At 39.7% G+C, this 144,179-nt stretch overlaps 1 protein-coding gene across 5 annotated transcripts; it reads right to left on the bottom strand.

Moving 5' to 3' along the window:
* Positions 1-55,219: 55,219 nt before the first annotated feature.
* On the bottom strand, positions 55,220-84,697 carry LOC134476163 (zinc finger protein 431-like). 5 transcript variants are annotated; one of them, XM_063249409.1, is made up of 4 exons: positions 79,291-79,451; positions 67,599-67,725; positions 67,339-67,399; positions 55,220-65,886 (listed from the first exon to the last, which is right to left on the bottom strand). In XM_063249409.1, exons 1-4 carry the CDS (start codon positions 79,291-79,293, stop codon positions 64,311-64,313), a joined length of 1,767 nt encoding a protein of 588 aa, XP_063105479.1. In that variant the 5' UTR covers positions 79,294-79,451; the 3' UTR covers positions 55,220-64,310. The 5 variants fall into 5 exon arrangements, 1 of the variants encoding a protein (XP_063105479.1); XR_010047717.1 differs by lacking the exon at positions 67,339-67,399 and adding an exon at positions 84,581-84,697 and having other exon boundaries at positions 65,706-65,886; positions 79,229-82,011; XR_010047714.1 differs by lacking the exon at positions 67,339-67,399 and having other exon boundaries at positions 65,706-65,886; positions 79,229-82,069.
* Positions 84,698-144,179: the final 59,482 nt, after the last annotated feature.

Here is a 144,179-nt window from a genome sequence, read left to right as displayed (position 1 = left end):
TCTTATGTAATTCTTCTAAACATTACATTCTAAGTTAATTTAAATTAACAGTTAAGATTTTATTAGTTTCAACATGTTCAACTCATAGCCCTATCATAAGTGCATCACCAATTTGTACAATATTCACATCTGTCGAGTTTCAGCTTTCTGCTGTTTTGGACACATCCCTAGCCCTGTACTCTCCTGCTAGTCCCCATGTGCTTCTAACATTTCTCTCGATGTGATTAGCTACTCTGAATCTTTCATATCATTGCATCAGATTCTGTTTGTCCAAACATTACTGGAGGAGACTGGCTGCTATTGCTCTTTGATATAAGAGAAAACTCCAGACAGACAAAGTCTACAGGGAAAACGTAGAGACCATTTTGTATATAGTTATCTTTTCATGTTGGAAAAACTTTCTCATGATTTCAGTGACAGAATGGAGATTGAAAATTCTGATACATGGCATTTGAAAAACAGAAACAAGACTAATGTAAAGACCACAGCAGGAAACTTTTCCGTACAACCAATATTCATATAGATGATTGTTATTACAGGTGTGAAAGATGTCTCAAGAGTCCACTTTGTGAGAGAAGTGACAAATTCTTGTAACTCAAAGGCAATCACCACACATGGCCAACAAGTACAGAAAATGTTGAGCCTCCCAAAGCTTAAGCATGCAGGGGACAGATCCCTGACATATGCTGTGTCCCCATTCAATGGCAGTTTCTAAGGCAGATGCTGAACAGCACATATGAAATTATGGGATGCAGAGCAGAACCTTGACACACAGCTCCCATCAGAGCTATATACTGGTGTCCCTGGAGCATGAAGGGCTAAGAACAGAGATTTCTCCCAGAGAGAAACTTACACAACTTTTCAAGATTTCTGTTCAAGAGTTTGATTCACAGTACTGTTTGAAGCACAAAGGAACTGGGACCTTCCCTAGCCTCTACATAGAGGGTGCACAGGAGAGCTACCTGGAGGATGCTGTGCATGGTTGCTGGAACTAACTGGCCCCAGGGCCATAGAGGTGAAGGTCTAGGAACCGACAACCTCATGGTAGCACAAGGCTTTCCAAGAATCAGCCAGTGCACAGGGAGTCTCTACTGCAATTCAATGCTTCCCAAAACCAATACCAGCTTGGGGAAAGGACATTTGGATGTCAGGGTGGCCAGTCAACTAATGAGCAGCCCTTCCTGGCACAGCTGTGCAGAGCATGTCCCTCTGGGGATAACCCTCCAGCAGGTTCAACTCACTGCCTTTTTCAGGTCTGGCAGCAAGGAAGTCACACAGAATCACAGCAACACAGTTGAAGTTTTCTCAAACAAAATTGTTTAGCTTTGAAGAAATGATTGAAAATGCACAGGTCTGCAGAAACAAGGCTGAGAAAAGTGCTCTGCATGTTGTGTAAATAAACTAGCCCTTGACAAGACATGGGAATAATGCCCATGAATGGGTCTGCAATGGCAGAGGCATAAAATCCCATGCATGCAGATTCCATAAATGCAAAAGAAAATGGCAAATGAATGATACATGTACATGATTTTCCTTTGGAAGGATAATCCCTGCAACAACCTGGATTTACCAAGCCACATCAGTAAACCCAGGGCAAAACCTACCACACCATTCCATCACCCAGCAGTGAAGGCTCAGCAGCTCTGCTCCCTGCTTGTTGTAGCTGCTGATTGACTATTTCTAGGTGTTGCTATCTGCACAAGCCATCTGCTCCTCTCTCAGCCTGGGTGTGGGCTGGGCTATATGCTTACATAAAATCCCATCATTATTTCAGGATGGGTAGCAGCCTCTTGTCTACTGGAACTCATTTTTCAAGTTTGGGCATAAGAAATCTTAGACAATGTGCTTATCCAGTTGAGGGGAAGTGAGATTGTTTGAAATAAATGCAGGAAACTCATTTTGTCAGTGGCAGATTCAGTTGGTACTGAAGCCCATATTTTGGGGGTAAAAACACACGAGTCAAGGTTTTGCTCTTCAAGGTGCTAGAAGGCAAAGAAATATCCCCAAATTCAGTTTCTGCTTTGTTTCCACCATGCTACAAAGCTACAGATTGGATTCTGAGCATTCAAGCATATGGGTTTGAAGTGCAGTAGAAATTTGTAAGAGCTTCAGGTAACTGGGTCATGAAAAGACAAATAAAGGTTTTTTGCAAAATGCAATTCTAAATATATGTTTAAATAAATAAAGAAACCACTAAAAAAAGAACAAATAAAAAGGTAATGACAATTTTGTGTATTGTTCCAATGCCAAAGCCTCAGTCAAAATTTGCAGACTGGAAGTGTCAGTGTGGTCAGTGATCTTCATGTATGTGGGTCTGAGAGTGTGCCCCACCCACTATGCCAGCTGAACACATGGCAGCATCTGAAGCCTGGTGGAGGCTGAGGCCAGGACTCAGGAACTGAGGACCCTGGCGCTGAGGAGGCAGGGCCTTGGCTGCCCCCTGGCAGGGCTGCAGCATGGATACAGTGGGGGAAAGGGGTGTAAGGCAGGCAGTGCTGGGCTCCTCTGCATGCTGCTCACTCCCTGGGTGGCCTGGCAGCAGGAAGATTCAGGACTTCCTTGCTGGAAAAACAAACACTGAACCAAATCTCTTGCTGTCCTCTGGCAGTAGCAGGCACAGATGTGCACGGTGGGTTCTAGTGCCACTGCAACCATGGAAGAGCTCTACATGACCTCATGTGTTACAGATAGTGATAAACAGAGTGTTGCCTTTCTGAATATCAAGACTCCTTTACACACACACACACACACACACACACACACACACACACACACACACACACACAGAGAGAGAGAGAGATATAGATAGATATTCAAAGTATGTACTGTGAATTTCATTGTATATAATGTAATTAAATCATCCATTTTCACATACCTATTCAAGATATTAGCCACTATTTGTTGTTAACTAAATTGAATAGAAGTAATACTGAATAGAGCACTATAATTAACTCAATGGTATAAGAAAATGGACAAAAAAGAAATAGGCATACCCCCAAGATCATGGTCTGCCATTGATGAGCCACTCTCTCCTGTCCTTACCTGCTGCATGGGCCCCTGTGTCTTCACTGCTGGGTAGAGAGAGTGCCAGGCCATAAACTCTCTGTCATCTCAGGTAAAACCGGGGACATGGCCTGAGACATGGCCTTCTTGCTGCATTTTCAGTAGCTGTAATTTTATAATTGATGCAGCAGCTCTGCTGTGGTACATTCAGTGGTTTCTAACTATTCACAGCTAAGCTGAGTAAGAAGAGAATATGGGTGTTGTCAGCCTCATTCTTTGTAATGAAGCCTTAGATGTTGAATTTCCAGGTTAAATGCATACAGGTTGAGTTTCATAGTCACAGATTTCACACCTGTAGTTTCTACATAGAGTGGCAGCCTGGAAGAGGAAGCCCAAAGCTGTGCAAATCTCTGTTGAGATCTGAAGGTGGGGAAAATGGACCAGGCAGAGGTGCTGAACACCATGACACCTAGCTGGAACCATGGCAAGAAAGGCCTAGATTCAGGCCTGCTGATCCATGAGTGAGCTTCTCAGCAAAGCAGCACAGCTTGCAGGCTGGACAGGAGATGGCTGGAATGGCCCTGCTGCCAGAGCTCCTCCTTTCAGGCCTGTGGCCCCTTATCTCCCTCAGGGGACCTTTGTTCAAGAAGGTCATCCTGTTACAGAGCCCACCTTGACTGAATGTCTTCCATTCAGGTGCAGATCTCAACTGCCACATGTGGACTCACCACAGCTGTGGAGCAGTTCAGAAAATGCTGACACTGCAGGCTGGTCAAGGTATGGAGCCTGAAATAAGAGACGGGCTCATGACTGCTACAGTTTCCTTCACTAGAAGCAGCATGATGAGAATATTTTGCTTAAAAGACTAAATAACTGAAAATAGTTAGTCACAAGAATATACACTGTAGGGTTAGTTTGAGGATACCAAAGAAAATGGCTGCATCTCTAAGTAAAATGAAATATGATCCTTCATGGATGTGTGGTTTCCTTTGATGTCACTGACCCACAGACATCAGGGACAGAGACACTGATGAACAGAGCAAAAATTGGAAACAAAAATCAATATCCAAAAACCAAAACAAACCCTTGGAATGTAGGACTACAGGGAAAATAATGTTTTACACTGGCCTGGCCTTCTGGAGGACAGCGTGCCCCAAGTAGCTTTAACTTTCACACCTTTCTGGGGGTCTGAATTCAAACAATAATCAAATTCCAGGAGGGTTCAAATAAAAAGAGAATATGCTTCAAGGACACCAAACCTCAGTCCCATTGCAGAAGGCAATTAGACTGATGCTCTGAAGCACATGCTGACCACAGTTAAAAAGCAGAGAATCTAAAACAGTGTTAATGGGATTTTCAGTCTTGTCCGGAGCCGCTTCCGTCCCACGGAATGAGGCACACGAACACTTTGTCTCTGCTGGCTCCTTTATTGACTGGGCAGCAACCTCAATACATGTCCGTCCTCGACGGCTTCTTCTGTGTTGTGCGTCGGGCACTTCCTATACTTGGGCTTATATAGCTAATGTTATCCAATCATGGGATTACACGTGGGGACAGGCGATTGGGCGGCAACAAGGAAGCAATCAATCATTACCATATATGGCGGGGACAGTAAGCCGAGCAAGAACCAGGAAGCAGGATGTGTGCGCCATCTTGGGCACACGATGGGCGGGGGAGCAGCGAGGCGGTAGGCGGATGCCATCCTGTGGCTATATTCTCATGGGTAATAAGGCAGGCTCCCAACACAGTCTTACTCTCTGTGAAAGAAACTGCAGGCTAGGAAGGCAGCAGATAGCTTAAGTAGATCGACTCTTTCTGCAAAGTATCTAAAAACCGAAGCTGAACATTTTATTCCATGAATACAAAACATTGCTATCTATTGCCAATGAGGATAACGTACACCTGTAATCCCAGCACTCTGGGAGGGTGAGAAAGAATGAGGAAAGATTTAAGCCTAGCCTGGGAAACTTAGAAAAGTAGTGAGACCATGTGTTAAAATTTGTAAATAATTTTACAAATGTATGAAAATATCCATCATTTAGAAATTCCAGAAATCCCAGTGCAAGATACGTTAACCACTATTAATCTATAATAATTTTTACCATTTTATACACTCAAAAAGAGTATCTTTATAAGATGCTTATTATTATTTCAAAAAAAGTAGTAATCTCTTTATCAAATTCTTGTTCAAAATATAAATTTAGGATAGAAAAAATAAGAATGATCAAATTCTCTTCATACTGAGCTACTCATATCCTAAGATGGTATATTAAGTAGCATATCTGCACTCATTTCAGTAAAAAATTTAAAAAATTAAAACAATGCAAACACCAGGCAGAACATCAATGCCTACATGATGGTAAATCTGATGCTAGTTGTGTTGACTAAAATACACATTCAAGAAAACCTCACAAAGATTTGATTTCTCAATTGACAGGTGACTTTCAACTTTTCATTTTTATATTATTTTTTCTTTCTTTCTTCTTTCTTTCATTTTTTCATTTTGTTTTTAGAAAGGGTTTTGCTATGCAGTTCAGGCTGGTCTTCATCTTACCTTGTAGCCCAGGATGACCACAAACTCACTACAATCCCCCTGCCTCAACCTTCTGAGTACTGGAATGAGGGGTGTGCACCAACATCCCTGACTGGGTTTTCCTTTTTAAATTTTCTCCAAAGCAAAATTAGTCAGATTATGTTATATTCTTATTTTCTCAGGTTGATTATTCAAAGTCAAATCTGAAAGCACTGAAAACATGCTGAAGGAGTTTCAAAATCCGAACCAATACATAACATAGTGGAACATAACATAGCATGGCATAGTATAGCATAATAAAACAAAACAAAACAAAAACCAACCATTTAACTCTGCTTGAATCAACTGCTTCCAAAGATACTTTAAGAATTTCTAAGGTAGCCATACAACAGAAATGTGATCCAGTAATTTCACATTCAAGCACTTTTCTTTGAAATAATAGTGTATATACACACAAGAACATGAATAAAAATGGCTGTGGTACCCTGCTTTCAAGAATCAAGCCATAAACAGAACAAATGCCCATCAGCACATAGATGACACATGCATAAACAAGTTGCAGTTGTTTGGTTCATCCCCATAATAGCAGGTAGTGACAGCACAGGAGGAGCCCAGCATGGAGACACTGCTTGAAGTATACCAAGCAAAGAGCATTGCCACTAAACAGGCTCAGAACCATCACCTACAGGAAAGGCAAACTACCCAGGAGGGACACAAAGCTCATGGTCTGTTTGGGATGGGAGGACAGGAAGTGATAGCAGCTGCTAGCAGACAAGTTCCCCAGGAGTGACACACATGTGTCCTTCATCCACATAGGGCAATGATGTTCATCGCCTTGCAAAGCCTTCCCTTGCTCTCACCACCTGCTGTCCCCCCTCACAGGCTGTCAGAGTATGGAGAACTACAGTGTGTGGCTGAGGTAGACATCCAAGGACTCATAAGTAATCATTCATAGGCATGTGAGAGGAAGACTTGCTAGGAATCCTCCTCCCCCAGACATGCAGAAGTTTTAACATGAAACATTCACATCCTTCAAGGAAAAATATTATGGGCAATCTGGGAACATCTCCATGCTCCCTAATGGAATTGAAATGAAACAATATGCCCAGGAAAGGAGGTCACCTGAAAATGTGACATATCTCTAAGTGAAGACACTAAACACCTCATCTTCAGAGACAAGGGACCCTTTAGATGGAATTGTGTGTTTGGCACAATGGCTGCCACATCTGAAGCATCTACATGTTTGCTGCATTTAAATTTTCAAAGTGTAGCAAAGTGTAAAACCACACTCAGTTTTCCAGTTTTTCACCTGCTCTTTCTAAGGAGAACAGATTTATAAAAATAAATTGGGCATTAGAGGTGGCAGCCCAGCTATGGACCCTAGTGTATGACCTCATTTGCTTAGCAACAGATCTAAACAGAACTCTGAAGGATCTGGTCACCAAGCACCTTGGTCTGGCAACAGTTGGCCTTCACAGGCACTTGGCTATAGAGAGTGATCAGTCAATATGTTATGCTGCTTTCCCAGGCCTCAAAACACCAGCCTCAGGACTCGCCATGGGAAAACTACCTGGGAACAAGTGAGAGGATGGTTCATTCAGCCAAGATACTTCAGGATGCTCACCGGGAACTGCCCAACCATCAAATGCAGCACAGAACAGGATTCACCAGGCCCAGTCCCCAGGCACCCAGAAAGAAAAGGGAGCCTAGGCCAGATGTCCCTATGCTCTGCCACCAGCCACTCAGAGACACAGACTTCAGGACAAGGATATTTAGGCCTGGCCACCACTGTAAGTCTGCATAAACAATTCCCTCCCTAGGTCATCAGTGTGAGGGGGTCTGAGGACAGGCACTGAGGGCAGATGATCTTGGGCAGGGACAGGGAAACTGAGCCTGGGCCACTGTCATATTCACATTCCCATCTAGGACAGGGCTGGCAGGAGGAGAAGGGCAGGGGCCATGTTTATCCACAACCTCCAGAGTCATCTCCTGTCCTCCTGGGTAGAAGTGTGGGATAGTGCTTTTTGTCTTTGAGGAACATAAGTTTATGTTGTTTAACAAAGTAAATCCTGTGGTTTCTCAGAGCCTCAGGCTTTCTCCAGGCTTCACGGCTCTGGCCCAACAGAGCTGTACACAGGACATGGGCATGGAGCTGGTCCCTGGGCCCTGTGTGACATGTCCCTGCTACAGACACGGTACCCAGAGTAACAATAGATATCTGCTCTGGTGCAGGGTATGTCAGCAGAAGGGAATATATTGTGGCCCATATAGTACTGAGGGGAATTTAGGGTCAGATTAGTCATTTAAGCACATCCATCTAGGACTGGTCAAACACTGCACCTGTGGTCCTGCTCTCAAGGAATCTAGACTCCAAGTGCTCAAATATCATATGCTCTCTACTCAGCATCTACCTTGTCACAGGCAAGGTCATTGTACACACATTGGTGGAGAAGGGGAAATGGGACACAAACACAAAGTCACTTCATTTCTTGGCATGATTGCATTCTGCCATTGTATCTCATATTCATCCCTAGGCCTGGTGTCCATGGACCATTAGCTGGCTGCCTCTCCACCCTATCTCCAGCTCTTACACATCATCAACTCACCACAGATGTGCTCACCTCAAATGTCAGTCCACTCTGTCCATTTCTCTGGCGCTTGTCTTACAGGAATTTTTCAGGCACCACAGTTCCTATCATCGGAGCCTCAGGGCTAAATGAGCACAAGAAAAGAGCAGTGAACACAGCTGCTCACCTTCCATGGCTACGGAAGGGTAACTTAATTCCTTCCTGTGGACATTCTATCAGGAAACTTGGGAACATTCTGTGGGGCCTCATTAATGGATCTGGACATCTAGAATGATCCTCCATTTTGTCATCTCTAAAATTGGAGGCCGTCTTAAGACTCATAGGTTTTGTTAATGCATAGACTTCTTTTCTGCCTCTCCTCTATCAAGGTGATGTGAACATGGTAGTATTCCTTAGTGAGCCCTGTAGCACAAGCCTCTGTGGACAATTTAGAGTGTGGGCTTTGCTTCAGCTCCAACCCTTCTGAGAAGTCATGTGTATGACACCAATTCCATGTCTCCCCACTGTCTTATCACAGATCGGAAGTCAGCCAGCAGAGAGCCTGGCAGATGTCTGTACAGAAAGCCAGGTGCAGGCAGATGGAACTCACAGCCTGAAGGAGACTTTGAACTTAGCCTTCCTGGACAGCTGTCCCAGCTCCGGCCATTCTTCTCTGGCTTCCTCCATGGCTGACATCTCAGCACCAAAGCTGAGAATGTGAGTTCTTACCTTAGCAGCCCAGAGAGACTTGGCCAAATGCAGATTCAGGTCCTGGCCATGTGCAAGTTGATCACTCAACCCCAGTTTACAATGCTGAACAATGAGGTGCTGAGTGAATTGAGAACTCAGGGTCACTGGGGATGAAATGGGGGCTCCATGCAAAGTGGTTGGCTGTGGCCTTGACCCCATGGAGACCTATAGTAGAGGCTGTGCTGATTCCCATGAATGATCTTCCATCCCCTTTACTGACCAACACTTGGGGGAAGTTTTCTATTCTTTGGAAAGGAGATTGTAGTGTCACTATATGGGCCTCAGGGTTTGTTCAACACAGGAAACCCTGTACAGCAAGGAATCCATGACTGTCAGATATCATGGAAGAGCAAATAGGTTTAATTATGCTACAAATACACATGAAGACACACTGTGTGCAGACACGTTTCTGGGTATTGGCCCTGACTTTGTAAGCAGAGCAGATGCAACTCCTGCCCTTTTGAGTTACAATGTTCTTTGGAGGTCACAGAGTCACCATTTGCAGAAGAACAGATATTGCTCACCTAAAAGTCATTTTTCTGCACCCCAGGCCTCCCTCAGTGTGGGTACAGCAATGGATCATTACCTAAGCTAGAGACTGCAAAGAAGCAAGACAGATACCGACTGAACTCTCACTTCTCAGATATTCGTGGAGCAGCAGCCCTGATCCATTGAGTGCAATGAAATGACATATGGCAGTCACTGAATTCACCAAGCTGACTGCACTGGGGAGGAGCAAGGGGACAATGTGTCAGAAAGTACAAGTGTGATACAACTATGCAAGGTCTCCCTCTCACAGAGATTTCTTTTAGCCTCTAATGTCTCCTTGGGCCCAAAGTGCTCCACTGTGGATGGGAGAGGCTGTGGCTGGATGCTGTACAGACTGGGAAAAAGGCCTACACCCCTCCCACAGATGAGTTCCCCAGGTATATGAGGCCTCTCACTCAGCTGGCTGCCTTCTGCCCCAGATTCCCATCTTCTGTGCTTGAGTCTTCATTGGAACTGTACTTCCTTGTAGATCCCCAGGCTAAGCTTCTTCAGGAACAGCTAGAGCACCCTGAACCTCCCAGGCCTGAGTTCCAGAGTTTATGGGCTTGTGGGCAGGGTGTATGCCTTGGATCTCAGCAAAGTGACCAAATGCTGTGTGACCCAGGAGCATGAGATCCTCAGCAGTCAGTGTGGGGATGTAGTCTGGGAGGCTTTCCTAGGGCTGAGCTGGTGCACACAGCTGCCTCTGACAGGCAATGGGAAGGGTTTGCCCCAACAAATCCATGGAGAGTTGGTGATATTTTCTCTTCCTGAAATTTCAGGGCCAGTTTCAGTCCATGCATAAGTTTCACCTCCTGACCTTGTGCCAGCTCCACCTGCAGTTCCCTCACCAGCTTTGGCCCCACAGCAAGAGCCAGCACCTGGATTCCCTTGTCCATCAGCTGCAGAGCTGGACCTCCTGGGTGCTTAACAGCAGGAGTCACCTCTTGAGTTCTACCTGTGGGCAGCTCTTGACCCACACCTGCCATTCCCCTCTCTTCCAGTTTTATTTATCATTGTATTCATCACTACTCTTATTTCTCACAGATTTGTTAGTGACAGAACAAAATAAATAAAATTTAACATTTTAATGAAGTTTAAAGTAATCAGCTTGCTGGCATTCAGTGTATTCTCAATGTTGTGCAGATTTCCCCACTGTTCAATTCCAGAATGCTCTTCAAATTTTTACACAATGTTTTTTTTACTTTCCCCTGCTGCTCCACCCCAGCCACCAGTGATCTTATGTCCTTATAATTAACTTATGTTACATTTCCCACATCAATGCCATCAAGTTTTCTTTGCCCAGAGAATGCTGGTAGTGACTTTTAGGGTTAGTTAGATTTAGGGTTCAGGTTAGAGTTAAGGTTAGGGCTGGAATAAGCTTCCAAATATTGCATCATACCCACTGCAATGATCATAAAGAAAGAACAATCCATACAAAGCAGTGCTTTGTGCTGGCAATGGCTTGGCCCTGAGCTAAGTTCTCAATGCCCACATCATTGAGAACAGTCATGAGTTGATGGACTGCACCACTGGGCACAAGGTAAGGCCTTATTTCCATTCTGTGCATCACATGTTCCATGGAACTATCAAAAACATAATCAGTACACACTGTAAATAAGTAGTAATAAAATATGATAATTTATAAGCAAAACACACAGCAAGAAAATCCACTTCTGATATGTGGGTATAAAAGCACAACTGATGAAAAACCTCATGCAGGAAGGACACACTCTCCCTGGTCAGCACTGAGTCCTTCATGCACATGCAAACCTGAAGGTCAAAGCATCAGCTGTCCTCAAACTAAGACCTCACTAATAGAATTTTGGGGCCAACCTTACTATCATGGGAACTGCAGTTTTATACTTTGCTCTATGCAAAACCTAACAGAGACACATAGAGATCTCACTGTGTGCTGACTATCCAAGATCCCCAGAAGCAGCTCACTTGGGAAGACACGTGAATCCACACTGCCAACAGCTGGTGATGACTAATTCATGGGACAGAAAGTGAAAACAAATGCAGGCAAATCTTCTGGAGTAGCCCTCAGTTGGGCTCCCAATTCCAGCCTTTGTAGCTCTGCTCAGACTCCTGATTTCTAGCAAAGTGATCAAAATAGCTGTCTCCTCACTGCCTCAGGATACTGGCTCAGAAGTGAGTGTAACAATGACAGCTGGAGGTGCCCCTTGTCCTTCTATATTTTCTGTCTTGGCAGAGAAAGCCCCTTGTCTTCCTCTACTTTCCTCCCCTGCCTGCGCAATGGAGTTTCAAAGGCTGAGCTGCTGCCAAGTGGGCTGGGTGGAGATGGCTAGCAGGGCATCAACATACATTTTATCAACATACTTTTATATATGACATGATAAGAATAGGTGCCTTGCAGAGTACATGAGGAGCTGATTTCAGTAGGGGTTGTGATGGGCATGCCTTCTCCCTAACACACATTAATACTGTGCCTGGTTTTAACACACTATGAACCACAGGAAAAGTGAGTCCCCATGGGTTCAGGAAACAAGGAAGGCTAAGATATTCTGGTAAGTAACTCCTCTGTGTAAGTGGGGTCAACACATAACACTGTCCTTGGCCTTCAGCCTAGGGATTGACTCATCTGAGCCCATTGTCCGACCAGTCTGCTTGAAGGCTGCACATCTGTTGCTTGGGGAGCTGTGTTCCAGGTCAAGGTCAGAACATTTTAGAACTTTAATGCTCTGTGCATACAGAGGAGGGATGGAAGTGAGGCAGATGTTTGTCACAGGGCTTAGGAATTGATCTTCAAGGTGCAGGCATGAAACTTGGTCTCTTTTCTAAAGCTGTACCCCAAAAGAGATTTGGGCTTTAGGATGTTATGTGTGCCTTGGAACAGGGGACAGAGGCTTTAGTTTTGTGGGGTATTAAAGTTCCCTGTGTCTGTGGTATGAGATTTTCTCAGAGATAGGGTGGTGAATGGATATTTTAGTGGGTAAAAGGAGAAGAAACCACACAGAGCCAAAATTAGCAACAGCAGTAAACAAGCATCTTTATTATCAAGCCTGGATATATCATCCATCATTAGGCATTACATTGTTGCATACTGTCACAAACCTTAGCGCATCCATGGCTGTCTATGCTAAGTTCTGCTTATTAGACTTGTGTCCATGCTGTGCATATGCTATTCAGTTGCGTCAATTCCATACAGGTCCTCAAAGCCTTTGGGGTTGAAACAATGTGAAGTGCTTTACCACATTTAACCACCTCAAAGATCAGGGAAAATATGATTTTTGTAAGTGACCCATATGGTGGACTCATGCACACAAAGACCACAACCACAATAAATGTAAAGCATAATACCACTAATCCCACTGCAGTGCAGCCTATGGCCACCCAGAGTGAAGTGGATCCCAAGGATTCTCTCCACTGCATGTGCAGGTCTTGCTTCAAGGTCTGGAGGTCAGAGAACTCCACATCATTTCTTTTAAAAAATTTTTTTTATTAATAGAAACAATAAAAAAGGTAGCATACTGATCTCAAAAAATTAACATCATAAAATCGCTAGTGAATACATTACATAGTGTCATCTTAAAAATAATTGTTAAAGTGAAAAAAAGCATAAAAAGAGGCTAAACACTCAAATATTTACAGTGAAAACCATTTTTATCAATGATTAACAGAAATTTAGTAATATGGACATCTATCTTACACACTATACATACCATTATATCCTTTAGAGCAGTTTCCTTTCTCTTTTACAATATCTATTATACTTTTTGGATCATATTACTTTTTCATTTTTTAGTATGTTTTACACCATAGACACAATGTGATATTTACTACTGTGAGTGTTGTTTATTTCACTTATGAGGATATTCTCAAGTTGCCTCCATTTACCTATAAAGAACTCAAGACCATCCTTTTCTATATCTGAGTGGTAGTAAAAATGGGTAAAAATATATTTTTCATCCACTCTGAAGCTGATGACCATTTTGGTTGTTTTGAAGACTTAGCTATCACCTATTGTGCTGCTATGAACATGGGTGCACATGTATCACTGTGACATGACATTTTCAGTTTTTCTGTGAAAATACCCAGGAAAGGAAAAACTGGATTGAATGGAACTTCCAATCCTAGTTTTTTGAGGAATCTCAATACTGATTTCCACAGTGCTTGCACCAGTCTGCACTCCCATTAAATCATCAAGAAGATTATACACCATGACCAAGAGGGATTTACCCCAGGAATACAGGGGTAGTTCTTGAGGTTCCTTTTCCCCACAGTCTCACCAATATTTGTTATCAGTTGATTTCTTGATGGCAGCCATTCTTTCTGGAGTGAGAGAAAATCTCAATGCTGTCTTAATCTGCATTTCTCAAATGATCATTAATGGTGAACATTGTTTCATATATTTATTTGCCATTTGTATATCTTCATCTGAGAACAGTGTGTTTATTTTTGATGCCCAATTATGGAGATGGTCTTCAAATTTGGGGGGCTTGATGTTTTTCAGTTCTTTATATGTTCTGGATATAAGTCCCTTGTCTGAGTGGCTGTTTGCTAAAATTCTTCCCCATTTTGTGAGTTTACTTTTCACTTAGTTGTTGATTTCTTTTGAAGTGCAAAAATATTTTAATAACATGAGATCCCAGTTGTTGATTCTTTGAAGAATTTCCTATGTGGTTTGCATTTTATTCACAAATTCTCTGCCAACCCCTATGTCCCCAAGATTTCTACCTACCTTGTTCTCCAGTTGATTTAGTGTTTCCTTTTTAATATTTAGATCCTTGATCTGTTTGGACTTTAGTTTAGTGTATGGTGCTAAACATGAGTGTAGTTTCAGTGTTCAAAATGTGGAAAGCCAATTTTTCCAATACCATTTATTATGGAGTCTGTTTGTCATATGTAATGTGGCTGGTAGTGTTTGCATCTTCTAATTTATTCCATTGATCCTCAGGTCTCTGCCAGTACTATGTTGATTTTTATTACTGTGACTCTGTAGTATAGTTTTAAGTTAGGAATTGAGATCCCTCCTGTGTTGCCTTTGTTACCCAAAATTGCCTTTGCTATTCTACATTTCTTCTGTTTCCAGATGAATTGTAGGAATATTTTCTCTCGATCTTCAAGGTATGTTAATGGTATTTTGATTGGGATTGAATTGAATTTGTGTAACAGTTTTGGGAGTATGGCCATTTTCACAGTGTTGGTTGTTCCTAACCACAATCAAGGAATATCCCTCAATTTTCTAATATCCTCCTCAACCTTTTTTTAAAGAGTAGTATAATTATCAGCACATAACCCTTTTATATTCTTGGCTAGGTTGATTACTATTTCATTACTTTAGGTGCTATTATGAAAGGTGATATTTCCATAATTTCTCTCTCATGGCGTTTGTGTACAGGAATGCTATTGATTTTTTTGAATGTTCCTTTTGCATCCAGCTATGCTGCTGAATTTGTTTATTACCTTTAGTAGTCCTTTAATGGATTTTTTGGGGTCTTCTATATGGAGTATCATGTTGTCTGCAAGTAATGATAATTTAACTTCTTATTTTTTTCCTTTTACTTCACCCTCTTGTCTCATTGCTCTGAATAATATTTGCAGAACTATATTGAATAGGAGTTGTGATAGTGGACATCTTTGTCTTCTTCCTGATTTTAGTGTGAACGCTTTCAATTTTTGTCCATGTAATATAATGTTGGCCTTAGGTTTGTCATCAATGGTCTTTATGAGATTGAGGTAGATACCATCTATTCCACGTTTCCGTAGGCTTTTCATCATGCACAGGTTTTGGACTTTATCAACAGCTTTTTCTGCCTCTTTTGAGATGTTCATGTGATTTTTAGTTTTGGCTCTGTTGATGTGGAGTATTTCATTTATTGACATATTTTGAACCATTCCCGTATTCCCACTTGGTCATGGTGTATAATCTTCTTGCTGATTTGTGGCATTCTATTTGCTAATATTTTATTGAGAATCTCTGCATGAATGTTCATTAGTGAGACTGGCCTTTAGTTCTTCTTATTGGTTGGGTCTTTTTCTGATTTTGGTATCAGAGTGATACTTGCTTCCAAGAATGAAGTTAGGGAGGACTGATTCTCTTTCAATTTCATTGAAGAGTTTAAGGAGTACTGAAGTTAGGTCTTCTCTAAACTTTGTATGGAATTCAGCCATGAATTCATCAGAACCTGGGCTTTTGTTTGTTGGTAGGTTTTTAAATTGTTTTTAATTTCAGTATCGGATGCTGGGTTATTCAAAATTGTTTTATCTTCTTCATTGAGCTTTGATAGTTCATGTTGTTAGAAATCTGTCCATTTCCTCTGTGTTTTCCACCCTATGTGAATAGAGATTTTCAGAGTAGGTATTCATGATCTTTTGAAATTCCATGGAGTCTGTAGTAATTTCCCTCTTTTCAGTCATTATTGGGTGGATTTTAATTTTTTATTTCTTTTTCTTGATAACGCTGGCCAGGGGATTGTCAATTTTGTTTATTCTCTCAAAAAAAAAACCCAGCTGATTCCTTAATTTTTTGTAACTTTTTTTAGTTTCAATTGCATTAATTTCTGCTCTAAGCTTTACAATTTCCTCTCTTCTATCAGTGTTGGGTTAGACTTGCTCCTTTGCTAGAAACTTGGGATGTAGCATTAGGTTACTTATTTGTGTTCATTCCATTTTCTTCATGTGACTATTTATTGTTATATATTTCCCTCTGAGGACTGCTTTCATTGCATTCCATAGGTTACAGTATGTTGTATCTGTGTTTTCATTGTATTGTAAGTATTGTTTTGTTTGCCCTTTAATTTAATCTGTAACACACTGGTTATTCAGAAAGTTGTTATTGAATTTCCATGTTTATGAAGGCTTTGCACTTTTTTGCCATTGATTTCCAATTTTATTGAGATATGGTCTGATATTATGCATGGGATAATTTTGTTCCTTTTGCATTTAGTTAAGCATGCTGTATCGGTTAATATATGATCTATTTTGGAGAAGGTCCCATGTACAGCTAAGAAGAATGTGTATTCTAATATAAATTATGATGTGGTTGGGTGGAACACTCTGTAAACATCCATCCATCAAGTCCATTTGCTCACAGGTATTATTCAGTGCTGTTATTTATTTGCTGGCTTTTTTTCTCGATCTATCTCTAACAGTGGGGTGTTAAAGTCTCCTATTGCAATTATATACTTGTATTTGGTTTTTCATGTCCATTAGTATTTGCCTTATATAGTTGGGTGCTCCTGTATTTGGTGCATATATATTTGAAATTCTTCCTCTTGCAGTTTCTCACTTACACGTAAGTAGTGGCCTTCTTTAACTCCTTTAAACATTTTAGGTTTAAAGTTCACATTTTCTACAAACAGAATAGCTACCTTGCTTTTTTCTGGGTTCCTGTTTCATGGAAAACTGTTTTCCATCTTTTGTCTTTTAATCTATGAATTTTGAGTAAGATGTGTTTGTTGTATACAGCATATTGTGGGGTCCTGTTTTGTGATCTATTCTGTCAACCTGATTCTTTTTATAGGTGAGTTATGCCCATTTACCTTTATGGATATCACTGATATGTACTGGCTTGACTTTGCCATGTTGTATTCCTTTTGTTGATTTCCTACTTTTCTCCCTTGTTCAATTTCTTGCCCAGCCTGGTCATTTCTCTCTGTTGTTCTGGAGATTGTCTTCATTTTTATCTCTATCTAGCATGTCTTTCAGTAATCCTTCTAGGGTTGGTTTGGTAGACATGAATTTCTTCAGTTGTTCTTTGTCATCAAAGTATCTTGTTTCTCCATTAAATTTGAAAGACACTTTCTCTGGGTACATCAGCCTAGTTTGAAAGTTGTTTTCTGTTAGGGCTTGAAATTGTTCACTCCAAGCTCATCTTAACCTGAAGTTTTGTGCTGAAAAGTTTGCCTTATTAGTAATCATAGTCTTTCCTGGACAGGTGAGTTGTGTCTTTTTTTGTAACAGTTTCAGTATGCTGTTTTTATGCTTTATGTGTGGGATCTTAATTATTATATGTTTGAGCATAGACTTATGTTTGTTGTGACTGTTTGGCACTTTTTGTCTCTTATTTGTTTATCAGAATTTTCCTCATGTTTGGAAATTTTTCTGTTATTATTTATGTGAATAGCTTAGTTATGTCATTTGCATTGACTCCTGCATCTTCACTGATGTCTATTAGTCTTACATTGCTTCTCTTGGCATCATGTTGCAGCTGCTGGATTGTCATTTCATGATGCTTTGTTACTTTTATATGTTCTACATATTCATGATCACTCCCTGCAATGCTATCCTCAAATTATGAAATTCTACCCTCAGCTTCATTTAAATGGTTTTGTCAGCTTTCAATATATTTTTTTTGTTTTTTGACTATCTCTTTGCATATGTTTCATAGATTCTGCTTGTTTTCTACATTGTTCGTTCATAGTTTCAATTTACCATGATCCTGTATTTTTGTTTTATCTATTTCTTCTCTAGCTATGGTGAGCAACTAGTTTACTATAGTTGTTATTTCTGTTATTTCTTTACATGAGACATTATTTCTAATTCTATTTCCTCTATAGGATCATAGATTTGTTTCTTTACTTCATGTGCTATCTTTTCAGGTTTCTGATTTATGACTTTTAAAGTCCTCTATTTCAATGTCTGTTGGTCTTGTTCCTGATGAGCTAGATGTTTGAGATTGCATTATGCTTTTTTTTTTTTTTTGGTCATTTTCCAACAGGTATAACACCCATGGTGGGACCGTTTCACTCACATTTTGCTTTAACTCTTTCGGCCACTACCATATTCCAAAGCTGTCTAGATTATACACATGTATTATGGGTAGAGAGGAGCAGTCCCCTGAGTCCCTCTCCTTGGGCTAGGGGCTCCTCCTCCTCCATCTTCTGTCAAGTAGTAGGACTGTCATGCAATACCACGGAACTCTCACAAGGACTGTCCTAGTCATGGGGCCTTAACTTCAGGAGTATTCAGTACTCCCTGGGTCATGCAGTGTGACTTCCACAGGAGCCAGCTGTGATTCCAAGTCCTCCATGGGATTCACAAGTCTATCAATTCTAAGGCCTTCAAAATGCCCTTGGCAGTCACATGAACCCTTCCCAGTTTCTACATTCCTCCTATTATTGTCAATTATCAGGTAAGTGAATATTCATTCCACAAGAGAAACCCTGTTTATGTTTTGAAGAGCACCAAAGCAGACTTTCTTTTTTTGGGCAAAACACACTGGTATTCTTGAGGAAGTGCACAAAGGAAATTTTTTCTGTCTTGCTTGTGGTACATTCACTTCAGATATCATTTTGGCAGTTACTTTCAGATTAACTCATCTGACTATCTTAGGATTCTGTGCACACAATCCTCTATATGTCATGAAGAGAGTTTTATAAGATATTCACATCAACTTTGTTTCCAACAACTGAACACTGCAATGTGAATATTCAATAACATTTGAATGAATAAACAAACCACAGCAAACCATGAAGTGAGAAACTACTAAAGAAAATCCATAGGATAATACTGTACAGTAATCTCACTGTACATAATCTTTAATGATTATTATTGGTGAAAGAAGGCAGAGAGGTCAAATTCTGTCCAGTCATTACATACATTTTGAAAATATGACAAGACATGTGTGATAGAAGACAGGTCAGTTCATATAAGAGATAAACTCTGTTCTCTCAGAGTTGCTGTGTATCAGGAATCCAGGAGGCTTTGCTGGGTCTGTTACCATCATATTTTTGTGAAGACAGGCTCAGGGGAGATGGCCCTAGGGCAGAATTTGCTCTCAGGCTCTGTACCTTGCTGACAGGCAGGACCCAAGGCAAAAGTCTGATGACTTTTGGACTGTTTTCCCTTTTCTCACTCAAAGCTCATCAGCCTCTACTCTTGCAAGCTTCAGAGATAGCAGTGGCTTCCCCAAAGCCAGAGATCCAGAAAAGGAGAAATATAAATACTAAAATGTAAGAGAGAACATAACAGGGAAAGAACAGAAGATGGGTCGCAGTTATTTTAATGTGTGAACCTTAGTATTCGCATCACATGATGTCTGCCATATTCAGTTATTTAAGAGTGAGTCAGGATCTGGGGAGAGAGCACAGTGTAGAGTACTTGCTTACCATGCATGAGGCCCTGGGCTCAATTTCAGCACTGCTAATGCAATATGCCAACACTAATAATAATAATAATAATAATAATAATAATAATAATACTTCACTAAGTGAAGCTCATAATGTAGGGAATGGGCTACTCAGCTTTTGGCATCAGAAGGTCATCAGTCAGCTATTGGGTAGGAGTCAGGTCTTGGGAGTGCTAATTCACACAGGTGTGAATGTAGAAGCAATGCCAGAAGATTTGGGGGTGTAACTCCATCCATAGTGCTTGCATAGCCTGTGTGAGGTCTTGACTCGAGGTCATAGCACCAGTACCTAGCAGAGATTGTGATGCTTAGGGAACATAAAGATGACTGAATTGAAGAACTTCTCTCCCCTCACAATGCCACCAGGGAATATGTCCAGGAGGTCAGTGTCATTTCTACCACTAGGCAGCACTGTATTCCACGTTCATCGCACCCATTCCTGGATTTAACATCTAATTTTGTACACTATGTACACAAGAAAACAGCCAACAGGCATTACACTTGTCATCTCAGACTGGTGATAATGTCCCTAGGAAGCAGATGCCAGGATGACCTCTATAGTGCATGGGGACACTCTGTGAAACACCTGAGGAATGTTGTCTTGTCTAGGTTTACATAGGAAGTCAGGAGGAGGATTTCGTTCTAAATCCAGATCTTTCTTCTCAGAGCTGTGATCCTGTCAGCACTGCTGGTTTTTCTTAGCCTTGGAGAACCCTTGCCTCCTACCATGGATCTGTCACTTGAGTGAAGCTGTTCTCTTCATTTTGAAGGACACTGGAGAGTCATTCCATGGGCTTCCAAGATATCCACAGCAGGGATCTCTGGGGGGATACCATAGGATACAGGTTCACATGGACATCATAAAAGGAGATGGTGAGTGCCTTTAACCACCCATTTCCTAGGCTGTGACCATGATGCAATGGCCAGAGCAAATGTAGCCACTGTTCTCTTGTGATTCCATGTTATCCTGGACACAAGTCACTCTAAAGAATAGATCAGGTACTACCCACATTACTGTGAATGTGTCTAACCTCCTGGCATCTGTACATATGAACACATAATAGGGGAAGGGTTGTCCCCAGAAAGCTCACAGAATGGAATGATGCATTACTATATGAACTGAAGATGAAGGAATGGCAGGCAGAACACACTCCCTCTGACCAATCACTTCACAGATATTTACAGTGCACCAAGCCTGTAGAGTAAGCACAAGTAGAGTAACACTGCAGACACCATTCTCTTTCTCACAGAGACAGCACCAGGTGGGTGGGAAAGGAAGATGGATTTCATGCTTTCTTAAAGAATGGAGGACAGGTGGTCACAGCACTTTTAGGGACTGTTATCAGCAGGGGAAGACTTCTTCGGCCAGCACTGTCCCATTCAAGGCAGAGAGAAGGCTGGGCTGGGCTCTCTGCAACTGGAGCAGAAGGCTGGTTTCCAATTCTACAAGATGTCCCAGCTGAATTGAACCAACCTGAGCTCACTGAACCTGAGCAGTGCCTTTAGAAGATTTTGGCTTTGGCTGTGGGCCTCTGAGGAGTGCATGGGACACTTGACAAGGAGAAAGACTGCCAGTCATGGGACCTCCTGCAACCCAAAGGCATGCAGAAATGAGCCTGTCAAAGCTGAATGAGAAACTTTGCTGGGGTGGATTTGTGCACAGATTTGTCTGTGACAGGCACTGGGAAGTTCTGGGGCCTGCAAGTAGCAAGTACAGTTGGTGATTGTTCTCCTTCTGCTGATGCAGGGCTGGTACCTGACTAACCTCAAGTCCCAATTACAGAGCTTTGGTCATCTGCACCTCCAGTGACCTCACTAGCTCTGGGACCAAAATGAAAATTAAGGTCAGGCACCCTGTCTTAAGGAATTCCATAACTGGCAGTTTTACTCATGCGATGACAGGTGTGTTGAACTCCACTTAGGGCCAAGTCCTGCAAAGCACCTGCTTTTCCCTTCCTGTTCCCTTGTAACCCCTCCCTTTGTATTTCTTTCAGTTTTGATTTTTACTGCTATGTCTATAATTATTCTCAACATCAAATTCTAAGGTAATTTTAATTAAAAGTTAAGATATCATGCATTTCAACATATTCAATTCAGTAGCACATCATCACATCACCAATTTGTACACCAATTTCCATATCCATTGAATTCCAGCACTCTGCTCAGTTTGGGACTCTTCCATATCCTTGTACTCTCTTGCTACTCCCCACCCACTCTGACTTTTTCACACTGTGATTTAGTACGCTGGGTCTTTAATATTCGTGCATCAGATTATGTTTGGCCAAATATTCCTAGAGGAGATTGGCTGCTATTGCTCTTCGATAGAAGACAAAATCCCAGGTAGACCAAAGTTTACAGGTAAAATGTAAAAACTATTGTGTATCTACTCATCTTTCCATGTTGGAAAAGCTTTCCCATGATTTCAGAGATACAAGGGAGAGAGAAATATCTGATTCCTTATATTTGAAAAACAGAAACACCCATGTGCTGGGATTACAGGCATGCACCACCATGCCTTGCAAGTAAGTGTTTTTTTTTTAATTGTAAAGAGGATAAAACCAAATGAAATAAAACAGAATAGAGTCAATCAAAACAAAACGACCATCATGATACATCAGTTAAAAATAAAATCCAACACTATGTTGTGGCCTCTCAGCTGGTACAGAAAATGACTCAACACCTTGCTGAACTCCGAATTTCTCCAGATAATTGGGCAAATATCTAAATTTTGCAAGGTGTCTATTGTTTTTTTTTTTTTTTTTTTTGTCTTTTTCCTTTTTATCGGTACCAGGGATCGAACTCACGACTGCCTGCTTGCAAGGCAGGCGCTTATGCCGCTGAGCTAAATCCCCAGCCCCAAGGTGTCTATTGTTAACATGTCTTGTCTACAAAGCAATTCATATCAAGAACCAGGGAAAGAACACAGAACCTTGATTTACTATTCCCAATGTCTGGAATTTATCCCAGAAAAAAAGATATATGCTCAATGTAGTTTTTCTAAGAGGAACTAGACTTGTGTAAATGGTCAGTGACAGGATAACTAAGTAAAACTCTACCTATGCACATAAAATAAATATTCAACCCTACGCAAATACATAAATGATGTGAGCAGAACTGGGGAGTATGTTTAGAGACAGCCGAATAAGGACAAGATGGGTATTCTGCAGCAGGTTCAACAATGTGGGTGAATTAGTTTTGTTGTGGATTTAAATTTTTAAACTGCTGATCACACTTCCTCATCCCTCAAAGCCCCATACCACATTCAGACTCCTCACAAAGCTTAAACACCCAAGAGGCACCAATATTAAAACAAGCAGAAAGCCCTTATCAATGGAATGGACTGGAGACAAAGCATGTGCAGGTAGAATAATAACTGCTGTCTCAGTATAACATCTAGGTCCTCTCTCAGTCTGCAGGGAGGAGCTCCAAGTGGAATAAAATCGTCCTATTGGGGTAAATGTCCGCAGCTCAGCAGGGCCAGGCTCACTGAGAGCAGAGGCCATGTGAGACCCCCAGCCGCCCTGCCCACAGGTCCCACACAAGGGCTGAGCTCCCACCAGTACCTGGGGGGGGGGCAAGGATCCCGGGCCACGTGTCAGGCTGACCATGCGGACCCCGACAGAGAGGAGGGAGGAAAGGAGAGAGGGCCCTGAAGACCTGAGGCTAGGTCGCCCCAGTGCGGTGCTAGCCGCCTCCCTGGAACACAGAGCAAGGGCACCTGCGCCTCTAACATCGGGGCCACCGGGCTGCGCCGCCACTCAACACCAGCTGCTGCCCGCCTACCTGGCCCAGACCCCAGTCCCAGCCCAGCCACAGCCTAGGTGGAGGAAGGAAGGACGAGTGCTCAGGTCTCCAGAAGGGGTCGCTAGCGGCATAAAGGCCACTCCGTGTATCCCCTGTGAAGCGAGGCTGGGGGCGGGGCGGGACTGAGTGGAATGCGGAGGCCAGTGGCTAGGGACCGTCCTTGGGCATGGGATGCCCAGGTTGGGCCGGGTGGAGTGTAATCTTCGCTGGGGGCCAGTGGGTGGGGCCAAGCGATGTGAGGGGCGGGGCCAGAAGCTGGGACCCAGGAGGTGCAGAGCCCTCCAGGAGGCAAGAATGAGGGGGTGGGCGTGGCAGTGAGGGTTAGGGTTTCTCTGACGCTGGGTGTGGCTGCAGGTTGAGCTTCTGGGAGACTGAGCCCCAGGCCTGCAGTGAGAGGAAGCGGAGGAGTGGACTGAGTCTGAGGCTTGGAATTTATAGATGTCTGGACTCAAATCTTCCCGGGCCTGACACTTAGGTACACTGCTTCTCTTCTGGGAACCTCAATTTAAACTATTCTTATTCTCGTATTATTTTGCTATGAAATATTGTGTGGTTTTTTTGTATTAAAAAAAACAAACTGTGATGAATGGCAATACTCATCTCTTGGCACTGTTGTGAAGATCCAATGAAAACCCTGCACAGCTCTTCCCATTGTTCCTAGCATATAGCAAGTGCTCAGATGCCCTTGTTATTTGCGTTGTTGCCCTTCTTTTATTAAAGAGAAATGAGTGCTTTCGGTATCCATCATCTGATGTCTTCATAACTTAAAAATATGTTTACATGCTTATATAACACACTAACAAACATATGTAACACAGGTATAAGGCCAGGGCCTCTCTCAGGTGCTTTACATATGTTAATTCTTACAAGACTAAGGGTTAGAAATTATTTTCATAGCTGTGTGAACTGAGACACCAACATTTAATACCTTTTCCAATGACAAACGTATGGACACAATTTTAACCCAGTGGGCCTAATACCAACACCTCCATTAATTAATCCATACTTTGCACATCACTGCTACAGTTCTGATTTGAATTTTTCACATGAGTGAGGCATGAAGTTGTTCATGGGAGGTTGCACAAGTAGCTAGAGGCAGTTTGTGACAGGGTTGACTAGAGAGTCAGCTTTAATTGTGTGTGTGTGTGTGTGTGTGTGTGTGTGTGTGTGTGTACCTGTGTATGTGTCACACATAAAGGATTTACAAAGTAAGATTAGAATGGCCATCTGCAGAGTCATGGGGAGAACACAAAAGGGCCATGTACCCCTTGGAGATGCAGAACAATTGGCTGAAGGTTACATGCACTGTTCATGGGCACTGTGTGAACACTTGTTGGCCTGCTTTGGGAACTCAAGAAAGATTTTCTGGGGTGAGGTCCCAAGGTCAGAGAATGTACATGTTCAAGATATCAGCAACAGTGGTAGTCAGTGTGGAGCAGAGCAGAGAACCACTGTTTTTGTTGTATAATTCTTACAGTTTGTTATCTCATATTTACATTCTTGTATAGTGCTCTAAGCAGTCCATGGTGGCCAGGAAGCAGAGTAGAGGGACAGCACCAGGGAGGAAGAAGCCAGAGACCAGATGGAGTACCTATTGTCATCTCTCCATGACCCATACAGATGAGCTGAGAAGTACACTTTACTAATCCTTTGGACAGCTCTCAAGCCCATCAAGTAGACAATGAAGTCAATCATAACATAGCAGAAGTTTTGTGATGTTAAAATTATAGATGATTTACATATGTGAATATATATATATATATATATATATATATATATATATATATATTATTTTGGGTTTTTTCCACCTTTAAAATTCTATCCAAAGTCAAAATAGCTGAATTTTATGTAATAGAAATAAACTTTCCTTAGGTACATTTTATAAAATGAACTGAAAAAGACTGAAAAATAAATGAACAAGTGTTTTAAAAAGAATAGGGTTTAAAAATACTCACAGGAAGAGGCAGAAATCTTTACTCTGCTTTGAAAAACTACTTGAAAGACAGTTAAACAATTTAGAAGTTAAACATGCAAGACCTGAAATATTCAACTTCACACTGAGTATCTTCCCTTGTAAATCAGTGCTACAGCTATACAAACACAAGAATGACTACAGCAACTTTATTTTTGAGATCAAAATTGGAAACACCACAAAGGGTCTCAGCTGATGGACACATGAGGATCTGTGGTTCATCCACACAGTGGGGTGTGATGGCTCAGCCACTGACAAGGAGAAGCACTTGGGAAACCTAACATGGTTATGAGGATTGAATAAACCCTAGAAGCTCTCCCCAAAACAAAAACAAAAACCGTCTGCATCCTGTGTGGTTACAGACATGTCACCTCTAGAAAATACAAAGTGTTTCCCAGAGACAAAAAGCAGACACATTGCTTAGGATGGAAGGAAGCAATTATAAGGAGCCATAAGGAAAATGTGAAGGAAACGTATACATCACCACTTTGGTGACGATTTTCAAGGGGCTCATATATGACAAGACTCCTAGAAGATTTTGTTTTTAGTTTTAGTTTGGTTATTTTTGGTACCAGGAACCAAATTCAGGACCCTGTGCTTGCCAGGGAGCACTTTGCCACTGAGCTATATCCCTGGCCCATGTCAATTTTCATCCAATTTTGTAGTTTAAACCTGTAAGTTCATTGTATGTCAATTATAATGAAATAAAATTGCTTTTAAAACACTTCTCATCTGAGCTATCCACAAAAGCTTTATTTACTTATAGATTTACTAATAAGCAATTTTGTTTATTTATAGATTATTTTACACAAAGTTTGTTTATTTATAGATTTATTTATTTTTTGCTGTGCTGAAGATTGAATCCAGTGCCTTGGTCCTTTTATCATAATTTATTCCCAGACAGGGCCTTGCTAAGTTGCTAAGTTGTTTACATTGGGCTGGAATTTTATTACATTTATTAGCATTTTTGTATACTTAAGTATAACAAGGGTAACTAAATTGAGTAGTCTCAAGTAAATAAATAAATACTGCTTAACAATCAATAGCTGCATGTGACAGTACATGCGTATAATCCTGGCACTTAGGAAGCTGAGGCAGGAGGATTGTTGCAAGCTCTAGGTCAGCCTAATTTACATAGTGAATTGAAGGCCAGCCTGAACTACACAGTGAGAGTCTTAAAAATGAATTAATAAACTAGAATAAGATAAACCCTGGACTAAGGCAAGGAATTATCTTCTAGTCCAAAGCATGGGCATTTTCAGAGGATTTGCTTTCGAAGGTGTTATGGTTTGTATCTGGGTGCCCCCACCAAAGCCTCATGAAGTCACAGAGGCAGCTAAACCTAGCATCTGTGATTCATTCAATGTTTAGTGCTGCGATTGGTGATGAAAGTGCTTCACCTTCCCGGGGTTTGAATTGTCAGAGTAAAAGAGGTCTCACCAGTCCATGTGAGAAAAATGAGAAAGTCTTGTAATTCAAAAGGAAATCACCACTTGTGGCCAACAGGTGCAGAAAACATTCAGCCTCCCAAAGTTGATTCACCCAGGCACAAATCACTGAGAAGTGCTGTGTCACCATCAAAAGACACATTTTTAAGGCAGGAACTGAACAGCACTGGAGAGAACATTGGGGACAGAGCAGAGTCCTATCCCATAGCTCCCATCACAGCTATATACAGAGCCATCCTTAGACCTCACAGGACTAAGAAGAGAGGTTTCTCCAACACAGAATGCTACACAAAATTTCAAGAGTTCTTTTCAACATTTTGATTCACAGTACTGTTTGAAGCACAAAGGAACTGGGACCCTCCCTAGCATTCACATAGAGCATACACAGGAGAGCTCTTTGCAGAATGCCATGAATGATTGTTGGAGGGAACTCTGGCAAGGGCCATAGAGGTGCAGGTCTCGGGTGAAAAACTCATAGCACAGCAAGGTTTTTCATGGGCTAACCAGTGCACTGGGAGTCTACACTGCAAACCAGTTCTTCCCAACACCAGGGACAACACCGAGCAAGGGCATTTGGATGCCAGAGTGGCCAGTCAGGTGAGGGGCAGCCCTGACTGACACCCTGAGTAGAGTATCCCTCTGGAGCTGAACCCCCAGCAGGTCTACCTCACTTCCTTTTCAGGTCTGTCAGCAAGGACATCACACAGGAGTACAGCAACACAATTGAAGTTTGCTCAAACTAAATCATTTAGCTTCCTTTTGAAGAAATGTTTGAAAATGCACAAGTCTGAGAAAAACAAGGCTGAGAACAGAATTCTGTATGTTGTGTAAATAAACTGACACTTTACATGTCATGGAAATAATGCCTGTGGGTGAGTCTGCAATGGCAGATGTGTGAAACCTCATGCATGCAGGTTTCACAATTGCAAAAGTATAACTCCAAATAAATGCTACATGGACATGACTTCCCTTTGGCACTGCACTATAGCAACCTAGATTTACTGAGCCACCTCAGTAAACACAAGGCAAAACCCACCAGGTGATTCCATCACCCAAATATGAGGGTTCAGGAGCTCTGCTTCCTGCTTGATGCTGCTGCTGGTTGACAATTTCAAGGTGTTTCTATCTGCACAAGCCATCTCTGCCACTCTCAGCTCATGATTGCCTTGGTGTGGATCAAACTATGTCTTTACATAAAATACCATCATGATTTCAGGATGTGTAACAGTCTCTTGTTTACTGGAAATTATTTTTGAAGTTTGAGTGTAAGAATTCTTAGACCATGTGCTTAGCAAGTTGAGGGGAAATGAGATTGTTTGAAGTAAATGTAGGAAACTCATTTGTCAGTGGCAGATTCAGTTGGTACTGAAGCCCGTATGAGTCAGGGTTTGCTGTACGAAATGCTGGAAGACACAGCAGTGTCCCCAAGTTCAGTTTCTTCATTGCTTCCCTCATTCTACCAAGCTTGAGAGTGGATTTGCAGCATTCAAACACATAGGGTTGGAACTACAGTAGAAATCTGTAAAAACTTCTCTTAACTGGGGAATGAAAAGACAAGGAAATGTTTTTTGGCAAAATGCAGTTCTAAATGTATGCTTAAATAAACAATGAAGCCAGAAAAAAAATAACAGCAAAAAGAAATGTAATGAAAACATTGTGCTTTGTTCCAATGCCACTGCCTCAGTCTCAAAGATAGGAACAAAATTTGCAGAGTAGAAGGGTCACTGAAGACAGTGGTCTTCATGTTCTTTATCCCCAGAGGTGCAGATTGCATACCCTGCCCAATAAGCCAGATGAATTCAGGATAGTACCTGAATCCTGGTGGAGGCTGAGATCAGGACCCAGGAACCGAGGCCCCTGGGACTGAAGAATCAGAGTTTTTGCTGCATCCTGGCTGCTCTGCCTTTCCTTGCATGCAGGGCTGCAGCATGCATGAGGTGGGGGAAAAGGGTGTAGGGCAGGCAGTGCTAGTCTGTGCAAACTGCACACTCCCTGTGCTGCCTGAAAGCAGGAAGATTCAGGACTTGCTTGCTGGAAAAATAGACCCTGAAGAAAAAGTCTTGCTTTCCCATGGCAGTAGCAGACACAGGTCAGCAAGGTGGCTTTTATGGTAGGAAGAGCAGGGACACCCACCACAGCAGGGTCCTCATGGCTTTATGTGTTGGAATTTTTAAAAGTTAGTCATGAACGATGTGTTCGCTTGCTGAATCCCAAGCCTCCTTATTTTATATTTACAGTGATACTTGAAGTGTCTGTGTTGTGCATAACTTTCAGTATATATAATGAAATTAAATCACCCATTTTCACATACCTATTCAAGAAATTAGTCACAATTAAATATTAACTGATTTGAATAAAAGAAATATTGAATAGAACACTCTAAATAATGCAATGGAATGGAAAAATGGGAAAAACACCAAAAAGGCTTCCCCCCAGGTTCAGTAGTCTGCCCTCCAGGAGCTCCTCTCTTCTGTCCTCACCTGCTATTCAGGCCTGGGTCTCTTCATGGCTGGCTGGAGAGAGGGCCAGGCTATGAACTCTTCTATCATATCAGGTAGGATCCAGGACATGGTCTAGGACATGGCCTTCTTTCAGCATTTTCTGTGACTATAATTTTAGAATTGGCTCAACAGCCCTGCTGTGGTACATTCACGGTTTCTAACTATCCACATTCATAACTGAATAAGAAGAGATCATGCGTGTCTCTCAATCTTATTTTTTATAATGAGGCCATAGATGTGGAATTTCCAGGTTAAACATATATAAATTGAATTTCCTGATCATAAAATTCACACAACTCACCATAGAGTTGGAGCCTGGAAGGGGAACCCTGGGGCTGCTTAGATCTCTGTGGAGATCTGAAGTCGGGGGAAGATGGACCATGCAGATGTGGAGGACACCGTGGCACCTAGTAGTGTACCATGTGCAAGAAAGGCTCAGGTGCAAGAAATGCTCAGGTCCAAGACTCCTGATCCATCAGTCAGCTTCTCAGCAAACAGCATACACTGCATGCTGGATGAGAGAGGGCTGTTGTGGCCCTGCTGCCAGAGGTCCTCCCTGCAGTCCTGAGGCCCCATGTCTCACTCAGAGGAACTCTGTATGAGAAGATCAGCATGTTTCAGAGCCTACGATGACTGAATGTCTTCCACCCAGGTGAGATCTCAACTGCCACATGTGGATTCACCACAGCTGTGGAGGAGGACAGGTGTTGACAGGAAGCAGGTCAGGAGGTGGAGACACTGCAGGCAGGCAAGGGTACAAAGCCTGAAATAACAGACCTGGCCCTAACTTTTCCCTGTGTCCTCCAGGAGTAACTGCACCTGCAACAATGTGCTTTAAAAGACTAAATAACTTAACAGATTACTCACAACAATATATATTGTAGGGGAAGTTTGAAGATACAAAAGTAAATTGCTACATCCCTAAGTAAAATGTGATGTGACCCTTAATCAGTACATGATCTCCTATGGCATCCCTGACCCACATCCTCAGAAGAATACACACCATTTGACATATCATTAACAAACACAGGCAATGAGTCAACAATCATAACTGCTTAACAAGAACAACAAATGCCAGGATACGATAAATCCTCTAATGACTTGTATGAAGTATATAGTAAAGAATAAATACTGGATCTGGCCATGTTGGGACTTAGGGAGATGAACAAGAAAACAATTCTCCTGCCTTCCTAGCAAGCACCACTGGTGTGAGCCAGGAGAAGAACCAGTCAGCATCTCCCATGAGCCTACTGGTGCATGGACTGAGAATCGTACATCTCACGTGCTCACCCTTGGTTAGCAAGGAGAGGCAGAATTCTGAGCATCTCTTGGGAAGATGACTGTGTGCAACATAGAAAATATGGGGGATTTCTTTCTATCTTGTGTTTGAAAACAAATGTTGTCTTTAATCTTTTGCTGTGTTCTGATTAATTGTTTTGCTCTATTCAATATTATCTTTTGACTGGTTTTAAAATGTTCTGTGTTTGTTTGGATTTCACTATAACTAGCTGAATAGAAACCAATTGTGAAGATAATGAGATGTACTATGGTGCTTATTACTGTTATCATGGACCCTGCCGTGAAGGTCTGTACCAAAATCCCTGCATTGTCTCGATTTGCTTTGTTCTGTTTGGTCTGTTGTATTTTACTACCTTCAAAATAAAATTTTGAAAAAGAATAAATACTAATCATTTTTCAACTCTTTCAAGGGAAGGGAACCACCACCAATTCCTTTTTGATGACGAAGTCACACAGATGACAAAGCCAGACCATAATGTCTTAAAAAATGGTAATGCTCTAATGGCCAATATTTTTAATGAACATACACAAAAATATTCAACTAAATGCTCATCAGCTAAATTCACCAGCACATGCAAAATTTAAACACCACAATAAACACTGGGTTCACCCTCAGTGGTGCTAGAATGGTTCCACTTGCACAATCATTCAGTGTCACTTGCCACATTCACAGCATGAGGCACAGCTAACCCCTCAAGAGATTTGGAAAATTCACTTTGAGAAATTGAAAAGTTCACCATCCTTTCATGATAAGAATGATTCACACACCATGTGAAGGAGGAATGAATCTCAGCACAGCAAAGAACAGACATGAGAAGTCCATCACTGACATCATGCCCAGAGGCTGACAAGCTGCAAGATTTGCTTCTCAGGTCTGGAACAAGACCAGGCTTTGAACTCTTTCAACAAACTACTTGAAGTCCTAGTGCTATAATTTAGTCAACAATAAGAACCCAAAAGTTTACCAAATCAGAAAGGAAGACTTAAGAGGTATCTCTGTTTCCTGAGGACACAATGTTTCATATAAGAAACTTAAAATTTCACTGAAAAATTTTTAGAACAAATTGACAAATAACGTCAGTTTCAAGGTACAATATCCACATGTCATAATCAATTCATATCTATGTGCTTCAAACAAACTGCAGCCCCAAATACAAGGAACACAATTCATTTAATAATTCATCCAAAAGAAGTAATACTTATGTAAAATTTAAACCCAACTCACCTGTTCTTGGAAAATTGTAGAAATTGAAGCAATGAGTGAAGTGGCACTAAGAGAAGAAAATAAAGATTGTGATGGTGGATGGGAAGAATTCATGTTGATATAATGTACATGCTACCCAGAGCAACCAGGTGTTTAAATGCCATTCCTGTCAAAATATCAGTGCCATTTTCCTAGAAATAGAAAAAACAAAATGAAAATGCACAGGGAAAGACAAAGAGTCATCCTATAGCCATGGAAAAAATATTAAAGTTAGAGGCAACAAAATGCATAGTTTTCTGGTGTATAATAAAGTGACAACAGTCAAAAGTGTCCTATACTGCAAGAACTGGACCACAGATTAAAAAGGCCAGCCCAGTAGAGAAAAACTCATACAGTCACCAGGAATTTTGTTTTGTTTCTCATTTTTCCTTCCATTCCCTCCTCTCACCCTGCCCCTCCACTTTCCTTCATTTTCCTTTCCTTTAGTTTTCTTTCTATTTCTTTTTCAGTTTTTGGCCAAGTTCTTCCTGTGTAGCTCTGGTCTAAGATGAGTGTGTTGCAGGCTTGTGTGGAACTCCCAGGAATCCTGCTGCCTCATCCTCCTGAGTGCAGGCATTGCAGGCATTTTTAACATTCCATGCTCAGCCAATGAGTTTTTAACAACACTATGATGAAACCAGGTCTGGTGGTGTGCTTGTAATGCAAGCAGTCTGGAAGGCTGAGGCAGCAACATCACAAATTTAAGGACAGCCTCAGCAATGCAGCCACTTATCCAAAACCTGGATGAAAATAAAAAGAATTGTAAATGTGGAAGGCCATGGAGCTAAGTGCAATCCTTAGTATTCAACCCATAGAAACTGAATGCAAAACAAAAAAACTTGGAAAGTGCAACGGTTGAAAAAAGTAATATTTTACACTTTCCTGGCCTTCTGGAGGGCAGTGTCCCCAAGTGGCATTAGCTTTCACACTTTTCTTGTGGTTTGACTTCAAACAATCATCAAAATCCATGAGGGATAAAAAAAAAAAAAAAACAGAATGTGCTTCAAGGACACCAAGCCTCAGTCCCAGTGCAGAAGGCATTTGCAGAGATATTCTGAAGCACATGATGACCACAGTTACAAAACAGAGAATCTACAAACAGTGTTAATGGGATTTTCAATCCTACTTACTTTGAAAAAACTGCCAGTTAGGAAGTTGGTACATAGCTTAACTCGAACCACTCTCTCTGAAAAGTGTCTAAAGTTCAAAGCCAAATATTTCATTCTATGAATGCACAAAATTACTGCTGATTACCAACTCAAGATAATACCTGCAATCCTAGCACTCTGGGAGAGGGAGGGAGATTGAATAAGGAAAGGTTTAAGCTTGGCATGGGAAACTCACAATCTTTGTGAGATCATGATTTAAGATTTGTAAAAAGATTAACAAATTTTACAAATGTATGAAAATATAGATCATTAAGAAATCATTGTGCACAATACCATAGCCAATGTTATTCTTTCATTATTCTTCTGTATTTTATCCTTTTATGGACTGAACAAAAGCATCTTTTATGTGGTCCTTCTTAATATGTACTTGAGTTACATTAAAATAAGACAAAAAAAGTCTTTGCAAAAAACAGTAGTCCTTTGTTCAAACCCTACTTCCATATATAAAGTTAGTACAAAAATGAAAAGAACTATCAAATTTTCTTTATATTACACTCTCCAAATCCTAAGAGTGTATATTCAGTAGCATATCCACATTCATCTCAGTTAAAAGGTCAAAAAAAAATGAAACAGTTCAACTTCTTGGCAGTAGATCAATGTCTACTTCATGGTAAACTTAATGCTCAGTGTGCTGACTGAAGTACATATGTAAGAAAAATTTACCAAGATTTGATTTGTTGGTTTATAGATGACTTTTGTGTCTTTTTAAAACTTTTTAATATGTTTTATTTTGATTTGTTTATTTTTTTTGAGACAGGATTTTGCTATCAAGTTTAGGCTTTCATTGAACTCACATGGTGGCCCAGGCTGACCTCAAATCACAGCAATCTTGCTGCCTCCGCCTTGTAACTTCTGGCATTACAGATGTTACTACCAAACCTGGTTCTCATTTACTTTTTAAATGTTTTCCAAAATTAAATTATCCAGGATTATGCAATATGTCATAGTTTATCAGGTGAGTTATACAAAATGAAATCAGAAAGCACTGAAAATCCACTGAAGGAGACTCAAATCTTCACCAACACTAAACATACTGTAACATAACATAACATAACATAACATAACATAACATAACATAACATATTTTAGCATAAAAAAACAAAACAAAACAAAGCAAAACAAAATAAGAAAACAGGGTTGGAGGTTTAGTTCAGCAATATAAGTGCCCACTTGGCAAACCTGAGCATAAGTTCAATATTCAGTAACCTAACTCTGATTTTCAAAAATGCTTACAAGTGTACCTTAACAGTTTGTAAACTAATCATACACAAGACATATAATCTGGCAATTTCACATCTAAGTACTTTTTTTTGAAATAAAAGTCTATGTCCACTCCAGACTGTGTATATGAATGGCTGTGGCAGCTTGCTTTCCAGGGCCAACCCAGAAACATAACAAATGGGATCAGTAGATGGGTGACAGATGCATGAACAAGTTGCAGTTGGCGAGTTCTGCCCCATAAGAGTGTGTGGTGGCTCCACCACTACTAAACAACAGTACGTGGAGAGCCCAGCACAGAGATGCTGCTTGAAGGAGACCAACCAAGAGCATCGAGAACAGGCTCAGTGCCATCACCTCTAGGAAAGGCAAACTACCCAGCAGGGACACAAAGCCCATGGTCCGTTTGGAATGGGAGAACAGGAAGTGCAAATAGTGACTAGGAGACAAATTACCCATGAGGGATGCCCATGTGTCCTGCATCAGCACAGGGTGATGATGTCCATGGCCTTGCAAAGCCTCCCCTTGACCTCACCCCCTGTTGTCCCTCCTCAATGGAGGTCAGAGTATGGAGCATTACAGTGTGTGGCTGAGGAAAACATCTAAGGATGAAATGATCATTCATAGGCATGTGAGAGTAGAACTTGCTATGATTCCTCCTTTCCTGTACACATGGGTGATATAACATGAAACATTTCATATCCTTCAATGAAAATTATTATGGGCATTCTGGGAACAGCTCCATGCTCCTTAATGATAATGAAATGAAACTAACATAAGTCCAGAAAAGACAGTCAAAATAAAATTTGAGGAATATCTTAATGAAGAAACTGTGCACCTCATCCTCAAGGGAAAGGATCATTTGGATGGAAAAGTCTAAAAACACACACATTTTGCTAGTTTGTTAACTTGCTGTTTCTAAGGAGGACACAGATTAGCTCACAAGAAAAACAAAGGAGGCATCAGAGGGGGAGTCTCAACTGTGGACCCCAGCACATGACCTTACTTTCTTGGTGACAAGTCCAAACAGAACTCTGAAGGCTCTGGTCACCAGGCACTGTGGTTTGGTAACAGTTGGCCTTAATAGATGGCTGACTTGAGAGAGTGAACAAGGAAAATACTATGCTGCTTTCCCAGAGCTAGTGGCCCCATCATCAGCACCCCGTGACAGGGAACCATGTGGGAACATATGGAGAGGATGGTTCACTTGGTCCAGATGCTTCAGGAAGCTCAACTGGAAACACCCAGGTGTCAGCAACCCAGGCCAGGACTCACTGGCACACAGAGGTGTCCAGAGGTACCCAGAGACAAGAGGAAGCACAGAAAACATATTCCTAGGCTCAACCACCAGCCACTCAGAGACACTGAGTCCAGGACTAGTTCAGATACAAGGAAGTTACGTTCTCACCTGAGCAGCCCGGTGGGACTTGGTCACCTGTGTATTCAAGTCCTGGCCATGTACAAGCACCTCAGTCTCAGTTTACAACACTGAACTATGGGGTGCTGAGTGGAACCAGATTGCAGGGTCACTGAGGATGGAATAGGGGCTCCATGGCAAGGGATTAGCTGTGGCCTTGGCCCCATGAAGACCTGCTAATGAAGCTGTCCTGATTCCCAGGTATGACTATCCACCCACCTCACTGACACACACATGGGGAAAACTGTTCTGTTTTTTGGAAAGGAAATTGGAGAGTCACTCTAGGGGTTTCAGGGTATGCTCAGGGCAGGAATTCTTAGGGATGGCAAAGTGTCCATGGCCCACAGGTATCATTGCAAAGTGAGTGGGTATCATCAAGCCAAAATACACATGAAGACAACCTGTGTGAAGACACTTTTCTGAGTATTGTCCATGATCTTGTAAGCAGAACAGGTGTAACAACTGCCCTTTTGAGCTTTGATGTTCTTTGGAGGCCACAGAGTCAGCACTGGCATCAGAACAGATATGGTTCACCTCAAGGAAGTCTTTCGGTGTACAAGGTCTCATTTGGAAGTGGTTACAGACCATGTAGGTGGAGTTCCACAGAGACCAAGAGAAGTGGGCAGCAGATTTTTGCCTGACCTAGACACTGCAGAAAGGCGGGATAGACATCGATGACTCCTCACTTCTCAGATATTCATGGAGCACCAGCCCTGAGCCCTTGAGTGCAAAGACATGGCAGATATCAGCCTTTGCCTTTGCTGAGCTGGCCTGTAGTTGGGAAGGGTAGGGAAAAACTGTATCACACTTCCTTAAAGAAGGAAGTGGTGTCATACCACTAAGCAAGGACTGCCTCACACAAAGCATTCTCTCAGCCTCTAGGGATCCCAAGGCCCACACTGCCACACTGTAGTTGGGAGAGGGTGGGAGTGGACACTGAATTTGCTGGGCTAGACACCCATGTGCCCCCCCCTAAGGTAACCTGTGTAGGTAGTGTCAGAAGAGAGGCCAGACCTCTTGCTTTGCTACCTCCCTGTTAGCTCTAGGTACACATCTCCTGTCCTTGACTCCTCACTGGAGCTGAACTCCAAGGTGGATCCCAGGCCAAGCTTCTAATGGACCATCTGGAGCCTCCTAAGTCCTTGGTGCCTAAGTCACAGGGTAAGGAGCCCTGGATGTGGGTTTTTGCCTTGAGAGGGTGGAATGTGATATTGAACTCAACAATGTGCCCAGAGGATGGGAGACACAGGAACATGATCCCCTTGCAGTCAGTGTGGGGATGCAGTCTGGGAGGCTTTACTGGGGCTGTGTTCATGCACACAGCTGCCTCTGACAGGCAGTGGGAAGGTTTGGCCCTGAGAAGTCCCTGGAAAGTCAGTGATGTTTTCTTCTCCTGCAACTGCAGAGGCAATTCCAGGGCATGCTGAATGTGCACCAGCAGAGCTCATGCCAGCTCTACCTGCAGCTCCTTCACCAGCTCTAACCCCACAGCAAGAGCAGACACATGTTGTCTTTTCTCCACCAGCTGCAGAGCTGGATCTCCTGGTGGGTCCTCTGCAGGAGTCATCTCTTGACCTCTACCTGCAGGCAGTTCTTGACCCACTCCTGCCATTCCTTTCTTCCACATTTACTTATTATTCTATTTATTATTATTCTATTGTGGGCTGCCAGTGATAGAATCATTGTAAATGAAATTTAAGGATTTATTCTTGTTTCAGTTGATGAGTTTGGTACCATTTAGTGCATTCTCCATATTGTGAAACTTTCACCAGTGTCCTCTTCCAGAACATTTTCATAAACTCGCTACACAAATATATTTTCTTTTCTTTTCCTTCCTACTAGATTCTGGCCACCACTCATCCAATGGCCTTATAATTTACCTGTCCTACCTTTTCCACATCACTGAAGTTGTGTTTCTCCTCTGACTTACCCTGCTGTAAGTAACTGTTTAATCTCATCTTGTCTGAGAAGGGAAAATCCAGACAGACTGCATCAATTTCTCATTCACATATTCATGGACTCTTGGCGGGGCATAGAAAAAGAATTCAGGAATTTTTTGTAATTCTTAGGATTCTTTGTTTTCTTAATTATGTTCCTGTCTTTATAGACAGATACACATCAAAACTGGTCCACGTTTAATTACATGTTGGTCATTTCATGTCTATTTCATATGAAGGAGACTAACACTTTCTTTTGTTACAGAGCAGCACCATGGGAGTGTCACACCCATGTTTATACTTTAGATATTTCCAATGATAAATTATTAATTTTAATTTATGAGTGCTTAACAGGAAAAGAAATCACAAATTAAAGTATTATAGCTGTAATACAACCATTAAAATGTGAGGCACTGTGTGTTCCAAGTAAACTCTATGGCCTAGAATAGAAAGTGCAGTGTTGCAGGCAGGATGTCCATTAAATTCCCATGTGGTGTACTTCCATACAATGTCATGAATATAGCTGCCTATGTCCTCTTCTCTGGACAGAGTAAATTTGCATAAAGTCTGGCTCAGTATGCCACCACCTATAAGTCACATATTTCCCCAGTAATTCAGTAAAAGAATGAGACACATGAACACAGGCTGATTAAGAATAATGAGGCCTTGTGTACATAATTAAAGAAACATAATGGTCAAGGAGGCAAACAAATGGGAGAAATGAGCACTGGGAAACAGCAGTGGCATCAGGTCTCAGGTAGTAAAAACGAGCCCAGAACTAGAATCTGCTAGGCTCGTGCCCAGTCCGTGAAAATGGAGGGCACCCAAGAGCTCTCCATGACTCCTCAGGGGCTCACGGGGGGCGGTCTTCAATCACAGATCTGCTGTGTCATGGTGTAAACCCCTGCAGCCTTCACAGAGGCCAGCTGATTGGTTGCTCCACACTATAAATACTCCAGGCTGAAGTTATTCCCCCAAGTCCTGGCTGGACTGGGATGCCACTGGGGCCTGGGAAGCAGGAGAGGTTAGGTCACTGATTCAGCAGCCACTGGGTTTCCCACAAAGAAATAGCTGAGCACGTGAGTGCCCCACTGTGAGCTAAGGTGTAGCTCCTGAATTCGATGGATGATAGAAAGTTTTCCCATGGTCTTTGAACCAAGTGGGCCTACAAAGTGTCACAGGCTTTGGGCAAGGCATCAGTGACAGCGAGTGGTGAGTTCTAAGTCCAGGCCTTGCCCTGCCCAATGGACTGCATGTGACAATGGCAATGTGAGGTAACCTGAAGATGAGGACCTTAGTAGGGATGGTATCGAATTACAGGCAGGTGTGGATGGGGACAGTGCCCAGGTGAAGAGAACCACATGTGACCCTCTAGTGCCTCACCCCCGAGCATGCTAGAATCTCCACAGTAAAGGACTATGTGTGTTATTCCACTCCCAATGGACATTTGAGAACCAGTGCCGAGAGAGGGACAATACCAGGTCCTAGGCACAGGAAATGGGCAGAGTGAAGAGGATAGGGGAGAAGTCCAAAGGAGAAAGACCTCCTAGCACAGGACCCAGCCAACTCCCAAAGGCATTAGAAAAGCAGCCCTCAAGCTCCTGGGACCTGAGCCTAAACATGTGGGACTGATTTCAAGCAGCATCCCAAGGGATACACATACACGTGCACATACACTCACACATGAACACACAGTGATGCCATGGGCACACACTGGGTTGCTCAGAGGAAAATTGATCTGATCTATTCAATCTATGTGCCTCAAATTCTCACCTTATTCCTGGGCTGAAAGAGGCTGGCACCAACACAGAAAAGGACAATATGTCACTGGCCACCCAGAAGCTGGAAGGCTGGAGGAGAGGGACAATCCACAGCAGAATGTAGTGGAAGAAAAGACCCAGCGCTAAATCCCAATAAATCAAGGGCACACAGAGGCCAAGGTCACTACATGGGGGCATCTGAACAGCCTCACTGAGATGGAACTGATGCCTGAACCTGAGACTTGCAGGCCCTAATGCTGTACAGAGCAGAGTCTGTGTGGCAGAAGACAGGACCAACAATTTAGAGATGCAAATTCAATTTTTTTTAGTCAAGAAAGATGAGAAGAGAGAACAGAGGGCCTGGTGAGAATAAGGGAAGGGAGGAGTGGGCAAGGGACAGGTGTGGGGGCAGAACCTCACAACTGATATAGTACATCAGTGACCACTGATGAATGAGTGGCTGCAAACTTAGGTACAACAGGTAAACTTCAGTTCTCTCAGGTTCTATGGGTTAGGAATTCAGGACGTGCTGTCTCTTACACTTTTTCTCTGCAAAAAGTCAGCCTCTCCTCAGGGAAGATGCATAGATAGAGATACAGAGAGGAAGAAAAAAACAAAAGAGAGAGAAAGGAAGGAAGAACAGAGGAGGGAGAGATCAGGAGGTTGGTCACAGGTATTTTATCTGTGAACCTTGATAGTCACATCCCATCATGTCTGCCATGTTCTGTTATTAAGAACAAGTAAGGAATTGGGGACAGAGCTCAGGATAGAGTACTTGCCTACCATGTGTGAGGACCTGGGCTCAATTTCAGCCTGGCTAATACAAAGCTGAACAAAATTCACTACCTGTGACCTATGGTCAAGTAATGTGCTACTCGGGAGGTGGCCATCAAAAGGTGAGCTGTCAGCAGTTGAGCACGCTGGCCATGGGTGTAGTGACTCACACAGGTGTGAATGAGGCACAGTGCTGGTAGATTTGGGGGTGCATCTGCATCCATACTGCTTGCCTAGCCTGTGTGAGGTCCTGACTTGAGGCCACAGAACCAATACATAGAAGAAATTGAGATGCTTAGGGAACAAAATGATGGGTGATCTGATGAACTTCTGCCCCCTCATGATGACACTAGGCAAACATGTCCAGGAGGTGAGTGTCATTTACACCACCATACAGAAGGATCTAGGCCTGTGTGCAATGTATTCACCTCCCTCCCAACCTTTCATCCATTTCACCTCTAATTCTGTACACTGTGTACACATGACATCAGCCCACAAATTTAAAAGTGTCATCTCTCACCTCTGATGATGTCCCTAGGAAGCAGATGCCAATATGACCTCCATAGCACAGGGGGACACACTGGAAATGACCTGAGAGGCATGGTGTCTTTTCTAAGTTGACAGGGGAAGTAGGAAGGAGGAGTTGGGTCTAAAACTAGGTCTTCTCAGAACGGGGACCCTGGCTTCATTGTGGTTTTTCCTTTCCCGTGGGGAAGCTTTGCCTCCTGCCAAGGATCCATCACTTGGGTGGAGCAGTTGTTTACACTCTGAAGGACACTGGGCAGTCATTCCATGTGCTTCCATGGTATCTAGAGCAAGAATCTCTGGGGGATTCCAGATGACCCAGTTCCACACAGACATCATGGAGGGAGCTGGTGGGTGCCTTAAATCATCAGTGTACCAGGTATTGACCATGTTGCAATGACCAGAGCAGATACAAGCACTGGTCTCTTGTGCTTCCATGTTATGAAGGCCACACAGGCACCCTGGAGAGCAGACCATGTACCACCCACATTATGGTGAATGTGCCAAATTCTTGGCCTCTGTACATATGGACATAAAATAGGGGAAAGCGAGGCTCACAAAGGCTCACAGATGGGGTGATGCATATGAACTGAAGGTGGAGGAAAGGCAGGCAGGATGCACTCCCACTGTCCACTCACTTCTCAGTTAGTTATAGAGCAGCACCCTGTGGAGCAACCATGATTAGAGTAACACTGCAGACTCCACTTGCTTTCTCACAGAGGCAATGGGCTACAAGGGTGGAAAAGGGAGTTGCATTTCAGGCTTCCTCCAGAGTGGAGGACAGGTGGTAACAGCACTGTCCAGGGACCTCTGACAGCAAGTGAGGGCTGATTATGGTTAGCACACAGGATACCCTTGGAGGGCCGTTTGAGAGGGAGGCCAGACCTATAGTGCTGCTTACACCTGTCCTCTTTAGGATCAGAGTTTCTCTTCTTGGCTCCTGGCAGGTGCTGCTAAGCAAGGTGGTACAATCAGCCCAATCTAATTTGATTGAGTTGGGGCAAGCCTAGCTCACTGAAAATGAGAACTGCAGTGAGAAGGAATTGGCCTGAGTCTGTTGGTTTCTGAAGAGGACATGGGGCACTTTAGAGGGAGAAAGACTCTCAGACTTGGGGCCTCCTGCAACACAGAGGCATGCAGAAGTGAGTGGGGTGAGGGAGAATGGGAAGTTTTCCTGGAGTGCATTTGTGCACAGAGCTGTCCCTGACAGGCCCTGGGAGGTTTTGGGTCCTCCAAGGAGCAAGGACAGTGGTGATTTTTCTAAAGCATGGCTGGTACCTGACTGAGCTCAAGGTCTACTTACAGATCTTGTGCCAGCTCCAACTGCAATGACCTCACCAGCTCTGGGGTCAACCTGAAAATAAAGGGCAGATACCCGGTCTGGTGGAATTCCAAGGCAGGTCTGTCGCTGGCTCCATGGCAGGTGTCCTGAGCTCCACTCAGGGCTCAAGTCCTGCAAAGCACCTGCCCTTCGCTTCCCCTTCCCTTTGCCTCTTCTATTTCTCTCAGTTTTCCGTTCTACTCGTAAGTCTACATTTCTTTGAAACATTAAATTCTAAGATAATTTTAAGTTAAGATTTCATTAGTTTCCACATGTTCAGTTGAGTCACACGTAAGCACATCGTCAATTGGTACAATCTTCACATCTGTGGAGTGCCAGCTTTCTGCTCAGTGTTGGACCAATCCATACCCTGTTCTCTCCTGCTAGTCCCCACCCAGTGCTGACTTTTCTCTCACTGTGATTTACTACCCTTGGTCTTTCTTTTTCTTTTTTTTTTTTTTTAATTTTTACTTTGAAAGTATACAACAGAACAATTCAGAATAAAGCCAACTAAGATTGAACAGTGAAATTGTTACAGTACTTCACAGCAGGTTACCGGAACAACAGTAATAGGTATCACAGTATATTTTGTTATCTTTATAATAGTTGTTCTTTCAATCCCGTATATCAAAATGAGATGAAACATAGAACACTATAGAACTTATCAAAACAGAATATTGAATAGAGCAGTACCATTAATCAGAAAGGAGCAAAACAGTAATAAAATTATTTGCCTTCCAAGAAATGGTAGAAGGAAGTGTCCCTTATTTGCTATGGTCAACCTCCCAGGACATGCTCAGATTTCTGGTTCCCATTTGCTAATGGGCGGGGATGAGGAGGGGAAGGGGGATAGGGGAAGTGGGATATTTGACTCTAGGCCATGTAGCAGTAGCTTCACTATTGCTAAGAGGGAGGCAGAAGGGTCATTTGTTTTCACAGCGTCCTCAGTTACAACATGACGTGGATCTCAGGAGACACTGCTAGTTCTCCCCCTGGAAGGGCTGCAGTGGGCCACACTACCACCACTTACCAGGGAAGGGATGTGCTGGCTTGGCTTCACAGAGTCCGAAGTTCCAACATGGCGTGGATCTCAGGAGACACTGCTAGTTCTCCCCCTGGAAGGGCTGCAGTGGGCCACACTACCACCACTTACCAGGGGAGGGGAGGTGCTGGCTTGGCTTCACAGAGTCCTAAGTTCCAACATGGCTTGGATCTCAGGAGACACTGCTAGTTCTCCCCCTGGAAGGGCTGCAGTGGCCCACACTACCACCGCTTACCAATGAGTACCCTGGGTCTTTCACATCAGTGCATCAGATTCTGCTTGGCCAAACATTTCTGGAGGAGACTGGCTGCTACTGCTCTTTGAAAGAAGAGAAAATCCTAGAGAAAAAAAGTCTACAGGGAAAATGTAGAGACCATTGTGTATGTACTAATCTTTTCATTTTTGAAAATGTTTTCCATGATTTCAGTGATACAAAGGGAGCTACAAAGGGCTGATTCATTGCATTTGAAAAACAACAATAATGCAAAAACCAAAACAGGAAACCTTTCTTTACAACCAATAGTCAGATAGATGGTTTTTATTACAAGTGTGAAAGAGGTTTCATGAGTCCATTTTGTGAAGGAAATGGAAAATTCTTCTAACTCAAAGGGAATCATCAGACATGGTCAACAAGCACACAAAACACTGAGCCTCCTAAACTGGTTTCCTGCAGGCACACATCCCCGAAAAGTGCTGTGCCCCCATCCACTGACACATTTTAAGGCAGGTGCTGAACAACAATGGGAAGGGCAGAGCACAGCCATATCTCACAGCTCCCATCAGAGCTCTGAAAAGCCTTCCCCAGAATTCCTAGGACTAAGAATAGAGTTTTCTCCCACACAGAATGCTGCACAAATTTTCAAGAGTTTGATTCCCAGTACTCTTTGAAGCAGGAATGAGCTGGGACCCTTGCTAGCCTCCACATAGTGTACACACAAGGAGAGCTGTCTAGATGATGCTGTTCACTGCAGCTGGGGGGAACCTTGCCCTGGCCCCAGGGCCACAGAAGTGCAGGGATAAGGATGACAAACTCATGGCATGACAAGGTTTCCCCAGGGCCAGCCAGCCAGTACACTGGGCATCTCCACTGCAATCCAGCACCTCACAAAGCCAGAGACAGCACTGGGCAAGGGTGGCCAGTCAGGTGATGGAGAGCCCTGCCTGACACAGCTGTGCAAAGTGTGTCCCTCTGGAGCTAAACCTCCAGCAGATCCCACTCTTTGCTTTCCTCATGTCTGGCAGCGAGGACATCACACAGAAGCACAGCAACATACTTGAAGTTTACTCAAACTAAATCATTTAGCTTCCCTTCAAGAATGACTTATGACTTCCCTTCAAGAAATTCCCTTCAACAAATGACTTCCCTTCAAGAAATGCACCAGTCTGGAAAATCAAGGCTGAGAACATCACTCTGCATTTTGTATAAATAAACTGACCCTTTACAAGATATGGTGGTAATGCACGTGTGTGGGTCTGCTATGGCAGAGATGTGGACTCTCATGCATAAAGGTTTCATAACTGCAATAGAAATTTTGAAATAAATGATGCATGTTCATGACTTTCTGTTTGTATTGCACTGCAGGAAGGGGGATCCAGGCATCAACCTAGATTTACTGAGCTGCCTCAGAAAACCTAGTTCAAAACCCACCACACAATTCAATCACCCAACAATGAAAGCTCAGCAACGTGGTTCCTGCTTGTTGTGGCTGGTAGTTGACAATCTTGAGGTGTTTCTATCTGTGTCAGCCATCTCTGACTCTCTTAGCTTCTGTCGGCCAGAGTGTGGATCACACTATATGTTTACAAGAAGGTTCCATCATGATTTCAGGACCAGTGGCAGCCTTTCATGTACTGGAAATAATTTTTCAAGTTTGGCCATAAGAAACCTATACCATGTGCTTCACAAGTTGAGGGGAAATGAGATTGTTTGAAACACCTACAGGAAACTCATTTTGTCTGTGACAGACCCACTTGCTGCTGAAGTCCATATTTTCGAGGTAAAAAGCCATGAGTCAGGTGTTGTTGTACGATATGCTAAAATGCACAAAAACTTCCCCAAGTTCAGTTTCTGCTTTACTTCCCTCATTCTACCAAGCCACAGAATGGATTCTGAGCATTCAAACACATAGGGTTAGAATTGCAGTAGAGATCTGTAAAAACTTCAGTTAACTGGAAAGTGAAAAGACCAAGAAAGGTTTTTGGCAAAATGCACCTCTAAATATATGCTTAAAGCAACAAAGAAACCAAGAAGAAGACAAAGAAGTCAAAGACAAAGAAGTCCAAGAAAAGGACAAAGACAAAGATGAATAGATGAAGAAGAAGGAGGAGGAGGAGGAGGAGGAGGAGGAGGAGGAGGAGGAGGAGGAGAAGGAGAAGGAGGAGAAGGAGAAGGAGAAGGGGAAGGGGAAGGGGAAGGGAAGGGGAAGGGGAAGGAGGAGGAGAAGAAGAAGAAGAAAAAGAAGAAGAAGAAGAAGAAGAAGAAGAAGAAGAAGAAGAAGAAGAAGAAGAAGAAGAAGAAGAAGAAGAAGAAGAGGAGGAGAAGGAGGAGGAGGAGGAGGAGGAGGAGGAGGAGGAGGAGGAAAGGGAAGAATAAAAGAAGAAGGGGAAAGAAAGAAAAACAAAAAGTAATGCTAATGTGTGGTTTTGTCTCCAATGCCTCAGCCTCATTTACAAAGGAAAGGATCAAAATTTGTTTAATGGAAGTGTCACTGTGTAAAACGGACTTAGCCAGAAGACACTGATGGTGTGTCTGGCCCACTATGTAAGTCCATCCCAGGGCAGAGCCTGGAGCCTGGTGGGGGCTGAGGCCAGGACCTAGGAGTTGAGGCCCCTGGGGCTGAGGTGGCAGAGTCTTTGCTGCACCCTCGTGGCTCTGCCTTATTGGGCCTGCAGGGCTGCAGCATGGATGCAGTGGTGGAAATGGGTGTAAGGCAGGAGGTGCTGGCTCCTCTGCATGCTGCACACTCCCTGCTTGGCCTGAGCACAGGAAGATTCAAGTCCTCCTTGCTGGAAAAGAGACTCTGAAGAAGATTCTGGGTGTCCTCTACAAGACACGGATGAGCACAGTGACTTCTCAGGTAGGGAGGGCAGGACACCCACCACAGCGGGATCCGCATGGCTTCATGTGTTGGGGGTTTAAAAGTTAGTCATGAATGATGTGTTGGCTTTCTGAATAAAAAGACTCCTTATTTTATATATCTATAAAGTGATGCTTGAATGTTCTATATGCTTATCCTACATTACAGATAAAAGAAAATTAAGTCATCCATTTCCACTCACCTATTCAAGAAAATACCAACTATTTATTCTTAAGTGAATTGAACAGAAGTAATATTGAGTGGAGCACTATAAATAATGCAGTGGAACATAACATGGAAAAACCGCAAAGGCATCCCTCCCAGGATGAGAGGTCTGCCATTGACCAGCTCCTCTCTCCTGTCCTCACCTGCTGTGCAGGCCTGTGTCTCTTCACTACTGGGTGGAGAGAGAGCCAAGACACAAGCTTTCTTCAATTGAAAGATCAGGGACATGGCCTAGCACATGGCCTTATTTCAGCATTTTCAGTGGCTGTCATTTATAATTAACTCGGCAGCTGTGCTGTGGAACATTCATGGTTTCTAACTGTCCACACCTTAACTGATTAAGAAGAGAATACGGTGTCTATCAATCTCATTTTTTATAATGACACTTAGAAGTGGAATTTCCAGGTTAAATGTATATAAGATGAATTTGAGGGTTGCAGATATTTCACCTGAATCCTCAGCATAGAGTTAGAGCCTGGTAGAGGAAGACTGAGTTTGCTCAGATCTCTGTGGAGATCTGAAGTCAGAGAGATGGTCCAGGCAGAGGTACAGGACACCATGGCACCTAGCAGGAACCATGGCTAAAAAAGGCCCAGTCCAGGCTGCCTCATCCATCAGTGAGTTCTAAGGAAAGCATCACACACTCCACACTGGACAGGAGAGAGCTGAAATGGTTCCCGAGCGACTTCCTACATGCCTGAGGCCCCCTGTCTCACTCAGGGGAGCTCTGTATGAGAAGGTCAGTCTGTTACAGAGCTCAAACTGAATGAATGTTTTCCACCCAGGTGCAGATCTGAACTGCAACATATGGACTCACCATAGCTATGGAACAGGACAGGTGTTTACAGGGTGCAGGCCAGGAGATGGAGGCACTGCAGGCAGGTCAGGGTACAAAGCCTTAAATAAGAGACCAGGCCCTCACCAGCCCCAGTTTCCTCCAGCAGTAACCAAACCCTGCAAGAGTGTGCATTAAAAACTGAGTAACTGAAAGGAGTTACTCACAAAATTATATATTATGGAGATAGTTTGAAGATACAAAAGTAAATGGTAGCATCCATAAATAAAATGAGACGTGACCCTTAAAGGATGTGGTGTCCATTGATGTCCCCAAACCACACGCATCAAAAGGAAAGAGTGTGATGAATAGAGCAATAAGGAGCACAGGCAATGGGTCACATCACACGCATCAAACCACACGCATCAAAAGGAAAGAGTGTGATGAATAGAGCAATAAGGAGCACATCACAGCTGCTTAATAACAACAACAAAGCTGGGATACAATAATTGCAATGGTGAATTTTATCCAGTATATAATAAAGAATAAATACTGATTGTTTTTCAATTCTTCTATCAAGTTGGAGAAAAAACCACCACCAACTTCTTTTAAGTGACAAGTTATCCTGAGAATGAAGCCAGACAATAATGTGTTAAAAATAAAATAAATGAAAACACTCTGTTGGCTAATATTCCTAATGAACTTACACAAAAGTATTCAGCTAAATGTTTGCCACATTAACTCACCAGCATGTTCAAAATTAACCAACACGATCAACACTGGGCTCAATCTCAGTGGTGCAAGAATGTTCCCTCTCGCACAAACGATTGTGTCGCTTACCACATTCACAGCATAAGGCACAGCTAACCCCTGAAGAGATTTGGAATAACAGCTTTGAGAACCTCAAAAGGTCACCATTTTTCATGATAAAAATCAATCATAGACTATAAGTAGGAGGAATCGACCTCAGCACAGCATGGCAAGCTCCATCCTTGACATGGTACTCAGAGGCTGACAAGCTTCAAGCTTACCTTCTAGGGTCAGGAAGGAGACAAGGCTTGCAACTCTTTTCAAAATACAGTACTCAAAGTCCTGGCCATAGAATTTAATCCAGAAAGAGAAAACAAAGCCTTCCAAATCAGAAAGGAAGAATTAAGTGTTGTCTCAGTTCTCCTGAGGGTGCAGCATTGTACATAAGAAATTTAAACTCCATTAACAACGTTATAGAACAAATTCACAAATCACTTAAATTGCAGGATACATGAGTAACATGCCCTAATCAATTCATTACTACATCCTACAAACAAATTGTAGCCTCAAATACAAAGAACGCAATTCATTTCACAAATAATCAAAAATAACTATTGATTAGGTTAAATTGAAGCAAACTCACATCTTCTTGGAATGCAATAATTAGAAGAGCACTAACAGAAGAAAAGCCATACTGTGATGAGGGATGGGAAGAATTCATGTTATAATGTACATGCTACCCAGAGCAACCAGGTGTTTCAGTGCCATTCCTGTCAAAGTATCAGTGCCATTTTCCTTGAAACATAAAAAAATATGAAAATTCACAAGGAATTACAAAGAGTCATCCTATAGCCACAGAAAGAAGCTTAAAAGTAGAAGCATCAAAATACTAGTTTCCAGGTATTATAAAGTAACAGTAGTCAAAAGGGTTTTACCCTGGAAGAAAAGGACCACAGACTAAAACAGCTTGCCCAGATGCACACCAAGTGACAAAATTACTAGGAATTTTATTTTATTTCTTCTTTCCTTTCTTTTCTTTTCCTTTCCTTTCCTTTTCTTCCCTATTTTTTCATTTTCTTTTTATAGGCAAGGTCTCCCTGTGTCATTGTAGGCTGAGCTGAACTCTGAATATGTTGCAGGCTTGTCTGGAACTCCAGGAACCCTGCTCCCTCAGCCACTTGAGTACAGGCATTACAGGCATTTTCACCATTCCTTGCTCAGCCAATAGGTTTTTAACAACACTATGATGAGACCGGGTCTGCTGGTGTGGCTTGTAATCCTAGCAGTCTGGAAGGCTGAGTCAGGAGCATCACAAATTCAAGGTGAGCCTCAGCAATTTAGCCATTTATTAAGGACCTGGCTCAAAACAAGAAAAGTATTAAAAGGTGAAGACAAAGAAGCCAATGCAAAGCTCTGTATTCAAATCCTAGAAATTGAACAAAAAAAAAAAAAAAAAAAAAAAAAAAAAAAAAAAAAACCTTGCAACTGACACCAGGAGGGAAAATAAATTTTTACACTCGCCTGGCCTTCTGGAGGGTAGTGTGCCCCAAGTAGCTTTAACCTTCCCACCTTTCTTGCGATTTGACTTCAAACAATCATCAAATTCCATGAGGGACCAAAAAAAAAAAACAAAACAACAACAAAAAAAAAAAACAGAATGTGCTTCAAAGACACCAAGCCTCAATCCTAGTGCCGAAGGCATTTGGAGTTATCTTCTGAAGCTCCTGCTTACCACAGTTAGAAAAGCAGAGAAGCTACTAACAGTGTTAATGGGATTTTCAGTCCTACTCACTGTGAAAGAAGCTGCAGGCTAGGAAGGTGGCAGACAGCTTAACTAGAGTGACTCCATCTAAAAATCCACATCTGAACAACAAAGCCAAACATTTTATTGCATGAATACACAGCATTGCTACCAACTGCCAACTCAGGATAATATACACCTGTAATCCCAGCACTCTGGGAGAGGGAGGAATGATGAGGAAAGGTTTAAGCCTAGCCTGGGACATTTAGAAAATTAGTGAGACCATGTCTTTAAATTTGTACCAAACCAAAGCTTTTACAAATGTATGAAAATATTGATCTTTAAGAAATCTCAGAAGTCACTGAACAAGGTACATTAATCACTATTAATCTATACATATTTTATCTTTTTATAGACTTCAAAAGTGTATCTTTATATGATTCTTATTATTATTTCAAAATAAAAATAGTAATCCCTTGCTCAAATTCTGGCACTAAATACAAATTTAGGACAGAAAAAAAAAAACAGAATGATCAAAATCTCTTCATACTGAACTACCCAAAACCTAAGAGGATATATTCAGCAGCATATGTGCCGTCATCTAAGTAAAAAGCCTTAAAAAATTGAAAGAGTACAAACACCTGGAAGCACTTCAATGTCTCCATGATGGTAAACCTTATGCTAGGTGTGCTGACTAAAGTACTCATGCAAGAGAAACTCACAAAGATTTCTCACTAGAAAGTCTATTTTTGACTTTTCATTTTTATCTCTCTTATTTTTTTTTTTTTTTGCTCTCTTTCTTCTTTCCTTTTTTCTTCAGACAGGGTTTTGCTATGCAGTTCAGTCTGGCCTTGATCTTCCCTTGTAGCCCAGGATGACCTAAAACTCACCACAAAATTTCTGCCTCAGCCTTCAGAGGCCTGAAATGACAGGTGTGCAACAACATCCCTGATTGTGTTTTCCTCATTAAATTTTCTCCAAAACAAAACTCGTCAAAGATTTTGATATTCTCAAAGTTCATTAGGTTGGTTATACAAAACCAAATCAGAAAGTACTGAAAACACCCTGAAGGACTCTCAAAATCCTCACCAACATACAACATAATATAACATAACAGAGCATAATATAGTATAGCATAATATCACAAAACAAAATAAAAAAGGAACCACATAACTCTGCTTTAAACATCTGCTTCCAAAGATACAGCAAGAATTTCTCATTTATCCATACACCAGCAATATGATGCATTTTCTTTGAAATAAATGTCGGTATCCACTCAAATACTTGTGTAAGAATGGGTGTGGCAGCTTCCTTTTGAAGTCTGACCCAAAAACATTAAAAAAGGCCATCACAAGATGGGTGACAGGTGCATGTGCTTGGTTCAGCCACATAATAGTGGGTGGTGGCAGCACAGAGAGAGCCCAGCATGGAAACACTGCTTCAAGCAGACCAACCAAAGAGTATTACAACTGAAAAGGCTCAGCACCATCCCCTCTAGGAAAGGGAAACTACCCAGCAGGGACACAAAGCCCATGGTCTGATTGGGATGTGAGGAAAGGAAGTGACAGCAGCAGCTAGGAGACAAGTTCCCCAGGAGTGATGCACATGTGTCCTTCATCTGTATGGGGTGATGATGTCACCTCCCCTTGTACTCACCACCTGCTGTCCCCCCTTCTCAGGAAGTCAGAGTTTGGAGCACTACAGTGTATGGCTGAGTTAAACATCTAAGGATGAATAAATAATCATTCCTAAGCAATTGAGAGTAAAACTGGCTATGAATCCTCCACCCCTGGATATATGGGGTTTATAACATGAGACCTTCACATTGTTTGGTAAAATTATTATGGGTATTCTGCTTCCTAATGGAACTGAAATGAAACTAACATAAGCCCAACAAAACAAGTCATCCTAACATTTCACAAATTTTTAACAGAAGACAATGTGTCTTTCATCCTCCGAGACAATGGATCCTTTGGATGGACATTTGTGTTTGGCACCCAGCCTGACACATCTGAAGCATCTACATGTTTGCTGCATGAAAATCATCAAAGAGCAACAAAGTCTAAAAGTATACTCAGTTTTCTAGCATTTTAACTTGTTGTTTCTAGGGAGGACATAGATTTGTTCCACAACAAAAAGAAAGGTGATATCACAGAGGTAGGCCAAACTGTGGACCCCAGTGCATGACCTCACTTCCTTGGCGATAGGTCCAAACAGAACTCTGAAGGCTCAGGTCACCAGGCACCTTGGTCTGGTGACAGTTGGTCTTCACAGGTAGTTGGCTCATGACAGAGAGCAGGGAGCAAGTTAGGCTGCTTTCCCAGGACATGAGACCCCAGCCTCAGGATCCTTCATAGGTAGACCATGTGGGAATAGCTGAAAAAATGGTTCACTCATCCCAGAGCCTTCAGGATGATTGTGGGCAAATGCCAAATGACAAGGGCATTAAAGGACAGGGCTCACTGTCCCCAGCTTTCTGGCACCCAGAGGCAGGAGAGAGACCAGGACAGGTGTCACTAGACTCAGCCACAAGCCACTCAGACTCACTGAGTCCAGCAGAGTAACATTAAGGCCTGACTACCACTGTGAATCCCCCTACACAATTCCTGCCCTAAGTCAAGTGTGACTGGGTCTGACATGCCCTGAGGGCAGATCCTGGGAGGATGCAAGCCTGGGCCACTGTCAGGTTCCCACCCAAGACAGGGCTGGCAGAGCAGAGGGGCAGCACCCCTGTTTAATCCACAGTCTCCAGATTCCTCTTCTGTCTTCCTGGGTAGAATTATGGGACAGAGCTGTCTGTCTTACAGAAATATAATATTATCTGTGTTCACAAAGAAAAACCAGTGTTGTCTCAGAGCCTCAGAGCCTCTGGCTTCCTGCCAGAAGCTGTGCTCTGCCTCAGCAGAGTGGCATATAGGACACCAGTCTAGAGGCGGTCACAAAGCTATGTGTTCCATGGCCTTGCAGCAGACTCTGGGAACCACAACAGGTGCTGGCTCAGGCACAAAGTGTGTGTACAGAAAGGACTATAGAGACTCTCAGATGACAGAGAGTATCTTCGGGTCAGTGCTACACTGTACTTAACTTTGAGAATTTGCATGAAACTGTAGCCAGAGTTATTGACCCTGTGATTATCCATGGAAATTTTAAAAATGTTTTCTAAGGAAAGTAGAAAAAGAAACAGTTATGTACAGCTATGTTTCATTGCAGTACACTGACAGCTCTGAACCCAGCAGACCATGTCATGAGGCTGGTGATATGCACATCACCACCTAAATAAGGCCAAAGTTTCTACAAATGCTGGAGGTAAAATATGGAAATGCTTTAACAACAAAAAAAGTTGAAATAAAATATCCTGAATATGCACTTAATATGCCAAATATAAACTAGGCCTGGTGGCTCTTGTGTGGAGCCCAGTACTTGAGACACTAAGGAAGGAGAATTGTTTGAGACCACTCTGGGTTATAATGTGACCTCAAAGCCAGCCTGAACTTCATAGCAACATGCTTCCTCAAAAAGATAAATATATCAAATCTAATGAACGTAATAGTGTACTAGTGATGGCCTTGTGACATTAGCATGACTATTATATTTATAATGACCTGTAGTCTACTGGAAAACCTAAGTCACAGCCGACTTCACAATAAAATATCAAACTGTTTATCAAATGGAGTACACTAGTGAGTATTTGTTGTTTGTCATTGGTATTTGGTGGTGATGGAGCAGTGCTTGCTGCTGTCTCCACAGAAAAATGACTATTGCTGCAGTAACAGGAATCTGCATGAATCACTGCAATATGTCCTTAACTCTTTGGGGAAGAGACACACTAAAGGAGGCACTGCACTAATGAGAATTACTGATTTTAGTCTTTTGAATACTTTAAAAACTGACTTCAGTAGTAGTTGAACTACTTACCTACATTTCCACCAACAAGATTAAATAGTTCCTTTTCTCCTGTAGTCTCCTGAATGTTCTTTAGATCTTATGGTGATTAGTTCTCTCTGCAGTGAAATGATGTTCCTGTTTGCATTTCTCTATTGTGCAAAAATGCTCAATAGTTCTTCAAGTATTTCTTGGCAATTTGTACATATTCTGAAAAATGTGCATTCCTTGGATGTTCCTATTGGTTTTACATGTTAGCTGTCAGGGATTAATAGGCAAAATTTCTCTCATTCTGTAGTTTATTTCTTCATCCTTTTGGTTTGACTTTTTTGTGGCTTCTATGTTTATGCAGGAGGATTACAATCTTACAAAGTCCTTTTTGCTTGTTTTGTCACCCTACCTTATTTTCTACACAAAACAGCAGCAATAGTATTAAAAAATGTTTTTTAATACCTCTACATTCAGAACACAGAATGTCTGGCTCTTTCATGTTTCATTATGTTTTACTCCAATAGAGGCATGTTTGAGACTGCTGCACAAATTACCAAAAAAGTACACTTCCTGAATAAAAGAAAAATCACAATTTGCAGTAGTGATTCTTTTACCCTACCATACATTTATATTATTGACCTCAATGTACTTGTTTCCTTAAACTTCAAATGCAGGCATAAAAACAACTGTTTCATACTCTGCTAAACCATCTAGCAATTTCCTCCCAAAATCAGCTTTAAAGCCATTATCATCCCATCTCATTCTCTCCTGATGCTTGAACTAAAGAAATCATCTTTAGCCTAATCTTTACAGGTAACTCCTTACCAATTCAATTATTTAAATACAAAATGATCAAAAATTGCATACTTTTTGTTAGTTTTTATAAAATAGCAAGGAATATAAAAGTGAAAATTCTACTGTATTCAATACAAGAATGAATGGGTTAAATTGACAACTGCCCAAATGATGCTCATGATGGTCACTGCAAAAACAAATGTGTTTCACAAGTGATTCTCCGGAATAACTGCTACATGGCCAACCAATAAAAGGACAACTACTGATGTGCAATTGTGAGTATTAAAAAATGTTGATGCTGGGGAAGAAAAGGAGGAGATCTAAAGCATTAAGCAACATCTGCAGAACTTGAAGATATATTTTGAGACAAGCCACTCTAATTGTGTAGGTTAGACTCAACTTCCTCTTCCACTAATTTAAGCCTGCTGAGGTGCTAGGACTACAAGCATGCATCAACAGGACCAGCAAGATTTACTTTCATGGTAAAATGAGAAAGTGCATGTACTCAGGATATATGTCTTATAGATTCAGTATTCTATTATTAGCTGTAATACAAACTCCAAATATTCCCATTAATGCTAAGCAGAAATATGCTGCAGGGGATCTGGCCACATGCTGTAGTGCATAGAGGCTGACAATGTACTTCACAGTGTCTTTTACTTTGTGAAGTATATCAGGTTCTTCAGGTACAAAATAGATATAGTTTTAGTGGTGATTACATAAGAGGTGAGTAATTTATTTTCCCAAGGATAATTGAGACTTGGGCAAGCTATCTTCACTGGGTTAGGGGTATTTAATGCAATTATCACTTGTGTCTTCATGACACCACTGTTTTTAACAACATAATTCCTAAGCAGATTTTGTATTCAAGAACACTGCATTAAACACGTTACAAATTACATGAATGTTAAAATGGAAGTGAAAACCACAGGCCACAGGAAACCAACTGGGACTCATGGCCCAGTGTACGTGATTAAAGATAATCAGTACACACCACAAACATCATGCACTGGTCATTATAAATAAAGTGATATGCCATTGTATAAATTCACAATTCAGTAAAACAGAACACAATCTGAATCTTAATTTAGCAAATTTACTTTTTACTGTGTTGACAGCTCAAAATTTAGGTTTCCCTTCATGCCATTACTTCTGTATTTTAGGAAAAAACAGTAATAATTACAAAATATATAATGCATTCACAGCATCAAGGAATGAAATAAAGGCATTTGCATGATACATCCAATAACAACATTTTCCCCCAAAACAACCCCTATTTAAAAAAATTGATTTCAAAGTATGTTTACTCATAAATCATGCCAAATTTTATAATTTCTGGAGATATTGATATATATATATTGTGATGTGCTATTGGAGACAAGTTATGATTCTATCAGTATGGCACAATCAGAAATTCACAGTAGTATGGTTTACATTTGGTACATGTGGGGAAACTTTACTAGCAAATAAAGATGTAATATAAACATAACAAGTAAAATTCTGATGGTTAGAAAAACAAAGGTTTACTTAAATGACAAATATTGGCTCCACTGAGAAACAAAATCAGGCAACATAATTTACATGGTATAATATCCAGTGATGTTAGGAAATCAGCAGATGTCTTGTCTCCACTTGGAAAACATAACATTCATTAATGTACAAGTTATGTGAAAAAGAACACAACTTTGTCAAAAACACATACTCCAAGCCTCTACAAATGTATATCTTAATGCCAAATATTGCCTCAACTTCAGGAACATTATTTATGAAAGAGAAAATGAAGCATGTGCATCAAAAGATTAAAACAATGCCATGTTAAAATTACAATTCCCCAAAAAATTAGAGACTAGACTAATATCACTCTGAACAGTGAATAATAGTATTGCTCAATTTTATATCATAATGCTGCAGAATTAGCATTGGGTTTCTTAGTGTCACTTCTTCAGAGTATCTGTTCATTACATTATGCATTATATTATTTGTTTAAATAAATAGGTTTGAAATTCTTCCGATGTGTGAATCTCTATGTGTGTATCTATCCTTTCTGTGTTATGGGGGAAAACAGATCAAAATAAGACAACAAAACAAATTCCTAGAAAATCATGATATGAAAGAGAGATATAAGACCACAATATTAGGTGATATACACTACTTACTATGCTTTCTCTTGTTATTTTCAATAGAATTGTCTACATCATCAGGGACTATACAAGTAAGCACAACATTATATAGCTATTTTTATAAATACGCAACTTTGAAGATGTTGTAGGATGTGAAAGCAGTTAATAATCAAACCTGATGTAGAACCCGTGGTTTCCTGCCAAGACCAGCAAGTCAAGCCAATAATGATCAGAAGGGATGAAGAAGGTCACTACATAGTGCTTAGGGGAAAACTCCAAGAGGAAGAGAAAACTATCTTAAATTTACATGCACCAAACTCCAGAGCACCCAATTATATAAAACAAGTACTAACAAAAATGAAAAATCAAATTAGTAGTAACACAATTCTAACAGGAGATCTTAACACACCACTGACACCAATGGACAGATCAACCAGACAGAAAATGAGCAAAGAAATAAAAGAACTGAATCGCAACTGTGAATAAATGGACTTAATAGACATATACAGTGTATTCTACCCAACAACAACAGAATACACATTCTTCTCAGTATTACATGGGTCATTCTCTAAAATAGACCATATGTTAATTCACAGAGCATATTTAAATAAATGCTAAAGGGTTGAAAGTATCCCTTGCATGCTACCAGACCATACCACTATGAAATTAGAAATTAATGATAAAAGATACTGCAAAAATCCCACAAACACATGGAAACAGAATAACACTCTTGAGGAATCAGTGAGTCACAGAGGAAATTAAAGAAGAAATTAAACAATACCTACAAACAAATGGAAACACAAATACAATGTACCAGAATCTGTGTGATGCAATGAAAGCTGTCCTCTGAGGAAAATTTATTGCACGAGTTCCCACATTAGGAAAACAGAATGAATACAAATAAATAACCTGATGTTATACCTCAAACATCTAGAAAAAGAAGAGCAAGTCAAGCCCAAAGCCAAAAGAAAAGAAGAAATTATAAATATCAAAGCAGAAATCAATGCAATAGAGACTAAAAAAACAATCCAAAAAATCAATGAATCAAAGACCTGGTTCTTTGAAAGAATAAATAAAATTGAAAAGCCCCTAGCCAACCTCATTTAAAAAATGGAAGAAAAAGTTCAAATGCAAGCAATAAGGAATAAAAGAGGTGAAATTACTACAGACCCTATTGAAATACAGAAGATCATCAACACCTATTTCAAAAACTTCTACTCTCAAAGTTTTATAACACAGAGCAAATAGACAGATTCCTAAAGCATATGAAGTACCACAGCTAGGTCATGAAGATGTAAAACTACTGAATAACCCAAATTCTATTAATGAAATTGAAAACATAATAAAATCATTACCTACAAAGAAGAGCCCAGGCCCAGACGGATTCACTGAAGAATTCTACAAGAAATATAAAGAAGACCTAATGCCAACACTCCGCAAACTCTTCAATGAAATGGAAAGGGAAGCAATCCTTCATAAATTGTTCCTAGAAGCAAATATTACTCTAGTACAAAAATCAGAGGAGGACCCAACTGAGAAAGAGAACTACAGACCAATCTGCCTAATGAAGGAGGATGCAAAAATCCTCATTAAAATTTTGGCAAATAGGATGCAGCAAATCAACAAGATCATATATCATGATGAAGGGGGATTCATCTCAGGCATGCAGAGATTGTTTAATATATGTAAATCAATAAATGTAATACACCATATCAATAGAGCCAAAAGTTATAATCACATGATCATTCCTATAGATACAGAAAAGGCTTTTGATAAGGTCCAACATTCATTTATGATAAGAGCCTTGCAGAAGATTAGATTAGATGGTCCTTACCTCAATATAATTAAGGCCAGCAATGACAAAACAACAGCCAGTACCATACTAAATGGTCAAAAATTGAAGGCCTTTACTTTAAAATCAGGCACAAGACAAGGATGTCCCTTTCACAGCTCCTATTTAATATACTACTGATAATACTGGGCAGAGCAATTAGACAAGAGAGAAATAAAAGGCTTAAATATAGGAAAAGAAGAAGTTAAATTATCATTATTTGCAGATGACATGATACTTTATATAGAAGATCCCCGAAGCTCTATTGAAAGACTCCTAGATATAATAAATTCAGTAATGTAGCTGGATAGAATCAATACTCAAAAATCAATAACATTCCTATACACTAACAAACAAAGTCACAGAGAGAGAAATAAGAGAGGCCACACCCTTCACACTAGCAACCAAAAAAATGAAATATTTAGGAATTACTCTCATGAAAGAAGTGAAAGACCTACACAGGGAAAATTATAACACACTGAAAAATGAAATTGAAGTTGATCTCAAAAAAAGGAAAGACATCCCTTACTCATGGATAGGAAGAATAAATATTGTGAAAATGGCCATTCTCCCTAAACTTTTATATAGATGCTATGTAATCCCGATAAAAATACCATCAACATACCTCATAGAACTTGAGAAATCACCCTAAAATTCATCTGGAATGAGAAGAAACCTACAATAGCAAGGACAGTTAGAAGCAGCAAAAGCAAGGCAGGAGGTACCACAATCCCTGACTTGAAGTTATACTACAAAGCAACTGTAATAAAATCAACATGCTACTGGAATCGAAACAGAGCCGAAGATCAGTGTAATAGATGAGAAGATACAACAACTACAAACACACTCAACTGCCTTATCTTTGATAAATGGGCCAAACATGTTCACTGGAAGAATCACATTCTCTTTAATAAATGGTGGTGAAAAACTGGCTCTCCATATGCCTAAAACTAAAACTAGACCCATGCCTATCACCATGTACTAAAATAAAATCTAAATGGATCAAAGATCTAAATATTAAAACAGAAACACTAAATCTATGGGAAGACAAATTGGGTAAAAACCTTGAAGACATAGGAGTAGGTAGAGAATTGATGAACAGGACTCAAACCGCATGGGAAATGCTTCCCAGAATCAATAACTGGGATCACCTCTTATAAAAAAGTTTCTGCACATCAAAAGAAATTTCCAGTATAGTGAAAAGAAAACCCACAAACTAGGAAAATGTCTTAGTGAACTGCCCCTCAGACAGAGGTCTTCTGTCTATAACATATAAAGCATTTTAAAAAATGAGACCACCAAAATTCAAAGACCCAATCCAAAAATGAGCATCTGAGATGAATAAACAATTTTGAGATGAAGAAATACAAATGACAAATAAATACATGAAAAAATGTTCACCATCAATGGTCATTATAGAAATTCAAATTAGAACCACACTGAGATTTCATCTCACTCTTGAAAGAATGGACAAGATCAAGAAAACTACCAACAACACATGTCAGAGATGCTGTTGGGAAAAAGGAACTCTTCTGCACTGTTTTTGGGAGTGTAGACTGGTGCAACCATTGTGGAGATCAGTCTGGAGATTTCTCAGAAAGCTGGGACTGGAAGCACCTTTTGACCCAGCTATTCTACTTATAGGCATATTCACAGAAGAACTGAAAGCATCATTCCGCAGTGATATATGTGCACCCATTTTTATAGCAGCACAGTTTGTAATAGCCAGATCTTGGAAACAACCTAAGTGTCCATCAACTGGGTAATGGATAAAAAAGTTATGGTGTTTTTATACAATGGAGTACTACTCAGCTATAAAGAATGATCACATTGACATATAAATAAATAGATGCAGATTGAGACCATACTCATAAGTGAAATAAATCAAACTCACATGTATAAATACTGAATATATTTCCTAGTATAAAAAATGATAATACATAGAAGTATGTAGTAATCATGATACCCAATCATATTGGTTTGAATCCATATAATGTTTTCACTCATTATTAAGTGCAATGCAATCCCGATAAAAATACCATCAACATACCTCATAGAACTTGAGAAATCATCCCTAAAATTCCTGTGGGATGAGAAGAAACCTAGAATAGCAAGGACAGTTAGAAGCAGCAAAAGCAAGGCAGGAGGTACCACAATCCCTGACTTGAAGTTATACTACAAAGCAACTGTAGTACAATCAACATGGTATTAAGTGCAATGGTTTTACCCTGGGTTTTTCGATTTTAGTATCACTGATAGTATGAATAGCTATTCTGAAGAAAATAACACATCATAAAAGCTAGTCCTGATTTAATATCATCTTCTTTGGAACTCCCATCAAGCTGTTGTACATGTTACCACTGGTTTTAACATGTTGTATCTTAATATATTTTACTGTATGTGATAGTATAAATAAAAATTTTCACAGGCAAAGAGATAATATAGAAATCGTTGTCCATTTTCTGTTAACTGGCTCTAAATAGCCTGTAATTCTTTCATTCTCTTGAATGGCTTCACACTGTCTTGATATGATTGATTCTATAGTATACGACATTATACTCAAACAATTCAAGGAAAGAGGCACTATGGTGACTAATATTATGTTAGATTATCTGGTGGTGAAACAAAATGCTTTAATTGTGCAGTTCTGACCTGTGTTGTTCTATGACAATGTCTCTTTTATCTCGATCTCCACCCTTTTAAAAAGTTATTCTATGTTTTCTTATTTTTATTTCAATTAAAATAAAACTAAATTAAAAAATAGCGGGATATATTATAGTAACTTTTTTGTTTTCCTATTAACCTGATTTTAACCCCAGTATTGCTCTCCCCATCTTATTCTGCCTGATTTTACTATATTCTATTTTGTTTGATAGTATCAAGTTTCGGGTATAGGCAACCACTTTGTAGGCAATAAGATTTACTATGATGCCCATTATGGTTTGACTATTATCTTCTTTTGAAATACTATAAGGTCTCCAGTGTAGATTTTATTGGTCTTGTTCTGTACTGTTTTGATCAATTCTATTATACCTGATGATATAGCAACTTTTTAAAAAAATAGCAAGAGGCACAATGGTAACCATTTTTGATCACCTGATATTCTATTTTTGCATCAAGTACTATGCCCATCCATATGTTCTAACCAACTCTGTTTTTTTTAACTCACTTGAGGTTTTATTCTCTTCAAAAAAAGTAATAAGAGCTATGGGAGTAAAAAAAAACCCCAAAAGTGTAAATGTAATTGTGAAGAAAAGAGGAAAGGAAGGTAGTCTAAGAGATATAATTGCCTGTTTGAGTGTATAGGAAGGAAAACCATATTACTGAGCTTTGTTGGTTCATTGAATGCAACTGTCTGGAATCTCGCTGTAGGAATGTTCACTTTATATGCTTTAATTTTATAATTTGGACAACTGTTTCTACGAAGACAATATGTAACCTATTAACTGGTGATTTCTTACTGTATTTTTTCTTGAAATTCTGTATGATTTGTACCCTTTTACTGCTTTGTTTTTTATGTTCTTTTTTTTTCTCTTTAAATAAAAAAAATTAAACCTGGAATTTATATCTTTTATTTATTTTTTGGTACTGGGGATCAAACTGATTACCTAACACTTGCCAGGCAGGGGCTTAAGCCACTGAGCTAAATCCCCATCCCCCCAATATATATCTTTCACATCTTATCATCTTCAGAGTAGTGGCCTCTACTCTTGGACTTGATACCAGCAAGCATACCAAATGTGAATAAAATCAGTCAAGGCCAAATGACATTCAAACAAACCTGCTTCCAATAAGATCAGTCATAGTAAGACAATGTAAGTAATACAGGGTTTCAGTTTTAGTTAATAGGAAATTAAGGACAGTTACCATCATGGTATAACCTGCTATTTTTGGGTTACCTCTCTGTGCCCTCAAATCTAATATGAGTAGACAGACCAGAACAAAATATAATCAAACTAAACAGAGCAATAGAACTACTGTAGCTTTTAAATCCTGATACACTTTTAACAATTTCCTCTGCCTTCTTTTTTTAGGCAATTCCTCACCTTTCTCCTTCTCAGGATACTATTATTCACTGTTCAGAGTGATAGTAGTTTAGTGTCTTATGTTCAGTTTCAGCATACATAAAAATAAAGACATCTACTATGAAGAGAATGAGACACATTATGGTAATCATTATCAACTTCCCCAACATCAGTCTTGAAGTTCAAAAAAGCCTGCATCATCCTGTAATTATTTGATTAGTTCTATAATGTTCAGTATATATTCAATGCTTGTGAAGATGGGAACAACTATTTTGAAGAAAACTAGAGACAGTAAGATAGACAATGAACATCTCAGTGGACTTGCTTTGAAACCTGTTTCCTTAACTTGTTTCCTTATGAACTGTTCTGTTTTGTCATGTTTAACTTTACCATCTTTAAGATAAAAAAACAAGTTTGTAGAACAGATAAGCATATTAATAAGTTTTTTTGGATCACTGAGGTAAATTGTTCGCAGTGTCATTATTTGAATATCACTTTGTATACTTTAATTTTGTAACTTGAACAATTACCTCTAAGATGACAATATGTAATTAATCACTAGTGATTTCTTATTGTTTATTTTTCAGAAATTCTGTTTTATTTCTACACTTTTTGGTTTTTTTCTTTAAATAAAAATTCACAAAAATATGAAAATTAAGTTTTAAAGACAAAATGTTAAGTACATAGACACTATCCATACTTGAAAGTAAAAAGCCCATTTCAGTTTACCATGTTTAATTACAAGATGCCATGTTGAAGCACAGACACATTAAAAAATCTAAAGAGGTATAAGTGATTAACTGAAACCCATACAAAATGTGTACTTGAGTAGAGCTCCACTTCAGATTTGTCATTTCTGGAAAATCGTGAAGAAATATTGACATCAAACTTCTGTATTGATTATTTCTTCAGGTCTACTTGGAATTTTTAAAATAAACTTAGATCTAAACTATCTGAAGAGTGCTGCTTTTTCTATGTATTTAACAATAAATATGGATTGCCATATGTTCCACACTGTTAATACACATAGGATCCAGTGAGCTCTTTCAGCTATGTAACAATGATCATGTGTGATGAGAGTATTCCCATAACACATAGGATTTATCTCTTGTGTGAGTTTCTTCATGTATTTCACTTACAATTTGGATGCTGAAAGTGTCTCCACTTGCTTACGTAGCCAGTGATTCATCCCACTGTGAATTGTTTCATCTGTTTTGCAATGACTGTATGTGGTAAAAGCTTTGCCACATTGTTACATGTATAGGGTTTCTCGACCAGTGTGGAGTCATTGATGTATTTTACAAAATCCATGTGTGGTGAAAGCTTTCCCACATTCTTCACATAAACAGGGTTTCTCAACAGGGTAAATTTTTTCATGTATTGGACAATGAGCATTTCTGCTGAAACCTTTCCCACATTCCTTAGATATATAAGTTTTCTGCCCAGTGTGAAGTTTTTCATGCATTATGCAATATGTAATTGTGGTCAAAAATTCTCATGATGCTTATATACACTGGTTTTATCTTGAATATGAACTTTCATGTTGCTTACAATATCCATGTCGGGTAAAATCTTTCCCACATTGTTTACATACATATGGTTTCTCACCAGTGTGAATTCTTTCATGTACCTTACACTGTCCATGTGTGTTAAAATCTTTCCCACATTGCTTACATACATAGGGTTTCTCTCCAGTGTGAATTCTTTCATGTTGCTTACAATGTCCATGTCGGGTAAAAGCTTTCCCACATTGCTTACATACATATGGTTTCTCACCAGTGTGAATTCTTTCATGATCCTTACAACGTCCAGGTGTGGTAAAAGCTTTCCCACATTGCTTACATACATAGGGTTTCTCTCCAGTGTGAATTCTTTCATGTTTCTTACAATCTCCCTGTGTGTTAAAAGCTTTCCCACATTGCTTACATACATATGGTCTCTCTCCAGTGTGAATTCTTTCATGTTGCATACGATGTACAGAATTGGTAAAACCTTTTCCACACTGCTTACATACATAGGGTTTCTCTCCAGTGTGAATTCTTTCATGATTCTTACAACCTCCCCGTCTGTTAAAAGCTTTCCCACATTGCTTACATACATAAGGTTTCTCTCCAGTGTGAATTCTTTCATGTCGCTTACAATGTCCATGTTGGGTAAAAGCTTTCCCACATTGCTTACATACATATGGTTTCTATCCAGTGTGAATTCTTTCATGTACCTTACACTGTCCATTTTTGTTAAAATCTTTCCCGCATTGCTTACATACATATGGTTTCTCTCCAGTGTGAATTCTTTCATGTTGCTTACAATGTCCATGTCGGGTAAAAGCTTTCCCACATTGCTTACATACATAGGGTTTCTCTCCAGTGTGAATTCTTTCATGTCGCTTACAATGTCCATGTCGGGTAAAAGCTTTCCCACATTGCTTACATACATAGGGTTTCTCTCCAGTGTGAATTCTTTCATGTTTCTTACAATCTCCCCGTGTGTTAAAAGCTTTCCCACATTGCTTACATGCATAAGGTTTCTCTCCAGTGTGAATTCTTTCATGTTTCTTACAATATCCCCGTGTGTTAAAAGCTTTCCCACATTGCTTACATACATATGGCCTCTCTCCAGTGTGAATTCTTTCATGTTGCATACGATGTCCAGAGTTGGTAAAACCTTTTCCACACTGCTTACATACATAGGGTTTCTCTCCAGTGTGAATTCTTTCATGATTCTTACAACCTCTCCATCTGTTAAAAGCTTTCCCACATTGCTTACATACATAAGGTTTCTCTGCAGTGTGAATTCTTTCATGTCGCTTACAATGTCCATGTTGGGTAAAAGCTTTCCCACATTGCTTACATACATAGGGTTTCTCTCCAGTGTGAATTCTTTCATGTCGCTTACAATGTCCATGTCGGGTAAAAGCTTTCCCACATTGCTTACATGCATAGGGTTTCTCTCCAGTGTGAATTCTTTCATGTTTCTTACAATCTCCCCGTGTGTTAAAAGCTTTCCCACATTGCTTACATACATATGGTCTCTCTCCAGTGTGAATTCTTTCATGTTGCATACGATGTACAGAATTGGTAAAACCTTTTCCACACTGCTTACATACATAGGGTTTCTCTCCAGTGTGAATTATTTCATGATTCTTACAACCTCCCCATCTGTTAAAAGCTTTCCCACATTGCTTACATACATAGGGTTTCTCTCCAGTGTGAATTCTTTCATGTCGCTTACAATGTCCATGTCGGGTAAAAGCTTTCCCACATTGCTTACATACGTAGGGTTTGTCTCCAGTGTGAATTCTTTTGTGTATTTTACAACTTGCCTGTGTGTTCAAAGCTTTGCCACATTGCTTACATACATAGGGTTTCTCTCCAGTGTGAATTTTTTCATGTTTCTTAAAATATCCCCTTGTGTTAAAAGCTTTGCCACATTGCTTACATACATAGGGTTTATCTCCAGTGTGAATTCTTTCGTGTTTCTTAAAATGTCCCCTTGTGTTAAAAGCCTTCCCACATTTCTTACATACATAGGGTTTCTCTCCAGTGTGAATTATGTCATGTTGCTTACTGTGTCCAGATTTGGTGAACCCTTTTCCACATTGCTGACATACATAGGATTTCTCTCCACTGCAATATTTTTCATGGATCTGAATATTGTGGTGTGTTTCGGCTTCTTTCACATTCACATTACCTTCTGCAGTACAAGGGAATAATTCTTTACACTGATTCCAAGATGTATGTCCATAGGATTTCCCTAGCTTGTCATTTCTGTAAAAAAAAAATCACATATGGGATTGATAACCATATTACTAATTTTTTATGGCAGAGTTGAACAAAACTGTTTGCAGTCTCGCTGTGTATCCCCACTTCATAAGTTTCACTTTTGTATTTCATTAAGTATTTCTATGAGTAGCATATGTAATCATTGTCTTTATATATCTTACTGTTTATTTTCACTTTGAAAGTGGTATCATTTCTACTTATTTTGTTTTTTTTAGTCTTTTCTTACATTAAATAAAAAAAGAAACACTCACAGTGAAATGGGTCTCAGTTTTATGACTGCATTAATGTCAAATTCTGTTTTTAATGCCTTCTAAGAAATTCTTACCGTGAATTAACAGAATGGCCTTGTAAGACATGTTGAAAACAACCATTCCCAAAAGACTGGTACATGTTTGGAAATCTTAAAATGTGGTACCTTTTGAAACACGGAATGTTTACCTTCACTTTGGGCATGGGTACATATGTGTATCACATACAGATCATTCTGATATGTTTCCCCATCACAATCTCCCTTCTGTCCTTAACCTGCAGTTCCCTTTTCCATATGGTCTGTCTTACTTTTCTCTATTAACTCTTTCATTTCATTCCACAATTTATATTTTGGTTTCTCATCTAAAAGGTACCCTGTGAACTTTTAGGTTTTATAGCTGAGCTATTTCACCGAATTGATGGGAGAAAGAACCACCTATTTCTTATGGCAAATGACATTATATTATTTATTTTTTGACATTATATAAGACTTTTTTTCTTTTCCATGCTGGGAATGAACAACAGCTATTAGCATAAAATCTATAGCTTTTAAAATGTGTTTTAAGAGATTTTCACTGATCATTAAGCTGTGAAGTTTGAACTTGAATTTGCCATTCTGCAAAAGCTGATTCCTAGTGTGCTAGGTTTACAAGAATGCACAATCCAGAAAGTCTATTAACATTTTCCTTCTCCACAAATCCAGTGATAGATAGCTAAGCTTCTTCAAGCCCTGATGTATTATAACTTGATCTGCTTTGTAAATGAGTAAGCATGTACCAGTATTTTATGTGCATCTTGAATTTTTAAAAATATATCCAGGACAAGTATGAGGGGATCAATTTCTAGAGACAACTGCACACTGATACTCAGAATCAGTGCACTTAACATTCTACCTGCCTTCTAAGAATTTTATTCAGAATGGCTGATTTATGAGCTTGGCTTGGAAACACAAGAACTCCATTTTATTTCAAATTCTATTGCAATCTTAGTAATGTTTAGATGATGAATGTATTATATTCACATGTATATATGGGTAGAAAAACTGAAGGGAGAATGTTATAACTCCTTATATGTCTTCGGATAATATTACTGACAATAAATTGAATGGTGCCTCATTTCTTGGCGGTATTTTTCTCCTGACTCACTAATTACTCAGGAACATTCCTCCTCCTTTTGAGTGCGAATTACCTTAAGTATCTCCAGTAAATTTTGCATTCTTTTTCAGGTTCCTGGATATTCCCAAGTCCTCCTGAATTGCAGACATAGAAATACCAGCGCTCATTAGAATAATACATACAAATTAATAGATTTTGTTTAGAGTTATGATATAATGTGTCCAGGTCTCAGTTATTTTTAAAAATATTTTCACATTGTGTTTAATGAAACAGCACTGATGAGCGACATACAACATTCTGACAGCATGAGTGACAAAAGTATTTTGTCCTTACCTATTGCAGTCATGTTCCTAAAGGTTTCGCCCATCACATCTCTGTAGAGGTTCTTTTGGGATGGACTCAACAAAGTCCACTCCTCATTGCTGAAGTTCACAACCACATCCTCAAAGGTCACCGCCTCCTAAAGGATCATACATATATTTCTCACACGAAGGTTGAGACACCAGGTTTGGGATATCTTAAATTCTCTCCTACAAATCTGAATCAAAAGCAAAGTGTGGTGGTATATATCTATAATGCCAGCACTCAAAAGGCTGAGGCAGGATGGTTTCAGTGAGTTCAGGGCAATTCTAGGCTCCATAGGGTATTCAAATCCAGCTGATATACATATAGAAAGCTTGTCTCAATAAAACAAAACAAAACTAAACAAATACAACCAAACAAAACAGCTGAATGAAGACTGATGTCTTCAAATTTAAATCTATGTCTTGGTCATTTGTGTCTATACACATTTTTGAAGACAGCAAATTTGATGCTGGATTGCAACTCACTGCTAATGTAACAGTGAAATAGGAGCACTGATTCTTGTGCTGAGTCACTGCAATATTCCCTGTGTACTGTCTCTAATGCAGAGCTCACAGTGAGAAGCCTGCAGGACCAGCATCCACAAAGTACAGAGACAGATAAATATCCCATCAATCAACTGGGAAGCCAAGCAAGCACCTCCATTCCCTGGTAAGTGGTGGCGGGGTGGCAGACTGGGGCCCATCCAGGGGGCAAACCAGCAGCAGCTCCTGAGATCCATGCCATGCTGGAATTTAGGACACTTGGAAGGCAAGCAAGCACCACTTCTCCCTGGTAAGCAGTGGCGGTCTGGCAGAATGTGGCCCTTCCGGGGGAGAACCAGCAGCAGCTCCTGAGATCCACGCCATGTGGGAACATAGGACGCTGTGAAACCAAACAACCAGCCTGTCTCCCTACTATGCAATAGTGAACCTACTGACGCAGGGCCAAGAATCAAACATCCCACTTCCCTACCCCTCTTCTCCTGTCACCCCCCGTTAGCAAATGGGGAACAGAAATCTGAGTGTCTCCTGGGAAGCAGACCATAACAAATAAGGGGAACTTCCTTCTACTATCTCTTTGAAGGCAAATATTTTTATTACCGTTTTACTCTATTTTGATTAATGGTATTGCTCTATTCAAAATTCTGTTTTGATAAGTACTATAATGTTCTGTATTTCATCTCATTTTGATATATGTGTTTGAAAGAACAACTATTATAAAGATAATAAAATATACTGTGATACCTATTACTCTTATCGCAGTAACCTGTTGTGAAGTTGTGTACCAATTTCACTGTATGATCTTAGTTGGCCTTATTCTGCCTTGTTCTGTTTTATTTTACCACTTTCAAAATTTGAAAAAAGGAAAAAAAATTTCATCAATCACTTTGATAGGCTGCAGATAATGTCTCTTCAAATCTCATTTAGGCCAGTGAGTACTTTGTTCTTAATATACCTCAGCAGCATTTTGAAACATGAATTTGGTTTCATAGAACAAAACATAAATAACCTCCAATATGGTACACAACTAATAACTCAAATGTTAGTGGAAAATGCTGTTTTTAAAAAATAAGTATATAAAACGGAACCAGGCCCAAGCTGTAATTTATAGCTCACTGTCACCAAGCGATCACTTCCAATTCAGGTATAAGGAATATATCTTGTGAGGCTGGTGAAGGACTTCTTCCTTGGACTTGGGACTATCCTAAGTTACAGAGCTGTCTAAAGTAGATAAACCTTGACTGAGACACCCCACAGACAAAGTGAAACTTGAAAAGAGACTGCATAAGACACCTTTAGTCTGTTTTTAAAAATTATAGCCATACAATATGGGAAAATTCCAACAATATTCAACACTTTATGAGAAACAATGTGGATACCTTCCATACAACAAAGATAAACTTGGGTATTTAGCTCAGTGTCATGAACACCTGCCTGGAAAGCATAGGTCATGAGTTTGATCCTTGGTACAAAAAAAATGCACATTTTACCTTCATGACACTGGGGGCATAATTAGAGATAATCCAAATTAGATCTCAAGTATGGAACACAAAATTCATGGGTTGACAAGGATGTGAAATACTGATTGTTGCCAGAGCTGGTGTTGATCACCTCCAGGAAGCAATCAGAAACCAACTTTAACTTTACACTTACTCTAAGAACTACCTGAATTTCAGTGAAGACCCTCTTTGTTGTATGTCCTGCTATTGGCTTCCTGAATTCTGTCAGTCACTTGCACATCCCTTCCACACTCCTCTGATCCATCCTCAGCAGGAAACCCTTCATGCCTAACTATTGATACCACTGCAAAATTTCTGTTTAGCGCTTCTCCTTTACACCACTTCATAAATTCCATTGCAGAGCATTTCCATATTTAAACTGTCTCTGAACAACCAAGACACTAAATCAGCTCTTAATTCAGAGATGACACACCTATTCCTTTCCATTCAGAAGGATATCACGTGTATATGTGCATGCAAATGCCTGAATTTCAGCATTTTTTGATGAGAATTTGACAGGTAGCCCTTTCTGGAATTTTTCCTCCACAAATTTTTACCCTGTCCTTGATAACACTTTCATATTTGCTTCATTTTTCTCAGACTTCAAAACTCTATGGCTGTGCTCACAAACCTAGTCTGTGAGCAAGGGTGCCACCTAAATAATTAAGTATGTTCAGAAATTATTTTGCACTGATCTGTATAATACACAGGAGTTCACGAGTTGTTTGGGAAGCCTTTTTCCACTGAGGCACACTACTACACATCTATGAATTCTCAGGACCTTTGCCACTACCTGTCATGAGGATGTAAATATGAGAACATAGTATAAATTGAGGAGATCACTATAAATACAAAAAAGCCCAAGTTTAAGTTGAACCATTGTGGCAATGAGACCCTGCATTACAGACATTAATAAACTTTGGACATTCCAGATCTTCTACTCTGAGGATAGAGAGCAGAAACCTAGCTAATTACTGCTCTACAAGCTACAAAAACATCATAGTCAGGGTCTTCTCAAGCTCCTTCCAATGACTAAGATTGTGGAGTTTCTAGGCCAGCAGTGAATTCCAAAGATGATACTTGAGTCTGCTGCTGTAATAGTGAAGCCAGGGATCTGGGGACCCCAAATCACCCTTGTCAACAGCAAGAGGCAAAAGGGAGAGTGAATGACCCATGGCCAATGCTGGAGGACCTCAGGAGCTGAAGCTAACTAAATACCTGAGGCTCCAGACACAGGAATTACTTCTACATACTTGTAACTGGTTTCACCAAATCCACCCTAACTCTGGGCTCCCATCCACAACCTCACCATTTCATGGCTCCAGGATCTCTCAGGTTCTTTGCTAATCAGGCCACAGGACATCGAAAGTACTAAATGAGATGCAGCAAGTGTTTTGCTACCAGTATCATAACTCAGAAAAGGTAAATCATGCTGAGACACCAGAAGAGACAAAAGTCACAGCCAGCAATGGCCTGAAAATTGACAGTTCATATAGCCTGTGCCTTCATCACTGATTGACTCCTGCTCTACTGCTCTCCTTCTGAGTCAAGAATCAACAGGGAAAGACACCCCTCCCTGCAAGAGAGGATCTCAAATGATAGACTGTAGTGCAGAGACTTCTGGAGCTGCCGTTCTTCTACAGTGGTGATCTCAGCTTGACCAGAGGAGTGTTTGTACTGAAGAGCTTTACCTCAGGCTTTTAATTTTCCTATCCATTCTATTTCAGTGAAAAAAGAACACATCAACTAAAATTAAATTTAAAAACATGTCAATCAGGGGGCAACACTGGTATATACACTGCACACTGTAATCCACAGATCATTCACCCACAGCACAAGACATCTCTAATCAATTATCCAAACAGTACTGTTACAGGCACCTGAGTTATTTAAATAGTATTGGCATAAGGCAGGGCTAGGTCCTCCAAGGAGTCCATGCAGGAGACGAGACACTGTGCAACTATGGGGAAGACTGACACCTCATGCTATGGGCCAAGTCTCAAGACAAATGATAAGCAAATTCATCCATATCCTAAAGACTGATATTCTAAATAGTCCCATAGCACTCTGAGGAGGTCAGGAGTCACCATTCAAAGAAAAGTATGCTTATCCTAAGGACTGACATTTTAAATATTTCCTATCATCCTGATGAAGTCAGGAGTCACCCTCCCAAAACCCTAAGGGAAAAGTCACTGCTGCCTAAGAATGCCTGCTTTCTATGTGACTCCCTTTCCCCCTTTTTCCCAATTTAATCGACTTTACATGAACTTATAATCTTATTGGCTACCATAGCTCTGTCCCGTCTTATGCCCATCTGGATTATAAATTCCGATTTTTCCCCACCTTAAACTCATCTCACCACATGATTTTACTCTATAAAGGTCCCTAGAAAGACAGTGTTTGGCATCCCGCTCAGGACCCCTTCTCTCTCAGGTAGCTTTCTTTCTCTCAATAAGTATATTGTGCTCTTAATTTCTGTTGTTCCTAAAATTTATTCTTTGACTTTAGAGAACACAAACTCATACCAGACACATTAGACCAGGAGATTCATTACTCTATAGGAATATCATTATAAATTTTTCTCTTTCCTGAAGTCAGATAAATCAGTAGTAGTTTGTATTCTACAATGTTGATCTCACCTTTACAGGGATGCTTGCACTGAAGGGCTTTATCACTGACTTTAAGTGCTACTTTTATTTTCTGAAAGTGAAATGATCTGTAATTTTGGTTATGGTATCTACAATGCATTAAGGAAATGACTAACAGTATTTCTTATGAATGGTTTACTACCAGCCATAGAGGAAGACAGGTGGCAAAACTTCATTGTTTTGATTTCTTCCTTGAAACTGAAGGATGCACTTGAAAGAGTTTTGCCCTAGAAACCATTACAGAACCTCATGGTGGTAGTTCAAGGTGGAGGAAGGCAAAATCAGGGATGCTTACGCATATGGCCACTTTCTCTTTTTTCCTTGATTACAACTTCCTCTTTCTTTCTCAGGGCCCTAAAGAAAATTCCCATCAGCTCCTTGCATCACATCAATGTCCCCTCCAAGCACCACATCCACTCAAAAGTCACATATACCTCTGTTGTACTCTAGAAAAATAGCTTCGTTATTTTTGTATCATAGCAATACCTGTAACTTGGCCTTACTATATAAGTGTTTTTCCCTTCCCCCTCCGGATGACCTAATTAATATGTTAATCAATGCTCTCCTGTGTAAAGAATTGTAAATACCTAATCGATATGTTAACCATTGTTGCCCTCTACAAATAACACATGTGATGCTAAGATACCCTAACAGAAATTGTTAATCACTGCTAGACTTCTAGTCTCTACTGAGGAAAACAGGATTTCTTATTATCTAAACTTGCTTGTTTACAGGAAAACTTGTTTGTTACCCGAATCTTGCCCTTCCCATGAAATGTAATGCACCTATGTTTCTGTTTTGTAGTGCACCACACCCCATCCCCCTCCTTGCATTGTGTGACCAGCAGCTGTTTGTTGATGTACAAGATAAAAGCCCTGACTAATTTCTGTCAGGTGCCCAGTCTCCAAATTTGTTCCCGGAGACTCCTTGCCAGGTCTGGCCTAAAATAAAACCTTTGCTCCCTAAATTTTAATTTCTTGCTTCCTTGGATTTTATTCTGGGGTCTGAGTTATCACAACCACAAAACCCCATAGTTAGTCCAGGGAGAGGGGAGTCAAACCCTTGGTGGCTGTGGGCTCCTCTCCACATTGTTTAAATAAAAGGCCACTTTTACATTTCTTATATTCTGCTTCTCTATTGTGCTAATTTACCTCCTCAGTAACCTCAGTAACCTAACCCACTTTAAACCTATCTCACTGTTGTAACTTAGTTCAAACCAATGTGCCCTCTTCCTGTTCTATATGCACCATTTCAATAGAGATTAAAATTCCATCTCCAGTAAAGACTTAAGTTTCAGCTCCTTGTAAATTCCCCTCCCCTCCCCATTCTTAGGTTAAGTCTCCATTTCCCATAAAAGCTTTAAGTTTCAGTTTCTTGTAATCCCCCCCTTTCAGCCTATCTGCAATACAATGTACTGGCCCTAAGAAATGTTTAACTACAAGAAAGTTATCAAACTGGGTCAAAGTTCACAACATTCCTGTGGTTTTCAGATTTAAAATACAACCTTTTTAGCTGTAAGCACACAATCTCCAAATTGGCTCCCTGAGATTGCGTCACCTGGCATGGCCTAAAATAAAGTATTTGCTCCCCAAATTTTAATTTCTTGCTTCCTTGGGTTTTATGCTGGGGTCCAAGCTATGACACTCACCACATGATTTTATTGTATAAAATCAGAGTCCTTTGCTACTGGCTCAGAATCCCTCCTGTTTCTCTTAGACAGAAGCTTTCTGATATTATTTTTGGTGTAGTAAAGAAGAGAATATAAAGTCAAAATGGCCTTTATTCTAAGACCATGGAGAGAACCCCGTGACCACTGGGGGTCTGGCTTTCTTCTCTGGAAGTGTGTGGGCAGCATACATATAGTTTTTGACTTGGGCGCTGCTTAAAGTTGGCATTGCTGATATGCAAGTACCTGATTGAGATGCTTTTCTGGCCACAGGTAGGTTGAATAGGGGAGAGGAAAGTGACTTCAAGGTAAAAGTCCTCTGGTTCCACCTCCCACTTACAAAATATCCTATTTAGAGCAAAATACTTTCACTTTCTTTCTCTCAATATATATATTCCACCTTTCAACTCTGTTGTTCCTAAAATTCATTCTTGCATTTTAGAGAACACAAACTCATACCAGACAGAGAAGTTCAGGAATTTCATTCCACTATATCATGGTATGGTTGCCTCTATTTCTAACTAACTCAGCTGCCTGTAAATTTAAGAATTGTTTATCAATTTGATTTGGAGTAACTGTAGCAAATAAAATGTTCTTAATGGATATAGGGAAATATATCATTAAATTGAAAAAATGATTATCACAGTTTTTCCACCTAGCACCAGCCAACATTTTCCACTTTCAAGTATGTGGGAAAACAAAAAATAAAGACAACTCAGAAAATAGCAATCCTATAAGGGACAGTATATCATTCACTGTAATTGCCATGTTATCTGCAGGTATTTCATAGACCACAAAAGAAACATTGAGCCTATTAAATACCGAGTATCCATTTCAATAAATGTGCTCACAGCACTGCATCGTTGACAACTGTGATTTTTTTTTTTCTGTATGAGGGATTGAACTCATGACCTTGTGCTCTCCAGGCAGCTCCTTGTTTACCTCCACTCAATCCCCAGACCCAACAACTTTAGATAGTAAATATGACTATTAACAATGTTTAATTTGCCATTGACATATTTAGTTATAAATTTTGTAAACTTACATTTTCACAAATGAAATTATTTTCTTTCCTTGCGGTTTAAATTACTTTTTTTTTTTAGGTACCAGGGATCAAACTACAGCCTAACTCTTTCCAGGCAGGCGTTTCTCCCTCCTGAGCTAAATCCCTGGCCTGTATTAATGAATATTTCAGTTTATTCATTCAAATAGAAATGTGATTTTAGCAAAGGATGTCACGGTAGACAGAAATTGATATACAATCAGAGAGGAACTGGAACCTCAAATAGTCAATGCAAAATACTAAATACAACAATCACTGCTACAGGCACAGCTGAAGAAAGCCCGACCTGAATGTGAAGATGCAGTGACTAGGTCTACATGCTCCTGAAGAGAAAAACAACAGCTTGAAATGTACTACAGTTACCACCACCCCCTCCACGACGTCCTGATAGGCATCAATTACCATACTCAATGACCAGAACAACTGGACTACTGTTCCCACAAAGTGCCTTGGCTCTTTCCACATACCTTTTCTGGCTGACTTGTTCCTTGTTGAATAACATTAGTTAAGCAGCTATAAGCTTATAGGTTGATTGTAGTCTGAGATGCACACTGTACCCACATTGTGACTTTCCTGTATAAATGACCCCTGACAATAGGTCTATGGCCAAAACACCAAAGACCACTCCTGATAATTCAGGGCTATTCTTCTCTCTTTTTTTCTAAAAAATTTTTTGAAATTTTTTTGGTTTATGACTTCATTTCTCAGTGTTGTGAGTCATTAAACTTGATGCATTTGATATCAAACAGGACAGGATTATATTTTTCTTATCTCAATTTAAATATGAAATGTCTGCTAAAGGCATTGTTCCAAAGCCAGAATTTCAAGCTGCTTGTTTGCCCTGAGTTTAAAATTTCAATGAGCTTTTAGAAGTCCTCAGTCTAATGAACTGCAAATGTATTGGAGGAAGGAGGTCACTGTTGTCCTGTAGCACAATAGGTGCCATTCCTAAGTATGTGTTTGTCACTGCCTCCTGGATGTCACTACATGGCCTTCTTTCCACTGCAGCATCATTCAATAATTCCCATTTTACATAAGTCAAATTTCACTCAGCTCTATTATTGTTTGTTTTCAATAGTCTTTCTGTGTAACTGGTTGGGTTTTTTCCATTTTAGTTTTTGATTTAAAGACATAGTCTCACTTTGGAGTTCTGGGCAGCCTTGCACTCACTATGTAGGTTAGGCTGTCTTTGAATACATGGCCATTCTCCTGTTTCAGCTTCTTTATTGCTGGGGAAAAGAGGTGGGCATTATAGCACATGGCATTTGTCTTTTTCTCTTCTTCTTTTCACTACTATTCTTTCACTTCAGGGGCACTGTCATTTAATCCTGAGGTTTGCTTGTGTCAGTAAGGTTTCTGCAGCTTGAGGTGATTTTGTGAACAATAATATAGGAAGCCAAGCAACCCAATTGAGAAATGTGGAATTTCATTAGCTGGGCTCAGCACCACTTGTATACAGAAACCCTAACCCCATTTCAGGATCTAAACAAGAGGCTCTGAACTGGAAAGTTAGAGATGTTTTATAGATAGAATCACAAAAAGATCCTGTTGGAAATCATTTAGCTAGAATCTCATAATAATTTTTGAATGACAACTCTATTCCGTTTCTTTCTTTGAGTAGGATAATTTTTTTTCTTTGGGTACAGCTCATTTTGCTTTTCTCCTGAGACTTATACCCTCAGTGATTTTCCATTTTTCTGAGTGAAATACAAGGGCACTAGTTAAATGCAAAGCTCAAGATGGCATCTATTAAGCCAACCTACAACACAGCTAAGTTACAAGTCTCAATATTTTTTTAGGGTAAAAACACACATATCTATAATCCCATACTCAAGATGCTGAGATAGGAATGCTGCTTTGAGGTTAGGGCAATTCTGTGCTCCATAAAGTGTTCAAATCTAGCTCATATACATAGAGAAAACTTGTCTCAATAAAACAAAACTAAACTAAACAAATAAAACCAAGCAAAACAGCTGAATGGAGACTGATTTCTTCAAATCTTAATTCCACATCTTGGGGATTAATTTTTGTATATACACATTTTTTGAGACAGCAAATTTAATGCTATATTGCAACTCACAGCTAATACAACAGCCAAATAGGAGCACTGATTCTTATGCTGAGTCACTGCAAGAGTCCCTGTGCACTGTCTCTAAAGAAGACCTCATAGTGAAAGCCTGCAGGACCAGCATCCATAAACACGGAGGCAGACAAATATCTCATGAATCACTTTGATGTACTAACAATGATATCTCTTCAAATCTCATTTAGACCACTGAGTCCTTTGTTCTTAATATACTTAAGTAGCATTTTGATATTTAAATTTGGATTCATAGAACAAAACATAAATAACATCAAATACGATACATAAATAATAACTCAAATGTTCATGGAAAACTGCTGTATGTAAAAAATGTATAAACAATGAAACAAGGTACAAGTTTCAAATTATAGCTCAGTGTCACCAAGTGATCACCAAGTGATCACTCTCCATTCAGATATAAGAAATATATCTTGGGAGGCTGATGTAGGAGACATTCCTAGAGTTTGGGGCTAGCCTAAGTTACAGAGCTGTCTGAAATATAGAAACCCTGACTGAGACACCTCAAAGACAATGTGAAACTTGAAAAGTGACTGCATACGACACCTTTGGTTTGCTTTAAAAATTATATCCATACAATATAGAAAAATTCCATAATATTCAACATTTTCTGAGGAACAATGTTGATATCATACATAGTATACAGAAAGCAATTTCAGAGCTGGGTATTTAACTCAGCAGCATGAACACCTACCTAGCAAGCTTGAGATCATGAGTTCGATCCCTGTTAAAAAAAAAATTTCAAATTTCACCTTCATGACACTGGGTCATAATTAAAGATAATCAAAACTAGATCTCAAGTGAAGAACACAGAATTCATGGGTTGACAAGGATGTGGAATACTGATTCTTACCAGAGCTGGTGTTATTCACCTCAAGGAAGATATCATAATTCAACTTTAACTTCATGCTTACCCTAAGAACTACCTGACTTTCAGGGAAGACCCTCTCTGTTGTACGTCATGCTATTGGCACACTGAGTTCTGCCAGTCATTTCCACATCCTTTCCAAGCTTGTCTGATCCACCCTAAGCAGAAAACCATTCATGCCTTAACTACTGATATCCCTGCACAATTACAATTTAGGGCATCTCTTTACATGAATTAGTAAAGTCCATTACAGAACATTTCCATATTTAAACAATGTATATGATCAACCAAGCTATTAAATCACCTCTTAATTCAGATATGACACCCATATTCCTTTCCATTCAGAAGTATATCACGTGTATATATATATATATATATATATATTCATGCAAATGACTAAATTTAGGCATTTTTCAAGGAGAATTTAACAGGCAGCCCTTTCTGGAATTTGTCCTTAGTAAACACACTTTTCCCTGCCCTTGATGACAAATTTATATCTGCTTCATTTTTCTCAAAATTTAAACCTCTATGGATGTTCTCCCAAACATCGTCTATGAGCACATGTGTCACATCAAGTACGTTCAGAAATTCTTTGCATTGTTCTGTGTAATACACAGCAGTTCATCCGGTGTTTGGGAAGCCTTCCTCCACTGAGGCACATCACTACACATCTTTGAATTCTCAGAACCTTTGCCTCCACCTTTAATGAGCATGGAAATATGAGAACATAGTACAAATTTAGACGATCACAAAATACATAAATGCATAAGTTTAAGGAGAGCAGTTGTGGCTCTGAGGTCCTGCAGCACAGACATTTATAAACTTCTGGCTTTCAGATCTGTTGCTGAAAGGAATGAAAGCAGACACCTAGCTTATTACAGCTGCACCCAGCTTGAAACCACTTCGGAATCAGGGTCTCCTCATGCCCTGTCCTGGGCCAGACTGTTGGAGGAGCAAGGGCAGCAGGCGATTTCAAAAATCGCATTGTGGCCTGGTGGTACCACAGTGGTGACAACATTCTAGGGACCCAGAAATATCCTGACCCCAGCGAGAGGTAAAAGCCACACAGAATGACTCCCTGTTGGCACTAGAGTACCTCAGGGTCTGAGGCTAAGTACGCAGGCTCTAGACAGCACAGCTGCTTCTCACCACTGTTTTTTTTTTTTTTTTTTGGTCTTTTTCCTTTTTATCAGTAACGGGGATCAAACTCATGACTGCCTGCTTTCAAAGAAAGTGCTTATGCTGCTGAGCTAAACCCCCAATCCCTTCTCACCACTTCTAACTGGTCTCAACCGGATTCCACCCCATTTCAATGCTCCCATCCCATATCATCACCATTGCGTAATTTGGAGGTCTCCGAGCTTCTTTCTAAGCAGTCAACGGAGAACAGAAGCAAAAAACAGTTGTCTAGCAAACATCTAGTACTCCCTTTTTTGCCATGATATTGCAACTGACGCCATGACACCGGAAGAGACAGCCTTCGTTGGCCCTCCTGATAGGACAGTTCTTACAGCCCGCCTCTTCATCACTGATTGGCTCCTGCTAAAAATCAATAAACCTATGAAATTGAAGCTTCCCTACAGGAATGCCCCTACTCTTTAACAAAGAGGAAGTAACTTGTTCAAAAAGTTCCCGTTCTGATGACGGGGAGTTACCCATTCTCAATCCCTGCGTATATGCCACTCCCTGCTACTTTCACTTTTCACTTATCCAGGTCCTCTGTAGCAGCGGTCTTCTGGGAACTGCCGATTCTCCTTCCACTGGAAAAACGCTCCGAATGCTTATATTCCAAGTCCCAACTTCGGGCGCCAGATGCCAGGTGCCAGGTGTCTTAGCCAGCGCGGGGAAGGAGTCAGGTGAGAGACTGAAGACAAAGGGAGACCAGTTGCTCAGGAGGCAAAAGGCGATTTATTGAAGGACTACATAGTTTTTATAATGTTTCAAAACAAAGAGCAGTACAAGTCACTTCAGGACACTTTCTTGTGCACACAGCAAAGGTAAACATGCTCCTGGGCCCGTGAGAAACTTCTATGTTGTGCAGCCCAGGAGGTAAACATGTTCTTGGGCCCATGAGAAACTTCTATTGTTTATGTTATGAAGCTATTCCCAGGTTAATATCAGCGCGATGCTTTGTCTAGAAGGCTGAGGTCACTGCAGGATGAGGAACTGCTTGAGGTCCAGCTTCAGTGTGTGGTTTCCCACACCCATTCACTGTGGGACCCCTGGCTCCTGCTCCCAACATATTCCCCTTATTTCTTAGACAAAGCGTCGCATGGGAATTTCATTAGCAGTTGATTCTAACTTAAAACGTTTCAAGTCCAAACGCACATTTCTCATTTGCCCAACAACAGTTCTCACAAAATATGGAAAAATTGTTATCATGACAATAAATGCTAGAGCTCCAATACCAGCTAGAATGATAAAATGCGAAATGCCCGTGAGGCTTGGGAAATGGCTGGTTAATGCGTTGAATATTTGCTCAGTTTCTTTTTCTATGTCAACTTTTATTGCTGGTGCATTGGTTATATCTTGGATAGTCTTATGCAGCTTAAGCAAATCTAGAGAAGTATTGGAATTATGCCATATTCCTAGCAAATGATTTTTCAACCTATCCCAAGGTACATCACTTTCATTATATCTATGTGAAGTAACACAAATATGTTCGTATAAGGCATGACATTTCAAAGATGATTGTACTTGCAAAGCATATAATTGATCTCCTAAGGTTATTACTGTATCTTGTAGAGCATTTAGTTTTTGTTCAATCATACTATCCCAACTTTCCTGTATTTTCAAAACCAAAGAAACATTATGGGATGACTCATTAACGTAGGATGCAGTTTGCACACTTTCTGTAAGAGATATTGCGGACATTGCAGTGGAGGCTATCAAAGTAATAAGTGCAGCAATTCCAGTCATTAACATCCCAACAAATCGTTTGGCCCGATTTAAAAGCTTAGTTAATTTTTGCAAAATAATCACAGAAGGATCTTGATACCACTCTGTGGTGATATTAACAGGTAAAAATACAAATGGAGGTTGTTTGACCACTAATATGGATGAGTGGTTTCGTGAAGCATTTACACAACTGGATAAGATGCGATCTTTACAAGTAATTTCATAAGATTCATTGTTCTTATTTACAGTAAGTTCTCCACTTATAACACCATATGGTTCAGAAATACAAGCTATGATAGTTACATTTTGTACTGTGCCATTAACAGAAATAGCATCCTGTGTCCCTATATGTTGCCATACAACTTTTTCCTTTGCAACAGCAATGTAATCAAGTGCTGCAACCAACTTCCACAGCATGGTAAAAAAGGTGATATTATTCCTTGTCCATATTCCATATAATAAATTTCGGGGCCTGTAGGTTGTTTCTCTGTAATCACTCCAATCACATAGATCTTTGTAACATATCGTATAATTATGATGGCACAAAAGCCATGAGGGTCTATATACACTTTTGCTTGGATATTTTTGTCTGCATTCTGGAATATGCTCAGGGGGATTACTTTTTCCCACTCTAGTTTCACTACTGTTGCGAAATACATACATCATATCTACTCCCCAGTGCATTCCATTAGTAAAGTTTCCATCCCAATCAGAATATCTTTCTATTAATGTACAATTCTTATTTGTTTTAGAAAAACATAGGAGTAATGAAGCAGACATTTCAGTGTAATTATATACAATAGAGATAGGTTGTATGTGAGTGGAAGAAGGAAACCTTAAGACACGAGTATTATTTACATAAACAGTAACATCATCGTTGTCGCCCCATGACATAGGGTGTAACAAAGGAGGATTAGGTACAAATGCCCAATAATTATCTGCCCACACAGGCATATAAAATATATGCAAAACCCAAATAATGCTTAACAGTTGAGCCAAAAACAGAAGAGTTTCATCTCTTGTCGCAGGAGGCCTTCTGGTCATTGTTCTCGTCCTCGAGGTCATGGTTAGTCGAAGCATCGTCCTGCACAATTTTTCTATCTTGCTCTTGGGCATGTCGTACACAGCGTTCTGGGATCCACCTGGGTGTATCAGCGTCTGTGGGAAAAACACAATCATACCCTCTTCCCCATATCAATACTGGGTCAGGGCCATGTAATAGATTAGTTAATGGGTCTTTCCAATAAACCATTGGCTTGGAGGGCAAATGAGGAGACCAATGTCTCTCAGCTGCAGATCTATTGGAAGCATCAAAAGTTAAAAAATTAAGAACGTAAAGAGCATGGTTAAGAAGGGTTTTGGGAGAATACTTATACCATCTCCCCCTTTTTAATTTATTTAATGTGTTTTTTAGTGAGAGATTAGCACGTTCAACAATTCTTTGTCCTTGAGGATTATAAGGCAGTCCAGTAACATGTTTAATATGGAAAGTCTGACAGAATTTGGCAAAGGGTTTACTAACATATGCTGCGCCATTATCAGTTTTAAAGGATCGAGGAATGCCCAGGATAGAGAAACAATATAGTAGGTGTTGTATTACATGGGTGGCAGTTTCTGCAGTCATAGGTGAAACAAGCATGTAATGAGAAAAGGTGTCTATGGTAACGTGTAGGTATTTTAATGACCCAAAAAAAGGAAAATGAGTGACATCCATCTGCCAGATGTCATTTGGACGGAGTCCTCGAGGGTTGACTCCAAAATGCGGTACTGGAAGGAGAGGCTCACATGAGGGACAGTTTTTAACAATTTCTCCTGCCTGCTGCCGTGTTATACCATATTGATAACATAAAACCTGTGCAGCTTGGTGATGAAGAGCATGTAACTGTTGTGCTTGCGAAACAGCAGACAGTCCAATATGCGTGGCTCGATCTGCAATTGCATTTCCATGAGTCAAAGCGCCTGGAAGATTAGAGTGACTGCGAATATGTCCTACAAAACAAGGTGCAGATTGAGAATGTAAAGATGATTGAATAAGACCAAATAACTGTGCAACAAGGATATTAGCAGTGTTGATAACAGGAACGCATTCTAAAACAGACAAGGCTTGTACTACATATTGGCTGTCTGGAAACAAATTAAAGGGAACATCAAAGAAAAGAATAAAAGCCTGATGAACAGCATAAAGTTCAGTCTCCTGAGCTGAAGTACCCCTCAATTGCCATACAGAAGTTTGATTTGCGGATACTAAAGTAGCTTTTCCACTGGAGCTTCCATCTGAAAATAAAGTAATAGCATTAACAAGGGGTTTCATGCATATGATTTGAGGAAATGAAAAGGTAACTTTGGAGGCAAATTGAAGAATTTTATCCTTGGGATAATGATGTTGGATTTGACCGGTATAGGATGCTAGAGAAAGAGGAAAATAATCAGTCATAGTAAGCAACCATTCGAGCTGTTCAGATGTATAAGGGATTATAATAGAGTGAGGGTCTCTTCCTAAATGCATTATAGACAATTTTCTTCCTTGCATAATCCTTTCTGCAACCAAAGAGGCATAAGGGGGCAGAGCCTTTTTTGGGGAATGTGGACCATGAATCCATGAGAGAACTCCCTGCTGATATAACACACCTGTAGGGGAAAAAGACGTGGGTATGATGATAAGAGACCAGGGAGTGGAATAATCACAATAATGAAGCTGCGCACTTTGAAGAGCCTTATTAACCAGTTGAAGAGCTTTGCGAGCTTCTGCCATCATTTGCCGGGGTGAACTTGGGTCAGAATCTCCAGCTAATAAGGAAAACAATGGGTGGAGGTCTTGAGTAGTTAACTTTAGAGATGGCCGGATCCAATTAATTTCGCCTAAGAGTTTTTGAAAATCAAGTAATGTACGCAAGTGAGAAGTATTAACAGACAATCGTTGAGGAGAAAAAGGCCGTGGATATAAGTGAAAACCTAGATAAGAAAAAGGAGGTGAAGTTTGGACCTTCTCAGGTGCGATGACCAGCCCATTATTTGTTAAATCCTGATGAAGAGAGGTATATACTTGCAAAAGCATCTCAGAATCTTGATGGGCTATTAAAATATCATCCATATAATGAATAATGGTGGCATGGGCAAATTTAGATCTGGTATTGGCAATGGCTACATGCACAAACTTTTGACACAAGGTGGGGCTGACTCCTGAACCCACGACCCTGAGATTAAGAGTCTCATGCTCTACCAACTGAGCTAGTCGGGCTGATTGTAACAGGGTGGCTCAGAGAGTGGTGGCAGAGCAGAGGGGGGCGGGGGGGGGGCGGGGGGCGGGGTATAAGGAGGATGCCACATTCTCTGAGGATTTGGTTTTTCTTATAAAACTTTCTCGAGTTCTTTTTTCCCATTTACTAGACTCAGAGTCCCCTTTTAAACAGTCCTTAATTAGAGTCCAAATTGGAAACACATCCACAGGAACCTTCTCAGGACCCCAAGCACAGTAATAATCTTTAATCTTTTCTCCTACTATTTTCCAAGTCTCAACATTAACCGTTCCCTGTGCGGGAAACCAGGGGCAAACCTGATGCACAAAATCAACAAACCGATGAATTTGAAGCTTAGCTACAGGAATGCCCCTACTCTTTAACAAAGAGGAAATAACTTGTTCAAAAAGTTCCCGTTCTGATGACGGGGAGTTACCCATTCTCAATCCCTGCCTATATGCCACTCCCTGCTACTTTCACTTTTCACTTACCAGGGTCCTCTGTAGCAGCGGTCTTCTGGGAACTGCCGATTCTCCTTCCACTGGAAAAACGCTCCGAATGCTTATATTCCAAGCCCCAACTTCGGGCGCCAGATGCCAGGTGCCAGGTGTCTTAGCCAGCGCGGAGAAGGAGTCAGGTGAGAGACTGAAGACAAAGGGAGACCAGTTGCTCAGGAGGCAAAAGGCGATTTATTGAAGGACTGCATAGTTTTTATAATGTTTCAAAACAAAGAGCAGTACAAGTCACTTCAGGACACTTTCTTGTGCACACAGCAAAGGTAAACATGCTCCTGGGCCCATGAGAAACTTCTATGTTGTGCAGCCCAGGAGGTAAATATGTTCTTGGGCCCATGAGAAACTTCTATTGTTTATGTTATGAAGCTATTCCCAGGTTAATGTCAGCGCGATGCTTTATCTAGAAGGCTGAGGTTACTGTAGGACCCCTGGCTTCCGCTCCCAACAGTGGTCCAGGGATTTAGCTTAAGCGCCTGCCTGGCAAGCTAGAGGTCCTGCATTCCATCCAAGATCTGGCTACCACAAACTGTGCTGCTATAAACATGGGTGCACATATATCTCTGTGGTATGATGATTTTTATTCTTTTGGGTAGATACCCAGAAGGAGAATAGCTGAGTTGAGTGGAACCTGTAGACCTAGTTTATGTGAAATCTCCACACTGATTTCCACAGTGGTTGCTTTACCACCAACAGTGGAGAAGGGTTCCTTCCCCCCCCCACAACCCCTCCAGCATTCGTTACTGTTTGATTTCTTGACGTAGGCATGTTTTCTGGTTCAAGGTGACATATCAGTGTTATTTAATTTGCAACTGTAAAATGATGATTTATGCAGAACAATTTGTCACATATTTATTTGCTGTTTCTATTTCTTCATCTGAGAACTGTGTATTTCACCTCAGATGCACATTTTTGGATTGGGTCTTTAAATCTGGGAAGACTGAATTTTTTTAGTTTTCCATACTCTATTATAGTAACACTTTGTCTGAGGAACAGTTGGCAAACATTTTCTCCCACGTTGTGGGTTGTCTCTTCACTCTGTTAGTGATTTCTCTTGCTGTTAAAAATTTTTCAGTAGGGTGAGATTCTCACTTAATTCTCTTTGATTTTTCCTGTGCAATCCAAGTTTTCTTCATAAAGTCTTTGCTTACATCAATGTCTTCAAGAATTTTACTTACTCTATCTTGCAGAAGATTTAATGTTTCTGTTTTAATATAAGATCTTTGATCTATTCTGATCTTAGCTTAATACACGTTGAAAGATAGTATTTATAACCTATAGAGCCAGTTTTTCCAGCACCATTTATTAAAGAGGCTGCTTTTCTTCCAATGACACTGTTTGGCACCTTTGTCAAAGATAAGATGGTTTAGTGGTCTGGGGTTGTTTCTCCATCTTCTAATTTGTTTTTTTTTTGATATTTGGGTCTGGTTTTGTTTGTTTTGTTTTTTGTCAGTACCACACCTTTTTTTAAAATCACAATACCTTTATAGTATAATTTCAAGTCAGGCATTTTGATGAACCCTATCTTTTCTTTGTTGCCCTGGATCACCTTTGCTACTCTAGGTCTTTTCTGGTTCCAGATGAATTTTAGGATTTATTTTGTGTAATTCTTTGAGATATGCTATGGGGTTTTGATTGGGATTGTACTAAATCTGTACAATAACTTTGGAAGTATGGTCATTTTCACTACATTGAATTTCCCTACCAAAGACTATGGGATAGCTCTTCATTTTAGAATATCATCTTCAGTCTCCTTGTTGAGAGTACTGTAGTTTACAGTGTAGAGCTCATTTACATCCTTTGTTAGATTGATTCCTAAGTATTTCATTTTGTTGGATGCTATTGTAAAAGTTATTGTTTCCTTGATTTCTCTTTCCATGAGTTTGTTATTCTTGTTTAAGAAGTCTATTGATGAGTGTTGCCTTTGTAACCAGCTATATTACTGAATTTGCTTCTTAAACTAGAAGTCTTTTGGTGGAATTTTTAGGGTCTTCTAAGTAGAATATCATGTCTTCTGCAAATAATGATAGTTTAACATTTTCCTTTACTATCTTTACACCTTTTATTTCCTTCTCTTGTTTAATTGCTCCAGCTAGTTTTCAGGACTATATTGAATAAGAGTGGAGACAGTAGAGATCCTTGTTTTGTTCCTGATTTTAGACTGAAAGCTTTCAGTTTTTGTCCACTTAGTATGAGGTTGACTGTTGGTTTTTAATAAAAGGCTTTTATCAGATTGAGATAAAGATCATCTCTCCCAATTTTTATAGGTTTTTTATTATGAATAGGTGATGGACTTTGTCAAAATCTTTTTCTGCATCTATTGAAAAGATCAAATGATTTTTGCTTTTAGATTTGTCAATATGGTGTATTATATGTATGGATTTATGTATGTTGAACCACCCCTGAATCCCAGGGAATAATTCCACTTAATCATGTTGTAAAATCTTCTTAATGATATTCTGCAGTCTGTTTGCCATTATCTTATTGAGGATTTTTGCTTCAATGTTCACTAGGCAGAATGGTCTGTAATTCTCTTACTTATTTGGATTGTTCTCTGGTTTCAGTATCAGGGTAATGCCTGCTTCCAGGAATGAATTGAGAAGTACCATTTCCCATTTGATTTCACTAAATTTTGAGAAGTGGTGGTGTTAGGTCTTCTCTAAATTTCTTATTTATCCCTGCCATTTCATGGCTACCTCTGCTTTCTTTCAAGGATCAGTGGACTCTTTCCATAATGGGCTGCAAGTGTTTTCAGGATTCAGGTTCAATCCTAGAGGAATAAAAAATCCACTGATGTCAGAAAATATTCTGAGAACAGGCCAGGGCAGGACACAACAGCACAGAGTCAGAAGTCTGTGTTAGAGGCAGCAGGCTTTATTTTAATGATTTTCACTGATTTCTATTAATTTTCCACCTAGAAACTCAGTATGTGAACACAAAAGGAGCACAGTTACTGTGTAAAGTGAAGACATTACATTTAAATGATAGTAATGGTCTGCAACAGAGTAAAGATGAAATAAAAGCAAGCATCAATTCTCCAAGACAAGCTTGCTACTCATTCAGATTCATAAAAATGCTGAATTCTGAAATTGATCATATTGCCAAGCATGGGGGTAACAATTATTGCTGAAATGGAACCAAATTCCTAATCCAATTAAACATTTCCTTCTGATGAGGCAGGGATACCCAAGGACTTCACACTCTAAGTTCCCCTTGCCATATAGTTCCCTTGTCACGAATTGGCACTCAGCTGTTCAGGATTTTAACATTCCTAGGAGTTGTATATTTCCTAAAGCCTGGTGATCCAATTTTAACACCTTTTTGGCTTCAGAAATCTGTAGGATATTACTATGATCGCTTGTATATGAATACACTGCAGCCATGTATGTTGGAATCCATGAACCAAATCTGGTCCCTGGATCCTTCCTCTCAGGTTCTGAAACTGTTCTCTGGCTCCTTGACCTCATAAAAAAGTTGCCTTTTCCTTTTCACTTTTTTCCAAGATATTTATGCTTTGGAAACAGTCAAAACCAAACTTTCCTCATGGAAACAATGAGATAAAGTATATATTTATTTTAAATTCTGTAAGTCAGGTATTTTGTACCTGTATAAAAGTAAAGAAATAAATATCTAATATAATTCAGCTAGCTGTATGTTCTGAATAATCTTCCAAATGCATCAACTCATTCTTCAACTAATTATGTAAATGAGTTTTTAATCTATGAAAACCCTGACAGTTTTTTAGCTTTTACCTGTTTCAGTTTGACTCCAGCAGTTCTTTGGAGATCAAAACCACGTAATTTCCTGTACAATCCATTCTCTTTCAAGCAGGCATAACTGGCATGTGGTGAGAAGTTCATGATTAAAACAAATGAACTGCTAGAAACTCCGAGACTCATGTTACATAGTACTTAGCCAGTTGATGGAGGCCTCCTTTATTATCTACCAATTTCACGTATAAATACTGACTTAGGAAAGTTATGCAGAATACTCACAATGATGTAAAGAGGTGTATAATCATGGTTTCTGAGAAATCACTATAATACCCCTCAATATGTTAATAAGGTAGCATATGTTGATAACTTAGCAATATATTTGTTGATAATAACACTTCCATCTACAGGTAAATAAAATTTACATGCAACAAAATTTTCAGGAAACTTACAGTTATCCTATCTGAAAGTTAATTTTCTGTTGGGGCCTATGCCTAAATATCTAGCCCCCAAAAAAGTGCACAGCAAAAGACAAAAAGAATCAGAAAAGTGGCATTGTCTTGAGGGCAACAGGAAGAGTGAAATCTTCTTTTGAACTCATAACTCTGCTAACCAGCCAGCCACCTATCACTAGGCAGCCTATATTTAATCAGAACAAGCAAGGAATGAGTGGACAATGGTAAAAACCTGAGCAGGCCCCTTGTCAGAGGTTCAAGGAACCCAAAGAGCAACAGATGATACTAATTAAGAAAAACTACCCAGGAAGTCTCCAGGTGGCCTCAGCTGTAGCCTATCTTGTTCCTTATGGTGTCTCCTCATTATCAATTCAGTCATTCCCAAGCCACACCACAGCCCTGCACATGTATTCATCTTCAACCCTTTCCAACATCTCTCTCTTTTTTTGTTTTGTTGACTCCCAGGATGGGTGGCCAGCTTAAGGTGGAGAAGCATTGAGGAGAACTCCAATTTAAACTCATCATATTCCATCAGTTCATAACAGTAGTCATTTACCAGTATAGCCAGCAATTGTCAGAGGATGTTAGTGATCCTAGCTTCCCCCACAGCCAAGCTTTTACATTGCACTATGTCTTCCAGAGGCCAGACTTTTCTACAGGACGTCCAAAGCCAAGCTAACATGAGATCTGCATTAACTACTGTCTTAGTTATTTTTTACTTGTTTCTGAGACAAAATACCTGAAGCCCAAATTGAGAAAGAAAAGGTTCATTTCTTCAGTTTTTGGAGGTTTCAGTCCACACTCAGTTGGCTCCAAGGTAGGTGGGCATGGCTGGGGCGTAATTCATGGCAACTTCAAACAGCAAGCAGGAACCAGCAAAAAGCAAGACACACTTTCTTCCTGCCATTATATTACATCCTGGCTCCACCCCTATGTGGGTGTAGCACTAACACCATCAATCCATGTACTACACAATGAACCATCACAAATGCACAATGCAAACTCATGAAGCCTGGGGACACAGGCAGAAACCATGACATTCCACCCCTGGCCCCCAGGACTCATGTACATCCATTATACAAAAGACATTTATTCCACTTCCAAGAGTTGCCAACGTCCTAGGTTTCAGCATTGCTGAAGAGTCTAATGCCCAAGTCTCGTCCAAGACCTAAGGCAAACTCTTAACTGTAACCCCTGTACAAATGAAACAAGGTTAAACATTTCTCAAATGCAAAGGCACAAGGTAAACATTACCATTCCAAAAGTTACAAGTAGGGGAATATAAAGCATTGGAAACAAAAGAAGTCCAGCAGGGTGAACATTAAGTCCTAGAATTCCATGTTCAACATCAGAAGCAATCTGGTTACAAACTCCAAAAGGCTTGGGTAGTTTCACCCCATGACACTTCCAGTGATATTAACTCCCACAGCTTTTCACTTAAATCTTCTATGCACACTTTTTTCAGCTTCCCTTGGATCATCCACGTTCCTGCCTTTTCCAAACTTCTGGAGTCTCCACCGCACCTTTGGCTTCACCCTTATGTCTTCACAAATTGCCCTCTCAGGGGCACACTTTGTGGCCTCCCAGGAACTTTGCACTTGAGGAGGATGCCACCTTGCCTCAGAATTTGTTCATTTTCCTTGCATCTAAAATCAGCACCTTGTGGATGACTCCAAGGTTTGCTGCTGACGGGAGCACTACTTAGGGTTTTCTGTCTTTTGGCTATAGGGGTCAGTTGCCTGGATTGCAGGGCTCTGTTTACCTGATTGTAAGGAAAATCTTCTCTAAGTTGCCACCGTTCTGGAACATCAAGTGGCCTCTGTCACCATTCTGGAACATGGCACTTTGCAGCTTTTAGCTCTTTGCAAATTCTTTCACTTTTGCAGTGAGGCTGCACAGGGTGGGGACCTCCTTCCTATGATGCCCTGGGGCCATCTTTCTTATCTCTCTGTTTCTCCTCAGGAATCAAAATCTCAATTCTGTCTTTGCAATCCACAGTCTTCCTGGAATTTTCCTTCTGGCCAAACTCACAGTGTTGTACACTATCCTGCTGATCTCTTTGCTTTTGATATGCAACATAAATCTAGCTAAAAGCCCCCAAGAATACCCATGCCACAGCCTCGAGGTTTGATTGCTTTTTAATTTCTTTTTCAAGTTTAATCAGTCCATTGACCTTTGTCTCAGTCTCAGCAAAGTCTCTTGGCAGGAGCAAAATGCAGACAAACCTTCTGCCAAGCCATAACACACATCATGTGGAGTCCAACAACCAATGCAGTCCTTCTTCCCAACAGAAACCTCCCAAGCCTGGTCTTTACCATCAGGCCCTCTATCAGCCTTCTGTTCTCCTGAGCTCTGACCAGAATCCCCTCTACAGAACAGCCTAAGCTGTTCCAGCTCTACACATCCAGGCAACATGTCCAAACCTTTCCAAACTCTGCCCACAAGCCATTTCCAAAGCCTCTCGAAAAACATGGTCAAGTATAGTCACAGCAAAAGACCCCACTCCTAGGTACCAAATTCTGTCTTCATTACTTTTTACTTGTTGTTGAGACAAAATACCTGAAGCCCAACTTGAGAAAGGAAAGGTTTATGTCTTACAGTTTTTGCAGGTTTCAGTTCACACTCAGTTGGCTCCAAGACAGGCAGGTATGGCTGGGCCACAGTTCATGGAGGCTCCAAACAGCAAGCAGGAACCAGCAAAGAGCAAGACACACCTTCTTCCTGCCATTGAATTACATCCTGGCTCCACCCCAATGTGGGTTTAGCACTGACACCATCAATCCAAGCACTAGACAATGAACCATCACAAATGCACAATGCCAATTTATGCAACCTGCGGGACACATGCATAAACCATGACAACTACAGACAGTTACTTACTTCCTATCAAGGTCACTTAGGTCTTCTCAGGAGTTATCTTAGAACCATGCATAGCAGCTCATGGCTCTTCTGTCAGTGTCCGCCACTTAGAAGAGTCACAGTCATTGCTTTATCACATTGCTCTCTGTGAAAGCTTGGGAGATTTTTCTCCTGGTGACTCTTCTTAGGCACACCTTGCATTGAAGGTGACTTTCCTCTGTGGTCTCATCATCTTCTTGATGAGACAACCAAGGACTCACTGAATATCTTAGGATGATGCAATCAGAGGTTATTTTATATCCTGGGTCTCCACCACCCTTGAAGGGCTGGGGCCAAAATATTGGCTATCCATTTAGCCCATTTCTTTCTCTAAGTTTTGGCTTCCAAACCTTAGCTGTCAAACATCCAAAAGAAGATTTTGGTAACAATAGAGTATATTAGAGGCAGTAAGTTTAACATTACTATTTTATCTAAACATGAAACAACTTAGAACACTAAATGAATCCTATTTTCTTTTCTCCATGGACATTTTAGCATTTGAATACCTACAGTATTAACAGTTGCATATTTTACATAATATATCAGGAATCAGAACCATACATAGTATTGCATCATGACAATCATGAGATTCTTGTAATAATCTAAATTCCTGTTTTAACATAAAATATCGCTTTTAGTCAATCACCCTTATCTAATACACAAGAAGATTTTTTGTGTATTATTGAACAACTTATTGATCTTTAGTTGAATGTGAATCTCACAAGTCTTTGTTATCAGCAAAGGTGTGCACATGAGACAAAAATCTGTTACCGTAAGTAATCCCCACTTTACAATCATGGAGTCTTATGCATCCAGAATTACCAATATATGCAATACATCATATAGTTGATTACAATCAACTGTCATAACCATGTGAAACCTTTATATAGGCATCATCAAACCAAAAATATGTATTACTTCCTTTGATAATGACCAATGTGAACATTTAGGAATACATTTCATAAATTTGTTTGAGATGTCTCCTATAATGCTCTGGAGATCATTGAGGTCTCTAATCAATGGACAAAAACTGGTTAAAAATGTTACCAGACAGCTGCTTTCTTATTTATCAATCAGAGCTTGGTCCATCAGTCTCACTGCTAAGGGACTTTGTTTATTTATCTTTGTAAATTTATATTTATTTAAAGAAAGACAAAACAAAACAGAATGCAGGCGTAAATAGTACATGCATTCAAAGAAAAGAATAAACAGTAATAAATCACTAGTTTGTGTTTACTTATTGTCCTCTTACAAATAATTGTTCAAGATAAAAAAGTGGAACATATAAATGGGAATTCAAACAGGGAGACTGCACATAGTTCTGTTCAACTATCTAATAAAAACTAAGTAATATGGCAATCATTTCTATACACTTAAACATGTATGTATTTATCCATACCTTCATTTCGGTTGAGTTTAAACAAACCAAAGCAGATTAAAATCACTCTAATTGAAGATTAATAGTATTGCTTGATTTCACATCATAACACTATGGAATCAGCACTGGGTACTGTAGTCCCTTTTTTTCTCCTTCAAAGTATTTGTTCATTTCATCATGTGTCATAAGTTCTTGTAAATTGTTGATAGGTTTTATGGAAGCATGCATCTTAACATGTGTTACTATCATTTCTATATTAGAGGGAGAAACAGAACAAATAAGGACAGAGCAAAACATAATCCTAGAGATACATAAAACTAAAAAGACATATAAAACTGCTGTACAAGGAAGGTGTGGTTACTGTGTTGTCTCTTGTTATCATCAATAAAAATGGCTATATCATCAGATAAAGTATAATTGAATATATCAGTGCATAACAGTATTAACAGATATAGAACTTTTTAGATAGTGTAGAGCTACAAAACTAGATATTAATCAAGTCACAGTTGGTATTATAATGCATAATTGCTATTTTCAGTATAGTTGTCTACACTCTGACAATACTACCAAACTAACGGTTTTGAATACAATAGGCAATAACAAGAAGCAATCAAACAAATCAGATTTAACTAAAATCAGTAATGATATAACAGTATAAGTTATAGAGGGATCCGGTTTAAGTTAACAGGAAATTAAAGATGATTACTGTGCTGTATCCTGATATTTTTGGGATAGCTGTCTGTGCCCTCAGATCTAGTGCTTGTATAAAAACTGGGATGGAATAAGTTCTATCTAAGCAGAATGGTACAAGTAATATGGGTTTTAATTCCTGATACACTTATAGCAATATCTTCTTCTGTCTTTTTAAAGACTGTTCTTCCCCTTTTACTCCCCTAGGGTGTACTGTGTATTTTTGGGTCTCCCCAACACCCTTGGTTTTATATTGTTGGGGGCAACCTGCTATTTATCTAAGTGTTTCTGAACTTTCTCACTCCTGGACTTGATCTCTATTTGTATTTCTTTACTTATTAAAGCCTGTCTTTCCAACCTACCCATAAATACTGGTCCAGTTGCCCCTATTACTCTCTCATTCCCTATCACATCGAGTTCTATTTTCTCATATTCAATTTTGGTCCAAATACCATTCCTCAGGTCAATTATATTTCCTATAAAGAGCATCTCAGTTGGCCCTATTTTTTGATCCACTTTGCCTATGATTCTTTTTTTCCCTTAATTTAGTGTATATAGAACATCTGCATTAGAAATTAAATACAACCTTCTCTGTCTCATTTCTGCTCTTCTCTTTTTATGTCATCAGTTGTCTATTTGTCTTCTTCACTTTGCTTTTTGCTCCATTCATTGTGGCCTCTCTACCACTGTTCCTGAAATCCTGGTGATTTTCTTTCTCTTTAGAATGTCCTATAGTATTCTCTGTAGGGTTGGATTGGTGGTTGTTAATTTTCCCAGTTTGTCTTTATCTTGGAAGCATCATGTTTCTCCATTAATTTCTAGGAAAATGTTTCAGGATACATCAATTTGGGCCATAGGTTATTTTCTTTCACAACTTGGAATGATTCACTCCATTTTCTTCTCAATTTGATGGTTTATGCCGAGAACTCTGATGTAATTCTGATGGACTTTCCCTTATAAATGATCTATTTCTTTTCTCTGACAGCTTTTAATATTCTGTTCTTATATTGGATTTCTGGGATCTTGATTATTATATGCCTATGTGTAGTTCTGTTTTGGTTTAGGTGGCTGGACTTCTGTATGCCTCATACACATGAGTATCTTTTCCTTTTCCTAAGCTTGGGATGTTTTCCTTATTTTTGTGAATAGCCTTTATAGTTCCTTTGTTTGTACTCCTGCTTCTTAATTCACATTCTTTTTTCTTAAGTTATACATCCTTTTGTCATCATCTAGCCTTTGTATTGTTACTACTTATGTCCTTGTCATTTTTAAGAAATTTTTCCTTTCATGATCCCACAGTACAAACCTGTCCTCTAGTTTGGATAATCTATCCTTAGTTTCTTGCAATCAATTGTGCCAGCTTTCAAAGGAGTTTTTAAATTCATGGTTGTCTCTTTGAACCAGCTTCCTTTCTTCTATCTTTTCTCTATTTTCCTATGAAACAATTCTCCCATTTTTTTGTTTTCTTCCCTTTTTTCATGTTTTTTCTTGAGAGGTGCTTAGCATTTCTTAAATTATTCTATTTATAACTTGCTTTACTCGGTTCAATACTTCACCTTTCAAATTATCTATGCATTCCTGAAGATACTGCTTTACGTCTACTGGGGCCATGTCTGATATTGAATGTTTGCTGTCCTCATTCTCTTTTGCATTTACCTTTCCTGGATCCATGTTCTCATGATTGGGGAATGGGAACCCTTTCTTGTTCCTTCCTCTTATTATTTTTTGTTCTTTCCATACAGGTGTATATCGGAGGTCCAGGTTCTTTCTTGCTGGTTACAGTTTGTCTGAAGTGCTGATTGTATGTTCCCACCAAGTGCAGTGTACTATGTAGATACAGACCAGGGAAGCCTATGGTGGGCCAGCCCCTCTGGATTAATCAGACTGCTGAAGGCTTCACTGCATTAAGTTGATCTTACAGGCGTTGGGACTGGTATGGGCTAGCCTATTAGTCTCAGCCTTAGGCATGACATATGTCAGGTGCTCCCCATCAATCCCGCTTGAGAAGGGAGAAGCTGACTGAAGTCACTGCAGCCCCTTGTTCTGGCCAATTTGCCCTGTCCCAGAATGTCATTGCTTGGAGCTCTATGGAAAGGATTTATTCCCGTCACTCACCAAAGGTCAATGCAGGGTTCCCTGCTGTTGGGAGCAGGAACCAGGGGTCCAGCAGTGAACGGGTATGGAAAACCACACACTGAAGCTGGACCTCAACCAGTTCCTCATCCTGCAGTAACCTCAGCCTTCTAGACAAAGCATCGCGCTGATATTAACCTGGGAATAGCATAAACAAAAGAAGTTTCTCATGGACCCAGGAACATGTTTACATCCTGGGTTGCACAACATAGAAGTTTCTCACGAGCCCAAGAACATGTTTACCTTTGATGTGTGCACAAGAAAGTGTCCTGAAGTGACTTATACTGCTCTTTGTTTGAAACATTATAAAAACTCTGGAGCCCTTCAATAAATCGCCTTTTGCCTCCTGAGCAACTGGTCTCCCTGTGTCTTCAGTCTCTCGCCTGACTCCTTCCCCGCTTGGCCGCAGCACCTGGCACCCTGCCAGCTCAGCTGTCAGTTAAGAGCACTGACTCCCATCTTCAGTGTGAATGCATCTCCAGTGACATGAAACTGATGAGCTTTTGTGTTGTTCCATAAATCTTGGCTGCATGAGATCAAGTGTAGGAGTGGCAGCAAGTTCAAGTGGCAGCACCGAGACAGTAGTTGTTTCAGTAGTAGCACTGGGACTGTATTTTTAAATGGTTTCTCTCAGCTTAATTTGTTCCAGGCTTGAGAGGGTCTATCTCCCTCTGCCTGGGTCTCACTATGCTGTATTATTTTTGGAATCTAGGTTGACATCTCAGAGAGTCTCTGTTGTCTGCTGTTACCTATCACCATCTTTTCACCTCCAGGAATTTGTTTATTCATCCTAATAATATAATTTCTAAATAATGAGACTATAAATCAGTGATGAATAACAACATATTGCATTCATGTACCCAGTCTTTGTGACATTTCGAGCAGCTGGAAACCAATGTGAAACCATGCTTCGTAAATTCACAACCCAAACATATCTTTGATCAAACAATGCAAACTTGGAAAGAGAAAAGTTACTGAGCTTAAAATGAAAGGAACAACTGTTCACAGAGTTGATAAATCGACAAACAGACAGATTATCAGTGTGGATTCAAACAAACACAGAAATCAGCACACAACTTGTTGGGGTCTGTGAGAATATATAAGTTCCCCAAAGGCCATTTATGTACTTGTACCATGCCTCTTTGTTAAACTAGCTGTCCTCTTAAACCCCATGCTCCCAGTGCTGGAACACCTGTTTACCTCAAGCATTCCATGCCCTCAGCGTGTTTCCCAGATGTTCTGTGCCATTGAGCACGCCTGTATTAGTATTTTTGCTTTCTTCTTTACAGGTATGAACAATCAGTAGCTCAGCAACTCCCAGCAACTGCTTAAAAACGGACTGGGCAAACAGACCAGTGATATATGGACAGATTGATAAACATCTTTACAAATTCGGAGTGCACTCAAGCATATCCTTAATCAAGCCAAATTACAATACCTTCTTACAAATTTCAAATCTACAACTATGAATCAACCAGTTGGATTTGCTTTAGACCAACTGGCAGAGATCTTATAAAAAGGATCAAATGCCTGATTCAGGGAGAGTTGAAATGGTGGAATTGCACTTTGTAGCCTGTGATGCCAAACCATTCCATACAGGGCAAACACAATTAGCAGAAATCCACACAAGACCTTAGCGAAAACACAGAGGATGCCCCTTCCCCTGATCAACAGAGGCATCAGCCGTCGCCCACATGGGTCTTGGGGGGTTTTGTATCATACAAAACAGTTTGTCAGAGGTATATACTGGCAAGAATGTATTTGAATCAGGGAAGAAAACAGCCTCATTGGGACAGACAACTGACTTAAAGTAAATAGCACCATGAAGAGAATAGTAAAACCTGTGCAGGAAGTGCATTTGTCTTTTTTTTAATTGTTTAAAGAGAAGAGATATTCTTTTCTTATTTTTTATTTAAAATAGACTAAACAAAACAGAAAACAGGAAGAAAAGATATATGCTTTCAAAGACAAATGAAACTATAAGAAATCACTGGTTGTTGTTTACATAATGTCCTCTTACAAATAAGTGTTCAAGATACAAGAGGGGATTATATAAAGTGGGGATTCACATGATTCCCCATTATGTGGCCTTGAAGGCTTACAAAGTTTTCACTTATTAATTGGAATGGCTTTATTCTGGGATGCTTGATATGGAAATATTTGAAGCTATAGGATATGAAATTATACTCAAATATTTCAAAGAAAAAGACAGACACTATGGTAACTACTATTAAGTTGGGTTATTTGTGCTGAAGCACTAGGTTGCTGAAACTGTCATGCTTTGACCTGTATTGTTATGTTGTTATGTCCTCTTTTATCTCCATCTCTCTGTTATTCATTAAAAAATTATTTAGTTATTTTTTATGAATTTTTATTTAAGGGGAAAATTAAAAGAAATTAGCAGGATATGTTATAGTAAACTTTTTGATTTCCTATTAACTTGATTTGAAGTCCTGTAATACTCCCACTATCTTATTTTGACAGATTAGACTCTGTTCCGTTCTGTACGATAGTATCAAGTTTGAGGGTATAGGCAGCTACTTAGAAGGCAATAAGATTCACTAAGATGCCCATTCTGATTTGACTATTATCTCCTTTGGAAGTCCTGTAATGTTTACAACCTTTAGGTTTTATTGGTCTTATTCTCCACTGTTTAGTTCAACTTTATAATACCTAATGAGATAGACAATTCTTTTAAGGAAGCAAGAGGCACTATGGTAACAATTGTTGATAACCTTGTACTCTGTTTTTACATCATGTGCTATGTCTATCCTTGGTTTTGACTGACAGCTTTATTTTGCCATATTTGACTTTATTCTCTTCCAAAAAAAAGTAATAAGAACTAAAGAGTAATAAAACCCAAAATGTGTAAATTGTGTTGTAAAAAAGAGAGGGAAAAAGTGCTCTAAAGGATACAACTGCAAGTGTGTTTAGGGGTGTTAAATAGATGACCATATTAATGTTTTTGGTTGGATCATTAAAGTCAACTGTTTACAGTCTCACTGTTTCAATGTCCACTTTGTATGCTTTGATACTGTAACTTGAGCAACTATCTCTAAGATAATAATGTGTAATCTATTAACTGGTGATTTCTTACTGTCTTATTTTTGTAGTCTGTATTACTTGTACCCTTACACCACTTTGTTTTGTTTTGTTTTGTTTTTTCTCTTTTTTCTTTTAAATAAAATTTTTTAAAAAGTGGGGATTCAAAGAGCAATGGATCAAAATCATGACTGCACTTGCAAGGCAGGGATTCATGAAACTGAATTAATTCTACAGCCCTGTGTTTGCAGAGGGAACAGCAGAGGACAGCAAAAAGGAAAAGTAAGCCTTGGTAAGTGGCAAAATAGTAGTGATTAAATCAATTCTAAGGACTATAGGTGTTCCAGTACATCTCAAAAGATGAGAGGGAATAGCATTGACAATGGAAATAAAATATCACCAAGTTAATGAAGTAAAAGTGAAACATCAGTTCCAGCAGCAAACATGAAAAGGAAAGGTTGTCAATAGTTAAAGAAAGGCTTGGGCATGCATCTCCTATGGGAATAGCAGCAGACACCAAATTGCAGTCAAATCCTTGATATCCACAAATAACATGTCAAGCTTTAGAGGAGAAATAAGACAAGACAGTTAGTTGAGCTACAGATTCAGAAACATTTAGTTGAATGGGTAAGAGAGATCACAATTGAATCAACAATATGCCTGTATAAGCAGTATCAATGATATCAGGAATCACAAAAGTGCCTATTTTTGATGCACGTGAACAGGATAGAACCAGGCCAGCTGTCCCAGGAGGTAGGGGATCATGAAAAGTAGTAGGAACCTCATAAAACTTACCAGGGATTTCCAAAGTAGTGTCAGGTTTCATAGAAACATCTTTCCAAGCGTTTTTGTAGTCTGGGTTTGCATTTTTGTATGTTAATTGCTTTAACAAGATAGACGCTGCTGCTGTTTTGTCCACATGGCATTCACTAGCTTAATTTATCATTCTATAAAGGTAAGGTAAGGTTCAGTGGCCTCCTGTTTAATAGTGCTAAAGAAACCGTGTGTGCACACTGCTTCAGGGATTCTTTTTCAAGCCTTTAAAACAATTTAAGCCATTTGAGGGCATTAGTCTGAGGGTGGCAATGAATTTTTTGGCAAATATCTGAAAAAGCTCTCTCTCCCCATAATTCAGTAACTCCTATAGCAATATTGCAATCTAAATTATTTGTAGCTTGCTTGTTCACAACATCAGTATATTCTTAGTGCCACACCTGATGTTGGGTTTGAGTGACAATAGTATGCACTAAGACTTTCCACTCCAAAGGGATCATTTCATAGCCATGACTAATAACCCTCAATAATGCCAATTACAAAAGTACTTTTATATCCATATTCAGGATAGCCTTTTAAAAGCTCTTTATCTTTTTTTTTTTTTCTCTTTTGGAAGACGAGATTCAATTTATAATCTTGCAGTTACCAGGCAGGTGCTTATGCCACTGAGCTTAATCCCCAGCCCCTTTTAACTCTTTAAACAGTTACTGAAAACCTTCAAAGTGTGGCTCTTGTCACTGATGCAAAACAGGACAAGCAGTTAATTCCCTATGTTGTTTGGCTTCTTGAGCCACTTTTTTGCATGGGAGTTAAAAAAGGTAAGATGTTCCCCAGAGACTTTACAAGGTTTGCATCTTGTGGGGGCAGTGGCAAATGTCACCTCAGCAAAGATACCAGGTGTGCAAGACACAGATCGGAGCTCGAGGGTCCTCAATGCAGCAGTTTGCCTGTTTTTTCCCAATCTTTCACAGTGACAACACCCACCTCAAAGACAGTGATCATGAATTTCCCACAAGAGCTGCACCAAAATTTCGTTGGAAGTAACAGGGCTCACCTTCCTAAAGAAAAGCAGTTTTGTGGTATGTTTCTGTTGCATTTCAGATGTAGGACTCATCATGACTTCACAGGTGAAGGGATTTTTTTTTCAGAAAATGAGGTGGTTTTCCAAATAAAATGAAATAGACATGCTTTTGGGGCCGTTTTCTACCCCAGGAGCACAGCAATGATAAGTTACCATCTTCACTTCAGAGTACCTTTTTAGGTAGCAAGCTGTTGGTATCCATGCCTAGATCCCCAATCCTCAAACAGATGCATAGTGAAGGCCCAAAAGAATGAAACAAGTGACACAATCTTTAGGAATGCAAGAGGCTTAAATCCTTGGCAGAGCTCGTGACTCTTCTAGCTGGCTGGCTAACTTATGCTGAGCAGCCCATATTTAATCAGAACAAGCAAAGAGTTGAGTGGACAATGGAGGAAACCTGAGCAGGGTCTTGGGATGGTTTTAAGGAACCTTCAGAGCAACAAATGATGCTAATTAAGGAAAACAATCCAGAAAGTCTTCAGGTAGCTTCAGCTATGACCTATCATGCTCACCGAGTGTCTGCTCATTCTCAGATCAATCGTGCTCAGGCTATGCCAGAGCCCTGCACATGTACTCAGCTTTAATGGCTCCAACAAGTTTCCAAATAAATGCATGAATCACAAGTGCACATCACTCAGGTCTCATTCAAACACTGTCACCTTCTCTCACTCCCAGACATAGCCTTTCTATTTTACTGGATACTGATAGACATTTGCCCTATCTCATCACATTCATGCTTAGTCACCATGCTCAACAGAAGAGAATATGGCAGTCTAAGCCATGAGATGCTGAGGACAGAGTAACACTTTTCTTTTGGTCAATACTGTTTCTCAGCATGCATAATATTTTCATACCAAATGAGTCATTGTGATAATAATGAAAAATTAAAGTAAAAGATGCTGTAAGCAAATGAGAAATGGTAATGTGAAACTCATTACCTTAATTGAAGAAATGACATTTTACCTACAGTTGTTTGAATAACACAAGGAGGTTACCCCTACAATGTTAAAGCAGTATTGATGGAAGAAGCAGTAGTTTGAAGCAAAGACATGAGGCTCTGCTGAGCACAAATACAGGGCATTGTTATGCACTGTCCAAATGTGAACTGAAAAGGAGGATTGAAGCTCTGAGAAACTTATCTCTCTTGTGCTTGTAGAAGTCTAGTAAAATGTTGCAGAGCCACTTAGGTTCAACACAAATTCTTTATGGAATAAGGGAGCCTATAAATGAATTTTCATGAGTCTGGATAAGTCTATACTGAGATCATAATTATTTTTGGGAACTCAGGTTGTGCATTCTACATTTTTCTTCACATCAGAACATCAGTAAAAGACCTGAGAGACTTGCAAATTATTTGCCAATATAAAATGACTGCCTCTGTGAGTGCATTCTTTAGTGACAATTTAGGTACACAGAGGCCAGACAGCATAGGCTGCAAAGGCTCATGTTAAGGTGACTGGAAGCACCATGCAGGTTCCTAACACACCTACTTCTTGCCCATGCAACACACAATGTAATGGCTTGATAGTGCTGGAGAAGCTATCAACATTCCTGAAAAATCAAGCTATTGATATAGGTGGGTTTCTCTCCAAGAGAAAAATTACATATAACATTAGGTAACTAAAGAAATTTCTCCTGTCTCAGAAATGTCACATCTTATCCTTTCCCATCTGTTGTAGTCAGGGTTTGCCAGGAAAGAGACTTAACATGGAACTTATAATTGATAAGACAATTTAAAAATATTTATCCAAGAATGTCAGATTTAAAGAGATGTAGAGATTTTCAGATACTAGAGACCAAAATATCCAACTGAGTACTTGAATGCTATGACAATATCCAGCACAAGTACAACTGAAGAATTCGAGCCCATGGCAAGCACAATCAAAACTGTACCTGGAGACTTAGAGGCACTTACAATGTGTCATGAAAGTCTCTGTTAAGGTTGTACACTAGGAAGGCTCAAAGTTCAGTGTTGGAAGCTAGAAACTCTGTTCCTTTGGTCGTAGAATCTGTGCCACAAATTTGAGTGATCATTACTGGAGCCAAGACATGAAGCTCAAGATAAGTGCCAGAGATCTGCAAAAGAGAACAGTAGCCATGCACAGCAATAATGAGGACCTGAGCTTCTTTGATGATGATGATGATGGCTGAGTTCATATCTGGAAAACCAGTGCTACCAGCTTCTCCATGAGAATCAACATCCCAGCTCCTTTCCCTCTAGTTCTCCTTTAATGCTGTTTTAAACAATCTATCAATGCATGTTCTGTCCCAAAACCATGATGACTTCATTCACTGGGTAATCCAAGTTGACCATTACTAAGGAGGCCACAGCACCAGAGCAGTTCTTTAGGTACTTAAAATCTAAACAGGCTTCATATATTAAAGTGGTCATCTTGTCTGCTTCACATAAACAACAGTGAGAAAACCTGAGGCTCATTCTAATGAAATAATCAGGAACACAAACCTTTACAATGTAGTCTTCACATCTGCTTTGACAAAACTCTCACTGGAACTATGTGATATGTTTCTATCTGTGTGTCCTACACACTACATAACTGTGGACATTTGAATGAAACTATAGTCAGGGTTATTGACCCTCTCATTATCCATGGAAATTTAAAAAATCTTTTCTAAGGAATGTATAAAAAGAAACAGATAAGTACACCTATGTTTCACTGCAGTACACTGACAGCACTGAACCCAGGAGAGAATGTCACGAGGCTGGTAGTATGCAAATCACCACCTCAACAATGCCAAGGTTTTTCCAGGTCCTGCAGGTAAAAAAGTGGAAATACTTTAACAACAAAATCAGTTGAAATAAAATATACTGAATGCACTGAATATACCAAATCTAAACTAGGCCTGGTGGCTCGTGCATAGAGCCCATTATTTGTGACACTGAGGAAGACTTGTTGAGACCACTCTGGGTTATAAAGCGATCTCAAAGCCAGCCTGGACTACATAGCAACATGCTTCCTCAAAAAGATAAATACATCAAATCTAATGAACATAATAGTGTACTAGTGATGGCCTTGTGACATTAGCATGACTATCATGTTTATTCTGACCTATAGTCTACTAGGAAAACCTAACTTACAGCCCATTTCACAATACAATATCACACCATTTACCAAATGGAGTACACTGGTGAGTATTTATTGTTCATCACTGATATTTGGTGGTGATGGAGCAGTGCTTGCTGCTGCTCTCCACAGAAAAATGACTATTGCTGCAGTAACAGGAATCTGCATGCACCACTGCAATATGTCCTTAACTCTCTGAGGAAGAGACCCACTAAAGAAGCACTGCACTAATGAGAATTACTTATTTTAGTCTTTTGAATACTTTAAAAACTGACTTCGGTAGTAGTTGAACCACTTACCTACATTTCCACCAAGAAGGTTAAATAGTTTCTTTACTCCTGCAGTCTCATGTATGTTGCTTAGATCTTGTGATTTGTTTTCTCTGCAATGAGATGATGTCCCTATTTGAATTTCTCTATTGTGCAAAAATGCTCAATAGTTCTTCAGGTATTTCTTGGCAAGTTGTACATATGTTGAAAAATGTGTGTTCCTTTCACGTTCCTATTGGTTTTACATGTTAGCTATCAGGGAGTAACAGGTAAACAGTCTTCAATTATTAGCTGTAATACAAACTCCAAATTTTCCCATTGATGGTAAGCAGAAATGTGCTTCAGGGAATCTGGCCACATGCTGTAGTACATACAGGCTGACAATGTACTTTACAGTGTCTTTTACTTTATGAAGTATGTCAGGTACTTCAGGTACAAAATATAGTTTTAGTGGTGACTACACAACAGGTGGGTAATGTATTCTTCCAAGGATAATTGAGACTTGGACAAGCTGTCTTCACTGGATTAGGGGTATTTAATGAAATTCTCACTTGTGTTTTCATGACACCACATTTTTTAAAAACATAATTCCATTGGAACCTAAGCAGATTTTGCATTGAACAACACTGCATTAAACACGTTCCAAATTACATGAATGTTAAAATGGAAGTGAAAACCACAGGCCACAGGAAACCAACTTGGACTCATGGCCCAGTGTATGTGTTTAAAGATAATTGGCACACACCACAAACATCAGGTACTGGTCCTTATAAATAAAGAGATATGTCATTGTATAAATTCATAATTCAGTAAAACAGAACACAATCTGAACCTTAACTTAGCAAATTTACTTTTTACTGTGTTGACAGCTCAAAATTTAGGTTTCCCTTCATGCCATTACTTTCAGTGTTTTAGGAAAAGCTGTAATAATTACAAAATATATAATGCATTCATAGCATCAAGGAATAAAATAAAGGCATTTGAATGATACATACAATAGCGATGTTTTCCCCCAAAACAATTCCACATTTAAGAAAAATTTATTTCAAAGTATGGTTACTCATGAATCATGCCAAATTTTATAATTTCTGGAGATATTAATATATTTTGTGATGTGCCATTGGAGACAAGTTATGGTTCTGTCAGTATGTGGCAATCAGAAATTCACAGTAGTATGGTTTACTTGGTACATGAGGGGAAACATTACTAGCAAAGTAAAGAAGCAATATAAACATAAAAGGTAAAATTCTTATGGTTAGAAAAAAATAACAGTTTAGTTAAATGACAAATATTGGCACTACTGAGAAAGAAAATCAAGCAACATAATGTACATGCTATGATGTCCAGTGATGTTAGGGAATCAGCAGATATCTTGTGTTGTCACAACATGGAAAACGCAACATTCATTAATGTGCAAGTTATGTGAAAAGAACACAACTTTGTCAAAACCACATGCTCCAAGTCTTATAAATGTATATCTTAATGCCATATATTGCATCCACTTCAGAAACATCATTTATGAAAGAGAAAATGAAGCATGTGCATCAAAAGATTAAAGCAAATGCAGTGTTAAAATTACAATTCACCAAAAAATAAGTGACTAAACTAATTAATAGTATTGCTCAATTTTATATCACAATGCTACAAAATTTGCATTGGGTTTCTTAGTGTCTCTTCTTCAGAGTATCTGTTGATTACATCGTGTATTATATAATTTGTTCCCATAAATACATTAGAAATTCTTCCCAGGTATGAATCTCTATGTGTATATCAATCCTTTTTGTACTATTGGGAAAAACAGTTCAAAACAAGACAACAAAACAAATTCGTATAAAATCATGATATGAAAAAGACATATAAGACCACAATATTAGGTCATTTACAGTATTTACTATGCTTTCTCTTTTTATTATCAATAGAATTGCCCACACTATCAAGCATTATATAGTTAAGGATAACATTGCATAGCTATTTTTATAAAAACACAACTTTTAAGATATTGTATGATGTGAAAGCAGTTAATAATCAAACCTGGAATGGATATCTTTTATTTATTTATTTATTTTTGGTACTGGGGATCAAACTCACGATCTCACAATTGCCAGGCAGGTGCTTAAGCCACTGATATAAATCCTCAGCCCCCCAATGCATATCTTTTACATCTTGTAATCTTCAGAGTAGTTGCCTCTACTCTTAGACTTGATACCAGCAAGCATACCAAATGTGAATAAAATCAGTCAAGACCAAATAGCATTCAGACAAACCAGCTTCAAATAATATCAGTCATAGTAAGACAATGTAAGAAATAGAGGGTTTCAGTTTAAGTTTATAGGAAATTAAGGATAATTACCATGGTATAACCTGATATTTTTAGGTTATATGTCTGCGCCCTCAAATCTAATATGAGTAAACAGACCAGAACAAAATATAATCACAATAAACAGACCAATAGGAGTACTGTAGCTTTTAAATCCCGATACACTTTTAGCAATGTCCTCTGCCTTCTTTTTTTAAGCAATTCCTCACCTTTCTCCTTCTCAGCATACTATTATTCACTGTTCAGAGTGATAATAGTTGTCATGGTTTATGTCTGTGTCCCCCAGGCCTCATAAATTTGAATTGTGCATTTGTTATTCATTCAGTGTCTAGTGCTTGGATTGATGGTGTCAGTGCTCCACCCACAAAGGGGTGGAGCCAGGATGTGATGTAATGGCAGGAAGGTGTCTCTTTCTCTTTGCTGGTTTGAGCTTGCTGTTGGCAGCTGCCATGAACTGCGGTCCAGCCATGCCCACCTGTCTTGGAGCCAACCAAGAGAGGACTGAATCCTCAAAGAATTGTAAGAAATTGTATGAAATGACTTTCCTTTCCCAACTTTGGGCTTCAGGTGTTTTGTCTCAGCGACAAGTAAAAAGTAACTAAGACAGTAGTCTAGTCTCATATGTTGAATTTCAGCATACATAAAGATAAAGACAGCTACTACAAAGAGAATGAAAGACCTTATTGTAATTATTATCAACTTCCCCAAAATCAGTTCTTGAAGACCAAAAAAGCCTGCATCATCCTGTAATTATTTGATTAGTTCTATAATGTTCAGTATATGTTCAATGCATGTGAAGATGGGAACAACTATTTAAAAGAAAACTAGATACAGTAAGATAAACAGTGAACATCTCCAGTGGGCTTGCTTTGAAATCTGTGTTTCTTTAACTTGTTTTCTTATGAACTATGCTGTACTGTTTTGTCATGTTTAATCTAACCCTAACCCTAAGGAAAAAGGCAAAAAAGAAAAAAAAAAAAAAAAAAAAAAAAAAAAAAAAAAAAAAAAAAAAAAAAGATTAAAAAATAAGTATGTAGGACAGATAAGCATATTACTAAGTTTTTATTGGATCATTGAGCAGAACTGTTCACAGTGTCATTATTTGAACGCCACTTTGTATGCTTTAAGTTTTTAACTTGAACAACTATTTCTAAGATGACAATATGTAACTTATCAACTAGTGATTTCTTATTGTTTATTTTTTTGAAATTCTGTGTTATTTCTACCTTTTTTCTGTTTTTTTTCTCTTTAAATAAAAAAATTACAATTCACCAAAAAATATGAAAATTGAGTTTTAAAGACAAAACATTAAGTACATAGATACTGTTTTGCATTAAGAACTGGTGGTCAACTTAACGTCAGCTGGATTACATCAGCATGGCATTCAGCAAAGATGTCCCACCTGAGGTAAGTTGCCAGGATAAATATATGGAGAAGAAGGGAGGTAATGAGTGTTGAGGCATTAAGGAAGCATTGTGGATTGTCCTACGAGTTTCTGTCTGAGCTGTTGGTTCTCCTGAAGAAAGCCTTGGTCCTTACATTGAGCATTGCTTCTTGGCTTGGAAGGACTTGGATGGGAAGACATGTGCTGCTTGGTCTCCAGAATGAGCTCATCACGCTGCTTCTGGACTGTGCTTCTCATTGGAGGAGCTCCGGCCCTCCGTGTCACTGAGGATGACTGTGGTGCCTTTCAGGATAGACCTGTTCTTTGTTGTGAGTGAGACTTCTCAGCTCCAGCGTAGACCACTCATCCCACTAGCACAGCTCCATCATCCAGCTGGCATAGACTTTCTAGCTTCCACTGCTGACCCTTGAGTCTTTCCAGCATGGATCCATAAACGAGACTCCATGAGTCCTTCTTGTGTGCTCTGGACCTCCAGTTGGACTAATAGTAGGCATTGTCCTGAGCTCTGCATTTTTATCTGGAATCATGTGGGAAATTTCTGTGGGGTTTAGGCTCTTGACTAAATAATCTATGTCTTTGTGTTGTGGATATGCTTCCTGCAGTTTCCTGTGTTAACTCCCGGTGACTATTATAAAAATAATATTATAAACATTTGTCTTGATCCAATTGTTCTCTGTGCACACCCCTGACTACAACAGTCACTATCCATACTTGAAAGTGAAAAGCACATTTAAGTTTAACATGTTTAATTACAAGATGCCATGTTGAAGCACAAAAACACTTAAAAAAATCTAGAGAGGTACAAGTGATTAACTGAAAACCATACAACATGTGCACTTGAGGAGAGCTCCACCTCAGATTTGTCATTTCTGGAAAATTTGTGATTATTTCTTCAGGTCTCCTAGGGATTTTTAAAGGAAACTTAGATCTAAACTGTCTGACCAGTGATGCTTTTAATAAGTATTTAACAACAAATATGGATTGCTATATATCTCACATTGCTAATCCACATAGGATCTCAGCCCAGTGAGCTCTTTCAGAAATGTAACAATGATCATGTATGATGAGAGGATTCCCATAACACATAGGATTTATCTCTTGTGTGAGTTTCTTCATGTAAGTGAAATACATACCTCTGGCTGCTGAAAGCGTCTCCACTTGCTTACATAGCCAGTGGTGCTTCCCAGTATGAATTCTTTCACATGTTTTACAATGACTGTATGCATTAAAAGCTTGACACATTGTTATATACATAGTGTTTCTCACCAGTATGAAGTCATTGATGTCTTTTAAAATATCCATGCGTGGTGAAAGCTTTGCCATGTTCTTCACATACACAGGGTTTCTCAACAGTGTAAACTTTTTCATGTATTGGACAATGAGCATTTCTGCTGAAACCTTTCCCACATTCCTTACATATATAACTTTTCTGCCCAGTGTGAAGATTTCATGCATTATGCAATATGTACATGTGCTCAAACCATTCTCACAATGCTTATATACACTGGATTTATCTTGAGTGTGAACTTTCATGTTGCTTACAATGTCCATGTTGGGTAAAAACTTTCCCACATTGCTTACACACGTAGGGTTTCTCTCTAGTGTAAATTCTTTCATGTTGTTTACAATTTCCAGGTTGGGTGAAACCTTTTCCACATTGCTTACAGACATAGTATTTCTGTCCAGTGTGAATTCTTTCATGCTTCTTACATTGTCCATGTATGGTAAAAGCTTTCCCACATTCCTTACATACATAAGGTTCCTCTCCAGTGTGAATTCTTTCATGTTTTTTGCAATTTTCATTTGTGTTAAAAGCTTTTCCACATTGCTTGCATACATAGGGTTTTTTTCCTGTGTGAATTATTTCATGTCCTTTACACTGTTTATGTGTGGGAAAACCTGTCCCACATTGCTTACATACCTAGGGTTTCTCTAGAGTGTGAATTCTTGCATGTTCCTTACAGTGTCCATATTTGGTAAAAGCTTTCCCACATTGCTTACATACATAGGGTTTCTCTCCAGTGTGAATTCTTTCATGTATTTGACAATGAATGTTACTGCTAAAAGCTTTCCCACATTTCTTACATATATATGATTTCTGCCTAATGTGAAGTTTTTCATGGATTACACAATAAGTACGTGTGCTGAAAGCTTTCTCATAGTGCTTACATTTATATCGTTTTTCTCCAGAGTGAAGACTTTCATGTACTTAACAATATGTACATGTTGCAAAAGCTTTCCCACATTGCTTACATATGTAGGGTCTCTCTCCTCTGTGAATTCTTTCATGTTTCTTACAAATTCCATGAGTGGTAAAACCTTTCCCGCATTGCTTGCATACATAGGGTTTCCCTCCACTGCAGTATTTTTCATGGATCTGAACACTGTGGTGTGTTTCTGTTTCTTTCACATTCAAATTACCTTCTGCAGCACAAAGGAATACTTCTTTACACTGATTCCAAGATGTATGTTCATAGGATTTCCCTAGCTAGTCATTTCTGTAAAGAAAAAAATCACCTATAGGATCGATAACCATATTAGTAAGTTTTTGTTGGAGAGCTGAACAAAACTGTTTGCAGTCTCACTGTTTGAATCCCCACTTCATATGTTTCACTTTTGTATCTTGATTAACTATTTCTATGAGCACATATGAATTCATCGACTAGTTATTTCTTACCATTGATTTTCACTTTGAAAGTAGCATTATTTCTACTTATTTTGTTTTGTTTAGTCTTTCCTTAGATAAAATTTTAAAAATCACAGTGAAATGGGTCTCTGTGTTAATGACTCCATTAACATCAAGTTCTGCTTTTAATGCCTGCTAAGAAATTCTGACAATGAAGCAACAGAATGGCCTTGTAAGATATGTTGAAAACAACCATTCCCAAAACACTAGTGCACATTTGGATATCTTAAAAGTTGGTACCTTTTGAAATGCAGAACATTTAGCTTCACTTTGGCCATGGGTATATATGTGTATCACAGACAAATCATTCTGATACATTTCTCAATCACAGTCTCCCTTCTGTGCTTAACCTGTAATTCCCTTTTCCAAACAGTCAGTGTTACCTTTCTCTATCAACCCTCTCTCATTTCATTCCACAATTAATAGTTTGGTTTCTCACCAAAAAGAAACCCTGTGACCTTTTAGGCTTTATATCTGAGCTATTTCACTGAATTGATGGGAGAAAGACTCACACATTTCTTATCACAAATGACATTAGATTATTTATTTTTTGACATTATATAACACGTTTGTGTTTTCCATGCTGGGAATGAACAACAGGTATTAGCATAAAATTTCTAGCTTTTATATTTATTTTAAGAGATTTTCACTGATTATTAAGCTGTGAAGTTTGAACTTGAATTTGCCATTCTGCAAAATCTGATTCTTAGGGTGCTTGGTTTACAAGAATGTACCATCATAGAGGTCCTATTAACATTTTCCTTCTCCACAAATCCAGTTATAGATTGCTAAGCTGCTTCAAGGCCTGATCTCTTATAACTTGATCTGCTTTGTATATGAATAAGCATGTATCTGTATTTTATGTGGATTTTGAGTTTTTAAAAATATATCTAGGACAAGTATGAGGTGATCAACTTTTAGAGATAACTGCATACTGATATTCACAATGAATGCACTTAATATTCCACCAGCCTACTAAGAATTTTAATCAGAATGGCTGATTCTCTATAGCATGGCTTGGAAACACGAGCACTCAGTTTTATTTCAAATTCTATTGCAATCTTAGCAATTGTTAGAGAATGAATGTGTTGTATTTGCAAGTATATATGGATACAAACCTGAAGGCAGAATGTCATAAATCAAAGTGTATGCCTTTTGTACACATCTATATGCAATGTCATTCATTTTTATGATTTAATTCCCTCATTATACATACCCTGGCTTATTCATCTTGGGAGAATATTACTGACATTAAATTGAATGGTGCCTCATTTCTTTGGTTGTCATTTTTCTGCTCACAAACTAATTACTCAGGAACATTCCTTCCCCTTGTGAGTGCGAATTACCTTAAGTATCTCCAGTAAACTTTGCATTCTTGTTCAGCTTCCTGGATATCCCAAATCCTCCTGAATTGTAGACATAGAAATACCAGGACTCATTAGAGTAATACATACAAATTAATAGATTTTGTGTAGATTTATGATATAATGTGTCCAGGTCTGAGTTATTTTTAAAAATATTTTCACATTCTTTTTAATGAAACAGCACTGATGAGCAACAAACATTCTAACAGCATGAGTGACAAAAAGATGTCATGCTTACCTATCATAGTCAAGTTCCTAAAGATTTCACCCATCACATCTCTGTAGAGGTCCTTTTGGGATGTACTCTGCAAAGTCCACTCCTCATTGCTGAAGTTCACAGAAACATCCTCAAAGGTCACCACCTCATAAAAGATCATACATATATTCCTCAAAGAAGGTTCAGACCCCAGGTTTGGGATATCTTAAATTCTCTCCTACAAATCTGAATCAAAAGCAAAGTGTGGTGGTGTATATCTATAATCCCAGCATCACAAGGCTGAGACAGGAGGGCTTTGGTGAGGTCAGGAGAATTCTAGGCTCCATGCAGGGTACTAATCCAGCTGATATACATACAGAATGCTTGTTTCTATAAAACAAAACTAACCTAAACAAATAACACCAAACAGAACAGCTGAATGGAGACTGATTCATTCAAATCTTAATTCCATGTCTGGGTCATTAATTGTGTGTATATACACACTTTTGGAGACAGCAAGTTTGATGCTAGATTGCAACTCACTGCTAATTTAACAGCCAAATAGGAACACTGATTCTTGTGCTCAGTCACTGCAAGATTCCCTTTGTACTCTCTCTAAATCAGAGCTCACAGTGAAAAGCCTGAAGGACCAGCATCCACAAAGTACAGAGACAGATAAATATCTTATCAATCAACTGGGAAACCAAGCAAGCACATCCCCTCCCTGGTAAGTGGTGGCAGTCTAGCAGACTGCAGCCCTTCCAGGGGGAGAACCATCAGCAACTCCTGAGATCCATGTCATATTGGAACTTAGGACCCTGGGAAGCCAAGTAAGCACCTGCCATCCATGGTAAGCAGTGGTGGTTTGGCAGACTGTGGCCCTTCATGGGGAGAACCAACAGCAGCTCCTGAGATCCACGCCATTTTGGAACTTAGGATGCTGTGAAACCAAACAACCAGCCTGCCTCCCTGCTAAGCAATAGTGGACCTACTGATTCACAGCCTAGAATCAAACATCCCACTTCCCTACCCCTCTTCTCCTATCATCCTCCTGTTAACAAATGTGAACCAGGAAAATGAGCATCTCCTGGAAGTTAACCAAAGCAAATAATGGGGACTTCCTTCTACTATCTCTTGGAAGGCAAATATTTTTATTACAGTTTTGATCTATTCTGATTAATGGTACTGCTCTATTCAATATTTTGTTTTGATAAGTTCTATAATGCTCTGTATTTCATCTCATTTGGATATATGTGAATGAAAGAAGAACTATTATAAAAATAATGAAATATACGGTGATACCTATTATTATTATCCCACTAACCTGCTATGAAGTTCTGTACCAATTTTACTGTACAATCTTAGGTGGCCTTATTCTGTCTTGTTCTGTTGTATTTTAACACTTTCAAAATTAAAAAAAAAAATAAAAATATCTCATCAATCCCTTTGATACACTACAGATGATGTCTCTTCAAATCTCATTTGACTACTTTGTTCTTAAAATAATTAAGCAGTATTTTTAAATATAAATTTGGTTTCAAGTCAAATAATAAGCAAATTCATGCCTATCCTAAGTATTGATATTCTAAATAGTTCCATACCCCTCTGAGGAAGTCAGGAGTAACCATTCAAAGAAATGTATCCTTATCTTAAAGGCTGACATTCTAAATAGTTCCTATCATCCTGATCAGCTCAGTAGTCACCCTCCCAAACCCCTAAGGGAAGAGTCACAGCTGCCTAAGAATGCCTGCTTTCTATGTGACTCTATTCCCCCTTTGTTCCCAATTTAATCAACTTTACCTGAACTTATAATCTTATTGGCTACCATAGCTCTGTTCCATCTTATGCCCATCTGAATTGGAGTTCCTAGTTCTCCCCACCTTAAGCTCATTTCCCCACATGATTTTACTCTATAAAGTCCGTAGAAAGAACAGTGTTTGGCAACCTGCTCAGAAACCCTTCTCTCTCTCAAGCAGCTTTATTTCTCTCAATAAGTGTATTTATCCCTTAGTCTCTTTTGTTCCTAAAATTCATTCTTTGACCTTGGAGAACACTAACTCATATCAGACATTGTAGACTGGGAGATTCATTCCCCTCTAGCAATATCAGTATAAATTTTTCTCTTTCTTGAAGTCAGAGAAATCAGCAGTAGTTTGTATTCTACAATGTTGATGTCACCATTCCAGTGATACTTGCACTGAAGGGCTTTATCCCTGCCTCAAGTGCTGCTTCTGTTTTCTGAAAGTGAACTGATCTGTAATTTTGGTTATGGTATCGACAATGCATTAAGGAAATGACTCAAAATATTCCTTATGAATGGTTTACCACCAGCCATGGAGGAAGACAGATAGCAAAAATTCTTTGTTTTGATTTCTTCATTCAAACCGAAGGATGTACTTGAAAGAATTTTGCCCTAGAAACAATTACAGGACCTCATGGTTGTAGTCTCAGGTGGAAGAAGGTGAAATCAGGGATGCTTACTCATTTGGCCACTTCCTCTTTTCTCCTTGATTAAAACTTCCTCTTTCTTTCCCAGGGGCCTAAAGAAAATTTCCATCAGCTCCTTGCATGACATCAATGTCCCCTCCAAGAACCACATCCAGTCAAAAGTCACACATACCCCGTAACCACATAGTCAGTCAGAAAAAAAAAAAAGCCAAACCCTTGGTGGCTGTGGGCACCTCACCACATTCTTTAAATAAAAGGTCACTTTTCCATTTCTTATATTCTGCTTCTCTATTGCGCTAATTTACCTCCTCACTAACCTCAGTATTCTAACCCACTTTATATCTATATCACCACATGATTTTATTCTATAAAGTCCCTAGAAAAGACAGAGCCCTTTGCTACCTGCTCAGCACCCCTCCTCTTTCTCTCAGACAGAAGATTTCCAATAGGATTTTTGGTGTAGTAAAGAAGAGAATATAAAGTCAAAAAGGCCTTTATTCTAAAATCAGGGAGAGAACCCCATGACCACTGGGGTTCTGGCCTTTTCTTTTGGAAATGTGTGGGGCACACATATAGTTTTTGATTTGGGTGGTGCTTAAAGGTAGCATTGCTGTATGCAGGTGCCTGATTGAGACTCTTTTCTGGGCACAGGTAAGTTGCATAGGGGAGGGGAAAGTGATCTCAAGATAAAAGTTTCCTGGCTCCTCATTCCACTGCCAAAATATCCTATTTAGGGCAAAATACTTTCACCTTCTTTCTCTCAATATATATATTCTGCTCTTCACCTCTGTTGTTCCTAAAATTCATTCTTCCATTTTAGAGAATACAAAATCATACCAGACATAGAAGGTCAGGAATTTCATTCTACTATAACATGGTATGGCTGCCTGTATTTCTAACTAACTCAGATGCCTGTAACTTTAAGAATTGTTTATCAATTTCACTTGGAATAATTGTAGCAAATAAAATATTCTTAATGAATATAGGGAAATATATCATTAAATTGAAAAAATGATTATCACAGTTTTTCTACCTAGCACCAGCCAACATTTTCAACTTTCAAGTATGTGGGAAAACAAAAAATAAAAACAACTCAGAAAATATCAATCCTATAGGGGACAGTATATCATTCACTGTAATTGCCATGTACTCTGCAGGTATTTCGTAGACCACAAAAGAAACATTGAGCCTATTAATTAACAAGTATCCATTTCAATAAATGTGCTCACAGCACTGCATCGTTGACAACTGTGAATTATTTTTTTCTATGAGGGATTGAACTCATGACCTTGTGCTCTCCAGACAGCTCATTGTATCACTGAGCTCAATCCCCAGCCCCAACAACTTTAGATACTAAATATGACTATTAACAATGCTTAATTTGCCATTTACATATTTAGTTATAAATTTTTAAACCTACATTTTCGTAAATGAAATTATTTTCTTTCCTTGCAGTTTAAATTACTTTTTTTTTTAGGTACCAGAGATCAAAGTTACAACCTAGCACTTTCCAGGCAGGTGTTTTTGCCTGCTGAGCTAAATCCCTGGCCTGTATTAATGAATATTTTTAAATGTATAAACATCACTTTATTCATTCAAATAGTATTGTGATTTTAACAAAGGATGTCAATGTAGACAGAAATTGATATACAATCAGAGAGGAAATGCAACCTCAAAGAGTCTATATAAAAATCTAAATACAACAATCACTGCTACAGGCACAGCTGAAGAAAGCCAGACCTGAAGGAGAAGATGCAGTGACCATGTCTACATTCTCCTGAAGAGAAAAACAACAGCATGAAACGTACTATAGTTACCACCACCTCCTCCACAAAGTCCTGATAGGCATCAATTACCATACCAAATAACCAGAACAACTGGACTATTGTTCCCACAAAATGCCTTGGCTCTTTCCACATACATTTTCTGGCTGACTTGTTCCCCTGCTGAATAATATTAGTTAAGCAGCTTTAAGCTTATAGGTTGGTTGTAGTTTGAGACCCACACTGTACCCACATTGTAACTTTCCTGTATAAATGACCCCTGACAATAGGTCTGTGGCCAAACAGTGAAGATCACTCCTGAAAATTCAGGGCTATACTTCTCTCTTTTTTTCTAAGAAAATTTTTGAACTTCTTTTGGTTTGTGACTTCCTTTCTCAATGTTGTGAGCCATTAACTTGCTGCATTTGACATCAAACAGGGCAGGATTATATTTCTCTTATTTCAGTTTGAATATTAAATGTCTGCTAAAGGCCATGTTCTAAAGCCTGGATTTCAAGCTGCTTGTTTGCCATGGGTTTAACATTTCCATGAGCTTTTAGAAGTCCTCAGTCTAGTGAATTGCAGATGTATTGCAAGAAGGAATCATTGTTGTACTGTAGCACAATAGGTGCCATTCCTAAGTCTGTGTTGGTTACAGCCTCCTGGATGCCACTACATGGATTTCTTTCCTCTGCAGTATCATTCAATAATTTCCATTTTAGAGAACTCAACTTTCACACAGCTCTATTATTGGTGGTTTTTTTTTTTTTTTTTTCATTTTAGTTTTTTTGATTTAAAGACCTAGTCTCACTTTGGAGTTCTGGCCAGCCTTGCACTCACTATGTAGGTTAGGCTGTCCTTGAATACATGGCCATTCTCCTGTTTCAGCCTCTTCATTGCTGTGGAAAAGAGGTGGGCATTATAACACACGGCGATTGTCTTTTTTCTCCTCTCCTTTTCACTATTATTCTTTCATTTCAGTGGCCCTGCCTTTTAATCGTGGTGTTTGCTTGTGTCTGTAAAGGTTTCTGCAACTTGAGTTGAGTTTGTGAACAACAATATAGGAAGCCAAGCAACCCAATTAAGAAATGTGGAATTTCATTAGCTTGTCTCAGGACCACTTGTGTACAGAACCCTATTTCAAGATCTAAACAAGAGGCTCTGAACTAGAAAGTTACAGATGTTTTAAAAGTTAGAAGCATAAAATATCCTGTTGGAAATCATTTAGCTAGAATTTTATAATAATTTTTGGATGACAACTGTATTCTGCTTCTTTTGTTGAGCAGGTTAATTTTTTTTCACTGGGTACAGCTCATTTTGCTTTTCTCCTGGGACTTCTCCCCTAAGTGATTTTCCTTTTTGCTGGGTCAAATACAGGGCACCATTTAAATGCAAAGCTCATAATGGCATCTATTATGCCAAGCTACAACAGGGCTAAGTTACAAGCCTCAATATTTTCTGGGGTAAAAATAACATATCTATAATCCCAATAATTAAGAATCTGAAACAGGAGTGCTGCTTTGAGGTTAGGGCAATTCTGAGCTCTGTAAGGGGTTCAAATCTAGCTGATATACATAGAGAAAACTTGTCTCAATAAAACAAAACTAAACTAAACAAATCCAAACACAACAGCTGAATGGAGACTGATTCCTTCAAACCTAAATTCCATGTCTCAGGCATTAATTTTTTTGTATATACACATTTTTTTAAGACAGCAAATTTAATACTAGATTGGAACTCACTGCTAATGCTACAGCCAAATAGGAGCGCTGATTCTTGTGCTGAGTCAGTGCAAGAGTCCCTATTTACTGTCTCTAAAGCAGAGCTTATAGTGGGAGCCTGCCGGATCAACATCCATAAAGCACAGAGACAGACAAATATCTCATCAATCACTTTGATGTACTAACAATGATATCTCTTCAAATCTCATTTAGGCCACTGAGTCCTTTGTTCTTAATATACTTAAGCAGCATTTTGATATTTGAATTTGGTTTCATAGAACAAAACATAAATAACATCAAATATAGTACATAAATAAAAACTCAAATGTTCATGGAAAACTGCTGTATGTAAAAAAATGTATAAATAATGAAACCAGGTACAAGCTTCAAATTATAGCTCAGTGTCACCAAGTGATCACTTTACATTCAGATATAAGAAATCTATCTTGGGAGGCTGATGCAGGAGAACTGCCTTTAGTTTGGGGCTAGCCTAAGTTACAGAGCTGTCTCAAATAAAGAAACCCTGACTGAGATACCTTGCAGAAAATGTGAAACTTGAAAAGTAACTGCATAAGACACATTTGGTTTGCTTTAAAAAAATATTGCAGATTTATTGGAGGAAGGAGGTCACTCTTGTCCTATAGCACAATAGGTAGCATTCCTAACTCTGTATTTGTCACAGCTGCCAGGATGACACTACATGGCCAGCTGGCCGCTGCAACATCATTCCATAATAGCCAATTTAGATCAGCTTTCATTCAGCACTATTATTTTTGTTTTCCTTTAATAGTCTTTCTCTCTCCCTTGGTTTTTTACTTTTTTCATTTTTACTTTTTTGTTTTTAAAGATGTAGTCTCACTTTGTAGTTCTGGCTGGCCTTTCATTCACTGCATAGGTTAGACTGTCCTTGAATACATGGCCATTCTCCTGTTTCAGCCTCTTTACTACTGTGGAAAATAGGTGGGCATCATAACACATGGTGTGGTCATTTTCTTCCCTCCTTTTCAGCATTATTCTTTCATTTCAGGGGCACTGACATTTAATCCAGAGGTTTGCTTCTGTCAATAATCTTTCTGCTTCTTGAGGTGAGTTTGTGAACAACAGTATAGGAATCCAAGCATCCAGAGGATAAATTTGGAATTTAAATATTTGAGCTCGAAACCACTTTTATAAAGACCCCTTTCCCTATTTCAGAATCTAAACGATTGGCTCTGAACTGGAAAGTTAGGCATTTTTGAAAGAGAGAATCACAGAAGACATCCCATTGGAAACAATTTAGCTAGAATCTTAAATTAATTTTTGGTTGACACATGTATCCTGCTTATTTTTTTAGCAGGTTACCTTTTTACTTGGGTACAGCTCCTTTTGCTTTTCTCATGGAACTTATACCCTGAGTGATTTTTCATTTTCCTGGATCAAATACAGAGCACTAGATAAATGCAGGGTGCAAGATGGCATCTGTTATGCCAAGCTACAATACAGCTGAGCTACAGTGCCAAGCCTCAATATTTTCTAGGGTCAAAAGCACATAATGTTTGAATATTTCACTGTTTATGATGTTCATTCTTATAAGTAAAGTGTGATCTATAGTCAGGACAAGCGAAGCTCACCAGGACTCTCCCTGATTTCCACTGGTCTTTTTCTCATCATCCTTAAATACAACACTCCCTGAATTCTTAATACTAATGCTCACATTTGATTCATATTCCTACCTGTGATATCTCCTTTTTCTGCAGTAGTCTATCCTGGTATCCTGGGCTCATAAGAGATAGAAACACATCTTCTGATTCCCTACACTCCAATGATGTTATGTGTTATATTGGACACTTTTCCTTTAAGGGAATGGCATTTAATGAATACATGTGTATCTTATAACTGTTTCTTCAGATTTCAAATAACACCAGGAATTCTTTCAAGTTTTATGTGCACACCTGTAATCCCAGAACTTTGGAGGTTGAGGTAGGATAATCAGTGTGAATTGACTGGACTAGGAAGTGAGTCCACAGTCAGCCTGAACTGCATGGGGAAATCCTGTCTCAAACAAACAGAAAAAATATCCTATTATTGTGGATATCCTTGGGAAGAAGAACTCAAATGTTTGAAACTCTTAAGATCATACCTATTATGTTCCACCTGGTGAGTATAAGAGTAAAACTACCTTCAAGGATATGGAGAAAACTTAAAAAATCTTATTGCAAACTATCATATAGATGTAATGCATTGCCCACCAAAATACCACGAGGATAGCTCACAAATGTAGAGAGAACATTTCTAAAATTCATCTGAAAACAGAAATGCTCTAGATGTCAAAAGACATTGCTGGGCAACAAAGGCAAGTCAGGAAGCATCACAATTCCTGACTTGCTATAATACTAGAAAGCTACTGTCAGAAAATCAGCATAGTTCTGGCAGAAAAACAGACCTGAGAATCAACCAAAAAGACTACAAGGTGCAAATAGAACTACAAACACACACACTCTGGTACTTTGTGTTTGACAAAGAAGCCAAACATGTTCACTGGAAGAGAGATAGCCTCTTCAATAAATGGTGCAGAAGAAAATGACTTTCCTCATACTGAAGACTTAAACTGGAGACATGTCTATCACTATGAAACAAGCAAAAGTCAAACTAGTTTAAAAATCTAAATATTAAAACAGAAACACTAATGAGGCTTCATGAACAAAATACAAATTTTAAAGAATCAAACACTGGGACCCCATTTATTAAAAAAAATATTTCTACATCAAAAGAAATCACTAACAGAGTGAAAAGACAATGCCCAGAATGGGCAAGGAATATCAATTTATGATAATCTGTTCAATATCCTTTTCCAAAGTACTATAATTTTCAATATGTAAGTCCTTACTTTCTTCGTTAGGTCCTTTCCAAGTATTTTGTTTTCTGAGAGGCTATCTGCAAAGGCTATGGATTTTGTAACTTCTCTCTTGGTGAGTTTGTTGATTGTGTACAGGAATGCTATTGATTTTTTTTTAATTTTATTTAAGGAGAAAAGACAAAAAAAAAAAACAGTGAAAGGGTACAAGTTATACAGATTTACAGAAAAAAAATGAATAGTAGGAAATCACTAGTTAATGGATTACATATTGCCATCTTAGAAATAATTGTTCAAGTCACAAAATTAAAGCTTGTATAGTAGACATTCCAACAATGATACTGCAAACAGTTCTGTTCAATGATCCAATAAAACTCTGTGATATCATTTTCTATCTTATACACTTAAATATACATGCAGTTATATAGTTAGAGCACTTTCTTTTCCTCTCTTTTGTACAATGACTATTACACATTTTGGGTTTCATTGCTCCCACGGTTCTTATTGCTTTTTTGGAAGAGAGTAAAACCAAATGTGACATAACAGAACAGAATCGGTCAAGTCAAAAGGGTGGACATAATAGATAATGTAAAAACATAATACAAGGTGATCAACAATGGTTACCATAATGCCTCCCTCTATCTCTAATAGAATTGCCTATATCATTAGTTATAATACAATTGAACAAAACAGTAAAGAACAAAACTGACAAAACCAAAACATTGGAGACACTGTAGGTCTTCAAAAGTAGATAAAAGTTCTCAACTATGTCTCCCGCTACATTATTGAATTTGGTTATTAATTCTAAGACTGTTTTGGTGGAGTCTTTGGTATCTTCTATTTAGAATATCTTATCATCTGTAAATAAGGATAGTTTAATTACTTTCTATTATATATTTATTCTTATTTCTCTCTTTTGTCTAATTTGTCTGCCTAATGTTTCCAGAGCTATATTGAATGGGAGTGGTCATATAGAGATCCATGTCCTTTCGATAACTGTAAAATGAAAATTTTCAGTTATTCTCTATTTAGTACGATGCTGGAATTTTCTTTGTCATTGTCTGATACTTTTGTCTTTTTCTTTTTTATCAGTACTGGTGATCGAACTCACAACCACACAATTGCAAGGCAGGTGCTTATGCCACTGAGCTAAATCCCCAGCCATGTCATTGTTTGATTTTATCAGCTTGAGTTAAAGGTCATCTGTTGTTATTTACTGTAGGGTTTTTATCACAAAGCAGTGCTTGATTTTATAAAAAGCTTATTGTGCATTTATTGAGATGATTACCATGTGACTTTGTTTTCGACTGTGTTGATATGACATTTAAATTTGTTGATTTGCATGTACTGAAACATCCCTGACTTCCTAGCAGGAATGCAAGTTGATCAGATTTTAAAATCTTCTTGACGATTTGCTACATTCACTTTGCTAGTATATTGTTAAGGAGTTTTGCATCTTGTTCATTAGGAAAACTGTCCTATAGTATACTTTTTCTGGTTGGGTGTTTCTCTGGTGTTAGTATCAGGGTAATACTTGCCTCCAGGAATGAGTTAGGGAGAACAGCTTCTCTTTCAATGTCATTAAACAGCAGTGGCCTTAAATTCTTTTCTACATTTATTGTAGAATTCAGCAGTAAATCCATCAGGACCTAGACTTTTTTATGTTGGTCATTTGCTTTTCTGTTTTCATTGTTTTTCTTTTTTTTTAATGTGCTTATGAGATACGCTCTCATTATTCAGTTCAGGTTGGCCTTGAGCTCACTTTGTAGTGCTGTTATTCTTAAACTCACAACAATCCTTGTACCTCAGCCTCCCAAGTTCTGGGATTACAGGAATGCACCACCATGCCCAGCAGCTGACACATTTTTAATTAGATCTTCATTCTCATTTACTGATACTGTATTTTCTAGAATTTTTATATCTTCTTGGATCAGATTTGGCATTTCATATGTTTCTAGGAATCAGTGCATTTCTATATTTTCTAACGTATGAAAGTATAAGCTTTTCAAGTAGATATTGATGATCTTCTGAATTTTCACAGGATCTGTAATTATTTTATTCTTCTGATTCCTCAGTGCATGGTTTTCAGTCTTTATTTTTTTCTTTTCTGATATGGTTTCCAAGGGCTTATCAATTTTCTTTATTCTTTCAGTGAACCACCTCTTTGATTAACTATTTGTATTGTTTTCTTGTTCTGCATTGCATGAATTTCTTGCCTGGTCTTATAATTTCCTCCCTTGTATGGGATTTGTGCTTGTCTTGCCATTCTTCTTCTGGAAGAATGAGATGTAACATTACATTATCTGTTTGTGTTCTTTCTATTTCCTGATGTGAGATTTGACTATTATAAATTTCCCTATTTGGATTTCTTTGACTGAATCCCATAAGATACAGGATTTTGCATCTATGTTCTTGTTAGGTTGTAGGTATTTTTAAGTTTCTTCCTTTATTTAATCTGTCACCCATTGGTTGTCTAGAAGAATGTTATTTAATTTCCATATACTTACGCAGTTTTTGCAACTTCATTTACCATTATTTCCCAATTTAAATACATGCTTAAGAATACTAGCCTTAGGCTGCAAGGCCAATCAAGTAATACAAGGATTAAGTTTTTTTATACCTCCATTGCTATCAACTCAGCATGTGCTCTAAACCAGTCAGACTGTTGGTGGTGGGAGGAGGTGACTGTGGTGCTCATCTCCCAGCCAATGCAATAGCTCACAAGAAGTGTAAGTTACTTTCTTATTTTTCTTCAGAGAACCAGAATAGCTTCCACAGAATCACAATATGGGCACATTGGCTAGTTTCCCCTACCATTCCCCTTATGACATCCACCAGCTCACAGCAAGGGCACGTTAGATTTCTATTTCTCCTATCAGGCCTGGAATGGCTCTGGAGTGTTAATTTTTTCTTCAGGATGTCTTAGTGGAGACATATCATAAAAACCTGCATATCTGTGTTTGTGTCCTACAGAAAATAATTCATATGTAGGTCATTGATTGGAGTGGAAATAATTGTCTTGAGGAAAGTTGTGTCATGTAAGAGGATTTGTTATTGGTGAACAAAAAAAAATACAGGGGAATATAGCAGCTTTTGTATATGTGAATTGCCTTAAACAGGTTTGATACTTGTTCCTGTCATTATCCAACAATACCAGATTTCAGTGCTAAGTCTTTAAAACAGATGCATTTTATGTTTCACGTTGGGGTATTTTCCTAGAAACCAAGATGCCAAAAGGGTGTACCAAAAAGACTCTAAGAAATGAGAAACACAGCATGGTTTTCAGGGCTGCAGGAGGAGAGAGATCTTTGGCAGAGCTCATCACTCTGCTAGCCAGCTGGCCAACCTCATGCAGGCAAGAGTTGAGTGGACAATGGAAGAAACCTGAACAGGATCTTGGGAGAGGTTCAAGACCCACTCCAAGCAACAGACGATGGTAACTGGAGAGAACTATCCCACAGAAAGTGTCTAGGTGGCCACAGCTGTGGCCTATCTTGCCACTTGAGGCATCTCTTAATTCTCAGTTCAATCATGCCTGTGCCACATCACAGCCCTGCATGAGTATTCAGCTTCAATGGCTCCAAAATATTCCTTCTTCTTGTTTGGTTGATACACGGATGGGTGACCAGCTGAAGATGGAGAAGTTGTGTTAGAGCTCCCACCACTGCACAGTCCATCCATCCATAATGGTAGTCAGTTACCAGCATAGATAGCAATTGTCAGATGATGTTAGTGATACGAGATTCACCCACAGACAATATTTTATATTTGCACAGTACCTCCCGAGTCCAGACTTTTCTGCAGAAGTTTCAAGATCAAGCTAACATAAGGATTACACTAAGGACAATTGGTTGGTTACTTCCTATCAAGGCCAGTTCTTATTACCATCCATAGCTCCTCATATCTCTTCTGTCAGTGTCTGTCACCTGGAAGAGTCATGGCCATTGCTTGACCATGTTGATTTCTGTGAAAACTTAGGAGATTTTTCTGGTGACTTGTGATTCTCCTTAGGCACACCTTGCATCAAAGGTCACTTTCCTCTGTGGTCTCATCATTTTCCTGATCAGAATACTAGGTACTCACTGGTTATCTTCTGATGATGAAAGCAGGATTTCTTTTACATCCTGAGTCTCCTCCAAGCTTGAAGTGCTGTGGACAAAATATTGGCTATCCATTTAGCCCATCCGTGTCTCTCATCTTTGGTCCTAAACCTTAGCTGTTGGACATCCAGAAGAAAAGATTGATCACAATACAATACATTAGAGGCAGTAAGCTTAACATTACTATTTTATCTAAACATGAAACACCTTAGAATATTAAGTGAAATGTGTTTTCTACTATTCATGGATATTTTTTAACATTTGAATACCTATAGTGTTAACATTGACATATTTTACATAATAAATCAGAAATCAGAACTGTACATATTATTGTATTATGACATCCTTGCAATAATCTGAATTTCTCTTTTGACATAAAATATCCATTTTAGTCAAGCACCCTTATCAAATACCCAAGAAGTCTCCTATGTATCATTGACCAATTTATTGACCTTTAGTGGAAAGTGAATCTCACAAGTCTTTGGTATTAGGAGAGGTATGAACATGGAAAAAATTCTGCTACAATAAGTAATCCCAGTTTTACAATGTTGAAGGCCTATGCCTACAGAAATATGAATATATCAAATACATCATCAATTTGACAACAATAAACATTTGTAACCATGTGAAACCTTTTCACAGGCATATTCAATCAAAAAATGTATTAATTCTTTTGATAGTGACCAATGTGAACATTTTGGAGTACATATCATAACTTTAGTTAAGGTGTCTCCTATAAGACTATGGAGATCATTGAGGTCTTTGATCAATAAGCAAGCACTGGTTAAAAATGTTACCCGGCAACTAGTTTATGATTTATCAATCAGAGAGCCTTGTCCAGCAATCTCAGTCCTAAGAGACTTTGTTTATTCATCCTAATAATATCATTTCTAAATAATAAGACTATCAAGTCAAGGATAAATAACAACACATTCCATTCATATACCCAGTCTTTGTGACATTCAGAACAGCTGGCAACCAAGATAAAAGCATACTTTATAAATTCACTGCCAAAAGAAATCTTTGATTATGTGATCCAGGTATGGAAAAAGAGAAAGATTACTGAGCTCAAAATGAAAGGAACAACTATTCACACAGTGGACAAGTGGATAAACGTAGACAGACAATCTGTGCAGATTCAAACAAACATAGAAATAAGCACAGAGCTTGTGGGGGTCCGTGAGAACACTTTAAGTTCCTCAGAAGCCATTTGTGTACTTGCACCATACCCCTTTGTTAAACTAGCTCATCTCGTACACCCCATACTCCCAGTGCTGGAGAACCTGTACACCTCCAGCACTCAGGGTGTTCCCAGATGTTCTGGGACACTTGAGTGCTCCTGTATGGGCATAATTGATTTCTGCTTTACAGGTTTGAATAATCACTAGCTCAGCAACTCCCAGAAACTGCTTACAAACTGACTGAACAAACAGACAACTGATATATGGACAGACTGACAAACATCTTATAATATCAGAGTGAACTTCAGCATATCCTGAAGCCAAATTACAATACCTTCTTACAAAGTTAGAGTCTACAACTTGAATTCAACTGACTGATGTATGAATGACCAATTTCTTGACCAATTTCTTGACCAGTCAGTTGAATTTTTTATAGTCCAACTAGTTGAGATCCTGTATAAAAGGAATTGAGGCTTGAATCAGGGAGAGCTGAAATGGTGGAATTATGATGTGGAGCCGGTGGTGCCAATGCATTCATGCAGGGCAAACACAATAAGCAGAAATCCACACAAAACCTTGGCAATAACACACAAACATCCCCTCTTCCCCAGATCAGCAGGGGCAAGAGCCTCTGCCCACAAGGGTCTGGGGGTGTTTTGTATAATACAAAAGGCTTTGTCAGAGTTATATTCTGGTAAAAACCTATTTGAACTAGGGAAGATGAATGCTTTGTTGGGAAAGAGAAGTGACTTAAAGTAAATAGCACCATTAACAGAATAGTAAGAACCTCAGCAGGAAGTGCATTATTCTTCTTTAATTGTTTCAAGAGAAGAGATTTGAGGGTATAATGAGCTTGTTCAATCATTGCTTGGCCAGTGGAACTATAGGGGATACAAGTTACATGAGACATGTTCCATGTGGAACAAAAGGAAGCAAACCCTGTGAGGTATACGCTGGACCATTGTTAGTTTTAAGGAAGGAAGATACACCCATGAGTGCAAATGCAGCCAAGAGATGTTGAGTTACATGTTGGGCAGATTCAGCATGCAGTGGTGAAGCACAAATAAAACTAGAAAATGTATCAACAGAAACATGAAGAAATAAAAAAGAAATCAAGGAACAGTGTGTGGCATGTTTACCAAGGTTCATTGCAGCAGAGGCCATGAGAGTTGACAGCATCACAGGGAAAAGGGTGAGGCATGGCAGTGCAATAGAAATCAGTGTAAATGAAAGCTCTAGCTGCAGAAGTTGAAATGTGAAACAATTTGTGCAAGGAACACGCTGATTGTTGAAAGAAGGTGGGGCTTTCTTTAGTGTTATCAAATGAGGGTAGATTACAAATTAATCTCAAGAGCAGCCTGAACTGCATATAGAAACACTGTGTTGAAAAGACCATGCCCAAAAAAAGAGGGAACAGAATATTCAGTGCTTTATCAGTAATTATAGTATCACACAACAGGTAGGGCTTAATGACTACCTGTATGTAAAAGAAAAAGAGGAGCATGGTGAAGTCAAAGAGGAGCCTGTAGATGCAAAACAGGGACATTAAGTGTGAGCCTATTGCTAAAGGAGAGATAACAAGAGAAGATAAGTGTGGGATAGCATTATGTACAGATAAAGAGGCAGTGACTAAGTTAAGGACTTGGGATGAAAAAAATTTGCAAAGCAAGGATAACACAGAGAGCTCACTGCATTGACAAGAGGTTTTTGGTGGAGAATACAGGTGTTTCCAAGTATTGTAAAAACATATGTTACAGCTTCATGAGGGGGGGTCCCATCAGTGAAGACAGTGAGGGCACTATTTAAAGGGCAACTAACCAAATAAGTTTGAAGAGAAAAGGGAAGTAGGGTAAATAGATACAAACAATGATCATGGAGCATATCAAAAGAAATGGAACCAACATAGACAGCCAAAGCCACATGCAGAGGCCTTGATTTTTTTTTTTTTTTTTTTTTTTGGTCCCAGGGATCAAACTCATAACTGTGCACTTGTAAGGCAGGCGCTCATACCACTAAGCTAAACTCCCAGACCTGAGTCTTGCAGAGGGAACAGCAGAGGACAGCAAAAAGGAAAAGTCAGCCTTGGTAAGTGGTAAGACAGTTGATTAAATCAATTCCAAGGACTATAGGTGTTCCAGTACATCCTCAAGTGATGAGAGGGAATAGCACTGACAATGGGAAATAAAGTATTTCCAGGCGAGTGGAGTAAAACAAAACCGTCATCGCCAGTGTGCAGCAAACCTGTAAAGGAAAAGTTATCAATGGTTACAGAGAGGCTTCAGCATTCATCTCCCAGGGGAATAGCAGTAGCCACCACAGTAGAGCCAAATGCTTGATTTCCCTGAGTAACATCACAAGTTTTAGAGGAGACAAGGCAAGACAATTAGTTTGGCTGCAGATTAAAAAAAAAATTAGTTGAATGGGTAAGAGAGATCACAATTGAAGCAACAATATGTCCATATAACCAGCATCAATGATGTCAAGGATAACAAAAGTGCCTCTTTTTTGATGCAGGTGAACAGGAAAGAACTGGACAACTGTCCCAGGAGGTAAAGGATCATGAAAAGTAGTAGGAACCTTCTAAAACATACCAGAAAATTACAAGCTAGTGTCAGGTATCACAGACACCTCTTTTCACCCATTTTTGTATCCTTGGTTTGCATTTTTGTATGTTAATTGCTTTTACAAGATAGTGGCCACTGCCTTGTTGTCCACCTGGCATTCAATAGCTTTATTTAATCTTCTATAAAAGCAAGGCAAGGTTCAGTGTCCTCCTGTTTAATAGTACTAAAAAAACCTTGTGTGTTCACTGCTTCAGGGATTCTTTTTCAAGCCTTCAAAGCAATTTGAGGATAATAGCCTGAGGGTGACAATGAACATGTTGACAAATATCTGAAAAATATCTTGCCCCTCATAATTGAGCAGCTCCTATAGGAATATAGCAATAGATATTATTTATAGTTTGCATGTCCTCAGCACCAGTACATTCTTAAGCCACACCTGATGTTGGGCTGGAGTGATAATAGTACACACTGAGACTTTCCAGTTCTAAAGGATCACTTCACAATCATGAAGGAAACCCTCAGTAATGCCAATTACAAAGTACTTTTGAATCCATATTCCTTGACAGCCATTTTAAACTCTTTATTTTCTTGTTTTTGTTGTTTGGAACATGGGATTCAACTCACAACCTTGTGGGTGTCAGGCAGCCACTTAGGCCACTGACATTACCCCCTGCACCTTTTAAATCTTTAAATAGAGTATTGCAAACTTTCAAAGTGGGGCTCTTTTCCTGTTGATACAAAACAGGTCAAGCAATTAATTTGCCATGTTGTTTACCTTCTTGCGCCATCTTTTGCCTGGGAGGTCCAAGAGGTGAAGAGTTGCCCAGAGGGTTAATGGGGTTTGCATATTTTGCATATTTTAGAGACTGCAGCAAGAGGAGGTGAGAAACAGCACAAGTGAGGCATCCAGGAAAACTGGGAAGCCAACCGTGCGTTGTTCCATCTGCCTGCCTGCCAAATGTCACAGCATCCCTGCAAAGATACCAAGTATACAAGACAGAGATCAGAGATCAAGGCTCCTCAATGCAGCAGTTTACATATGTTTTTCCCAATCTGCCACAATGACCACACCAACCTCAGAATAACAAGGAGAATGATCATGAATTTCCCACATGGGGTGGACCAAACTATCCTTAGAATTGACATGGCCCACCTTCCTAAGGAAATGCACTTTGCATTATATTTCTGTTGCACTTCGGACACAGAATTCTCCATGATTTAATGGGCCAAGGGATTTTTTTTCAAAGAAAATGAAGGATTTTCCAAAAAAAGTGAAATAGTCATGCTTTGGGGGCTGTATTCCATCCCAGGAACTCAGCAAAAGTAAGTTACACTCCACATCAGACATCTCCACTGTAGAGTCCCTGTTCAGGCATCAAGATTTTGGGTTCCATTCCGGGATCCACAGCCCCTCAAACAGGGTCATGGGAAAGGCCCTAAACAATGAAACAAGTGACACAGTCTTTAGGACTGCAGGAGAAATGAAAGTCTCGGGAGAGCTCATAAGTCTGCTAGCCACCTGGCTGAATGATGCTGGGTAGCAATATTTAATCAGAAACAGAAAGGAGTTTACTGGACAATGGAGGAAACCTGAGCAGGATATTGGGAGGGGTTCAAGGATCTCTCAGAGCAACAAATGATGCTAATATAGGGAAACTATTTTGCCCTATCTTGCCCCCTGTGATGTCTCCTCATTCTCAGTTTAGTCATGCCCAGGCCATGCCACAGGCTTGCATGCGTATTCAGCTTCAATGGCTCCAACATTTTTGCATATAATTACATCAATCACAAATGCACATCACTCAAGTCTCATTCATTACTGACACTTTCTCTCACTCCCAGACATGGCCTTTCAATTTTACTGAATACTGATAGACATTTGCCCTATCTCATCCCATTTATGCTTAGTTACCATGCTCAACAGAAGAAAATTTGTCAGTCTGAGCCATGAGATGCTGAGGACAGAGTAACATTTTTTTTTCATCAATACTTTTTCTCAGCATGCATAATATTTTTAGACCAAGTGAGTATGAAACTCATAGTTGTGATAATAAGGAAAAATTAAAAGTGCAAGATTCTGTAAGAAAATGAGAAAAGGCAGTCTGAAACTCATTAGCTCAACTAAAGAGTAAAATTGCATTTTACCTAGAGTTGTTTGAATAACACAAATAGGTTAATGAGACAATGTTAATATAGTATTGATGGCAGAAACAGTAGTTTGAAGCAAAGACATGAGGGTCTGCTGACCATAGAGACATGGCATTGTTACACACTGTGTAAATGTAAACTAAAAAGAAGGGAGGCTCTGAGAAGCTTATCCCTCTTGTGCTTGTAGAAGTCTAGTAACATGTTGCAGAACCACTTAGGTTCAAGGCCAATTCTAGATGGAATAGGGGGAGTCTATAGTTGAATTTCCATGAGTTCAGATAGGTTTATAGAGTTGTAATAATTGATTATTGGGAACTCGGATTGTGCATCCTACATTTTTTTTTTTACATCAGCAAAATCAGTAAAAGATTTGGGAGACTTGCAAATTATATTTTTTCAGAACAGAACAATTTTAAGCAACACAGTATTTCCCCACAAGACACCCTGATATATCAGTAGCTACCATAATTCCTCTTTGCTTGAAATAGTTTAGTATACTTTCATATATAACATAAAAAACATAACAAAATAGTATCAAACATAACAAAATAGTATAAAACCATTAAAGATAATGAAACAATTACAGGGCATTCAAATAACAGAAAATGGAAAATTGTTATCATATTATCTCATTATCCATGAAAGATTTCTTTATACTATCACTCATAAAAAATCCAATAAGGTAAAACATGATGTAACCAATGGAAACAGAAGAACAAGAGCTTGGCAGCACTTCAAAGCAAGATGATATTAAATTAGCAGTAGCTACTATAATGTCTTGTTTTCTTAAAAATAGCTGTTCATACCATCACAGATAATAAAATCAAACAATGCAGGATAAAACCATTCCAACTAATGAATGGGAACATTATAAGTCTCCAAAGCAATGTAATGGGGAATCATGATTACCATAAACTCTTATTTACTCTTAACTGGTTCTTATATTAGGGAGAGTATACAGTATTTATACATGTGACTTTGATTTTTTTTTTCACATCTGAGTAAGGTTTCAAGTTGCATCCATTTATTTATAAATATCTCAATGTGATCATTCTTTATAGCTGAGTAGTGCTCCATTGAATTAAAATACCACAGATTTATATCCATTCCTCAGTTTTCGGACACTTAGGTTGTTTCCAAGATCCAGCTATTACACATTGTGCTGCTATAAAAATGGGTGTACATATATCACTGAGGTATGATGCTTTCAGTTCTTCTGGCAATATATCTAGAAGTGGAATTGCTGGATCAAGTGGGACTTCCTATCCCATCTGTTTGAGAAATCTCTATACTGACCTCCATAATGGTTTCACCAGTCTAAACTCACAAGAACAGTGAAGGAGAGTTCCATTTTCCCCACAGCCTCCCCAGCATTTGTTGTTGGTAGTTTTCTGGATCCTGGCCATTCTTTCTGGAGTGAGATGGAATCTCAGTGTGGTTTTAATTTGAATTTCTCTAATGAGTAATGATGAGGAACTTTTTTTCATGTATGTATTTGCCATTTGTATTTCTTCATCTGAGAATTATGCATTCATCTCAAGTGCTATTTTTGGATTAGATCTTTGAATTTTGGAGCTCTGATTTTTTTTAATTCTTTGTATGTTTTAGACAGAAATCCTTTGTCCTAGGGATGGTTCACTAAGAATTTTTTGCAGTTTCTGTTTTTTTTTTTTCACTATGCTGGAGATTTCTTTGACATGCACAAACTTTTTAATAAGATGTGATCCCAGTTATTGATTCTGGTAAGTATTTCCTGTGTTTTTTGATTCCTGTTCATGAATTCTGTACCTACTCCTATTCTTCAAGAATTTTTCCCTATTTATCTTCCAACAGATTTAGTATTTCTGTTATAATATTCATATCTTTAATCCAGTTACATTTTTGTTTAGTACATTTTGTTAGGCATCAGTCTAGATTTAGTTTTTGGCCTATGGTGAGCCAGTTTTTCAAGCACAATTCATTAAAGAGACTGTGGTTCTTCCAGTGAACATGTTTGGACCCTTTATCAAAGATAAGATGGTTGATTTTGTTTGTAGTTGTGGTAGTATCTTCTAATTTATTCCACTGATCTTTAGATCTGTTTTTATTTCAATACCATGTTGATTTTATTATAATTGCTTAGTAGTATAAGTTTGACTCAGGGATTGTGATGCCTCTTGCCTTTCCTTTGCTGCTTAGAATAATCTTTGCTATTCTAGGTCTCTTCTGGATCCAGATTAATTTTAGGAGTGATTTCTCTAGATCTATGAGGTATGTTGATGCTATATTCTTTGGGATTGCAATGAACCTGTATAGCAGTTTTGAGAGGAAGGGCATTTTCCCAATATTTAGTCTTCCTATGCATGAACGAGCGATGTCTTTACATTTTCTGATATTCTCTTCAATTTCTTTTTCAGGATATAATTTTCCTTATATAGATATTTTTTACTTCTTTTGTGAGATTAATTCCAATGTATTTCATTTTTTGGGGGTGATAACGTGAAGGGTGTGGTTTCTCCTATTCCTCTCTCAATGATTTTGTTGTTAGTGTATAGGAATGCTATTGATTTTTGAGTATTGACTTTGTATCCAGCTACTTCGCTGAATTTATTGTATCTAGGAGACTTCCAATGGAATTTTGAGGGTCTTCTATGTAGAGTATCATGTCATCTGCAAATAATAATAATTTAACTTCCTCCTTTCCTATCTTTCCCCCTTTAATTTAATTTCTGTCTATTATTTCATTGCTCTGGCTAGTATTTCCAGTACTATTCTGAATAGGAACCGTGATGAGGGACATCCTTGCCTTATTTTAAGGTAAAGGCCTTAATCTTTTTGCCATTTAATATGATGCCGGCTATTGGTTTGTCATAGATGACATTTATCATATTTAGGTAAAGATCATCTATTCCAATTTTCTGTAAGGTTTTTTTCATGAATGAAAGTTGCACCTTACGAAAAGCTTCTTCTACATCAATAGAAATGCTCATGTAATTCTTACCTTTGGTTTTATTGATATGGTGGATTATATTGACTGATTTACATATGGTGAAACATCCCTGCATGCCTGGGATGAATCACACTTGGTTGTGGTGTATCATTTTGATGATTTGCTGCTTCCTGTTTGCCAATATTTTATTAAGGATTTTTGCATCTGTGTTCATTAGGGAGATTGGCCTGTAGTTCTCTTTTTTAGTTGGGTCTTTCTCAGGTTTTGCAACTAGAATAATATTTGCTTCCAGAAATGATTAAGGAAGAATTGCTTTCCTTTTGATTTCACTGAAGTTTTTGAGAAGTGCCGGCATTAAATTTCTTTGTATCTCTTGAAGAATTCCACAGTGAATCCATCTGGGTCTGGGCTCTTCGTTGTATGTAAGGAGAATTAGTATATTTTCAATTTCATTAATAGAGACTGAGCTATTCAGTAGTTTTACATCTTCTTGATTGAGCTCTACGGTCAGTTTTGCAGTCATATATTTCTCAGTTTTTCTTTGTCATGGAAGTATTTTATGTTTCCATTAACTTTGAAAGTTTTGCAGGATACATCAATCTGGATTGGATGTTCTTTCCTTTCAGGACTTGTACTTCTGTCCAACTTCAGGACTTGTTCTTCTGTTTCAACTACAGCTTTCTTCTTTAATTGGATATTTGTGTTGAGAAGACTGAGGTAGGTTCATGAACAAAAATAAAGGAATCAAAGCATACAATTGATAAATTGGAAATTTGATTAATAGTGTTCAGGACCACTCATTTAGATTACCTGCCAATTTCAGAGTCCAAACAAGTGGCTGAACTGGAGACTTACAAAGCTTTTAAACAGAGAACCACAAAGTGACATCCTATTGGAAACAATTGAGCTAGAATCTTACAGTAATTTTTAGTTCGCACCTGTATCATGTTTCTTTTGTTGAGCAGGATAATTTTTCTCCAGGTGATGCAGCTCATTCTGCTTTTCTCACAGGACTTGTACTCTGAGTAATTTTCCATTCTCTTGGGTTAAACATAGGCCACCAGTTAAAAGAAGGGCTCAAGATGATGTCAGTTATGCCAAGCTACAACAAAGACTGCTAAGAATTTTATTTGCTTTCAATTATAATTCATCTGTGACTTTTACTTAATTGCATTTTATACTGTGCTCCTGTGCTGTATTTCTGGAATCTTGAATATTATATGTCTTGGTATAGTTTTATTTTGGTTATGTCTGTTTGGAGTTCTATATGCTTCAATTATTTGTATGGCAAGTTCTTTAATCATGCTTGGGAAGTTTATTCCATTATTTTGTGAAGTTTTTTTTATAGTATTTGTGTTGTCTCTGGCTTTCTCTTTGACCCCAATCAATCTCATGCAATTCTTCTTTGATGCATTTTGTACCTGTTGGATTCGTCTCTCATAGTCCCTTGCAACTTTTAAGATAGCATTGTTTTCATGACAACTAGCTACAATTTTGTCTTAAAGATCTGAAATTCTAAACCTAACTTTTCTTCAGTCTGTGCATATTGTTTTAACCTCTTATAGATTTTATATATCTTTCATATAGCATTGAACTTGTTGAACTCTTGTTTGGATCTCTTTCATGTATTCCATTTCTTTGCTATGTTGGGCAACCATTGTTTTTCATTGTTTTCCTATGTTTATCTATTCTTTTATTTGTGTGTTTTCTAATATATTTGACTTAAAGTACGTTTTTGTATCTGAAAGATTTTCTCTGTAAACTTTTCCACTTTTTTAAATTCTGGGTGATCAATGCAAACAATTTTTAGAACAGTCTCTAGTTGATGGGTTGCACTGTCATGCAGCACATAGGATCTAATATGCATTCTGCATAATAAATAAACCATGTGCCTATCATCAGTGTAATCAATATACACTGCAAAAAAAGTGTATATTGCATCAGGCAAGGGGTCCTTCAGGCAAATTCAAGCTCAAGAACAAAGCATCAACTGTCCTCAAGTTAAGACCTCACTAATGGAGATTCTGGGATCAATCTTTCTATCATTGGAACATGCACATTTATACTTTGCTGTATACACAACCTAACAGAGAGACATGGAGATCTCACTGTGTGCTGACTGCCCCAGATCCCCAGAAGCAGCCTACTCTTTTGGAGATAAGTTAATCCACACCACCAATATCTGGTGATGACTGAGTCATGGAACAGAAAGTGAAAACAAAAAGCAGGCAAATCTTCTGGAGGAGCCCTCAGTCTGGCTCCAATGTCCTGCCTTTGTAGCTCTGTTCAGATCACTGATTCTAGCAAAGTGTTCAAAACTGCTGTCTCCTCTCTGACCACAGGTTACAGGCTCAGAAGTGGATGTAACAGTGACTGCTGAAGGTGCCTCCTGCCCCTCTGTAGCTGCTGTCTTGGAGGACAAAGCCTCTTGTCCTCCTCCACCTCCCTCCCTGCCTCTCCCACCCAGCTTTGAAGGCTGAGCTGCTACCAGTCTGGGTGGAGACACTTATCAGGGCCTTGAACATATATATATATCTGGCACACAGCTTCTGAGTAACTTATCATGGGAAGGAAAGTTATAATAAAAAATGACATCTGGGTGGCAGGAATCTTGCTCTGTACATCATGACTGCAGAAACAATACAGTGGGGATCAAAGCACATAGGGTTCTTGCCACAATCCACAGCTGTTCACAACACAGCAGCCCTATTGCTGGTGGCACAGGTGCCTGCGTCACACCAGCACACTGGCCTACAACCACACTGTGCAGCTGGACTTGGGAAATCAATTCTTCTGTGATTCAGGTGAGAACACAATGGAAGCCTGGCAACTAGGCGACCAAAACAAAAGAAGAATTGACGGTGGCCATATCCTGAGGCTGGTCACTAAGACAAAGTCCCACTGTACAAAAGTGAGCCTTGCACCTGTCTCCTGTCCAGGTGCTGTCCAGCTCCTCAGGGGCCCAGAGGCTGGGCCATTAGAAGACTGACCACACTGCCACACCTTATAATACCTTCCATTGTTCTTAGGACAGGACCGAAATGCATGAGCCCAGGGGGCAGGAATTTGCACGCAGACACATTTGGGCTGGGGCACACTTATTTGCCTTTATTCCAAAGTGTAGCACATAGCTGAGGGTCCTGCTTCACGGTCTGGTGCACCCAGCCTTTGTTCCCTGAGCAGATACAATTCTGCCCATATCATATGAGCCATTTCAAACATACTGTATCTACCTGGATTCTGCCAGACAGGAGCACCTGCATTTTTCTCCCCACATATCCAGGAACACATGCATCACACAGGGACCCAAACCTTAGGTCAGGTCCTGGGTTGCTCCACAATCAGATTGATCTTGATCCCCCAGTTCTGACCACCATGCCCTGAAGAGAACTCTAGAGCTCAGTGCCAAGAATAGAATTCCTGGTATCCTCAGTCCCACGTTGTGAATCAAGGACAACACATTTTGGTTCTAATTTGTTGTGGGTGACAACAAATTAGCCATACCCAAATCTCTACTCAGAAGTGTTCTAGTCCACCATTTGTTTAGGTTAATTTTGTCTTTTTGACACAAGGTCTCATTTTGCTGTTCAGGCTAGACTTGAGCTCACTGTGTAACCTATGTTGGTCTCAAACTTTCAAGAATCCTGACTCAGCCTCTTGAGTGTTGGGATTGCCGGTGTGTACCACCATGCTCTGCTTCCACTATTTTTTTAAAACACAGGCTTCAGAAAGGTTTGCTAGAGGGAGACACAAAATGCACTTAAGCATGCAATGTGGGTGCTCAAAGAGATGAGGCACCTAATCCACCAGTTTTGATGTACAGTGCACAATGCAGCATGATCTATAAAGTGATTCCAGGAGAATAGGAAAGTGTCTCCCTCTAGAGATGAGGACCAGTCCTCCCCACAAGGGTGTGTTAGGTCTCTCTGGTACAATCCAGCTGCCCTTGTGTTGGGGAGGCAGTTTTGACAGTTAACCCAGGAACTGTTCAATTGTCAATAGTCACAAATCTGTCTTCACTCTGCTATTCTCTGACAGTGTATGCTTTTGGCATTGAACACTGCAGGGTGCACCCCCAACGCTGTTCCTTTAGTAGTTATGAAACAATGTCAGCAAAGCAAAGGGGCCAGAGATATGGACTACTAAACATTTATCATGACTGTCAAGAATCTTTTGAGAGATGAGCCTTCCATAATCCTGCCTCTCGGGCTGGGGACAATGAACCAACCAGGTTGATGGCTCGGTGCAAGGAAGGCAACTGGCAGCCTGAATTTCTGAAGATGCAGGCAGATGCCAACCAATGATGATTCTGCTCTCCGTCAAATACTTACCAGTCAGGAGGTCATTTAGCCACTAGTCCATGAAATTAGTGCCCTCTGGAAGAGCATGGGGTGGGATGCAGCTGCCTCCCTTGTCTGTGGCCTGAGGCTCACAGAACAGAAAGGGAGGTTCCCCGACATCTGCCAGGTCTCTCTGCCTGTCCATGGGAGCCTGGCAGGAAGTGAAAGGGTGCAGAGTAACCTCCCTGGGCAGATGCTCTACCTCCCTCCGAAACCTTGACCACATACTGGAATCCACAGTATCTTGTGACTGGGACCCACCACAACCTGCCTGACATGGGGGTTCATGCTCCAGGTGACAGAATATGGTCCCCTACAGTATCATTCCCACTGAGCACAGCTTCCATAGATGCCTCTGCCTTTTGGGACCCAGGTACACCCCTCGCCTTTTGGAACCTTCATTAAGTGCTGCTCTGTTATTCTGAGACTGTGAGGCAGCTTCAACACAGACAGTCATGGCCTTGGCCATGACCAAGTGCTAGGTCACAGGTTTGAGCAGCCATAGAGATCATGGGTTGAGAGGACCACATGCAGTGTCTTGGTTGCTGACCCCAACACTCTATTCTGTGCACCCAGGAGGAGGAGAGCTTCCTTCCTGTGTAGACAGAGCCTTGTGGTGGAGAAGAAGCCACTGCCCAGATCCTGGTGGCAGACTGCCATCATGGTGTTTTCTTTTGCTCTGCATAGCTCCCATGGAGCATGAAGCTCACTCTCTGAATGGACTTTTCCTACTAAAAATCAAGCCCAAACACATCAGGAGTCTGACTTTGACAGAAGCTTACTCTTGGGAGCTGAGCAGCCCTGAGCCTGGATTTTTTGGTGTGGGATTTCGTCAGTCCAGGTTCCCCATGATCTCACAGGTCAAAGACCCGATCTCAGACAGCACAAGGCTTGAAAGGTGGCCTTTGAGACACAAGATCTCTAATTACCCAGGGCCAGCACTGCTCCTCTGGGTATCAGATGTGTGGTCTGTATGGGAAATGGGTTACACTCAGCTGAATTCAGCAATGGGAGCAAGAATTCCCGAGGCTGAGAGCATGGGAACATATAGCAGGCTGGGTCTCTTGCGCGCTGTCTTAGTTAATTTTCTCTTGCTGGTGAGGCAAAATAACAGACACCCAAATTTAAAAAGGGGACTGTGTTTTAGTTCACAGTTTGGAGAGGTTTCAGTCCGTTACCTTCTGGCTTCAAGGCAGGGTGGGACATGGCAGAGGGCAACAGTCCTTGACAGTTGAAAACAGTAAAAACACCAGGTGAGGAGGGGAGAGGACGTCTCCTTTCATCGCTTACAATGTAAGCAGGTACCAACCCTAGGGCAGGAGTTCCACAAACACCTTAATCTCAGCATTAGACCATGAATCCATCACAAACTTAGTTTCAGCAACTTTTGAAATAACCATTCTCCTGTGACTAGATGAGGCTTTGGGGGTACAACCAGACACAAAATGTAATGTGTGCAATATGTACTACCAGTGAGAGATGGTACAGCCTTTTGACCTGGCTCTAATGCAGAAACTTCAATCCAGAAGCTAGGGACTCACTGCTTAATTTCTAAAGAACCTTCCTGTGTACATAAGAAGCTCTGTTACCCAAGTGCGCAGTCAGGTGGCCATGAGTACCCAGCAGGAAACAGGAATAGAGGTGGGGTTTTTTCAGGCCTCAGGTGAAAAGCAGAGGCCAGGCAACCCAGGTAAAGGGAGATTCAATAGGGCTCTGAGGAAGACAACCTGGGGGCTGATAAGTGAGCCTGAGCTGGTCTAGGGCTTGGGGAACCACAGGGTGAGAATAAATTCTAGATGGGGAGGGGAAGTTGGGTGAGATCAGCTTCCAGAAGGACCCAGCCTGGCTTCCCCACCAGGCCAGCAAGCCCCAGGTGCTGTCTGAAAGGCTGCCATGGGGAACTGTACTAAAGGACGTGGTTCATCACATGGCTGGTGGTTTCTGTGCTGTCACTAGAAAGGTGAATCCTTTCCCACTTAGGCAATCCCAAAACAGACAAATTGAGACCTCCTGGTTTTCTGTCCTGGCTGGCTGGTGGCTTTGAGGGCTTCCTGGATCATAAATGCTGGTGAACACCCCTTAGTGACTATCTGCTCTGTTGGCATGGGTGTCCCTATCATCCCTACCATGGGGGAGCAGGGTTATGAAACAGGGCATGGCCCCTCCCAGCTCACTGTGCAGGGCAGACCCTGCAGCTCTATGTGCAGCCTGTGCTTCCAGAAGCTGCCATGTCTCTCTACACTATACTCAGAACTCTGGGAGGCCTTAGGGGAGTCCTGATGGCCCTATTCTCTGCTTGTCTGAGATCTCTGAAGCTTCTTGCACATTACTAGTCACTGGACCAACAGTGCTGCCCCAGACATCAGCCTGGAGCTAGTCCCTGCAGGGCTGCAATCCACATAACTGTACCACAGTGGGGCCTCGCAATAACAACAGATGCCAGCAGGGGGAGAGAGTGAGCTAAGGGGATTACTTAATGAGGCCCAAAGAGGACAGGGGATAGTCAGGGTCAGATTACATTTTCAGCATTTCCCTCAAGGGTGTGTAAACAGCAGGCCTGTGGTCCTGCCCCCAAAGGAAACTGGGGTCTAATTCTTCAACTATCACCTCCTCTCTGCTCAGCCAACTGGGCCAGGTGCCAGGTCACTGTCCACACATTAGTGGGAGCACCAGAATAGGGACATGGACAGTAAGTCACTTCACCTCCTGTCATGATTTACTTCTGCTGTTGTAGTTCACTGTAAGGCCTGGGCCCATTTATCCCTTTGGCACTGGTGTGACTGTGCTTGTACCCTGTCCCCAGCTCTGACACATCATCACATCAGCAGGGGTGCACTCACCCAAAACCTAGGCCCTTGCTACTTTGTCCGTGTCTCAGGGAAAATATCCAGGCCCCTCAGGTCAGAGGTTGAGGCCCCACTAGGCTAAATGACATTGTACCAGGAGAGAGTGAACACAGCCACTCAGCCTTTCATGGCTAAGAAAACTGGACCCAATTTCTTCAGAAACATCACAGGGAAGTACCCTGTGAGTCATCACATACAGGTCCGCACTGCCACACCCAGGACAATCCTGTTTTCTAATCTCCAGAATGTGTGGTTGTCACAGGACATGTGGGATGATACTCTTCATGTAGCAAGCTAATGACTTCTTTGCTCACAACTGATCTGAAAATGCTATTATTTCTAACTGCTGCTTATGAAATTTAACCTTTGAGTATCACTACAGCTTCCAGCACTCATGGTGGGGCATGGCTGGGCCAGTAACTTCAGGCTTCCTACTGTCTCATCACAGACTGGAAATCAGTCAGTGGAGAACGTGGCAGTGGTCTGCACAGTGAGGGTGACACAGGCAAAAGGGCTGCACAGCCTGATGGAACCCCTGGAGCAGGACTTTCTGCACAGCTGCCCTATCCACAGCTCTTCCTTCCCAGGTCCCTCAAGGGCCATCATTTCCACCCCACAGGTGGGAAGGTGAGTTTGCTCTCAGGTGCACTGGGTGACTCAGCCACCTAGAGCTGAGTCTTTGAAATGTGCTTATATCTCCCAGCCTCAGTTCACTGAGAATTGAGAATTGCACCCAGTAACAGTGTAATTCTCAGAACAGTGAATTGCACCTAAGGCCAATCTTAAAGGGTCCCTATGGAACAAAATGGGGTTTCCAGGCAATTGCCGACCCCAGCCAAGGCTCTATGGAAGGCCTGCTGGAGTAGCCATGTTTAATCTCCATTGAACTGCTCTCTCCATGGTAAAGGTTTGTTTCTCCTGCACTGATCCCTACACTGAATAAGCATTCTCTCTTCATTGTAGAGGAGATTGGAGAGTTGCTCTATGGGCTTTGGGATGTATTATTCACAGCCAGATTCTCTGGGGACTGGCAGAGGCATCACGCCCTTTTAGACATCAGGGCAGGAACCAGTTGGTACCATGAGTACATGAATATACATAGAGCTACACCATGCACAGACACTTTTCCAGGCACTGACCATGATCCAATGACCAGGAAATATGTATCCATTCCCCTCTTGACCCTCCACACTAGTGGGGACTACCCTGAATGGCACATCATGTATCACTGACATTATGGTACATGAGACCCCCTCTTGGCTTCCCTAGACAAGGATGCACAACAGTGGAAGAGGAGCCCAGAGGAAGCACAGAGTACTGGGTGGCAAGTCACTGCGCAATCTAACAAATGAGGAAAGGTGGAACAGGACACATCCCTCTGTCCCCTCACTTCTCACATATTTATTGAAGTCAACCCCTCTTCCACAGCAGAAACTTTTCATCCCCCATGAAGGCAACATGCCACTGGGGAGCACTAGACAGATGTGTGTACAGCTTCCCTGAAGAAGGGAGAGATGGTCACCCCAGTGTCCACAGACTATCCCATGGAGTCATCTGTCAGTCTCTCAGCGCTGTCTGGGCCAGCACTGCTTCACTGGTGGTGGAGATAGAGTGAACTCGGCTCTCCACCGCTGGAGCAGCAGGCAGGTGTCGAGCTCGGCAGATTGCCTTGGGTGAGCAGTTTGGGAGGGAGGACCAGACCTCACACTCAGCTCCCCACACCTGTCTCCTCCAGAACCACAGCCCTGCTTCTTAGCTCTAAGCAGCAGCTGCAAACCCACATGGACCCTCCAATGCAACTCCACTTCGCTGAGCTGGAGCACTGTGAACCCACTGAGGCAGAAACAAGGGTGAGGAGGACTGGGTATAGCCTTGAGGGTATGTGAGGAGGACAAAGCTAAGGGACCACCCTGCAACTCTGAGACACAGCAGTCAGTGGGTGGATGCAATGTGGGAAACTTCCTGATAGTGGATTTTTGCACAGAGCTGTCTCTGACAGGCACTGGGAAGTTTGTTTGCTCTGCAAGGAACATGGGAAATTGATGATCTTTCCTCCTTCTGCTGTTGAAGGGTCGACTGGACACCAAGCTCAAGGACCAGCTGAAGAGTTTGTACCTGATTCATCTCCAGTGCCTTCATCAGCTCTGGGACCACAGGAAGAGGCAGCACCAGGAAGCCATCTCTGTCAGCTCAGACATATGACTAACTGGCTCCACAGCCCTTGTCAGCTCCTCAACTCCACTGAGGCCAGCTCCTGCTGAAAACATGACTTTCCTATCTCCTCCACTATTTTTTCCATTTTCTTGCACTTACTTCTATACTCTTTTTAAATATTATGGCATGAATTAATTTTAAACAAATTATAGTATTTCATTCATTTTAATTAAAATCATCAGGGAAGTGGCACTATCACATTCTCAATGTGTACAGCCTTCATTTCTGCCCACTTCCAGAATGTTTCCCCCAACTTCATTCCCATTTGGACACCATTCCCTCTCTTCCGTGCCATCCCAGCCACCACTAATCTTTCTGCCTCTGTGATTTACTACACCATGTTTTCAAATCAGTGCATCACAGCTCTGTTTGGCCAAGCAGTACTGGAAGAGATTAACTGAAGTTTGTCTTTGATCAAGGGGACTATCCTAGATAGACTATAGGATATAAGTAAAAATTAAATACATTCATCTTAGAGGTTGCAATTATCTTTCCATTTGTTTTGTGAGATAGGAGATGAACTCTTACAATTCAAATGGGGATCTGCTCATATGGCCAGCAAGTGTAAAAATACACAGTATCCCACTGCAGATACATTCAGGGACACGTCACTGAGATGTGCTGTGTCCGCATTTGACTTCAGGTTTTAAGGCAGGTGGGGAAGAGCAGTGGGGAGAAAATGGAGGGGCAGAGCAGAGCCCTTTCCCTCAGCTCCCATCAGACCTCTACAAAGGTCCCTGGACCTCCTTTAGCTAAGCATAGAGGTTTCTTCCACACAGAGAGCTACACAACAACAACACAAAAAATAAAGAAAAAGCTGCATAACTTCTTAACTTTCCTTTCAAGATTGTTGTTCCCAGCACTGTTAGAAGCAGAAAGGAACTGGGACCCTCCCTACCCTGCAGTAGATGGTGTGGGCACCAGTGTGGGTCACAGGAACCAGGGGAAGCTGCAGGGATGCTGAGCTCAGTCTCTCTGTGCCCACAGGGAAAGAGGCCAAGGAATCT

The sequence above is a fragment of the Cavia porcellus genome, unplaced genomic scaffold (assembly GCF_034190915.1).
Source record: "Cavia porcellus strain 051 isolate PalLab524CR breed Dunkin Hartley unplaced genomic scaffold, mCavPor4.1 scaffold_5, whole genome shotgun sequence".
Classification (NCBI taxonomy): Eukaryota; Metazoa; Chordata; class Mammalia; order Rodentia; family Caviidae; genus Cavia; species Cavia porcellus.
The sequence above is the reverse complement of the archived record's forward strand: the minus strand, read 5'-3'. Positions and strand labels throughout refer to the sequence as shown.

Coding starts and splice junctions, on each gene's coding strand:
- LOC134476163 (XM_063249409.1), bottom strand. Junction 67,400..67,598: donor TAGGAACATGACTGCAATAG/GTAAGGACAAAA, acceptor TCTGCAATTCAG/GAGGACTTGGGAATATCCAG. Junction 65,887..67,338: donor ATTTACTGGAGATACTTAAG/GTAATTCGCACT, acceptor TTTTTTTTACAG/AAATGACAAGCTAGGGAAAT.